We start from the raw sequence: 121,896 nt of genomic DNA, 5'->3' as shown, positions 1-121,896 counted from the left end.
AAGAAATGTTAAAGAATTAACGAAATCGGTTCAGCCGTTCTCAAGTTATGCGCTTACCAACACATTTTGGGATTCATTTTTATATTATAGATAGATATATTTACAACCGGTTCAATAGCAGTTCCTATAGAGTAGAGCCAACTAGAAACTGTTGTATGTACATAATCATTCAGCAGTATTTTCAATTGAACTAATTTGTGTATACTATATGAAACCATAAACAACAGAAATCGCGGCTCCTATCACCCTATTGCAATATTGACGATATAATCGCAGAGTACGTAGGGTCTAGAGTAGCCCATACGCGGCATCAGCACTCCTTGTAAAGGGATAGCTGGCTTTTATAGCCCTTTGAAGTGGGATTTTTACGGTATTTATATACTTTACGAGTATGTGTACGTAAATACGTGGATGTATCGGGTAATGATTCTCATCTGCTTTCTACTACATGTAAGTATGTACCTCTTTATGTTAAAAGTTAAATCACATTACAAATAACGATCTAATAAGTTCATATTATAGCGATGAGCGCTCTTACCTATTATATTGAAGTGAAACTTCTAGAGGCGCATTGAGAGTAATATTTCAAGGTCGCGTCATGGCAATACCATCACGTCAAAGAAGTTTCACTTCTGACACGTGTGCTCGGCACACACGCACACACTTTTTTTGGTGTTTGACGCTGGCTTCATACATCATACTAGCTGTTAACCGCGTGGTCAAAACAAGGTCAAAATAAATTAAAAGAAGTCGATCAGTCAGTCAGTCTGTAAATTAATCGTAGTTAGTACCTACATACTATGAATTAATAATAACACTTATTGAAGAATGTCCTAAATTAGGTTCTATAAATAACATCATCTCAAGAGATAATTTTTAGTCTAGTCCTTTTATTAATTTCTCTAGCAATTCGTCAAACTATGACGTCTAATATTATGTGACTTTGTGACGTCTCAGCCAAAAGTTTCTCGAAGCTAATTCTCTAGGCATAGTGAATAATGAATTGTTGTAATTGGCTGCTGCTTCAATATTGTCTGAACTACAGATGAAGTCATATACATATAATATGTAGTAGGTAATATTAAATGTTGTATGTGAAGATGTTTGTCACAAAAATTACAAACAACTGCTAAAATCTGATATATATAATATGATGGCTGTGGAAAAATATTGAGTTAGGAAACAAAACATAATGCCATCCTAAAGTATCAAAGCTTGAACAGAAATTGTAATAAAATAGGTGTTATTATCTGATCTTCGATTTTCTCAATGAAAATATCAAACTTTATTTATGACTGATTCATTAGAAGCTTTAATAAGAATTGCAATTACTTCTGCGTTTAATTATTATGATAAGTAGGTTTTACCTTCCTACCGTGTTGCGTTTGTTGCATATTTTTTATTTTATGAAAATAGAATCACATGCCCTTACAATATATATATATTGTAAGGGCATGTGATTCTATAGATAGACACCCCTTATAATATATTAAATGATTTCTATTTTATTTGAGTTACATGATTTGGATTTATACAAGGAAATCATATAAAATAAACCAAATAAACATGGATTAAAGATAATCCATAACAAAGTAATATTTCTTATAAGTATTTGGAACTAGGAGCAGTAAAAATAACTGCCCAATTAGAAATTCATCTTGTTATGGTCCAAAATAAGAGCGATGAGCGAATTAGGTTTCTTCGCGTATTTTTAGAAATATACATTTATCTGTAACTAAGACCGATTTATCTGTTTTATTTAAAAGACAAAGTAAAAAAAGAGACCTTCTATACGAATTAAAGAAAAAAATCACTTATTTTTTTTCATTATTTCTGTTGTAGGTGCAATATTCATTTGAATGTGTTTCTACTCGTATATAGATAAAGCATCATGTAACACAAAAAAATCACGTAAAAATCTTGTTTATACACATAATAATTTAAAATGTTAATATGAAATCACAAACATAAATATATCAGGTTTGAGTTAGTCTGGTTCAGTTGGAGATGCAGCTGTAGTGGAACCGGTATAACAACTGTAAATAAAAAAAAATATGTGCGTGTACACACGTAAGAAGTGAAACTTTTTTATGACCTTATTTTTCAAAAAATAATTTACTATATGCAACTTTACAGGAATACGTCGATTGCGTGGTAGGGATAAGAAAAAGATGGAGCGTAACGGAAAAATGTCACGCGTAACGAAAAAATGTTACACTAAATTTTTTTCCAACCCCGATAAAGAAGTTTCACTTCAAAAAACTAAATTACATAAGTAAATATAGAATAGGTATGCATAATGTGTGCATTTTTAATCATTCTTCAAGAATTTTAAAAACGGTTCACATTTTATGTGTCACATAAAAAGCCACACATTCACATAATATAATTTCCAATCAAAATATTTTCATGTTAAATGTTCAAGACTCGACTGTACAGCAAAATGATATATTATGTAGTTAGATATAAGTTACATATTATGTAATATTGACATGATTTTAAAAGAGCAACTATGGAGTTTCTTGCCGATTCTTCTCCATAGATACTGCTTTCCGAATCGGTGGTAAATGTTTAAAATACTTATGTAATGACGATTCGAAAGTGCTACTAAATAGTAGTCTAATTGAATAAATGAATGTTTGAGTTTGAGTTTGAGTTTGAGCTTCTTGAAAAACGTAGAGCAAAGCGTCTAACTCTATGCGTATTTTAACTCTACACGCCCTAGCTTAGTTTTAATACGCTTGTCAGTAATTCTTATAAACCTAACTAAACTGCGCAATAATAATAATGAGTACTAAGAGAAAAACGCTACATCTCAAGACTTAATCTCATAACCAATATCGATAGACACTCGGGCACCTTCCGCTCCGATTGAAAACTGGGTCATGGGACACTGCGTACTTCGGGGGAGTCCTGGTGTAGTTAATAGTTTGCTTTATAGGTTTAGATACAGGTTAGGTACAATTCTGGTAAAACTATGGAAGATAGGTACTTTGCTTGTATATGTAAAATTGAATATATTGGTAGGTACCTAGTACTTATTTTTTTCTTCGAGTAACTTCGTGTAAAACGGAGAGATGATTCTAATGGTAGTGTCACCTCTATACTATTTTATATAACAGGTACTTAATAGCTTACTGCTGGCGGCTTCGCCTGAGTTGTCTTAAACTTGACACGTATTATATTCTAAAAACTTTCCTCTTGAATCAATCTACCTATTAAAAAACCGCATCAAAATCCGTTGCGTAGTTTTCAAATACGGACGGATAGATAGAGACAGTAACTTTGTTTTATTCTATCTAGAGATATAAAAAGCTCTGTTTAATTTAACACTTATTTCACACTAGCTTTCCGCCCGCGGCTTCGCCCGTGCAGTCAAAGAAAAACCGCATAGTTCCCGTTCCCGTGGGATTTCCGTGATAAAACCTATCCTACGTCTTTCTTGGGTGTCAAAATATCTCTATAAGTACCAAATTTCATGCAAATTGGTTCAGTAGTTAAGGCGTGATTGAGTAACAGACAGACAAAGTAACTCTGTCTACTTTCGAATTTATAATATTAGTATGGATTTGTAATTTCAACATGAACATGCAATAAAACAACAACTAATGTTATAAGTATTTATTGAGAGTTCTCTTTTACGTGGAAAACGGATGAAGCTCCTAATGAATAAAATTCTAGGAAATTGTAATAACATGAAGAGCACCTCGCACTTAATCTCTTGTTTTACACGAATATATCTTTTTTTATTTTTAGCTAAAACTTCAATAACAGGAAAGACTTACTAAAGTGTGAACTTGGATAATATTACCATGGACGAAATATTATATTTGTCTATGATATTACTAAGAGTTCTTTTTAATGGTTATGGTCGAAATTGTACCTGCTGGTGGTAGCTTGTGTAATTTTCGATGAAACTTTTTTCTTCTACGTCAATAAAAATCTCATTTTTTACCTCATCTTTTTGTAAGCATGAGTCATGTTACACCATATCTCTATCCCTAGTAACCTAACACTTTTAACTTATTTTTATAGATATATTGTGTCATTTCAATTGTCAGATATACAAAACAGAATACATCCAAAGGTTTATTAATATTTTTTAAAATAACAAATTACTATTTTACAAAAGAATTACAAAAATGGACCCAAGTCCCTAGCTACAGTATGTACGCTACATTGAGTGGTGTATAACTCGATCCTGCTTGTACAATCTTTCAAGCCGGCTTGAACAACTTTTAAAATTTTCATTTAGCTCTAAGTGCAGTTCGAATTGAAGTAGATATTGGTTTTGGTATTAAAACTATTAAAGTATATTGGTAATTCTTTTAATTCTTTTAAATCCTAAGTTTATGACAAAATTGTATTTACTAGAATCGCGAATTTAGACATTTTTAATTTATCGCGATTAAAATATAATTTAAGTATTCGTGATATGTGGAGAACAATAAAACACTCTATAAATATGTTTTTTTCATTATACTTCAGAATTTATCCAGAACAGCTAGTGGTCCGCCCATGGTCCGCCCCAGTCCGTCCGATATGCATTCCTCTTATCCCATATCCTATGGCGAAATAATTATTAAAATCGGTTCAGTAGTTCATGAGATTAGCACGCTCATACAACAGCTGAAACAAACGTTTTATCTTCATATTATTATGAGCATAGATGTATAGACTCACATCAAATTGTTTTTCTTTAATTGTATTTTAATCGCGATAAACATTGGGTATGATTTGATGAACTTTCCAATCGTGTATTTTTTTTCAAAATTAGTTCTGCCGTTTTATGTTAAATAAAGAAAACCCACATAAAACTCTCTTACAATTCTAGTTTAATCCTAAATCCCAAAGAAAGCTTAACAAATAACTTCAATGGAAGCTAATGCGCCATGTTTTGTTCCAACTTTGTCTGTTCTTTTCCTTTGCAAAAACTTCAGCCATAATTGGTGTTAGTAGTAAGACGTAAAATGTAAACAACTTGAAACGACTATTTTTATAAAATAAAATGAATACACAGCGTTAGTTAATTACTAAAAGATGCACTGCGTTGTTTGCTGATGCTGCATTAGCGAATATAAAATAAACAAGTGATTTTAATTGTGCTTCAGTTTTGTTTTATTTATGTTAGCGCAATGGTACTAGGTCAAATGGGAATCAATTAGTGTTTTCTCATAGTTTTATAAACCGACTTAAAAAAGAAGATTTTCGATTTCTTTTTTTGGGTTCGTTGCCTTTAGAACTTTTGAATAGGTGAATCGATTTTAAAAATATGTTGAATACATTCTTGTATAATTCATATACCTAAGGATACTAGCAACCCGCCCGCGGTTTCGCTCGTTTTGCTTAAACCCAATAAATGATATACTAAAACCTTCCTCGAGAATCACTCTATCTATTAAAATAAACTGCTTCACAATCCGTTGGGTAGTTTTAAAGATTAATGCATATGTTATAGTCAAAGTCCGATACACAGTCTCTTCGCGGAAGGACTGGTTTATCCTAGGTTTGGCCAAAGCCATCAGGCAATCCCCGAAATACATTTCAATTTCGCCCTTTGCCTGAAGTATTTTTAGTCAAACCCAGGAGCTCCTAACTTTTCAGTCAAACGTCGAAAGTAAATTATTCTGTTTCGGTTTTGGCCTAGTCAATCCTAGAAGCGACTGCAATTCTCGGTCAAACGTTGAAAAATTTCTTAAAATCGAAGATGTGCCTGACGTTCGGCTGTCTCTTAGAGAAATCAGTGCAAAGGATTCAAAATTTGGTGGCCAAGGCTTTATAAAGTGCCACTGCAATAAAAAATGCTCTTCAAAATTATGCAAATGTAAAAGGTCTAATGTATTGTGCAATTCTAAATGTCATAATGCCATGCCAGAATAAAGATTAATTTTTCATTTTAATTACCTAAGAAATTATTAAAACAATTAACATTAATGCCTCACCATGTCAGAAAAATGATTAATTTGTCACTTTAATTACCTAAGAAATTATTAAAACAATTAACATTAATGCCTCACCATGTCAGAAAAATGATTAATTTGTCACTTTAATTACCTAAGAAATTATTAAAACAATTAACGTTAAAGTTAATGCCTCACCATGTCAGAAAAATGATTAATTTTTCATTTTAATTACTTAAGAAATTATTAAAAAAATAAACATCAAAATTTTTAAAATTTTATTTTTTTATACTTAATCTTATATACAAACTAACCTCCGTATATTCCAAAGCATTTATTTATTTATTTTATACTTTATTGCACATCGTACAAAAGGCGGGCCTAATGCCACACGGCATTCTCTCAAAGCATCTCAAATATAAAAGTGAAAATCACGTAAGCTGACCAATCAGGTGTCAGAACTGGCAGAGTTAAGCGGTTCTTAAGACTTGAAAGCTGCTTAAATGATAAAATGCTTCCAAATATACGAAGATAAGACACTTCATACCTATATCGGAGTTTGACTCGTCAAACCCCGATTTAATAAAATTGTGTTTTGACGTTTGCCTGACCAAATTAGTCTCTCCCAGGTTTGACGAAAATTGTTTAGTCAAAGGCCGAAAATTTACATTTGTTTGGGCTTTGACTAAGTCATTCAGTCTGAACTGAGGATTGACCAGTCCAACCTAGGAGCGCCGGAGCTTCGGAGTTTGCCTATAACACATACATAAGGACATAGGGATATTTTATTCTAAGTAGTGATGGTGATAAGACATAATATAACATTTGGATAGGCAACGATCGACACAATTATATTTACTATGTCTTCAATGTGAAAAAAATGGTCATGGGTATCGAAATACTCAGTGATTAAAATGATTCAATTAGATTTGCTATTTTATCTTTTCATTTTCATACCACTACTTTATTATGTTTAAAATGCGCAAAATCCGTGGCTATTTAATGATGCCACTACTAATACATTATGCAATGCGGAACCAAAGTATAGCAACAATAAAAGCATTCTTTAGAGCTCTATTTGTAACAATAATTAGTTTCAAGTTGTGCTCTTAAGAACAACTTAATTAGTCTGAGTGGACTCACACAGCAAGTTAAGTTAAAGTGCGGATTGTACTGTTTGTTATTTTATAAGAAAACGTTGCAGTATTTACTTGTATAAATAAGGTATAGGTATGTTTTGTGATTTTGTTTTGGCGTGAAAATTTAAAGCTCTTTATATTTTAAAGTTTATGATTATAGAAGTCTTTATTAAACCAGTAAAATCCTGTTAAGTACAAGCGAGCTGCGAGACGTCTTGCATTAGATTCCCGATTTAGAAAATACATATTTACGTTTTAAGGAGCGTAGAATTTTATTAAGAGCTCTTTTGAATCATAATTTTATAATGTACGAATTAGGTTCCGCTAATTTGAAAAGCAGTTTTTAGAGAGAAACAAGTAATAAAGAACCAAGGTACAAAAATCAGAATAGATCAATTATTTGTTATATTTTCTAACTTTTTATGGGTTTTGTTTGCTCTTTTTATGGGCTTATATCGGTTGGTTCAAGCATACTAAGTTGTTAACGATATGCTTCGCTTGTTTAGATAGCAATCGATACGGGTCTTGAAAACCAGTGTTTCCAACATGCAACCTATGCTGATAGGGAAGCAATTTGGCGTCACGCCAATACCATGCAAGGTCAGATTTTGTTCATAACACCATTTGTAGAGGCTGTATAAAGTTAGTATAGCTGTAGGGTTTAGCAGGGATTCTGTTTATACTAAGCTTTACCTTTGTTTCTACTAAGCTTTTTGTGACATCTTTTATAACAATTGAAAGTAAGAGAGATGTATTTATGATGTTCTTTGTTATTCAGGTAAACCTTTATGTTTCATCAATTTTTTATAGATGCACAAATCGCAGTTAGAAATATTTTTTTCATGTTTTTATGTAAAATTTATTAAACAGTTACATAATTTTTATTTAAAACCATGTACACTTTTTTAGTCTTATATATGAACAAAACAATTAGTCATACACTAATGAATTAAAAAAATAAGATTAAACGATGCTATACGAAACGCGTTCTAAAAAATTCACGTCTACGCGGGCGCGTCCCCATCCCGCTCCCGTGTGTTTACAAAACTTTCTATATTCTTTATCCTGTACCGGCTGGCTTCAGGTGTTTTATCTAATGATACGGGATAAAATTAAACGTACTCCCGCGAACTTTATTTCGCGCTCCATTTATACCTGCCCTGAACAACCATTACAGTTGCGTAGGCTTTTAAAAAGTATACATTGTTGTGTAGTTGAAGCTCCTTTTGAATTTTTATTTTAGTGTTGGATTTTTGTTTAGGTTGTAAGCTTTGTTGAACTGATTGTAAGGGGGTAGGTGTTTGATCTTCATGTAATATGTATGTATTTTTTGTTACGAAAATGAAACTTGAGGGTGATTTGGGAATGGCGAAATTTATGTGACGAACGTGAAATGCATATCAGCGTAAGAAAACTGATCGGGTAGGATATTTATTGACACACGTATATTTTTTACAATATAGGGAGAAGGGACGATGGTAATTATAGAAGAAATAGGTATCAATCGTCAGCTTAGAGCAAACTATCCCATCCCAAAATAATTATTGTTCTAACAAAAGTTTTTGCAGTGTCTGTTTCACATACAAATTTAAAAAAAATCCGCATTTTTTGTTTACATATCAATGAAACAAAAAAATATGAAAAAAATCCGCATTTTTTGTTTACATACTAATGAAACAAAAAAATATGAAATAAATACTTGTAGAAAAAGTTTCAACAATTGAAAACCAGATGGCGTTTATTACACGTGTATGTTTCAGATTAACATCTTAGTATACTGTTTAGATTAAAACTTTAGCTCAAATGAGGCGAAAATCTTTCATCCTTGTCTCTCTGATTAAATACGAGCGGGACAGAGTGTCGTAGCATGTGTTATTGAAATGTTGTTAGTTTTGATAAGGGTTAAACATTTGATTGATCGTCGCTAAATATTAATGTTATTTAAACTTAATCTGGTGTTACGTAAACTGGGTTTAATCTGAGGTTTAACCACTTGTAAGGTGGAATTGACACTTTGTACTATGGACTTAATTGTTAAATTGTAAAAAGCATAAAGATTACACATTAAATGACGTCAAAGCGTAGATCTAATTTTATTTTTAAACAATGAAGATATTGTGGGCGGATCAATTAGAAACTTTGTGGGTAGGTATTTGAAGAATAAAAAATGAAAATTCTATTTATAAAAAAATAAAGTTATAAATTATTAACTTGTACACATTTATTAGGTAATTGACAATAATAATTACAATTACTGCATGGTTAATATCAAACTAGATTCATAATTTATGAAATAGGTTCATCAAAAATAGTAAACATGCCGATATGTGATGACGTCATAAATATTCGGTGTAACGTCACGATGAAGAGCCGGGGTTGCAAGCTTCGAATATCGATGAGTCAAACTGACTTGGAATTTTTAACGGAGTTTTTGTTTGAAGAAATTCTTATAGAGTTCAGCATGGTGTATTGGTTCTTTAAAAAGGAAAACAATGATATATTGCTTGTTGAATTAATGATTTTTATATATTGTAAACTGGAAAAATTTCCTTTTCATTTCAGTGCAAGAAAAGTATCGTCATGATTTTTCATGAATTTTTCACGAAGAGAAAAATCTGTCGTATGCTTTTTAAATTTTAATTTTGAAAAAATAGTAATAGCTTTACCCTGGGTCTTCGACTACTTTACCCTGGGTCTTCGACTACTTTCACTACTAATTCGTTAAAATCGGTGCTGTAGTTTAGCTATAAAAGTGAAACATAAAGACTTTATTATAATATTAAAACTAATCAATCAATTTGAATTTTGAAGTGAAACTTATTTAGGTGTGTTGAGAGTAAAATTTCAAGGTCGCGTCATGGCAATACCGTCACGTCATGGAATAAGGCGACGATTTTGGTATCCTTGAATCTTGCCAAAGAAGTTTCACTTCTGACACGTGTGCTCAGCACACACGCTCTTTTTTTTAAGGGGCTGTTTAATTAAAAATGCCAAATATCAATCTGTAACGACCCGGTCACCAGCTAGCATTGAAACAATGGAAAAAGTAAATTTATTTTCTTAATTACTCGGAAATGAAACCTCAAATAAAACAGATTTAACTTAACCCCACCACAGATTTTCATTACATCAGCAAATAATTGTTTAAATACAACTGTTTATTTATCGCAATTTTCCAAATGAAAACTTAAATGGTTCGGTTAACGATATTAATGACAATACAGTATGTTAAAACAATTTTATTGTTGTTGAATCTGGTAATGAAGTAGTTATGTATTTTAACGTTTTCACAATATTTGCATTGGGGTTTCATTTGAAATTTTTATATGAGATAGTATTATAGAAGCTACTGTAGTGATTACTCTAAATTGTAGTGAATCTGGACCATGGTGTTTGTATGTATAGATTCTAGGTTTCCTAATGCCAAAGATGTAAGATGTGTGTGTAAAAAAATCTAGCAAATTGCTGAACAAAAGGAAAATATTAAAGGAGAGTCATACATACAATGGAGCTACTGTAAAGCGGTGCTGTTCGGCACTTTTATACCCTAGATGTAGAACAAGGTAAAATATTACAGATACTAAAACATTTTATTTAATTTTAACTAAAAGCAGTCAACCGAATCCCCATTACCATGTTGTTAAATAAACTTTACAAAATATTCATTCATGCATTGCCAAAAAGCAAGCTACACAAATTATATTGTAGAAATGCGAAATAGTTTTATAAGAGAACTGCAAAAGCAATTTGTCACATCCACACGCTATTATGGCCGAAACTGGAGTAATTAATAATCTAACAAAAGCATCTACAATTCCCCGCCTTTGATGTCTTTGAGATTTGAGAAGCAATTAGTTGAATCGTACTACAGCCGCCTTAGTGCTTTCGATCCAAATGAATGAGGGTTTCGATGTCGACAAATTGCTTTTTTAAAGCGGGAAACAGAGCGTCTAATGGGATAAAGATAAAATAAGAGTATATTTGGCTTTGCTATGTTAAACTGAGAGTTGGTTGGATTTTTATGAAGTTTACAGCGTACTTGTACAGGCTAGAATATAATTATCTATAGGTACTAACATTATAAAGCTAAAGAGTTTGTTTGTTTGTTTGAACGCGCTAATCTCAGGAACTACTGGTCCGATTTGAAAAATTCTTTCGGTTTTAGATAGCCCATTCATCGAGGAAGGCTGGATATATTATATCATCACGCTAACACCAACAGGAGCGGAGCCAAGCAGGTGAAACCGCGGAGCGCAGCTAGTCTAAATATAAAGGTGACTGACTGACATAGTGTTCTATCAACGCACAGCTAAAACCACTGGACGGATCGGGCTGAAATTTGGCATGCAGATAGGTGTTAGTAAAGGCTGCTAAGTAAGAATTTTGATCATAGAAATCTAAATAACAAGGCAATAGAAGTGGTAAGCCCACGTGACATTGTCGCCGCTCAGGTGGTTACCATGCCACATGACCATGACCATTCTTATTATCACGTTTAACACAAATTTCAACCTTATTTCTATGAGTTTATGTTCAAAGTTATATCTATTGAAAATTGACAATCTCTGTTGTAGAAAAGCCGAATTTTTGCGTATTGGAGCAAAAATAAACAAAACGTCTCATATGCTTAGGGATGTTATTCTAAAATAAACCGTAAATTCGTGCGTTAGGATACATATTAAAAAGCTTAATTTAATATTTAAGTTGTTTTCACTAAAATCAAGCTGTCCAATAAAAGGCATAGTTTACTTGTGTGTACTGTTTAGCTATCGGTTTAAATGTGTTGATTTTGGCGACAGCGGTTTTCATATACGAATTATGACATTATAGCACTTCTATGTGTCTTGTTATTTAGATTTCTATGATTTTGATCAATTCTATCCCCAAGGGGATAAAATAAGGGATGAAAGTTTGTACCACGAAAATTTATCTTTACCACACAGCCGAAGCTGCGGGCAATAGCTAGTGCAATATATGGGGATGAAAATATGACATGATAATATTCTGTATGGGAAACGCTAAGAATCAGAAAGTAAACGCAAAGTCGTCTATTCGTATCTCTTCATTCTTGCCTTTTGTTTTGAATGACTAGAGATGAGATGTTAATTTAATTTAAATAAATTTTACTTGAACATTAAAATATAGACGAATTTGGTTTAGTCGTTAGTGATTATGTAGTTTGGTTTATTAGTAGTTTACGATAGAGTCTGAATTCAATTTTTATGTTAATTTTTTATGTGATTAATTACTGGGTTCATGTTTTTTGCACTATGAAATAAAAATTTTGTATTTTGTCTTTCAATATTCCTGTCTGTTTCCCAAAGTCGAAATTTTGCCTAGTTTTGATCAAGATAATAATGTTTTGCGCAGGAATATTTAACTGATGTAAATGATAGTCCAGTTGGCAACCTTGGTTTTAACTAATGAATAGTTTATCGATTTACAGGATTAGCTATTGAAATGTTCCGACCATTCGGTTATGTAGGTTAACAATTTGTTATGCTTTGGTTTTACTGAGAAATTTCGCTTAGGGCTGGCGGTTTTGAATTAATTACTTAGGGTTGTAACTTTTTATTATTCCCAGAAATTTTACAGGTGAAATAAGCTGAAGGGATTTATAAGTTTATTGGTTATTTTTGTTCCTAAATGAAGCTTGGTTTATCTTGTTGGTATTACGATTATGTTAAATACGTTTCAGGATTTTCAATGGGTTCATCTATACTAATATTATAAAGCGGAAACCTTTGTATTTTTGTATGTTTGTATTGAATAGGCTCAAAAACTACTGGACCGATTTCAAAATTTCTTTTACCATTACTTAGAGGGATTCTTCCGAATCCGTATAGGATATATTTTATCCCGGAAAACGTAAATATGTACCACGGGCGAAGCCGGGGTGGACCGCTAGTAAATTAATAAAAGGAAAATATTTCATGTACTTTTTAGGAAACACAGTTGAATCGCTTCGGTTGAAACTGTTGATATTATGTATTTTTTTTTGTATATGAGAGTAGACAAACGAGCATGTGGATCGCCTGATGGTAAGCAATTCTACACAGCCCATAAAATAGATTCTGGAACGAAATACTCTTATAATAAACGTATATTTTAAGTGAACTTGTAACAGTAATGATACAATGGCAGATTTAATACACTGGAAATTCAATTTTACACATAAATTATTAAATGGTCCAAAATAACAGGAGCTTCCAAACTTCAGAATCAGTTACTCGTCCTACATGCAGACAGCTCGAAACATAGAGTTAGTTAGACTAGAAGGAACAAGGGCATTAATTTCTATTGAATACATTATTAATTTCTACGCTCTATGTGAAATTGTTAAGTCTTTGTCCGTACACTTCTAATTTTTAAAGAAAGTATTTATTTTATGCTTATCAGGATTCAATCATTTATTGTTGCTAAAGAACTACTTTAACCAGACATGATTCCGACTTCTTCAATTTAACAAATAGCACGTCACAGTTTACTCTCACCGAGCGACAAATCATAATATGCTCTATATTGTACTGTAGCTCTAATTTCATAGAAAATGAAAGATGATGCTATCTAGACGTTTACCATATTTATTAACTAAACTGTTAAAACATCTTTTGCCGTCCTATGATATATAAAAAAGCTAGATACGTTACCCGCTCTCTATTTTGGCAAGAAAAAACTCAGCTAAGTGCCCGAGTTTCACTTAGTCACGCACCATTCAGAGTCGTGGCTGGACGTTCTTTTTATATTTTAATCGGTAGTTGTTATTACGAAGTACATGAGTGAGACATGTATTATGTCTCGTGCGTGAGAGTGAAAGAGAGAACAACTGTATTGGTGATAATGCGTTAGTAAGTAGGTATGTATTAATTACGCTGTTTTTAGTGCAATGATGTTGGCGTATGCCGCGTCTACTAGTATAATAGAGTCATTGTTGCCGTCAGGATTCGCCATGGTAAGTTGCGCCTACTCTAAACACGATGCGAAGCATATCTAGATGTCCATGTTCTATGCTAGAAATATAACCTGAAAATGACAAACAGGTGCATTAGTAGGAATGCGCATTACACAGAGGGCTCCTGTATTTCTGTTGTCTTTGTGCTGTGTTTTACAAAGGTAAATTAAGATTAGGTCTCGGACGAGCGTCTGAATGAAGAGAAATGTAGTTGTATTTAATATTGTGGTTTTTATGAAATTGGATTTGGAAAGTGTTTGATTAGTAGCTGTTGTTTGGAACGTTGTTTGCAAAAGAAAATTATTTGTACACCTCTTGATATTTAATACAAAGTTACTTGCTAATACAATTGTTCGACTATAGAATTGATTCAGAATTTTGGAGACTGGACGTTTCAAGAGAGGTCGAGAATAATTATAGAAGGAAATTAAAATGTTTTTAAGCTATTGCATAGCTTCTATCGCGGGCCTTGGGCTCGGGGACCGAATCGAGAAATTCCGTAACGAAAAAACCTCACGCTCCCCACTCCGACGGACACGGAGGTGTGGCTTGAAGGCATGCTATGCAATAGCTTAACCGCGGCAGTCCCCGAGTGCCACACGTCCTTTTTTATTAATTTTTTAAACTTGAGAACGACTTCGCAACTTATATTTTAATACTAGCTGCGCTCCGCGGTTTCACCCGCGTGACTCCGTTATTTTATTGTGTACACACTTACATGTATAGAAGCACACGGAAACTTTTTCCAGCGTTTTGAACGTTGATATTGATCAGCTTTGCTTGTATTACGTAAAAATTGTTGAATCCGTCACGGTTCGATCAAGTAAATCCCAGAATGAATATAAATAGCAAAATGGTAATAATAAATATCGAACAAGGTTAGAACAGTGTAGTAACGTGAAACCTATCACCCGAGAGGGTCGGGGATATGGAATAATAGATGACTAGATGTGGCTCATTTAATATTAGGTGTAGTGTCAAATTGTGTCTTGTTAAACATTATGTCGTGTGTTTGTTATGTAAAGTACAGAAGAATGATTTAGTATATACATTATAAACGTCGAAAAAAATCTCTTTAAAAGATTTTTAGCACAGATACATTACATTATAGCATATACAATATAAAAAATATGGCAAATTAGGGAGGTAAAATATATCTACTGAATAAACTTTTGTTGCTCATGTAAGTAAGTAAGTAAGTAATGTGCTCTCTGATGATACATTATAAGTAAAGTAAATTAAATAGTTTGATATTTGAATTTAAGTGTAAATATATCTAGTTTGCTATAATTCTTCGGTAGCTGGGCATATTCAGCATCCATCCAATCAACTTAATATCACTTTAGGTAGAATCCCTAGACGCTTCCAGAGATTTCGGAGCCTTATCGAGTGAGGCATAAAGAATCTAACAAGCTTTTTATATCATTTTTTTCGTTTCGTTTTTCCTTGGATTTTTTAGCTTCTACTTATTTTAAATTGACGTGTTTTAGACGATTAGTTTCTGTGATAGGCAGTAAAAACTTATTTGGGAGGAAAATCTGGGATTAAACAATAGATAGAACTGTGGATTTTGTAATTTATTTATATCTACTAGCCTCATGTATTTCAATCCATATGACTTCCCTTATTTTGGAAAAAATGTACTTGGTCTTAAAATATTTTATATTATACTAGCGGTCCGCCCCGGCTTCGCCCGTGGTACATATTTACGTTTTCTATACATAAAAACCATCCTCGTACTTCAAGGAATATAATAAAAAAAGAATTATCGAAATCGGTTCAGCCGTTCTCGAGTTATGCGCTTACCAACACATTTTGCGATTCATTTTTATAGTATAAGATAAGATTCGCTAAAATAATAATCGTAATGTTATTCGCAAGGGAATCGTTGGCCATTTTTGCAAAATGTTGGGATCTAGACTTGAGACATTGACAAAATACAGCATTTTCTTTATAAATAAAAATCCCAACGTTTCGTAACGAAATTTGGAACCTAGCTTATAAACTAAATAAACACATGTAATACTTTTTATCCCAGTTCAACCTGAACAAAACCGTCTAGTTTCACAGTACACAATTTTGAGCTTTATTCATAAGGACATAAATGTCAGAATTCAAAGACGATTTTGAATAATGCAAATATAGGATCCATCCAAGACAAGTCCCTCAGGATACGCTTATAAATGTCCTCTAATTTATTGTAGCCTCTCTGACCTTCGACGCAGTTTCTGATTAATAGCATCGACTTTGTTGTTCAAACCATTTGTATGCTTCTTGTATAACATTTTTGAATATCATTTGGGATTCTAGATAGTTTTAGATTTAAATACGGTATTTTTTAGGGAGCCACCCGTTCAATATTTTCTGCTACTAGGTACTAGGCTGGCATAGTTGGCTGGTAGTTTTTTCTGCATTGTCGAACTATCCTATCGATATGTATCCCTATATGTAATAGCATATCATGTACACTCTCTAGCCTTTAACTATTAAACTGTCTGTCAGCATTATTTTAAGGAGCCGTAACATTATTTATTCGGTATTATTGATGCCAATTGCAATGGTTTTTAGATACCAATTTTAGTTGTATGTTGTGTTATTATAGAGAAGACATTGGTTTGGCTTCGTTAGTTAAAGTCTACCAAGTTCATATAATGTTTTAACTTATAACACACTTATGTGTATAGTTTGACGTTAATTGGTTAACTGTGAAGCAAGTTTGTTCTAAAATTCTTCTTTAAAAATTGATGCTATGAAGTTATCATAACCAAATCATAATAGTTTTTTAGACTAGACCGTTTGTAGAATTTGTACTATTAAATATAAGATACTAGCTTTCCACCCGCGGCTTTGCCCGCGTTTTCAAAGAAAAACCCGCATAGTTCCCGTTCCGGGATAAAATCTATCCTATGTGTTAATCCAAGTTACCCTATATATGTGTGCTAAATTTCATTGTAATCGGTTCAGTAGTATTTGCGTGAAAGAGTAACAAACACACACACACACATCCTCACAAATTTTCGCATTTATAATATTACGAGTAGGACTAGTAGGATTATAGTTTATTTCACACCGCTGCAGCTGCTGTGCCAAAATTACATAAAAAGAACATTTTCAACATCCCTTCATTTATTTATACTTTTCTTGTTATATACAAATTCTAGAAACTTCACTGTAGATTTCCCACGTTCAAATCGAGTTCAATTCGATTTCCGTTCTCCTACTTCCGACGTCAACAATACAATAATTCCTTCCTTTATTGTTCTTTGAAATTAAGGCGTGTTCTATTAATATTAACTGCAATTTATATTAATGAGGTTGTTGTGTGAGGGGGAATTCAATGATTTGATATACGACTCTCATTAATAAACAATTTGTTACACGGTGATTTCTGAACAAAATTTTCAAATTTTTTACATTGAATCGCAATACATGTCTAATCGCTATAGATTATATTTTAATAAAAATTTAACAAAACAATCATGAAAAGATAGTATTAATTACCTATCTATACTAATATTATAAAGCTGAAGAGTTTGTTTGTTTGAACGCGCTAATCTCAGGAACTACTGGATCGAATTGAAAAATTCGTTCGGTGTTAGATAGCCCATTTATCTACGTAGGTAACAGGAGCGGAGCAATGCGGGTGAATAATATAATTGGCGGGTTAGATATTTATAAAATTGCCTATCTTTTATCTTTGTAAACTTCTAAAATTTAAATTATTGAGAAAGATGAATCATATAATCGTATACATATAAAATTAAATAACATCCTACCTTTTTAACATATTCTTTCAGAACCCTTTGTTTGTTTGAATCATCATATCTTTTTCACAACAAAACAATCTCGGAAATTCCGCAGAAAGTCTCTGTGTTATTATAAAACGTATAAGGTGTCACATAAGATTGAAAGGCTTCGGAGATGTCAATCATTTATAATGTATCCCACAAATATTATTATAAATGCGAAGGAAACTCTATCTGTTTGTCTTTTACGCTTTATTACTAAATACTAAACCACTGATAAAATATTTATGACATTTGGCCTTTTATCCTGAGAAAAAAAATCGTGTTATGTTTTGTCAAGAAATTAAAAATTGATTGAGCAAGTAAACACGGGGATAGAAGTATGTATGGATAACCTACGAAATTTTAAAGTACCTGAATGAACGTAAACTTTATTGTACACACCATTAAAAGTACAACATACAAAAATACACAGAGATTGCAGTAGGCGACCTTACCGCTACAGAGCCATGTCTTCCAGACAACCAGGTACATACGAGCGAAGCCGCATAGCGAAAGCTAAATAAGATAATAAGTTACAAAGTAAAATAGCCCTTAATTTGTTACTCTTTCGGTTTAAAATAATAACAAAAAACACACAAAGGATTACCATAATAAGCTTCTTGTTCGGCCAGTTTAACATAGAATATAAAACATTTGTTTATCTCATTAAAAGTTTGACCAGAATAAGATTCAGAGGAAGTTTTCGTGTTCTGGGTAAATAAGAAACTGCTTAGTTTCGTTTTTGCTTATTTAAGTACTGAATTTTGTGATCTAAGTAATTGCCGACTAATATTTTTTTAAGCAAACAATTGTAAATTTATTTTCGTCGGATTTTTTATTAGGCAAAAACAATGATAGAACACACATTAATAAAGAAGATATAATAAAAAGTTAATATTCAGGACAATTTTTCGCACACGGCACGACTGATCCCTTATTAAGCTTTCGCTTGTGTTATGGAAACCAGATGGTTGATAAACATAGTTACATATATAATAAAAAAAATACTTAGATAGAATAATTATTAACACCCAAACACAGAGCAAACATCTATGTTCATCTCACAAATATTATATAACTATTAAAAATACGAAATTTATTTAAAAAGTTAAATTATTACCTCTGAAACACTTCAAAAGCGCAGTTGCAGTTTAAGCTAAAATACTTGAAAAACTAATAAAAAGGCTGCACAGAAAAATCACTTCCTCCGGTAATAAAAACTTCATTGTACAAACTCACACGACCGGAAGTAGCGTACGAGTACCGGAAGTGTTAGACCGGTACGTGAGCTTCAAGAAAATCATATATTATCTAGTGCTAAATTGAGGTTTTTTAAACTGACTTAAAACGTGAATTCTGTATGAGCATTGCATGCTGAATTTTATAGGAGAAATTTATACTAATATTATAAAGCTGAAGAGTTTGTTTGAACACGCTAATCTCAGTAACTACTGGTCCGATTTGAAACATGTTTCGGTGTTAGATTAACCCATTTATCGAGGAAGGTTAGGGACTATAATATATCACCACCCTAAGACCAACAGGAGCGAAGCCACGCGGGTGAAACCGCGGAACGCAGCTAGTACGAATATAAGGTTATGTTTTGTATGTTGTGTATGGTTAATATAAAAATAATATAAATATTACCATCATATTATATTTAGTTTTGGTATTTTTATTGGAAATTTTACAGATCCGTAAAACATGTGGTCGGAATTTTGTGGATATAAATTGTATTTTAAAAAATTTTAAATGTTATTTTTATAGAATAGTCTGCATTGTTCGGCGGATACCTTTGTGGAAACTGATATAATTTTGTTTATCCTGTTTCCTGTAATTTCATAAATCCGCAGCTTACACGTGAAATAATATAGAATATAGAAATTACTGATATAATATAACAAGCAAAAATTACAAGACAGATAAACGTTGCATTTTTAGGTTCATAACAGTAGGTCTCCATCTATGGTCGCGGAAGAATTCCAACCAATACCCGCGGCCCCATCATTAAAGCGGCTCGACGGAACACAGTGGGGTTTTAGTCGGTAAGAATCCGACATAACCCACAGCTCCTTACCCGGGGGCCGTGGGTATCTTTGGAAAATAGACCCACTATACAAAAAAAAGACGTGTGGTACTCGGGGACTGCTGCGGTAAAGCTATTGCATAGCGTGCCTTCAAGCCACACCTCCGCGCCCGTCGGAGTGGGGAGCGTGAGGTTTTTTCGTTACGGAATTTCTGGATTCGGTTCCCGCGCTCAAGGCCCGCGATAGAAGCTATGCAATAGCTTAAAAAAGGCTATACTAATATTAAAAAGCTGAAGAGTTTGTTCGGACTTCGGATATATTTTGGCATAACTTGAACCCTATATTAATTATAGTCTGTCCACTATAAGAATTGCTTTTTGACAGCTCGACGGGTGATACCAGAAGTGATGTCTAAAAGATTATCGATTGTGATACCATTCCGATAATAAATTCAAAATATTATCATAAATCGATTCAGGTACCTAAATAATAATACAACGTAAACGTACTAATAAGATATGTAATAATAAGACCACATATCTATGAATTTTATGTTAAAACTAAACTAAACTAATATATTATTATATATTGGTTTCCATCTTAAAATTTGGTTGTTTAAATTACATAACATAATAGAAGAGTTTTTCTGTATCGGATATATTTTACAGAGTATTTCTATCGATTATTATAATCTATCGACCCATCATTGAATAATTCTGTGTAGACATCACTTAGTGGGCGGGGCCTGTCGATGAAGTACAATAATTACATATTTGTATGACATTTCAACATAGACAATACAATCCTTCATAGGCGTGAAGCTGTCAAAAAGCAAATAATATAATGGACAGAGTATAGACTGTATTAATTTATAGTTACCTAACGTATCAATATCATCTTATCCTCCAATATAATAATGACCATATAAATCCCTTAACATTTTGAATCATGTTCATACACTAGATAGTTACGGTTGTGAGCACAACTTTGACAAATGGCTGGCTATAATTCCTGACGTCGACCAGCTAACTCTGGCCCCCCTCTCCCACATAGGCGAGAATTAATCGAGAATTTGTTAGCAACATCGGGGGTCAAGTTAAATTGGTTGAATACGGTTATGGCAAATGTGCTAAGTCAGCTCGTCTTGGCTAGTCTTTGCTATTATGTGACTGACACTTGAGGTGTATTTTGTAAGAAAATGCTTTGAAACTGATGGTTGGTTTTTATAGAATTATAAGGTTATCAATTCGTAGTGCACGTAATAATATAGTGCATTTGCATAATATTGTCTTACATGCAGGATAATTTATTTAATATTTGAAAAAATAGCAAGGCAATTTTTTTAAATCTCTTCTGCGTATAATTAGTTTTTATACGAATAGGCACATTATTGTCGAACTTCGATATGATTATTATAAAACTCACAAAAATATCATGAATTTTATTACATAAAGTAATTACGAGAAATTATAATGACTTTTGTATTATCTATGTCATCTAATTGTTTAAAAAAGAAATAAATAAAATAAAATATATTTCAATATAAATATTTTAACATTTTTCTTTATATCATTTAAGTCACTCAATTTCCATATAATAAAGGTAAAACCCCAAATTGAAATACATTGAACAAAACGCGAAATCAGTACGAAACATATGGAATAACCTAATTTCAGAATAGCAATAGTAATGCGGCACATTTAAACACTACGCCTGGGCTAACTGAATTTCACGTTGCATTACGTATTTTCTATTGTATAATTTAAAGCTGTAATAAAATGCGCTATGAATGTGCGCAATGAATGTTGAATTTTAATGGATTTGTTTGCCCTGTTGTGTTTAGTTACATACAATTATTTAGTTTAATTCGATGCTTCTAAAAGGACCGAGGCTTCGTATAAAGATATTATTTTTGATGGTCTGTGTCTATTCATCGGTGGTAGAGCAAATTTTTCATGATTTTTTAGCTCTTAATTTTTAAAGAACGGGTCAAATTAATTTAATTAATAATATTGCTGTAAAATAGTATATTTTGTTTTACATTTCGGTTGATTTTAATTTATGACTTCATTTTCGCCCGCAGTTTCGCCCGCTTTGTTTAAAAGTTAAATAATTGAATATAATATCTACCAAAACCTTCCTTGAGAAAAACTTTATCTATTATAAAAGTTGTCATCAAAATCCAATGCGCAGTTTTACAGATCTAAACGTACTTAGAGACTGATAGACATGGCAGAAAGTTACTTTGTTTTCTATTATATAACCTAACCTAAACTAAAGACACATACAGGTAAATTAGCTTGGAGAAATTTTTGCATATGTAGTGGTGTGTATATTACTCAGATCTTAGAGCGCGTTTCCACTATATCGTTCTGACTTCTGGCCTATACAAAAATGTTTCGATATCCTAACATTACTATTTAATTTTATACTTATTCCTAGCAACACTTTTGTTTTCAATAAAAACAAGTTTTTATTTGAAAGAAAATGGTTTTGACTTTATAAAAAAAAATATATCATTCAATTTCACGTCCTTGAGCAAACGACAAGGCGACTACCGTGAAACAATAAAATATCGTGTCCATAATAATTTGTTTCATAATTAATATTTGACCATAATAATTACGAAACAAAACAAATAAATAAATCGTCACTTGATAGTGGAAAGTGGAAACACGCACAAAACCAGAATAAACCAGTTTACGCTGTCCGCAGGTGCCACGTGCAGTCGTTTGGTACCGTGAACATAAAGCACACATTTCATTCAAAAATTATAATTATTACGTATAGACCGGGAGATATTGACACAAAATTTCGAGTCATTTGTAACAGGATGGCGGTTCTACAGGGGTCTTAGTACGCAATGACAAAAAGAAATAGTTTGGAAAATCCAAAAGTGCACGCCTCATAATTTTTTTTTAATAATTATTTATTAATTATTATTTTTGTTTATTTAATAACAATTAAACCACATCGAATCAGACCCTGAAAAATAAAAGGGTTCTATTCCTGAGCATACTCAAGCGTAAGAGAAAAAAAAAAGACTCGATTAGTAAAGTATTTCGGTCGCTATCGTGTTAACAAGAAAATCCTCCGCACATACAGACACACGGACGTCCAAGACAGAACTTTTTTAAACTGTTTTTTAACTAGTTTAAATAACAAAAATGACATCAAAAATATCATGAATGTTAAAAATAGTGTTTTTTCTTAATATGTGTGTGTATGTATTATCTTACAAGTGTAATGTATGATACATAAAGACATTTTAAGTTTGAAAAATCAGATGTTTTGCGCGAAGTGACAGTAGTACCCACCTCAACGCTTCGCTTATGAGGCGTGCAAAACGATGGTGTGAACACTAGTACCGGCGGCTTAGTCGCGTAGGCGTTAGTCGAACTCGTCGGAAAAATAGCGAAAGTCAAACGATTTGTAACACAAAAATTTTAGAATTTACCGATAGCCCATAAAAAAGAAGTAGGCGGTAGTGTCATGCCATACTTTTCCGGTGTGACTTACAGCCCGCCATACCGACGCGAATGTGTTGATTAAAAAAAAAAACAATTCAACCATTTGTACCAGGCTAACTTTTGCACAGGTAACCATCGTCGTGCAGCTATTTACGAAAATCGCCATGCCATACTTTTCGGACGATTCCAAATGGTCGCCATACCGCCGAAAATCTGCAAAAATTTTTTTTTTCGCCAAACTTTTTGTACCAGTATTGCATTTGGATTTTTGGAGAGTATTTGATAAAATGTGACCATTATTATATTTACCATACTTCTAGTAGGGGGAAAAAGTGCTGCCATACTTAAAAAATTAATTTAGTATTAATTTATATAAGTGAAGATTTCCACCACCTAGATCTTTGAAATTTTGTATTTATATTCGTTGAACCTCAAACTTACAGGAAAAATTAGTGCCATACTGTTACTAATCGTTCAAAATACGAATAAAATCTTACAATAAAAAAAAATCTTATACACATTCGCCACCTCCCACAGGTATGGCATTATCACACTTCTATTTATAATCATTCAGGAGTTGTTGAAAAAAAAATTTAGGGTGGTACAAATGGTTCGGCGAAAAAAAAATTTGCAGATTTTCGGCGGTATGGCGACCATTTGGAATCGTCCGAAAAGTATGGCATGGCGATTTTCGTAAATGGCTGCACGACGATGGTTACCTGTGCAAAAGTTAGCCTGGTACAAATGGTTGAATTGTTTTTTTTTAAATCAACACATTCGCGTCGGTATGGCGGGCTGTAAGTCACACCGGAAAAGTATAGCATGACACTACCGCCTACTTCTTTTTTATGGGCTATCGGTAAATTCTAAAATTTTTGTGTTACAAATTGTTTGACTTCGCTATTTTTCCGACGAGTTCGACTAACGCCTACGTGACTAAGCCGCCGGTACCAGCGTTCACACCATCGTTTTTCTTTTTGTCATTGCGTACTAAGACCCCTGTAGAACCGCCATCCTGTTACAAATGACTCGAAATTTTGTGTCAATATCTCCCGGTCTAGTTAATGTAAAAGTTATACGTATGTTAAATGTGCAAATATTAAAATAAAGTCTCATCTTTTTCAGAGGAGAAACACATATAGTTTAATTTAAAATCCCTTATATATATATAAAATAAAAACTAAAAATAAAATGTTGTTTTATTTTATTTGCTGACCATACACTACTACAAACGCAAAAATTTCTCCAAGCTAATTTACCTGTACAGATATAAAACATTATCAAGAACCATTATAATTAACCAGAATTAAATGAACATGAGAGCTGTTTAATTGGCAGGGTGTCCAATGGAGTTGTTTTAATGAACGTCATTTTAAACTAATGAGTAGTGATGTGCCAGTATCGATGATATTTGTATTTTAATTAATAATAATAATAATAATAAGGGCGTAGGGATGTGACGACCCCATCGCCCACGGTTGGAATATCTATTGTCTACGTGACAATAGATATTCCACCCGTGCAATCAGTCAACCCGCAGGACACCTTGTGGCGGGGTGTCGGGGAGTAGCGACCCCGCGGGAACCGAGTGCTCCCGGGGGAGGCCCCTGTCTTCATCTCCGGCTCGCCTTCACCGGCCGGTCGGAGTGAAGCCTGACGAGGACAGGACCCCCACCTCTGGCTTGCCTTAACCGGCCGGCCAGAGTGGAGTCGCGAGAGCTTTTAGCTCGAAGGGTGGATGCGAAGCGTAAGTGGCGAGTGGGCACGTGATGCTGGACCCTCAGGGAGCGCGTGATCGTAGTTTAAAGTCCAGGGACGCCTCTCCACCCTTAGCTGCTCACAATATGTTGCCCCCTTGTCGCACTATTGCAGCGACTTATTTCGGGGGCCCATACAGTGAGAGGGCGAGTCACCACCTGCCAACATATTTTTACTTTCTTTTAGTAGAAAGGCAGGTGCCATATTTTCCCATAGTCCTCAGTACCAGTCCATTTAGCATCCCAATCCATAGCCCAATCATTAAATTTCCATACCCTGCAATAGTCCTACATCGGCCGCGGACTGCCCAGGGCTGTATCTCTATAGTGCAGTCATGGGCAGGCTGCGGCTGGTGTCCCACAACACATTAAAATTCTCGAAAGGGCCTCTGCGTGTTGGATCCGTGTCCCCACGTAAGCCTTCCAAAGATCCGGGTACTGTCCTTCTGGTGGTACCCGAGTATTATGGAAATGAGAAACATAATAATAATAATAATAAATAACGTTTATTTCTTATTCTTTCATATACATAGACATGGACATATTCATTATAGTTTTGTTCACAAGTAAAAAGTATAAGTGGCACCCGTTTTAGGCTTAGTTCGAAGAACTAGCCTGTGTATACAGGCACCAGCTTCTCCCTAAGTCATTTGAACTTTAATAAAACAAAAAACTTGAAGTGAGCTAGTTATATAAATGGAATGTGCAAGCATATTATACAAATATGATTATTAAATAAATAAATATAAAATTTTAAGTTTATGAGTAATGTGTGTGTGTGTGTGTGTGTGTAGGCGTGTGAGGGTGTGTGTATATGTGTGTCAAAATAAAGTAAATATATCAAATAGGTAACTTATAAATAAATAAGAGAATAAATAAAAATACAAAAAATAGGTAAAATAAACAAATATTGATTTATAATTTTAATAAATTTAGTATGTAATTGATTAAATATTAAACAAATTATATATATTTTATAATATTTATATGTGAAACAAAATTTATAGTTTTATCTTTAGTAAGTTTTCGGTGGATTCATAAGACAACTCCTGTAACCAATCTGTGACTGTTTTTTTACATTTATAGTTATTCATAGAATATATGTTTAAGATTTTATTTGCTTTATTGTAAATATAATCTCCTAATCTAGCATAAAACTTCATAGGAAAATAGTGTTGAGAACGTTTAACCTCACATACCATGTAGGATCTACGTTTATCAGTGCTGTTTAATTCAAATTCAAGTTCCTGGTGTTTTTTTAAAATAAGTTGCAGCAAAAACAATTGTCGCACTGTTAGGACTTGGCATTTTTTATATAAATCTTTGGTCGGATAATCAATTGGCCTAAAGGTCATGACTTTTAAAACTGATCTTTGTGCTCTCTCAATGGTAAGCATGTAACTCTTAGCCATGCCACCCCAAGCAGATATTCCATAATTTATTAAGGACTGGCATAATGTAAAGTATATCCGTTTAATGAGGTTAAAGTTCATGATGTGACGGAGATTTTTAAAAATAATTATCAATTTACGAATGCGGGCAGCCAGAAGTGTTGCATGTTTATTAAAATTTAGATAGGAATCAACAATAACACCTAGATACTTAATGGAATCAACATTTTGAAGAGTTATACATGTACAAGATAGTTTATCAGGGCAGAAATGAGCTTTAAGTGTTAAGTTACTTGAATGTCTTATAGAATTTTTGTTTATGCCAAAAGTTAAGTATTTGGTTTTATCAGAATTTAGAGTCAACGAATTAGATAGCAGCCAATTACTTACGATATTTAAACCAGACTGTGAATGTGAAAAAGCTTCCTCCCACGTTCGACCATCAAATATTAAAACCGTATCGTCTGCATAAGCTATTATTTTGCCGTTGTCAAGAGATAGATTTGTCAAGTCATTCATGTACAGTAAGAAAAGCGTTGGACCTAAAATACTTCCCTGCGGAATACCAAAAGAAAGCGTTTGTTCAGTACTAATTAAGCCGTTTAGTTTAACAATTTGTGTTCTATCGGTTAAGTAACTTTTGAACAATTCAAATGGTTTACCTCTTATACCGACATAATTTAGTTTGTTTAATAGCAGGGGCATCGATACCGTATCAAAAGCTTTCGCGAGATCGAGAAAGACGGCAACACATCTTCTATTTATATCAAGATTAGCCACAACGTGATCGATAAGATTGTGTAGTGCATCCGTCGTTGATCTCGATCTGCGAAAGCCAAATTGATTGGGTGATAAAATACAGTGCTTCTCAAAGTAAGCAACCAAACGTGTATTCATTATTTTTTCAAATATCTTTGAGAGGCATGGGAGTATCGATATAGGGCGATAATTATTCATAGAACCTCTATCTCCCGCCTTATATATTGGATGGATAATGGCTTTTTTAAAAGTATTGGGGAAAGTCCCAGAAGACAAGCACAAATTAAAAATGTACACAAGGGGCCTAACAAATATAGGTCTATATTGTTTAACTATATTGGCTGGGATGTTGTCCCATCCAACTGCACAATCACTTCGAAGAGAGACTATCAGATTGTTTATTTCTATCTCGTCGGTTTCATAGAAACAAAAAGAATTTAAAAAATTGGACGAGGAAGGAAGAGTCGCATCAGATGTATTATGTGAATTCTTTTCTGCAAGTTCCTTGCCAATATTAGCAAAATAATAGTTGATGCTATTTAGCGTTTCAACCGCATTTTCAGAATTATTAAGTAAGTCACAGCCATTTTGATTTCGAGTATTCATGTGAGTAAATTTTTTTATGCAATTCCAAAGTGATTTATTGTTATTACTTGAGTTTATTATAAGTGTCCGTTCATAATTTCTTTTTACTTTTTTTAACAATGCGTTACAAAAGTTACGGTAACGTTTATAAGTTATAGATAAGATAAGATTATTAGGCGCTTTTTTAAATTTTTTTTGTAGTTTATCCCTAAGTCTAATGCAGCGAAGCAAACCAGGAGTAATCCATGGTTTGATAATTTTTTTGCGGCAAGAAATTTGTTTCGTAGTTGTAGACTGTTGTATACCCTGAGAAATAAGATTAGTGAAATAAGACGCGGCTATATTAGGATCCGTTATTGTATATAATTGAGTAAAATCTAATTTATCAAAATAATTACTCAAGGCATCAGAGTCGGTTGTCGTTATAGATTTAAGTTCGTTTTTTGGCCTATTTTTAGAAGAATAGTGCAAGCAAAAAACTACTGGGTTATGATCGGTGACTAAAGAATCAATAATAAAAGTATGATATAACTCTTTACTTTTAACCATAACATGGTCTAAACAGTTGTTTGATCGGGTTGGCAATAAATGTGCTGGTAAAAGTCCTGTCATAGCTATACAATTGAGATACTCACTTGATAAATGATCTGTGTTTGATGATTTTATGTCTATATTTATATCGCCTGTAATTATAATATTTGGATACATGGATAGTTTATTTACGATCGAATGCAAAGAATTAATAAAGTTTTGAATATTTTTAAAACTCGGGGAACGATAAATGGCTATAAGAGCTGTATCACTCCCAATCTTTAGTACTAAACAATTTGCCTCAGAAAAATCCGGTTCTTCAAGAAGTACAGACATAACATTTTCACGTACATAAATAGTTAAACCATCATTCTGATTTAAATACTTTGTATTTGCAAACGATTTAAAACCAATCAAGGTAGGAATTATATTATTACAAGACAACCAACACTCTGTTAAAACTATAATATCAAATACAAAATTAAATCTCGACAACAATAGAAGCAAATTATCCCAGTTAGCACTCAAACTACGAATGTTTTGCGTTAATATTTTTAAATATGAATTCTTACGTATTTTGCTGCAACAAGATTCCGGGTCACTGTATACTGCACTTGGATTCATGTTATTATCTAAATCATTAAGCACCCATGTTTGTATAAAATCACACATTGTTATTTTTTGCGAATTTGAGCAGGAGATTTAGCTTAATTTTAAATATATAAGGAATAAGTATTACTTTGTTAAGCTTTGTATGCATGAAATATAAAGAACGGACAAGGATTATTTGTTTCACATTATAAAGATTAAAATACGAACCAAAGAACAATAAGTTTAAGAAGTACCCTCTCATTAGCTGCAGAATATTAAAATTAATCAGAAAGGATACGGTAGGCCATATTCTAGTATCGCATGATGTTGTGTGGTACAAGTGATTAACGATAATATTTAATATAAATTTTTTACTTAATAATTTTGTTAAAAATTTTGTAAGAAGTATGTGAAAATTGGGATATATAATGTGCATATTTATAACTTTTGTTTGATTACTTATTATGTATAATAATATATTATAAAAATATAATTTGTATATATGCGTAAGAATAATAAGAAAATAGTTAGATATAAAATATGATAATATTGGTAACTTAATTACTTTATGTGAAGAGAATTCCAATATTGATATTGTCTTGTTGGAGTGAACAAAGTTTAGTTTAATGTGTGTGTTTTGTAAGATTTGTTTACATAAAATTAAAGATAAGCTAATTAGGAGTATATTAATACGAACTAAAGAACAAAACGGGAGCCACTGCACAAAATTCCTTATACACATAGTAAATAGTCACTTTTGTTTCAGATTTTTCAGGGTACACTCGTTATCAACACGTATTGCTGGCGAACCTTCTTCCTTTTTGATGTAGATAATTCCTCGAACTGTCCAATAAAATGAATAATTATTTTTCTTAGCAAATTCACGAGTGAGAAAGAAGAGTTTCTTGGCTCTGGTTGTTAACGATTCTGATATAAAAATTTGCTTCTGTGGGCCGGTAATATTTATGTGGGTGGTATTTAGTTTTGAGCTTCTACTCTCTTTGTTAAATCTCTTATAGTTATGTAATATCTCCTCCTTGGTGAGAATGGATACAAAACTAAGCAATATGGGTCTTTCAGATGCGGTACTTTTTCCAGTTCGGTGCACATTATTTATCTGAGATTTTACTAACGGACATTTAAGGGTTTCCGCAATGGCCAAAACCGAGTTCACCAAATCCTGTTTTGTTTCTTTTTCTTTGACAGGAATATTCCGAATTTCTAGGCTGGTTAATTTAAGCGAAGATTCCATGCTCTCAATTGTTTGACACATATCATTTATTTGTTTTTGTTTTGATTTTAATTCTTCCTCAACCGTTGTTAATTTAATTAGAACGTCGTCGTACTTGTCAGACATATATTGAATCGATTTTTTTATATCACTGCATTCGTCTTTTAATAAATTAACTGTGGTAAATATTGACGTAATCTTGTCTTCTTGCTCTGATTTCCAAGAAGAAAGCATATTCATAATATCTTCTTTTAGGTTTTTTATTTCATCATATTGGTCTATGCGTTTTCTTTTTGGTTTCCGCTGTGGGATGTTTCTGTCAGTATCCGAATCTAGCACGCTCACATTAGATCCGGAATCAAGTTGGCTTTTGTTTTTGGACCACAACGACGTGAGCGTTGGTGTCGTAGTTGTTGACGGTGGAGGAGAGCGCTGTAGTGGCATCTCGTTCGTACAAAGTTTGTGCGTAATAAAATGAAACTACATATAAACACGTCTGCACGACAGCACGACCGCGGCGAGAAGTAGTTATTATTATTATTATTATAATCACTGTATTTAAGCTAGAGTATCTACTCCTAAATATTAAATACTCCGTGCTTTATAAAATAAAAATTATCGATTAATTAACTACCTTTACAGTATTAACTATACAGTAATACACCCCTAAACCGGTGTTTGTCGGTATTTTTTTCCCAGCGTTAAAGATTTCAAGAAAGGGTAATCGTAGTTTTATTTAACTTAAACAAATAATTTATTGTAATAAATATCGTATTATATTCTACGACAATCCAAATAACAAAAAGTGCTTTATACAGGAAAATAAAAACATTTCCTAGATTTATTCTGGATTACTCCATTATTATTTTATAATTCAACTCCATCGTAAAATGTTTTCGCTTTTAAAATGTCTCCGCAAAAACAATTTACAAAGTTATCATAAATCTGACAGGACTATCTGTAATTGCGCGCCATCGGCCATCTTGGAAAGAGGCTATGGCATAACTCTATACAGCCACGACATTTTGATATGAAAAAGGATATGCGGGCTCTGAGAACAATTCGATGTTTTAAGACCTAAAACTACGTAGATAATAAATTATATAGATGTAGCATGATGTAGGCACATTGCCCATGTTTCTTTAACACATTAGAAATTCAATATTCTAATATATTTTTTGTTGCGCTCTCAAAACACTATAGATTTTTCTATAATCTGGCATATAATTCAGACTAGGAATATTTGCGATGCATATCTACTTAAAATAAAAAATAAAACAATTATTATCATTGCAATTTTCTTTAATTACTTGTTGTTTTTCTAATGCAATGAAAACAATGTGTTGTTAAGCTTAGTTTTAACAGGGAGTCTGAACCCTTATAGTTGGTACTCAAGTATATTTCTGTAGAACCCTCCTCTCATTAAAAAATATAACTTACTACGTAACTATGCTTAGAAAGAGTGAACAATTTAGAAGTTGTAAATGAAATAACATAGACAATATTATGTTATTTCAAAAGTAACGTATATAATATTATTATTATTTTAATAAGTAAATAGTTTTACAGCTTTATGTGTTTTTAAAAATTTAATTTGTTTAAAAAATAGTATTATACTTTTTAGTTTGACACAAATATGCTAACACTTTACAATAACCCACATGACTATAATATTGGCTGCAATGTTATTTATATGTGACATAACGCAATATCCACATTCAAATACCTAACATAGTTCAATTTCACATTATAAACTTAACTTCGAAGATTCGAGTCAGCAAAGATAAGACAAGATAAATTATAGCGGTGCCGCGAGCGATGCGACAATTCGACTGCGGCCACACTAGCGCAGAAATCATTAATTAATTATTATTATAAAATATACATATCAGACAAGGACAATGTATAACACATAAGTCAACATTAAGATATGTATAATTGTAGCCACTTGCGCTTCTTTACGTTGAACCGGGATAAAAACTAAAAAAAAGAATAGCCTATGTTTCACAGGAATGCTAATGAATGAAAATTTTGAAGCTTACTACTGATCATTCAAATTGTCATGATTATTTTATATTACGTTATCATTCCATCAGTTAAGAGGAATGATTTTTTGGACTTATCGGTTCAGTAAAATAATTAAGTTCAATCGATAGAAAATTTATTGAAAAATCACATATTTTATATCATTAAATATCAAAATATCCTAATATGTATATTCAATATCTCATTTCAATAATAAATACTTTTAAAATTGTACACGTTAGAATAATCAGAAGTACTAAGCACTAAATAATTTATGTTCTCAAAAGAAAATAGACGTCGCAAGTGTGTCCCAACATTAACGAATGTAACTGAGACACACAAAAATATCGTTTAATGTCGAAACTTTACGTCGATATCTGAATCATTTATTTGCTTAATCAGATCTAGAGGTAATTAATTACTTTAAAAGTCCTAACTTGGGGCGCTTATGAAATTATTACGTTACCACATCATGTTTTATATGAATCTATGGTTTATTTATTGAAATAAAGTATCTCTGTTTTTATGAGAATTTTACAAAATGATAATTATAAAATTTTCACTTGCAGATAGATCATAGTTATTCTACACATACATATTACATATTATCTTCTTCTTATATATAAAAATGAATCGCAAAATGTGTTGGTAAGCGCATAACTCGAGAACGGCTGAACCGATTTCGATAATTCTTTTTTTATTATATTCCTTGAAGTACGAGGATGGTTCTTATGTAGAGAAAACGTAAACATGTACCACGGGCGAAGCCGGGGCGGACCGCTAGTAAATTATAATATTATCATCAAAATGTGATACTAATATGTGATAATGAAAATGTTTTAGAAAATATGTCTCCCGTTAAGTAGAGCAAGAATTCCCAATGTGTCATCCCCAAATATTTAATTAACCTTATATAATTTTGATTTTTGTCCTAATATATTTTGTGCTAATATAAAATTGGTAATTAACTTTACGGGATCCAAGGAAAACGCTTCTACAAAGATGTACTGTGAAATCTTATAAGATAATTTGCTAAACACATAACGATGTGTTAATTCAGTTCGGAAGTCGTTATTCAATTTTGTTACACTAATTTGGCGTCAAGTTTCCGCGAAAGGATTATTGAATTAAGTAAATTTCTGCCTTACCTTTAATTATATTTTCAGTTTAGATGAGAAAATAATTTTACTTCTATCCTGTTATTTATGGCATAAAATTTTGGTGGAATACTTGTATTTACTTTGTTTTTAGATTGCTTTTTTAAAGTTACCATGTGATTATTGCAATATTGTCTAGATTTTGAATAAATGCCTTATATTTTTTTTCTAAATCTGATCTATCTCTGTATAAAATATCATCAAAATCCGTTCAGTGGGTTAGTCGCAGTAGAGTACATAATATTATAGAGTCACATATTTTGTAACATTAGCAATGTTACTATACGAAAAAGATTTATCAAAGTATTAGACATCTTTGTTGTATTATTTCCTTTCTTTCTGCAACCGCAATACAAAGCCATGCCATTTTTAATCCACACACAGCAATACCGTTAATTAACGAAATCCAATGCACCCTTTAAACTAACGGTCTGTCAAAACTTTTTCACCGCAGATAGCTAGGGTTGATAACAATAACATTTTTGGCATATATTTTCCGCGGCTCAAGAAAAATATTAAGAAAATACAACAAAGGTTTATACAACATGAAAAAATTTAATTAGGTAAACTAATTTAGGTACTAAAAGCTCTTTAAAGCTTTGTAACAATATTGATTTTTCCTAAAAATGTGTATACAGTCACTTGTACCAAAAATGTCGTTTAAAAATTCAACATATTTTTCACAAGGTGGCAGCCCTAGATAGCGAGCCTGCAGCGCCCTGATAGTCGATAGTCAGGCTTAAAGCCTTTTGTTCTGAAAAACCTCGGCAAAGGCATTGTACACCTTGGCATTCTGTTGAGGTCTAATTAACTATGTGATTTGAGATTTTGAAGCACTTTTTGATAGGTTCTTTAAAGTCTTATGTCATATTTAGTAGTACATAATCTTTATTATGTACTAAGTATATAGATACTCATTTTAAAGAGACACAGATCTTTTTGTTTCAAATAAGTTCCGAAGCTATTGTAGGTACTTATTTTAAATTCTTTTCCGGATATGGCTGTACACCACGGTACACCTACAGGTCCACCTGTACAGGTTTAAAAGTATACATGCGCAGGTAGACTGTAATGTGTTTGAGAATTATAGACCTGTGCAGTTTTTTCAACCTATGATTGGTTGACCTGCGCAGGACCCGTAAGGTAAGCAATAAGCATGTTCCTCTTGAATCACTTTATCTAATAAAAAACTGCAACAAAATCCGTAGTGTAGTTTTAAAGATTTAAGCATACATAGAGACATAGGAACAGAGAAAGCGACTTTATACTATGTAGTGACAGTGATTGGGACATTTTCCCGTGTCAACTTGAATAAAGTCAGGATAGAGTACGGTAGCTAATTTCATATAATTTGACTCCTCAAGTGCCTTCAGAAACGTATTCAAACCATTTAAACAAAAAAAAAGGTGCTAAATAAATCTACGAATCAGAATGATAAACGTTATCTCGCCTGATAAGTTTGTTTTGCCGACGGTACATTTTTTATTCACGTTGTAAATTACAATACATGACAACTCAGTGATACGGTTTTTGATTTGCATTTATAGTGGTTATTTTCAGTTTCCCTTACATCGCAATTTTGTCAACGCACCAAAATTATTTATGTAATGAAGCTCTGAAAGATATTTTTTATAGGAGAAGAATGTTCGATGTATTTTTTATAATCTATTATTTTTTGAGAATATTTTGATACAAAGTTGTATAAATCTATAAATAACAGAAATGTATCCATGTGTAGGTAGTCCCGAACGACTGTAGCAAATTTGTACAATCGTTATTCGTTAATTATAATATGCGAAGACCTTCCTCGAAATCCACGCATCATCCAAAAAATGAAAATCAGTTCATAAGTTCATTTTCAATAATAACTTGAGTTAACAATTAAGTCACACCTATGACCTAACTAAAATATTGTACCTATAAGCTCTACGCTCGATGTAGTATTTTCTTCAAAATATTTGATAAAATTAGGTATAAATAATAAAGAAGAAACAGAATCCTGCGTAATTACTTTTCAAGAACTAACGATGAGGATAAAGTTAATTATTCTATTAAAAGATTACGTGGGTTTTGCTTGGTGGAAATTTTATACCACATAATTTATGAAAATACGCATAATGTTTTACCTGTGTATTTTTGTACCTAATTTCATTCTAGTTCGGGGTTTTGCTTTACAATAAAGTCTACTAATTAAAAAAAAGTATTAACGTGTGCAGACGAATTTGTCAGTATGACTGTCACAGATCTGACGTTATAAAAATAACAATATACCTAATATTATAGATTAGTACAAGAAGCATTCCTTAAATATAAAATTAAGTGCATTTTAATTATGTTAGTTAAGTTTTTAAACCAACTATTAATAACAGTCAGCAAGTCATAATAATATATGGACTCGTCACACAAAACTAACGAGTTAATTCAAGTAATTTTATAATTAAATTTGCAAAAGTACCATTGTATTTAGCATTTTAATAACCACAACCTATCACTGTCAGCTGACGGAGTTCATTTTAAAAACTGTCACCGATAATGGCCTTACCTTGGGACTACATACATATGCATTTTTTGTACAATTTTCAATTCAAATAATTTTTTTGAAGCTGATTATGTAGCTCACATACAGCTATAATTATCTATGAAATAAGAGCTCAAGTTAGTTGTGACTCTGTTGTAATTTTTATTTTATTATTTTTGATAGTTAGTTTCCTTCCTTTTTTTAAACTCGTGGATATTGAATAAAACTATTTCTTATTTCGATTGTCAATGTAATTTAAAAGCAAAGAAATTGTAAATCACCGATAAAAAATGCACGTAAACAAACAGATTCTGTTTGTTTACGTACTTGTATCATACCTAAGGAAAGCGGCAAAAAAATGTAAACAAGGAAGTAATCACGTACATCCATTCCAAAATCTATTTAAAACTATGTTATTCAAACAAAAAACATTTTCTTTAAGCGTTTTGTAATGTTTAGCTAGTCCCCGTATCAAAAATGTCGCGTGCGGCCGCTTACGCCGAAGCAAAGTGCTCGAAAAACACTTGGATTTAATTAAAAAGGCGAGCTTATAAAAGACTCACGGAAGGTGATATCTTTGAACAGGACTCATTCAGTAACAGGCTAATTTGTTGATGTTATTTTACGTGCAAATGGCTGAGTTTTGTGATCGCTTTCGCACTTTGTTTAAGTGAATGGTTATTGCTAATAGCTTTAGAGTCAAGTAGAAATAAATTATAATGTGTTCCATTTTTAGATTGATTTCGTATTTCATCATTTTTTATCGTGAATTTTCTTAATTTTTTTATCCAAAAATTTCATTACCAAAACCCACTATGCTTAATGTATGTATTTAAAAAGCTGTTCAGTTTGTAAAATACATACTTTGCCCTAATGTTGGATGTTAATTTAGTTTCTTTGTATTATATTGTTCTTATTATATTCTATGTAGGTATATAAAAATAAAACATTTAGAGATATGCGTCAATCGAAAAGTTGTAAATAAATATCGTCACCCGGACGCAATATCATCAGCTTGCGGAGGCTAGAAATATTCACTTTATTCGATTCCGCGCCCTTTAGCTGAGGTCACCACACTTTAGAATAAACTATTAATAATATGTGGTATTTGAAAAGTTTGTTGGTTTTGATTCAGGTAAAGAGTAAAATTACAATACAGTTTTCAGGAATAAATAAAAAAATACGTTTAGCGTTTTGAGAAATTTTAACTATCATCCTTATCCGCTTAATAGCATTGAAATATGTGTAAAATAATGACTAATGTTCAATTTCTTTGTTATACGGGCCATGCTATGGTTTATATTCCTTGAGTCAGTAGCTCGATGATATAGTCGCGGTACTACCATCGACCGCGCAAGGTGTGCGCACTGAGTCATTATTTAATATTACTAGCTGTTGCCCGCGACTTCGTCCGCGATTACGTCGTTTTTCGTCATTCGTCGTTTAAAAAAAATACGTGACACTTTATTTTTGAATGTTCTTAATTGTCTCTTATAAAAATAAACTACATTAAAATTGAATACTCTGATAAGAAAATCTTAAAATCGGAGGACATCGAAAATCTGAGGAAAACATGAATTTGATTTAAATTCTACATTGCTTAGTAATTCAAATAATAATCTAAATTAAATGTAGATTAACAGTTTGAGCGCATCATTATATAATATGTACCTAAGTATTAAATTACGTTAGTTTACATAGTAATTTTACTAAAAACACGATGACTTTCTTTCGCGCTCGGTACAACAAACTAAGCATGTTTGTGGTACGTGGCCCGCGTCACTTGACCCCCCGCGAGTTCCCCTCCGTTACTATGCGAAAATACATTCGTCGCCCTACTGTAGGAAAAATTGTAATATTTTAAATTCGAGAAATATATCTTGTATTCGACTATTCGTTGCAGTCGAATACAAAATATATTTGAAGAAACTTAGGTTGGCCTTCAGGCAAAAGGGATCCTATCAAATGATAAACTTGACCTTGTATCTTAAAAGTAAGCATGAAAGGATCCTCTGATAATTGTTGAGCACCAAAGGATCATTTAAAACGCACTACTATAAGAGCGAATATTGTCTAAGAACTGTTTAGATTGCACATGTTCCTCTAAAAGTAGTGATTTCAAAGGTTCTGGTATATCTTCAAACGAAAGCCGACTCCTTACTCCTCTTTAAAGCATTACAAAAAGAACATACTACGTTAATATCGCCTATACAGAAGATGATCTGTAATCAATTGTGAGGTTATAAGCAAACCCACTTTTATATTTGTCGGACCACACCACCGAATTCGTAGATTGATCTTCTATGTTTACCTCTTAAGTCATTAAGACTGTCGAAATCTGTCTACAGTAAGACGGGCCTCTCGCTATTCGTCCGTTTCGAGAGACCAAATAGTTTCAATTCTTAATCTTTTATTAAAAAACTTATTAATCGTACTTGTCTCAAATAATCTTGTCTCAAATAATGGTAATATTCGCGTCCCTACTCTAGTCATTGCTTATGCTCATGTTCATCTTCAAGAGATCGAATAATATTATGGTGCACCCTATCATTTGTCAATCGGTCTTCATATTGAGTAAAAGTTTCAGATTATCGAGATAAAATATGCCATTTGCGATCAGCTGTGAGACGTTATACCCTCTCAGTGAAGGTTTCGGTCTCACAGGATAGTACATGCCGTTCGCGGTCAGCTGTGAGCCGCAATTCTCGTTGTGAAGCGGTTTCAGGTTCTCGGCATAACACAATATGTTGTTTTCGGTCAATAGTAAGCCTCTTACCTCTAACGATCCTTGAGAACTCTTATTTCTCATTTTCTTAGCTTTGTTCGAATTTCGATATAAAGATTTTTTAGGTGGCACTGATGCGAGTAAATAAAAATTAAGTTAAAACGGACTGAGAGTGTTATAATCATCAATCATCATCATCATCAATACATATAATAAAATTGTGGAAAAGCGATGTCTGTACAATGAAAATATGTATAAAAAAATTAGCAGGTGTTATTATTAAATCGATCTTGAACCCAAAACTGTAGTTAAAAATTTTTTGTCTGTTTGTCTGTATGTTTGTGCACGCTAATCTCAGAAACGGCTTATCCGATTTAGATGCGGTTTTCACTAATGTATTGTGGTAATCTTCATTTAACAGTTAGTGTTTATTTCATGTCAATCGGTTCATAAATAAAAAAGTTATGACAATTTATAAGTAATCACGGCGAACATTTGCTAAGGCATTCTATTGTACACTGTACAATGTACGATAAAACGTAATTTATCTGTTATACGCTACAGTTATTCCTTTACATGTCCAGATGATCATATCAAAATTCCCCAAGGGTTTGGGGGTAAGCTGAGGTAGTAGGGGGGGCGGGGTCAAATTAACATTATGGTTACTTCTAATAGGTAAATTTTCCACACAAAATGTCCTTTAAATTATGTCGTATTATATTTTTAACCCCCGACGCAAAAAGACGGGTGTTATGTGTTTGACTGCTATGTATTTCTGTGTGTGTGTGTGTGTCTGTCTATGCAGGCACCGTAGCTGGCTAACAGGTAAACCGAATTAGATGCGGCTTTTTTTTGTTAGGCAGCATATTTTCCGACGCTGGTTCTTAGATAAATTGTATCGAAATCGGTTCATCCACTTATTATACCTACATAGGGGTAAAAGTGGGAATGAAAAAAATGATATAATCATTTATTTTTAAAGATCGTTGGGAAGTTTATGAAATTATTTATTCCTTTTTCTATACACTTTTCTTCGTCTAAACGGTTAAGTTACGTGCTCCCTCTCTCTCTCTTCAGCCTTTAGTTACGTGCGTGAGACAGGAAACATCTAATTTGGATTTGTTGCTGGATTTGATAAAAATTGAGTATCGATTAAGCTGATCAGTGGCTACACCATACATTATTAAAAACATCCATTTAAGAAAGGAAGGAAATAGAATTTGCTCCTCTCCCCCCCTGGTTCCTAAAAAATAATATGACATAATTTAAAAGAAATTTAACGTAGAATTAGTTAGGCATTTCTTTTTTGATTTTCGATATTATATACTAATCATAATTTTTTACTCAATAATTGTATGTTAAGTAGTAATTCAGCATGGGCGTAGCCACGGTGGGGCTGGGTGGGGCGCTTACCCTGGCTTTGATCTGGTAGGTACCAATTGTGAAGGGGAGTGGGCGTGGGCGTTGGCGTGGGCCTGGGAGTGGGCGTGGGAGTGGAAGCATGAAAATAAAAACAATTATTGTTGCCCCACCCTGAGCCCATGGTCATAGGTCCCATAGTCACTATTCCACGCGGACGAAGTCGCGGGCACAGCTAGTAGACAAATATAATCAGAAAGCTTTGAACTCCTAAGCTCAACCATAAAAGATAGACATTAATTATGATGTCGGGAGATATTTTTTATATAATATGGAGAACATTTCTTTCATACTAATAATTGTACCAAGTTTCGTTTAAATCCGTCGAGTAGTTTTTGTTTCTATAACGGTTATACAGACAGACAGACGGACAAAAATTTTTGGCGTCAGTGTCGATCCCTAATCACCTCGTGATAGTTATTTAGGAAATATATTTCATGTACAGAATTGACCTCTACAGATTTAATATAAGTATTATTCATATAATTAGATGCCAATTTCCATGTAACGTTAAATTCGACTATACAATAACTAACAGACAACGCAGGTTACTCTCGTTTCCGTAAGTTGAGGCGGCTACATATTCAGTCCTCATAACTTCACTTTTTGTGAACGAAACGACAGCGCGGTTTAATTCGATGCCAACACCATCAAAAAAAGGAAATATTTTTAATTGTGAAAAAATATTATGATTTACACTATTAATACTATTTTAACATTAACACAAAATATAAGACTGTGAGTGTGTAAAAATAAATCCAGCTAGTTTCACATCAAACTTATGTTTTTAATTAGGTATACGACATGAAAATATATTAATTACCAAGCAATAATCATACAGGTAAATACTGATCAAAAGTATTAACAGTCAAAGTATATTTTTACTTACAACATGTAAATGATGAAGGAATAATAATTATCAACGAACTAACCTTTTTGTATTATTGTTTATAAATATAAATTCATAAACAATAAATTTATAAAGAATAGAAAAAATTCGACCACTAAAGAATGCTGGTTCGAGTCCCGCCTCGTTATCGAATTTTTAAAACACGAAGATTTTTAAAAATGTAACCAATGAACACAATCAATATTAGATTAACTGTAATGGTGTCTAGTTTGACTTAAAATAATAAACATCTACCCTCACTTTTAAAAATGTAGTATATTCACACGAATTATAAGCGCACCTTATAGGGAAGGGAAGATATGGGTTAAAGAGTTAAATAAATAAATAACATAATTATATTTAAATTATTAATTTTTAACATTGTGTTCAGTAGTGTTAACATGTAAATTGATTTGAATTTTACGAAATCTCATAGATGGCGCTGTTTCAAATTTGTATACTTTACTAATAAATTCATTAAACTGATTCTCTGCCCAAATTACGTAAATGACATAGTTTTTATTGTGTAAAGCTAGATAATAGCATGGCTTATCCGAAACCAACATTTAAACATGAGTCTTTAGATTGTACGCTGTCGTAATACACGGAATACGTAAGAAAAAAAAAGGTTCACGGCTCCTCCCCCGGAGGTGATAGCATGATAATATGTTTAAAAAAGCCTCACCCGACCTGTTAGTAATATTCATGCAAAATTTGAAGTCAATCTATGCAGTACTTTTCGAGATTAGCCTGGACAAACATACAGACAAACAGACAAACAGACAAACAGACAAACAGACAAACAGACAAAAATTCTAAAAACTATGTTTTTGGCTTCTATATCGATTATAGATCATGGATTATGTATTCTTTTAAAAAAATATTCAATGTACAGTTTTGACTTTCCTACGATTTTATTATATGTATAGATGTATAGATTTCACATATCTACCTAATTATAATTAATTATGGAGAGTTATTTAAATTATCCGACAGCAGCGGTCTTCGTTAAAGATATTTCTCTTATTGACAGTTTAGTGAACTAGAAAAGAAGTTTAACGTACCTACTATGGATTTAGGTTGTTCGTAGGTATCATGCATAATGAGAAAAATAAACGGTGAAATAACATAATATTATATTAATTTATAACTAATATTAATATTATACATATTAAAGCATTATGTTTGCCGACTGAAGTAAAATTCATTTAGAAAAATTAGAAGCGTTTGTGTAAAGGTGCATACCTACTATAAACATAGCTTTGTAGAAAACGAGTACTGCAAAATTAAAACTCATGGCGACCACACATAGAAGATATAAAATTGTTACTCCACGTCAGCCTTCTAATAAATCCGCTTACCCGATTCGTCGTGGATTTACTTAGTATAGAAATGACATAAAATCGCAATATACCAGAAAATGTAAACAAATATTGGAACGTAATTGACGAGAAGTGGCTTGTTGTAATAAGAAAAAAACCTTTATTTTGTCTTAAAAAAGTAAGAAGCAAAAACCTCTTCAACTTAGTTGCAATTAAAGTAATTCAAAATAACTGTTATTAGAAAAGTTGTAAAAGTATTTGGATAGATAGGGGGACAAACTATTTGTTTCTAAATTATATTTTAATAGTAAATTTTACTGTCCCCTACTACAGCATAAATTAAACCAGAGTGTCTTCAAGATGTTGTCACTTTGTCCATTTCAACGAAGAACAGTTTCCCAAATTCCGAGAATTAGCAAAATTGTAAACAACTACAGTGATAATTATAATCTACATATTTTCTGATTCCACAAACAATCTACACAAAACTTTCCATCTTCTATTTAGATTATGATGAAATTATGAATTATCTAATGGATGTCTGGAAAATTGTAGAATATGAGAAAAAGCTTCAAGAATTGGTTTAAAGTTTCTTGTTTTAATTCAAACTACCTATAAGTATACTACTTCTTCTTTTACTCTTAATTAATGGCTCCACCCAATAAAAAGGGACTTCGCCAATGTCCAGTAGGTATATATGGGAGAAACAGGACTCAAATTTCAGCCAGTTGATCAAAATTTCTGCATTTTCCCTCTCAGTTCCAAATGTTAAATGTCACAACCGAACAAGTCTAAATATACTACAAAACACGATAGGTAATCGTAATAAATGGTAAAAAAATTATCTCCACTTTACCATCACGATCAGTACAATTTAATTAATTCCACCATTAAGGGACCATTACCAAAATCACTGCTAATACCGACTCACTAGATTCGCAATTTATATAAGCGTCTACCAGATACCTAAAGCTTTGCATAATGTGCCCAGTACAGCATTCGCTTTTAATGATGATGACATACCCTAAAACACGACCTCGCCCTCCCAAAATACGCTTTATCCCAGCTTAATAGAGTTTAAAGTCCCCTGAGAGGATAGCCAATCTATTTTGTATTCTTCTTGATTTCATAGACGACACGCTATGGCGGGAAATAATGTATTCTGAACGCGGGCGCTTAAAAATTGAGGTAGGCTTGCTGGTGATTTTGACGAGGATATTGTGGTTTAAAATACTTTTATTTTTATTTGCTTTTTCTTTTTAGGAAAAGTGCTTTCATAATATGATGTGTTACTTTACGAATGGGATGGTGTTTCATGAAAATAACAAGAAGTTTTGTACAGAAATAGTTTTAGTTTATAAAATGAACACCCACCAATGCTTTTAGAATAATATACCTATATCTATTGTTAATTATAGTTTATCATTTTATTTGTAACTAGCTGTTGCCCGCGACTTCGTCCGCGATTACGTCGTTTTTCGTCATTCGTCGTTTAAAAAAAATACGTGACACTTTATTTTTGAATGTTCTTAATTGTCTCTTATAAAAATAAACTACATTAAAATTGAATACTCTGATAAGAAAATCTTAAAATCGGAGGACATCGAAAATCTGAGGAAAACATGAATTTGATTTAAATTCTACATTGCTTAGTAATTCAAATAATAATCTAAATTAAATGTAGATTAACAGTTTGAGCGCATCATTATATAATATGTACCTAAGTATTAAATTACGTTAGTTTACATAGTAATTTTACTAAAAACACGATGACTTTCTTTCGCGCTCGGTACAACAAACTAAGCATGTTTGTGGTACGTGGCCCGCGTCACTTGACCCCCCGCGAGTTCCCCTCCGTTACTATGCGAAAATACATTCGTCGCCCTACTGTAGGAAAAATTGTAATATTTTAAATTCGAGAAATATATCTTGTATTCGACTATTCGTTGCAGTCGAATACAAAATATATTTGAAGAAACTTAGGTTGGCCTTCAGGCAAAAGGGATCCTATCAAATGATAAACTTGACCTTGTATCTTAAAAGTAAGCATGAAAGGATCCTCTGATAATTGTTGAGCACCAAAGGATCATTTAAAACGCACTACTATAAGAGCGAATATTGTCTAAGAACTGTTTAGATTGCACATGTTCCTCTAAAAGTAGTGATTTCAAAGGTTCTGGTATATCTTCAAACGAAAGCCGACTCCTTACTCCTCTTTAAAGCATTACAAAAAGAACATACTACGTTAATATCGCCTATACAGAAGATGATCTGTAATCAATTGTGAGGTTATAAGCAAACCCACTTTTATATTTGTCGGACCACACCACCGAATTCGTAGATTGATCTTCTATGTTTACCTCTTAAGTCATTAAGACTGTCGAAATCTGTCTACAGTAAGACGGGCCTCTCGCTATTCGTCCGTTTCGAGAGACCAAATAGTTTCAATTCTTAATCTTTTATTAAAAAACTTATTAATCGTACTTGTCTCAAATAATCTTGTCTCAAATAATGGTAATATTCGCGTCCCTACTCTAGTCATTGCTTATGCTCATGTTCATCTTCAAGAGATCGAATAATATTATGGTGCACCCTATCATTTGTCAATCGGTCTTCATATTGAGTAAAAGTTTCAGATTATCGAGATAAAATATGCCATTTGCGATCAGCTGTGAGACGTTATACCCTCTCAGTGAAGGTTTCGGTCTCACAGGATAGTACATGCCGTTCGCGGTCAGCTGTGAGCCGCAATTCTCGTTGTGAAGCGGTTTCAGGTTCTCGGCATAACACAATATGTTGTTTTCGGTCAATAGTAAGCCTCTTACCTCTAACGATCCTTGAGAACTCTTATTTCTCATTTTCTTAGCTTTGTTCGAATTTCGATATAAAGATTTTTTAGGTGGCACTGATGCGAGTAAATAAAAATTAAGTTAAAACGGACTGAGAGTGTTATAATCATCAATCATCATCATCATCAATACATATAATAAAATTGTGGAAAAGCGATGTCTGTACAATGAAAATATGTATAAAAAAATTAGCAGGTGTTATTATTAAATCGATCTTGAACCCAAAACTGTAGTTAAAAATTTTTTGTCTGTTTGTCTGTATGTTTGTGCACGCTAATCTCAGAAACGGCTTATCCGATTTAGATGCGGTTTTCACTAATGTATTGTGGTAATCTTCATTTAACAGTTAGTGTTTATTTCATGTCAATCGGTTCATAAATAAAAAAGTTATGACAATTTATAAGTAATCACGGCGAACATTTGCTAAGGCATTCTATTGTACACTGTACAATGTACGATAAAACGTAATTTATCTGTTATACGCTACAGTTATTCCTTTACATGTCCAGATGATCATATCAAAATTCCCCAAGGGTTTGGGGGTAAGCTGAGGTAGTAGGGGGGGCGGGGTCAAATTAACATTATGGTTACTTCTAATAGGTAAATTTTCCACACAAAATGTCCTTTAAATTATGTCGTATTATATTTTTAACCCCCGACGCAAAAAGACGGGTGTTATGTGTTTGACTGCTATGTATTTCTGTGTGTGTGTGTGTGTCTGTCTATGCAGGCACCGTAGCTGGCTAACAGGTAAACCGAATTAGATGCGGCTTTTTTTTGTTAGGCAGCATATTTTCCGACGCTGGTTCTTAGATAAATTGTATCGAAATCGGTTCATCCACTTATTATACCTACATAGGGGTAAAAGTGGGAATGAAAAAAATGATATAATCATTTATTTTTAAAGATCGTTGGGAAGTTTATGAAATTATTTATTCCTTTTTCTATACACTTTTCTTCGTCTAAACGGTTAAGTTACGTGCTCCCTCTCTCTCTCTTCAGCCTTTAGTTACGTGCGTGAGACAGGAAACATCTAATTTGGATTTGTTGCTGGATTTGATAAAAATTGAGTATCGATTAAGCTGATCAGTGGCTACACCATACATTATTAAAAACATCCATTTAAGAAAGGAAGGAAATAGAATTTGCTCCTCTCCCCCCCTGGTTCCTAAAAAATAATATGACATAATTTAAAAGAAATTTAACGTAGAATTAGTTAGGCATTTCTTTTTTGATTTTCGATATTATATACTAATCATAATTTTTTACTCAATAATTGTATGTTAAGTAGTAATTCAGCATGGGCGTAGCCACGGTGGGGCTGGGTGGGGCGCTTACCCTGGCTTTGATCTGGTAGGTACCAATTGTGAAGGGGAGTGGGCGTGGGCGTTGGCGTGGGCCTGGGAGTGGGCGTGGGAGTGGAAGCATGAAAATAAAAACAATTATTGTTGCCCCACCCTGAGCCCATGGTCATAGGTCCCATAGTCACTATTCCACGCGGACGAAGTCGCGGGCACAGCTAGTAGACAAATATAATCAGAAAGCTTTGAACTCCTAAGCTCAACCATAAAAGATAGACATTAATTATGATGTCGGGAGATATTTTTTATATAATATGGAGAACATTTCTTTCATACTAATAATTGTACCAAGTTTCGTTTAAATCCGTCGAGTAGTTTTTGTTTCTATAACGGTTATACAGACAGACAGACGGACAAAAATTTTTGGCGTCAGTGTCGATCCCTAATCACCTCGTGATAGTTATTTAGGAAATATATTTCATGTACAGAATTGACCTCTACAGATTTAATATAAGTATTATTCATATAATTAGATGCCAATTTCCATGTAACGTTAAATTCGACTATACAATAACTAACAGACAACGCAGGTTACTCTCGTTTCCGTAAGTTGAGGCGGCTACATATTCAGTCCTCATAACTTCACTTTTTGTGAACGAAACGACAGCGCGGTTTAATTCGATGCCAACACCATCAAAAAAAGGAAATATTTTTAATTGTGAAAAAATATTATGATTTACACTATTAATACTATTTTAACATTAACACAAAATATAAGACTGTGAGTGTGTAAAAATAAATCCAGCTAGTTTCACATCAAACTTATGTTTTTAATTAGGTATACGACATGAAAATATATTAATTACCAAGCAATAATCATACAGGTAAATACTGATCAAAAGTATTAACAGTCAAAGTATATTTTTACTTACAACATGTAAATGATGAAGGAATAATAATTATCAACGAACTAACCTTTTTGTATTATTGTTTATAAATATAAATTCATAATAGAGTTAAATAAATAAATAACATAATTATATTTAAATTATTAATTTTTAACATTGTGTTCAGTAGTGTTAACATGTAAATTGATTTGAATTTTACGAAATCTCATAGATGGCGCTGTTTCAAATTTGTATACTTTACTAATAAATTCATTAAACTGATTCTCTGCCCAAATTACGTAAATGACATAGTTTTTATTGTGTAAAGCTAGATAATAGCATGGCTTATCCGAAACCAACATTTAAACATGAGTCTTTAGATTGTACGCTGTCGTAATACACGGAATACGTAAGAAAAAAAAAGGTTCACGGCTCCTCCCCCGGAGGTGATAGCATGATAATATGTTTAAAAAAGCCTCACCCGACCTGTTAGTAATATTCATGCAAAATTTGAAGTCAATCTATGCAGTACTTTTCGAGATTAGCCTGGACAAACATACAGACAAACAGACAAACAGACAAACAGACAAACAGACAAACAGACAAACAGACAAAAATTCTAAAAACTATGTTTTTGGCTTCTATATCGATTATAGATCATGGATTATGTATTCTTTTAAAAAAATATTCAATGTACAGTTTTGACTTTCCTACGATTTTATTATATGTATAGATTTTAGTTGAATTGTAATTTTTATAGCATTAATATTATGTACAGATATTATTCAAATTTATACATTTACTTTAACTATTTGATATCTTCGTATCTGAATATGAGAAAATATTTCATACCACGTTTAAAGCAATGAAGATTACAGATTATTTTATTATACCTACATATTTGAGGAATGCAGGAATTTCTTCCTTCATCCCTAATAAGATTATCAGATGTATCTCCAATATAATGCTATTGGAAAATTCTCTTAATATACTCATATTAATAGTTTTCGAAGCGATTTTCCGAATTTTCCTCTCCATGAAGCCTTACGAATATTAGAAATGTAATAAACCAAATTAGCTGAAGTCCTGCTCCAATTGATTTACTTCCTAATAATATATTAATTATTAATTAATTCGATATAAAATGAGAAATTAATTATCAGAATCATCAGAATCATCAGAATTTATACATTTCGACATAGGTAATATCAAATATTTAAAATACATGCAAGTTGTTAATTTTTTATTAATATTATAAAGCTGAAGAGTTTGTTTGTTTGTTTAAACGCGCTAATCTCAGGAACTACTAGTCCAATTTGAAAAATTCTTTCGGTGTTAGATAGCCCATTTATCGAGGAAGGCTATAATAGGTTATATATCATTACGCTTAAACCAACAGTAGTAGAGCCACGCGGGCGAAACCGCGAAGCGCAGATAGTAAATTATAAATATTGAATTCCGTATGAAATTCTTTGCATGTACATTTCAAAAAATACTGTAACTATGACATCACGAGCGCGCACATCAATTTTTATTAAGACATAGTAAAATAAAATATATTATATATGTATAACCATCGCACAGGCGATATTGGATAAAACCAATCTAGATACCAGTGGGGTACAATCGGCCCACATTTTACGAGGCTACAACTTAAGAGGGTGAGATTTATAGCAAGGCGGCTCCACCTGAAATAAACGGATTTTGAGGGTTAAAAAATACATTTACAATATTTTACGCGTGCCCAAGTCTTACTTATGGTTCCAGTTTATTCAATTTGTATTTCCTTCTGGGTAACATCTGACCTACATCATGGGAAACAAACATTTACTATAGGTAGAATATAAATGTCTGTGGGTAGAATATAGGGTTATGAAAAGTTGCGTCCTTGTCGCATCAAATTGCGTGTGCTAAAAATAAAGATTATCAGTAAGGTTTAGAATTGCCGTTACTATTAGAAAATATTAAGAAATCAGGCGTTTGGCAATATTCCCTTTATTTTGTTGTGTATAAAAAATTTAAATTTAATTTGATTTATCTGTAACATGATGTTCTAATTAGACGGACATTGTAACAATTATGTATGAGGCATTGTATAATTAGTGCTACAAAACGAGTCGATATTAGAACATCTATCATATATATTCATCTCCACTTTACCTTATAAAAGCAGCAATGGATAGTTCATCACTCGAATAAAAACAAATTTGACTATGGAGTAAAAACAAAAGAACTTGCGTTATACCACGCTCACAATTATGAAACTCAATGTTAACATTAAAACAGGCGTAGATCATTAAAAGGAATTCTTTGGAAACTTATCGAATGCTCGAAACGTAGAAACAATTACGATGGAAGTTTGGCTTTTTTCCATCGTCCATAATTTATACGTTAAGACTTGACGAGGGACCCTCGAAAACTTTTAACTTGGAGCACCATCGAGCCATTTGAATAGGCTTGAACGGTAGCTTTTGATTGACAATGTTCGAAACTTTTACAATATCACAATTCGCATTATTTATGAAGACTTCGTGTGATGAAATTCGGACAGGTTGAAAAATAAGACAACTTTGTTGTTGAGTTAGAAAATTCGCGCAAAATTTTGTACAGGTAAGGCATTTGTTATTTACACTTCATCGTCTTTTGGGTTTATTTTGCGTTTGTATACCTACTGATTAACTTTTTATAGTCTACTTGATAAGTTGAAAATGGCGTAAACTAGAGATAAGGCTCTTAAAAATACGTGCGATAGCTCATTTGATTCGGAATGACGTCTAGAAAAATGTATCGGAAATGTTTATTAGCACACAAAAAATTGCAAAAGTTATAGGCAAATTAAGTTTCAAAAAAATAGGTATTTCGTTTATTGTTAATAACTCCGAAATTATTAACATTTCAGAAGTTTTGAAAAAAGATTCTTAAAGAGGAGGAAATTTCCAAACAAAAATTTTTTCAATTTAAGTAAATTGATCAAAAAACTAGAAATTTCTAGTTTTTTGTTAACTTGAAAAAATTATTATAAACAAAGTATTAACATTTTTTAAACTTTTATGGCGCGATCTTATTAAGTATATTTATATGAAGGGCTCCACGAAGTGAAAAATTTTACCGACAATTATTTAAACATTTTTTTTAATGTGCAATAAGGCCGGAAGTTCAAAAAAATTTCGTTAGTTAACATTTGTCTAATTTGTTGAAAAATTAACTTTAAGTAAAATTTCCAACGGGAGCAAATTCTTTGAAGTGTTCGGAATACACCATAATTTTTTTAAATTTTTAAATTAATATTTAATACCTTAAAAAAATAATTAGTGTGACGTGCTCGGTTTTGAAGCCGCGCGCGCTATCTAAAAATGCCGCGCGGAGGCCTATTTTCAGCGTTAAATTAAAATTATAAATAATTAAGATAGAATTCCGGGAGTCGGGAGTTTTTCGTTGGAAATTTCCTCCTCTTTAAGAATCTTTTTTCATAATTTCTGAAATATTAATAATTTCGGAGTTATTAACAATAAACGAAATACCTATTTTTTTTAAACTTAATTTGCCTATAACTTTTGCAATTTTTTGTGTGCTAATAAACATTTCCGATACATTTTTCTAGACGTCATTCCGAATCAAATGAGCTATCGCACGTATTTTTAAGAGCCTTATCTCTAGTTTACGCCATTTTCAACTTATCAAGTAGACTATTAAAGGTAAGTAGATAAATTATGTCATAATCTTGGGTACCCTTAATGGAACAATTATTTTAAGTTCTTATTCACTGAAATCATGGTAACGAGTTTTGTGTTTAGAAATACAAAATGTTCTAACCTAGTGTTATGCATATCAATATATAGTATCCTGGGTTTAAGATATTATCGTTTGAATGACGAGGTTCAGGTAATAGATAAGGGACCTATTTAACATCCATGAAGCGACGATCATAACTGTTTTTCCTTAATAATCATTCTCCTTCTTGCACAGTCGGTTAAAAAGAGCAAAAGCTTTAAATGCCTTTTTTCTCTGCACATCTACGCAACGAGTTCTAATTAACACGCCGTGCATTGGGATTAAACGGACAATGGATGAAAGAGTTGCTCAAGCATTTGTAGTATAGGGAGTGCAATTACGAATTACTCATGTATTAAATAAAACCGGCCAAGTGCGAGTCGGGCTCGCGCACAAAGGGTTCCGTAGCAGCAAATATAATAAATTACAGTTAAATCAACCTATCTCAAAAACTATAAGAGATACTTTGATCAAACCAAAAATCGTTGAAAGAGTTAATTAGCATGCATCACCTCTATTTTTTTTAGAATTTTATACCCCGTAGTTATAAAAATAGAGGGGGGGGGACATACTTTTTACGACTTTGAGAGCTGATATCTCAAAAACCGTTCACTTTAAGAAAAATGTTTTTTAGAAAACTTTATATCATTTTAAAAGACCTTTCCATTGATACCCCACACGGGTATGTACATCGAAAAAAAAAATTTCATCCCTCAGTTACATGTATGGGGGGCCCCACCCCCAATTCTTTTTTTTACTATTTAGTGTCATATTTTTGTAGCGGTTCATACAACACATATTCCCATCAAATTTCATCACTGTAGTACTTATAGTTTCCGAGTAAATCGGCTGTGACAGACGGACAGACGGACAGACGGACAGACGGACATGACGAAACTATAAGGGTTCCGTTTTTGCCATTTTGGCTACGGAACCCTAAAAATCGTTAATAATATATAATTTTCAGTTTCGTTTTACTAAAACTGAAAATTATGTAACCTGGATATTCAGATGTAGGATTCGTTTCTGAAAGCAAGATCAGTGTGCTGCTGAAAATAATTTATAAATAATTGTAAGTTTAGAAATGCGTCCATAGATATTGATACTTACAAACTACGTAAACGAAAAATACAGATGATATTTTTCTTCACATATACTATATTATATATTTTTATCACAAGCTCTCGGCCTACAACGGGATGATGTTCCTGCGCTGGGTAAAACGTCAATTGCACGCTCGTTGTTAAAGGTTTTATAATTAAGTTCTTTAATTACTGACCTTTTTATAATTAAAGGAAAACAGAAGATTTAATTTCACAAATTTGCACGATAATTCATTTTGAAATAATTCTCAGATATTGGATAATGAGAAAGTAATTAAAACAAGGCAAAAATATTTTATCTAACTATCGATATTCCTAATTTAATGTATTAGAAAAGAAACTTTCACGGTAGAGCAGATTTGTAACTATTATGTTAGCTTGCTGTGCCGTGAACGAACCCACGGCCAAAAACAAGATATATCTATAGCTTATGCCAAGTAATCACAAAATCTGTTGAGTAGTTTTCGTGTAAAAGAGTAACTAACTAAATACTATATGCAGTAGATAATGAAGTAGGAAACATAAAATACAACAGAAATTTTTACTACTTTTTGATGTCGGTTAAAATATATAGAACCTTATAGCACCCCTCTTTCTAGTAAAAATAAAATACGCAGAAATCCCAGCATTTTCCTGTAATTCAATACTTTTGTGTAGGTGGCTGACAGGTCATATTTCAGTTTGGGTAAAATGGGCTACATATACATATTTATTTATATATACATTATTTTTTATATGATTACCTTTATTAGTATTGGGCTCAAAAAGGGGTCCACACAGAGCGAGCAGCTCGGTCAGTGTGGACGTGGCTCGACGAGGAAAGCGCGTGTGACGTCATTTTTGGTCAACCACATCAACCCTTCACAGATTGAGCTGCTTGAAGCAATTGCTTCGCGAGCTTAGTTCGCGAGGCTGCTCGCTCTGTGTGAACTCGCCTATAATTGAGCCCAATACTAATAAAGGTAATCATATAAAAATACATTGTATAATAAATAAATATATTAAACTAAAGGGGTACCTTTTACCCAAGTTTATATAAAAGATTTGCTCTAGAAATTAAATACTATAACCGCTTTTAAATTATTTTATTTATTGTATTATTAACAGATGTTTCGCACACTTAGCAGCCAGCTTGGAAGATCTTAAAGTATTTTGTAACATGCATAAAATCAAACACGAGAAAATAGCTTTGATCTTATAAAATAAAGAAACGTAATGAAACCGACATGTCATGTGTAACAAACTAACAATTGTTGATAGTTAAAATTATGTATAAACAAATAGAAGAACTGCATCGAAATTCCCAAGAAATACTACTTCTTTTTCCCGTTTTGAATGGAGCGACATTTCCACTCTCTTCGGGCCGATTGAAAAGGATTCCAAGTATAAGATTATTGAATTTGCTTCGATATTAAAAGTGCTTCAATATTCGAGACAAGTCAGCCGAGATTTTCCTTTTAAATTTTATATTGGATCTTCTGTTTTAAGCGGTGACGCGCGGCGATATTTAGATATGATTTGCTCGTAGAAGTTGAGAACTTTGTTGTTGAATAATTCGGAGGTCTGATGAAGAAGAAGTTTTGTTACTATTGAGTATTTAAAAATTATAAACTACTAGCTTTCCGCCCGCGACTTCGCCCGCGTTTTCAGAGAAAAACCCGTTCCCGTAGGATTTCCGGGATAAACCTATCCTATGTCCTTTCTCGGGTATCAAAATATATCTACACCAAATTTCATGCAAATTGGTTCAGTAGTTCAGGCGTGATTGAGTAACAGACAGACAGACAGACAGAGTTACTTTCGCATTTACATATAATATTAGTATGGATTACTAGGTATTACTCGCACATTCAAAATAAGTTTATCGCTGCAAAAGTGCCTAACTCTAGAACGAATATGTTTCTTTTTAACAAAATGCATGCATTCTTTTTTTATAACATTGTCAAGGGACTATATTTTAGTGTTTAATATAGCAAATAAAAAAAAACAAATACAATAAGTAAAGAATGATGTAAAATATAAAAACAATAAACGAATTAATGACCTAATTCCTCGAATACGGTCAACGGGACAATCCTGTTTTTCAGAATCATAAATAATGCATTATGGCGCGAACACTTTTGTCCTTCCAAAAATAAAGTTAATCAAGCCCAAATTGGATGGCAATTACCTCGTCAAATGTGTTACAGATATAGGTCGGTTATAATCTGTGCTTAATATTAAAACATACCTATCTTCACGCGTCAAATTACGTTTCGACCCTAGGGAATGGAATAAGGTTATTGTCCAGTGAAATCAACTCAGATACATTTTTAATGACGGGTCACTGTTCATTATAACTTTGGTGCTTGGTGATAATGCATGGTGTACACTGGTCACTTTCTGAAGAAATAAAGCTGTTTACACAACCTGGATTCAAATGTCCTTTTAGGTTAATTCTTACATTCACACGAATGCGTCACCCCATAATAATATGTAAGCATTTTGCAAAGAGTAGGTATATTAGAATATGAAGAAAATTTAGAAATGATAATTTTTTATATTTTTATTAAAATACCTCTATTAAACTATTTCTTATAGTTTTGCCTTCAGGCATTATTCAGACATTCATGTTGAGATTTGTTCAACAATATAAGACATAAATAGATTGTAGACTAGGCCGTAGACCTAAACTAAATCTAGAATATTTATCATCCTTTCAGTTATTTTTGTAAAAGCATCATTTAAAAGGTTGTAAGAAAACGTCTATAAAGTTTAAAACTACATTTCAACTTTACAACAAGCGTTAAATGGGGAATGAGGCTTCAGTTTATGGGAAGAGTTAAGCTCATAAATAATATTGCTAAAAATAATGGCTTATAACAGATTACTTCGTACTAAATATTTTATAAATGATATTAAAGGTAACAAGGTACTTTCAAATTTAAATATATTATAGACAAGAATATTTGATCATATTTTTTTAATTTTTTTTTCTTTTTTATTCTTAGTAATACGTTCAATATTACGTTAAGGTTTTTTCTCGGTATCACTTTAAAAATAAATAAGACCTAAAAGTTGGTAGATATACCACTGACGTCAAAACTTTCATTTTTATTAATTTACTTTAAAATTAATTCAACCTTTAAAGTTCGCTATAATTCCCTAAATTAATTAACAAATTAATTTTTAAATATTTCGCAAGCAGTAAGCTCGTAATTTCGTAGCTCAATGCAAATCCGCCATTAGAATAATGACAGAAACTTTCAAAGGGCCCTGATTAAAATTTATTGCGTATTTCTCAGTTCTTTATTGTGAGTTAATTATGTAATGTTTTAAGCGGGAAAATTGAAATGTTAAATTTTTAAAGAAGGAATTGAGCTGCGAAGGGATGAAATATATATTAAAAATGTTTTTAAGGTTACCCTTGGTTAAGTTAGATAATATGTCGCTGTCGGTATTATGGGGTATTATTACGTTTTATGTAGTTATATAAAAATAAATATTGATTTTTAGTAGGTTCTTTAGTACCGATGGATGAACTATATACCTTTTTCTAAAAAAATAACCAAAATTTTAGAGCTAATTTTAATTTAATTAATTATTGTAGAGAAATACATACAGAAATCTTATTCCTCATACTAAATTATCACATGCAAAAAGACTCAAGAACATAACAGACGAGTCATATCAAAAAACCACAATATATGTCGTTTTAAAATAAAAAAAATAAAAAGCATTTTCCCACCAACGCGAACGGTCATCCAGTAGCGGAACAAAGGTCGGGAACACAATTATTAACTAAATTTTCAAACTTGACATGTTATAAATGGGCGTCACTCATTCGTTTTTCACCGGACAAAGGCTATTGAAACTCAGCTCTACCATGGTGACCAGGCTGCAGTATCTTGTTTTATTAATGGGACTGTTTTGTTTGCGTTTGCTTCATTTAAACAATTAGTTGCTAGTTGTATAACGTGCTATCTAATGTATTTGTAAGTGAAGCTGTCGTTGTACTTTTTCAGAGGGAAATTTAGAAGGTTCCGAATATTTTTATGTTTGTTTTTCATGTCACTATTACTGCATGGGTTTGGCTGGTAGTTTGGCTTAGGTGGTTAAGATCTTGATAATTCTTGACGTAGATGTTAGCCCGTGTACGTCGTAGAGGACATAAATTCGACTTCACTCAAAAATTGCGAAAGATATAGCTTTAATAAATAATTAATTCATCTTAATAGATCTCATATTAAAACTATTATAATGAACTATTTCATTTAGTGAGAAGTTAAAATTAGAAATTTAATAAAAAAAACTTTTAAATACAAGAAGCATGGTAACCCCACCAGGCGGAACGTATCGCTCGATTCGAAGGCTTTGATGGTTGATTTATTGTCGTTTGAATGTACAATTCTCTAAGTAATTGAAGATGAGAATCGTGTTCCGTGGAAAAGGAAAAATCTTTGTAATGTATTCCTTGATTTACGTGTTACAGACGGAAAAGTATGGTGTTATCGGCTTATTAGAATATAAAAGTAGCATTGTAAATTGGTTTTACAATATGTAGATACGCTAATTTTCGTAGTACAATATTTAAAAAATTAGGAGTTCATATTACCGTTTGAACGTCATCGAATTTTGAACGTATCTTGACCTATTAAACCGTTTCGACATAATAGGTCACTTACTAAGCGACCTAAATAATCGAATTCATTGTAGTATTTTTAATTAAACTAAATACCAGCTAAAATACCTCCCCGAACATTTTCCATTCTTTCGTTCCTATTTAAATATTTCAAAATTGTTAACACAAACTATACTTACATAGTACATGTAACCATAAAATTAAATATTCTAAATTAAGTGTAAAATAACCCTGATTACCAAATTTATAACTGGCTATAACAATGAATTACTTTTATGACAATTTTATAGCGCGCATACATCAGTATGTCAAAAGGCAGGTTTACACAGAGCGAGCAGCCTCGCGAAGCAATTGCTACGCGAAACAGCAATAACCACTGAACCGATTTGGATGATATTCGGTTTTTCGTTGACTACGCGGACCACGATTAAGCCACGGGCGGAAATCTAGTATTTTATGAAACGGAAAGGTGACTTATTGGTCAATCAATGTACACACAAACTATTGTAGCGATCAGGCCTAAATTAATCATGCATTCGCTACGATTTTAGTAAAGGATTTTGAACAATTCTATTGCCAAGGGACAAACGTACCATGAAAATTTGACCACGCCGGCGAAACTGCGGGTAATAGCTAGTTTGATATATATCGATGGCACACGCGTTTTCCTCGACCGAGCTACAATTGCTTCGCGAGGATGCTCGCTCTGTATGACCCGCCTTATCGTAAAGGACATACATTTGATATATTTCCGAATATCTAAGGATTTGCTTCAGGTATCCAATGTTAGAATTGGGCTTGGTACGTGCAATATATCAGTGGAAATGATACTGTTAGAGGTTTTTTTATGTTCTTGTAATAAAATGCGGTGTCACAGGGTCGGAGATGCGTAATGGTGACACGTGTGGAATGTGGGTTTCTTGGTTGGTTGGTCCGTTGGTGGTATGTTGATAATGAAATAATAAGCTACTACTTTTACTAGGTTTTAGAATTCGATGAAAATGGAACTTTTTGATATACTGATTACTTATTCTGTACTGTAGTTTAAGTAATATAATTTATTATATAAATATTGTAAAACAGAATGTATGTTATGTCTGTTTATGTCATCGCAATATATGATTTACAGTTTTTTTGTAAATGACCTATTAAATAAAACTGTATTTAACGAGTACATTTATTTATAACGTATTGGTAATATGATAATTGCCAACCATTTAAAAGTGTAGTACGAATAAAATGTTTCAGTATGAAAGTTTGCAATTAAAATTGACCCTCACATTATCAGCGAGTTAAAATAACATGCAGACCATTTTATAATTGCTTCACACGCAAATGTGATTTATTCATTTTTAATTATTTTAATATTTTGATTTAATATAGTCCGGGATACATCGCCCATTTTTGCAAGTGATTACTATCAAGCTAATTTTTCGTGAGTAGCTTTATTTTGATGAGATGCCCAATAATTTCATGTACAAAACTCTCGATTGTGGTAGCTACCAGAGGAAACAAGGATAAAATATTTTGATTTGATGGTTCTCAAATATTAATTACTAACTGAATGTTTTTTTTTGTTCAATCTCAAGATAATTATCTAAATTATTCGAAAAAATATTTGTCCTACAAAATCTATGGTTTGATCAAAGAGTCCCCCTTTCCAATGTGTATCGATAACGAAGTCATCATAAATGATTAGTAACCAGCTGATTTTTTTTATTTTCACTTATTTAATACTTAAATAATTCAACAGAAATATTGTCCTACAAATTGCGTAATAAATATTTGAGAACCGTCAAATCAAAAAAATTTATCCTTGATACCTCTGTAAGCTACCACAATCGAGAGTTTCGTTCATGAAATTATTGGGCATCTCATCAAAATAAAGCTACTCACGAAAAATTAGCTTGATAGTAATCACTTGCAAAAATGGGCGATGTATCCCGGACTAATATAATAATTTGATTTATTGTGTTTTAAATATTAATCTATATATATTATTTAATATAATCTAAGTTATATTGAAAATTTAAATGATAACAAACTAGATAAACGTGTAATTATAAAACGTTTTAAACGCTTTTGAACATCAAAGTATATAATTAAACAATACATTCTAATCACTTTAACATCGAAGTTATTCACATAAAGCATAATTATAAAAGCAATTTGTCCAACGAAATTGAATAAATTACCAAACTTTGTCCGCAGTTAAATTAAACAAGTTTTGGAAACTTTTCAATGTATGGATGAGTAATTTTTATTTTTCACATTAATAAAATGCGGTGGTTTTGTAATGTTCAACATCAAGATACTATACTATACGATAGAATTACTAAATGCAGACCTTTATTTAACAGTTCAACATTTAAGAATCAAATAAAAATTAAGTGAAATAAACCTTTTCAACCTCTCAGAGACAATTAAAAGGTGAAATTTGAATATGAGATTTATTTAGAATCCTATCTTGAGATATTACAAGTTATTTTGGATACTATTTTGTCGCCCTCTTTTGGTATTTGTAATAAAACATGGCATGCGTAAATATGGGCGTTATTGAATATTGTGACTTGCCTTTTACATATAATATTTATTGCACGCTTTGTGACTTCGTCACCAATTAATTAATAAATTAATTTGTTTTAATGTATAGTTATTACGTAAAGAAATATTGTGTGAAAATGAACATTTTTAAGATGTAAACCACATTGTATTGATAGTCAAGTATTTATCTTGTTTGAATGATAAGATTAATTAATAAGGTAGGTAAGCAATCCAAATTTTTTACATAATATCCAACAACTATAGACATCTCTCCTACATGACATTTTAATTAAAAAAATGCTTATCCACGTCAACCAATGGGTCAAAAACAGAACCAAAGCGAAGATTTACCAATGTAGAGAAACTGGGATAAAACGCATATTTAAGATCCTCTTTAATGGCGGGCCTGGAGCTAAAACGGGTTGAATGTAAAGCCTCTTTTGTTAGTTTCTGCGGCGTTTTGTTTCACTGTTTGCTGTGGATCAATAGACGGCAGCTCCCAAACATTTTGACGGGGAAAGCGCGGATTTTCTATAGACAAGGTTTGGAGATGGGATCAGTGTTTGGACTTTTTTAACCTTTGGTATAGTGATAAGTGAATAAGAAATACGTTTATTATGGACACATACATACATATAAAAAAAAGTATTTTAATGTAAATTTCAGTAGTGTGTTTCAGTAGTGTTAGCTGTTTCGTTAAATATTTGAATGAGAAGGTAAGAATGAATTTTGATTACAAAGGTACATTAATGGGCTGAAAATTTGCCGGTTGAAAAGCTGTTTTTCTAGTGTAATATTATCACTTTTAGATGCATATGCACTGTATATGGAAATCTATAATTATAAAAAGATTGTATTCATATTTGTCTGTTTGTTGCACATGATCTATTAAACAACATTGGGATATTGTTTTGTTGTTTATCAGGACAAATTTATTGATGCTCGGAGGATGGAAAATATTATAGTAAACTAGCGGTCCGCCCCGGCTTCGCCCGTGGTACCTACATGTTTAAACTATCCTATCTCTCAAGTTGGATCGAACTGCACATGGTGTGCGAATTTTATTATCATCGGTTAAGTGGTTTAGGAGTCCATTGAGGACAAACATTGTGACACGAGATTTATTTATATTATAAGATAATGTAACGAGCAAATAAGTTTATTACGACAAATCATTATGGAAAGTAAGGATCCAAATGCGCTAATTCAAATGTCCTACATCTGTAAGTGACGTTGAATAATCACAACTACTTAAATGTAGTGAAGTTGGCCGGACAAAACGCAAACAGGCCATGTTGCAGTGCAAGTGTTTGCGAGTTGGCAACCGCGTCGAGTGTCAGGAACAATGCCTAACTCGGTTTATCTTGTATTTGGTATTATTTTCAATTCGACGGAAATTATTGTTTTGCTGGGTTTTGTTTGCTTGGTAGATAATGTTGCGTTTGGTGTTATATATTGTTGCTTAAGGCATATTTCAAAATAATCTCATGTCCTGTGTGATACACAAAAAATGTCAAGAGTTGATTTTAAATTAATTAGTTAAGCCTTGCATAACTTTTAATACACCCTTTTTAAGTTATTATTACATACGAATCCAAGACTAGAACGCTTAACGATTACAAGTTAGCAGCGTGTAAGTGAAATTAATTCAGTAATCCGTTGAGCAAGAGGAGAGTTTGGAAGTTGGTCACTGGATTACAGCGTGTTGCAAACCGAAACCGTCAGCTTATATGGTCGTGGGATACACTTGGTAGTTGTGGTGTTAAATAGGGAATGGAGAACTGTGAAGATGCCTTGAGACCGATAAAACTACTTAAATAATAACCTATTAATTGAGAACTCCACACTCCAACTGATATATTTTAAAGAGGGAAAATTAAAAACATATGTGACAGAGAATAAGTTTAAATGATTTCATAATATAGCAGATGTATAACATTCTTATTAACAACTAGCGGTCCGCCCCGGCTTCGCCCGTGGTACATATTTACGTTTTCTCTACATAAAAACCATCCTCGTACTTCAAGAAATATAATAAAAAAAGAATTATCGAAATCGGTTCAGCCGTTCTCGAGTTATTTATTTATTTATTTATTATTTATTTATTTATTTATTAAGGTACATCGACAGATCGCGCATACATCATTCCTTAATATTAAATACAGAGTAATAATATTCTAATGCTTGACCCTATTATAGATGTACACAGCATTACAAGAAAAACTGAAGATAAATGTAGTCAATGAGGATGTTTTATACAACTAAAATATGTATATTAGTTCAATATTGCTTAATTCTAAGACGTGATGTGATATGATCTGTGCACCTTTCGTTTAAACATTGGCAAACTATCGTGAAAAATATCAAGGTTCGGAGCTTTAGTGAGGAGTTCATTGTAGGTTCTTAATAAGCGATATACTGGAGAGTTTGAACCGAGAGTTGTTCTGCAAGTTGGAATGCTGAAAGTGCGGATAGGTTTTCTGGGAATCGAACGGGGAGCATTAAACATTATACTATTGAGCAAATCTGGGCTATCAATTGTTCCGTTAACCAATTTAAATAAAAATGTTAAGTCTAGGGTGACTCTTCTGTCCTGAAGTTTGTCCATTTTGAAAAAAGCTAATCTATCATAGTAAGGGCGTCTGTGCGAAATGCCAGGTGAAATGAAGGCAAGATACCGAGTGAACCTACGCTGTACAGCTTCCAGTCGTTGAGAGTGAACGGTGAAGTAGGGGTTCCAAGCGACACTCGCGTATTCAAGAACACTGCGAGCCATACTATTGTACAGAATAATCCGGGTACTATTAAAACGGAAACCTTTTGTGTTTCTTTTCAAGAAACCAACCATCTGATTCGCCTTTTTAACAATTGTGTCAAAATGGGAATTAAACTTTAAGCTCCCATCAATCACAATACCCAAGTCCCTCATCTCTTTGACCTCTTCTATTTGAACATGATTGATAACAAAATTAGATTTAAGTACATTTTTTTTCCTGGTGCATATGAGGTGAAAACATTTTTTTGGGTTTATGATCATTTTGTTTGCTTCACACCAGGATTGGATATTATTTAGATCGCTTTGAATCAATTGTGCGTCAAAAACTGAATCGACGACTTTATAAAGTTTAAGATCGTCAGCAAATAATGAGACTTTTGAGTTTTTGATAGCAGCAGTTATGTCGTTGATAAATATGACGAAGAGAATAGGGCCTAAATGTGATCCTTGAGGCACGCCTGAAGTTGCCTGGTATGATTTAGAAGTATAGCCGTTAACTGATACTACCAGAGGTCTTTCTCTGAGGTACGATTGAAACCAATTAAGAAGGGGGCCTGATATTCCGTAGGATGATATCTTTTGTAATAAAACTGAGTGGTCGACTTTGTCAAAGGCGCTTGCAAAATCTGTATATATAACATCTACTTGCTTCCCTCTGTCAACATCATAAGAAAGGTTTGAAATAAAAGTTACCATGTTAGTGTGTATAGAGCGTCCTTTAACAAAGCCGTGCTGGTGGGGTGATATTGAGTGATGAATATGTCTAGAGATGAGTGGAGTTAGCAAAGACTCGAGAATTTTTGGAAAGCAGCTCAAAATTGCGATTGGTCGATAATTACAAACATTGCTACGGTCACCTTTTTTGAAGAGTGGAATTATCCTAGTTTCTTTCCACGATGATGGAAAAATACCAAATCTTAATGAATTATTAAATATCAATGATAAAGGAAGGGCGAGAACTTTGGCACACCGTTTAACAAAGAGTGAAGGTATTTGATCTGGACCTGGACCTTTATTGTAGTCAAGTTTTTGAATGCATTTAAGTATATCTGTCACAGAAAAGGAAACATTTGAAATATTATTGTGGTTTAATGAAGAATAATTTATATGATTTGTCGGACCGGATCTGGCTGTATACACTGACTGAAAGTGCTCAGCGAATAAATTTGCTATTCCTAGTCCAGTGGAGGTTGCAGAATCGCTTAGATGCATTTCGGAAGGTATCGAAGAATTTGTTTTAGATTTATCCTTAAAATAGCGCCAAAATTTTTTAGGATCTTTTGCTATATTAGACTCTATAGCATGTTTATAATCACTTAAACATTTATTAGTTAACTTTTGACATTGCTCGCGAAGTATTTTATATTCTATGCTATCACGTGGATTATTATACTTATGAAACCTCCTTCTAACCTTGTCTTTTTCTTTTAAGCGTTTTATTAATGAAATACTCATCCAACTTGGGTATTTAGATTTAAATCCATTTCGTATTGGGACATGTTTCTTAATAGCAGAATTCAGAATATTGTAAAATGCAGAGACCATATCGTTAACATCTGACAGATTCGATAACTGATCCAGCCAATCAACAGAACCAAGCTCATTGTTAAGTGCAGGATAGTTTGCTCTCCAAAAGTTGTGTCTAGGATTGTATTTTGATTTGAGGAATTTAATATCTCGACAGTTATTTAGTGATATTAATAGACATGGATGATAAGAATCGATTCTGGATAAGCTATCGTCTGACTTATAGACAGATATTATACTATTGGATAAATTACTTATGACTAGGTCTAATACTTTCGAATTACAATTCCTAAACTCATTAAACTGATTTAGACTATTAGATAATAAAAAATCTATCAAATTATGACCCAAAGAACAGTTGTAATTAGATGGAATCAATACATCGTTGTGTGAAGTCCTATTCCAATTTATGAAACCGAGATTGAAATCACCTACCACTATAACATTATCAGCAGTACACAATACTTTTTCTAAGCTATTTAAGAATATATTCAATGTTCCGATATTAACGGGCGGGGGAAGGTACACAATACAAATAGCTAACTTAATTGTCTTACCATTCAACAATACCTCAGTCATGACCCACAGATCCTCGCACTCCGATTCCCAATTTTGAATGCGATACGATGGAGTGTCGCGTGATATTGCTAAAAGGACTCCACCGCCATCGTTCTTAATATAATTTTGTCGATCTCTTCGGTATACTACATATCTTGAATCGAATATTTCGCTATCAGCTATACTGCTATTAAGCCATGTTTCGGTAAATGCAATAGATTTGTAGTCATGCTGTAGGATTTCGTTATACACATCATTGGTTTTGGTACGAAGACCACGGACATTTTGGTAGTACATATCGAATTTTAAGTAAAAAAAATATAAAAACATTTTAAGTTAAGTTACTAACTAATAATATTAAGACTATCCCTGTTGCGTATTTGAAAGGCTTGACTGGATACGTCTTTGCGGACATAGATCTTGCCGTTCCTGACCCAAACGAACTTATAGTTTTTCTCGCGAGCTCTGATCCGGGCTGCTGCGTGAAGCGATTTATTAGTCGGTGTCAAGTGTTCTGATACAAAAACAGGGCTGGGTGCTCCACCAATACCTAAATGATGAGAATTTAGTTTGGCATCAGAATTATTTTTATTGAAATTTGACACAGCAGCAATAACTGCATCGCGGTGTTGTATATTACGCAGTTTTACTATAACAGAGCGAGGTCTTGAATCATCCTTATTCAATTTCTGGACACGAGTGACAAACAAGATATCTGCAGGAGCAATGGGGTTATCAACTGTCTTGACTAATTGGCCAATTGTATTCAATAAATTTTCAGATTTATGTTCAGGAATGCCGTTTATTTCCAAGTTGTTTTCCCTCATATGCTGTTCTATTGTATGAAGTCTACTTGTTAAATCTTTTACTGACGTCTTCAGGAAAAGGTTATCTGCTTTAAGATCGTTTATAATAGAAGATTTTTCTTCCAGCTGAGTTTTAATATTCTCAAATTGTGTATTAATAAATTCTAGACTTTCATGAAAAGAGCTTATCTGCTTCTGTATATCTCCTAATTGAACAATCACTGACGACTCCAAGGCTTCCTTTAATATTACGCGCAGTCGATTTTCTGTAATGTAACAGTCCGCAGTGCCGGTAATACTTTCCAGGTGTTGAGACTTATTGAAAGCTGAAGCAGCAACTGCACTGTCACTACCTGCGATATTTGAATCACTTGACGCCAGTTTACTTTTACAGGTACCGCATTTCCAAGACGATTTATGTTCTGGTATCATCAATCTAAAAAAATGGCGGCTCATATCTGCGCATTCTATATCGTACTTAGAGTTACAGAAGTGACAGGTCAAGAAGTCTTTAGTTTTTATAATATTTTGACATGTTGCACATTTAATCGGAGGAGCCATTATTGATGGGTAAAATCGTTAAACAATTTTCGGTCTCAAAAAAAAAAAAATTATAATTATAAATGCGTCCGTCTAATTGACAATGTTTGCAACAGCGCTTCAAGCGCTTTACGAAGCGTTCCGTCGTGACCTTGGAGCGTTATAACGCAGCGACAAGGACGAACTGCAAGTAGCCGTTAATCGAAAATTTATAAAGTTTTTAAGTTTTATCTCACAAGTTTGCGTCCGTTATTGAGATTATTTTTGCACTGATACTTCCATGAGACACTTATATTCACGATGATACACTGTTCCAAGTTAAAATGTTATTTTTTACCACGAAATAAGAATTAAATACGAGGAGCACAGTAACTACGTGTTATCTCGCGCGACAGCGAAGTTATGCGCTTACCAACACATTTTGCGATTCATTTTTATATATGTCGTGGTCATATCGTAGATTTGATCATTTCATGATATGAGTGGCCATTTCACGAAATGGTCGCATATCGTGAAATGGCCAATTTAGTTTGGCCACATCATGATGTGGTTTGGGCAGATCAATGATAAGAAATCGCTTCACGATATGGCCAATTAACACACGGTTTTTTCATGAAATGATCAAAATTATTTGATCATATCGTAAAATAGTTACATTAATCGTTGGTAGAGGCGCTGCAAGCTCTGTGATTATGTGATAAGATGGCGGCCGCTGGCGAAAATTAAATTATTCGCAGTTAAAAACTTCATAATTCGTTTAATAACAATATTATGAAGAAAGTCATAGCAAAGAATTTAAGACGAAGAGGTACGAGTACTATGGAAAATGTGGATATCTTATATGTATTTAAGAAAAAATGCGACTTAAATAAAATAATTTAAAAAACTACTACTATATTATTATAATTGTTTGTTTTTTAAAAAGCGATCCGCTTCTGGCACTCGCCGGCCGCTGCCGCGGCACGCTCGCTTTGCTCGCTCGGCTCGTGCGTTGTTTATCAAAGTCTAACCTAACCTAACCTAACTGTTTTCTATTGCAAAAACGATTCGCTTCTGGGATTCGCCGGCCGCTGCCGCGGCACTAACTTTAATGACATTAAACAAGTTTTTAGAATATAGTTATTCTGAATTTTTTTAATATTTTATGGACTCTTTATATTTTATACGATCTGGCCAAATGTGGATGACCAAATCGTGAAACGTTGACGATTTAACGATCTGATCAAACTATGTTGGCCATTTCACGATATGCGACCATTTCGTGAAATGGCCACTCATATCATGAAATGATCAAATCTACGATATGACCACGACATATATAAGAATAACATACAAAATAATATTATATCAGATGTATAACATTTTTATAGTAGATTGTTAAAAACGTGGCGCTTTTTATTAAATGTTAAAACTTGATCTAAAATACGCTATCAATTTTGAACACCTTGTATCACGTGCAGTCTTATAACAATATTTTAATGAATAAATGTATATAATATTTTGTATCGTATGATAATAATTATGATATTGTGTCGGTTAAAGAGTAAAATTAAATAATGTTTTTATATACTAAAATGAATTCTGCTTCCACTAACAATTATATATAGGTATATTTCACAATATAGAAGCCTTATCAACTTATAACCACATCGGTCCGTAATCCGCAATCTAAAAAACAATTATTCCGAACGGAATGAGAGGAAAAAATGAAATGAAACAAAAACAGGGTCTGAATTAAATCGGAATACAAAATAAACTCGATATAATACAAAACAAAAGAGTAATCAACGACTTAATCTTTCGTTTTGGTATTTTTAGCTTGGTTAATAAATAGCGATGAAAAAGCTTGTGAAAAGATGAATTCTCTTTGAGGTTCAAACTATTGTTTTTTGGTATTGCAGTGAATTGCGTTCAGAATTGAATAATTTATTTTTGTATTTTTTTATAGCTTTAACATTATGTTATTTCAGAATATTATCTATACAAAATTTGGAACAATATGGAGCAATGGTGGTTCAGTGAGGGCATTTGATATCTATCAACTAGCAGTAGATCTCATAAGGGCAGCCATAAGGGGCATGATGGCGGGAACAAACAAAGGCTTGATGATGAAGAATAAGCAATACAAGAAAATGGTCTTATTAATATTATTTAGACGACTCTGGCAGGTGAGGCGTAAGGAAAGATGATGTTTTAAATCTCTCTGTACCATCAGATATTTTTTAAATACATAAATTTAAGAAATGTAAATTAATAACTAGTATACATATAATCTTTATATATAAAAATGAATCGCAAAATGTGTTGGTAAGCGCATAACTCGAGAACGGCTGAACCGATTTCGATAATTCTTTTTTTATTATATTCCTTGAAGTACGAGGATGGTTTTTATGTAGAGAAAACGTAAATATGTACCACGGGCGAAGCCGGGGCGGACCGCTAGTATTATATATATTTAGCATAGAAATATTGGGATTTGATTGACACTGTCGTACCTATACAGTGTATCTAACATACAAATAAAACAAAGTAGGGTTTGTTACATGATTTATAATTCAAGAACTGCTGAACCGATTTTTATGTCTTTGATATATTGGATTTCTTTCTTTGACGAACTATTTACACATCGTAAAAATTCTCGAGAAATTCGGAATAAGAATTCTGGAGACAGTCCTGACTGATAATATAGGCTAACATTTTCTTTTTTTGAAGTGAAACTTCTTAAGGCGCGTTAAGAGTAAAATTTCAAGGTCGCGTCATTGCAATACCGTCACGTCATGGAGTAAGGCGACGATTTTGGTATCTTTGAATCTTGTCAAAGAAGTTTCACTTCTGACACGTGTGCTCACCCACGCTCCTTTTTATACTGCTAGCTAGCTATAAAATTTTAGCCAATACAATATAATAATAATAAAACGATATTACCTATTAAATAAAAATAATCCTTTCAAAAACGTATCATTTTGACATGTCACTTCAGGATAATTCTGAAGTATATCTGCCAAGATATCTGCCAATAAATAGTAATAGAAATAAAAACACTGAATTATAGGGCTGTTCCCGACAGATATTTCACATTTCGGTCGTGCGATGTTTGTGAATTTGGAGAAAATTTTATTTTATGATTTCTAAAACGCATGTGTGGGTCGCACATGGCGCGCTCGTTGACGCGAACCTGCGCAAGCAGGTGACTGTAGTGGGCTATGAAATGTGATGTTTTATGGAATATTTTTAGTATAGTACTTAGTCTCTTCTCTATAGTGAAAACGTTGCATTGAATTTCGACATACGACTTAATTAACTACATAATTAATTATTTTTTACAGAGAGGTCCAGTTGCTAGTGCCGATTAGATGAATCTCCTGAAGATGGCTGCTTCCATGTCCAAAACTAACTGAAATTTAAAAACAATTCGATATTCCGTTTAAGAATTGTGTGAAAAGTTATAAAACTAGTTTTAACTTGTTTTAATATTCCTTACCGCTATTTTCGTGGCCCAATTATTATCGCTTGTGAATATTTCACGGGACCCTGTTTTGTTCTTTATGGCTCCTACAGTTGTATGCTGGATGTTTATGGTGCAAAGTTTACGGCGCGTATACTGATTTTGTAAGGCAGTTGACATCTTATTAAATTTACACTATACATTGACTTAGGGCCGATTTTTCAATGCTTGGATAAAATCAAGAAGCTTATATCTAATACACTGGAGATTGCACTATGACCATTCACTTGACAAGTCACTTTCACTTGCCAAGTTAGGTTTTTTTTTTTTTTTTTTTACCTAAAATAATGAACCTAAGGTATCATTATTGAAAATTACGATCTAGCCCTTTACTATAGGCTAATGAGTAATATAAATCTAACTTAATTTGCTAGGTATAGTATGTCTAAGAATGTGTCCATTAACACTTTTCTTAATGTCTCTATTTAAGGCGAAGACACTTTGTTCATGTGTTCTTTATGAATAGCACTCACTATATTACACTGACACTTCACTAAACTAACTCAAAAGGTTTTGTCCTTTTTAGTCTTCTCACTATGTCCGTGTTGTCAAGGAGCTGGATAGCCTCGACGTTCACATGATGGTGAAGTCTGCGTTCGTGAGCTTCGGCGTTTTTTTTAATTATGTCCGTGACGAGATCTACTTTAAGGTCCCGATGTAGGTCGTCATTTCTAATGTACCAGGGAGCATTCACGATCTCTCTCAGCACTTTATTTTGGAATCGTTGTATGATAGTGATATTACTTTGTTTGGTACAGCCCCAAAGCTGACTACCATAAGTCCACAAAGGCATAAGGACTTGTTTATACAAGAGTAATTTGTTTTGCTTTGAAAGTGTAGAATGCTTGCCAATTAGCCAGTACATAGCCTTATAGCGAAGCTCTAGCTCCTCGCGTTTCTTTTTGACATGAGCCTTCCAGCGAAGCTTTGCGTCTAGAGTCATACCCAGGTATTTCGCTGTATTTTGATAAGGTATTACATGATTATTTATGTATACCGGATGATAATTTGGCTTTTTGTTTGTGAAGTCTATGTGAATAGATTTAGACTCATTGAGTTTTACTCTCCATTTTTTCGTCCAGTCAAAGATCGTATTAACAGCTGTCTGAACTTTTTCTACTGCTTCTTCATGAGTGTCACCTGTAGCCATTATAGCTGTGTCATCCGCAAATGTTGCAATGGTGTTGTTCTCTAACTCAGGAATATCGCAAGTGTACAACAAGTACAGAATAGGACCCAGGACACTTCCTTGCGGTACTCCAGCTTTTATAGGCTTAAGCTCTGAATATGCATCATCTTGTCTTACTCTAAACATACGTTGTGATAAGTAAGACTCTAAGATGTCAGCAAACTGTTTTGGGAGCATATTTCTTAGTTTGTATATAAGCCCTTCGTGCCATACTTTATCAAATGCTTGCGCCACATCCAAAAATACCGTGGAGCAAACTTTTCTTTCTTCTAGAGCCTTTTCAATTATATTGGTTATCCTATGTACTTGATCTATTGTAGAATGGCGTTCTCTGAATCCAAATTGGTACTCAGGAATTAAGTTTCTTTCCTCGATTATGGGTTTTAACCGTTTCAAGAAAAGTTTTTCAAATAATTTTGACATGATCGGCAGCAGAGAGATCGGCCGGTATGAAGTAGTCTCATGTGGCGGTTTACCAGGTTTTGGTATCATTATAACTTCGGCTATTTTCCACACATCAGGCACACACTTAAGCCTAAAGGTAGCATTAATGATTGTAGTTAGTTTGACAATAGCCTTCTGCGGAAGGTTTCTAAGGATTTCTCCAGTAATGAGATCATAGCCAGGTGTTTTCTTACGGCTAAGTCGTTTAATTTCACTGGATACTTCTCTTGGAGTGACTAGTCTTATTTCTAGCTCATCATTTGCTGTTTCTTCTACTAAAGTGAAGTGTTCATTCTCTTCATTGGGTTTGAAAATTTGCTCCAGATGTTGTGCAAATCTTGCTGCTTTTTGCTCGTTGCTGATTGCCCACCTCCCATTCACATCTTTGATTGGTGGGATATGCGTCATTGGTTTTTTTGAACTTTTTGTGGTTTTCCAAAGGGAGTAATCTGTTGTACGATCACTAGTTAGATGACTAAGGAAGATATCCATTGATTCATCTTGAAACTTTTGAATTGTTCTTTTCAGTCTTTTAGTAAGATTATTAAGTACTGTTTTATCATGTGGAAATCTCGTATGATGCCATATCTGTCTTTGTTGTCTTTTTTTGGCTATAAGATTTATTATTTCTGGCGGATAATTATTGGATCTTTTGCTTTTTCTAACAGTAGGTGTATTATTCCAAGCGCTTTTCTGTATATCAACAATAAATTTTCTGATTTCATGCTCCAGATCTTCCTCGCATTTTAGAGGAATTTTTAATTCTATCACAGATTCCAAGTCCTTTTTGAAGCTTTCCCAATTAGTATATTTATTTACTAAAGTAGGATGACTTTCCCTCATTATTATGCTCTCACTTATAGTTAGTATGATAGGCGAGTGGTCTGAGCTCATGTCATAACCTTCCTCAATGTGGAGAAAATTTTGTGATATATTTTTATAAATAAAAAAGTCAATTAAGTCTGGTTTTTTCTGTCGGTCGGTTGGCCAATAGGTTGGTTTACCCGTTGATAAAGTTTTACATTGCGTGTCTCTAATAGCACATAGTAACTCTCTTCCTTTGGTTGTGGTCAGTCTTGAACCCCAGTATACGTTTTTAGCATTAAAATCACCTCCTAATATAAATCTGTTTCCAAGATCGTGTAGAAGGCTTTTGTAATGATCTGCTTTCAAGGAATACCTTGGTGGACAGTATATGGATGAAATGGTTATAGGACAATGCTTAGTTTTTACACTGACCGCCACTGCTTGTATTTCTTCTTTTTCGTATTTATTTACTTCATAATGGTAGATGTTCTCCTTTATAATGACAGCACTTCCTCCTCTTGATGTATTATGGGGATGTAGCGCGTGATAAACTTTGTAGCCTTTGATTTCTACGTGGGATTCTTTGTTGAAGTGTGTCTCTGAGATGAGGCATACATCAATGTTTTCTATGTCTAGGACTGCTGTTAGTTCATTCTGATGTTTTAGCAGTCCATTTGCATTCCATGCCATAATTTTTAATGTATTCGACATTTTTATTGTTTATGATTGGAAGCTCTTTTATTGCTTTCCTCAAGTTTTTTAAGCCTCTCATCAAACGAGGTTAAAAGCTTTAAGATGGTATTCATTTTTTCATCCATGACTTGGTTTAGTGGCTTATTTTGTGACTGTGAGGATGTTTGTGGCTGCGCTCCTCGTGTCACTGATGCATACGAAAGTTCTTTTGTTGTTGTAAGTTTACTGAGTTTGGTCACTTTTTCTTTGTTTAGAATTTGAAGATTTGGCTGCACATTCCTTTTTATGCTTTTGTTTTTAATAATTTGAAGTTCTTTAGCCACTGTGCATCCCCTATAGTTAGCCGGATGAGGCTCTCCACAATGAACACATTTTGGTTTCATTGTAGTTGGTTTATTGCAATCCTTTGTTAAATGCTTGCCTGTACACTTAACACATCTGGGTTCTTTTGAACAGTATTTTTGTGTGTGGCCGTATGCTTGACACCTTTTGCATTGTGGTATCAGCTTAGATGTTTTCAGGGGCTGTATGTCCACCTTACAGCCTAATATGGATTTAATTCCATATATTTTTTTTATGTCCTCATCCTTATCGAAAGAGAGCATAAACATGTTTAAGGGTTCCTTGTTCTTCCAGCTCAATTTGTTGACCGCGTCCTGGATTTTGTATCCCTTAGATGTCAGGTCTTCAAGTATTCTAGCTGGCACGTATGAGGAGTGCAGGTTTTTTGCCATTACCCTAATCGGCCTTTCTTGTTTATTTTCATAAGAATACCAAAGGCAGTTGTTCTGTAACAAATGCTTGGTAATAGCGCGATACGAGTCACCGTCGTTAGAATTTATTTTAACTTTTTCTCCATTCATCATTTTCATGATGAACGAGTCTTTCATTAGATTTTCCGAAAGAAGATCGTAAAACTGTTGATAGTTTTTTACGTTTTCGACAATTATGGGTGGTGGTGAAGGTTGTTTCTTAGGTTTCACATTTTCTTTGTTTGCAGTAGTTTCATCTGCTTGATGAGATGGTGGGGACAGTGATGTGTTCAATTTCCTTTTTTTTCTACTTTTCTGTCGTACCCATTCTGTTTCCTTTGCAAGCTCTTCTTCATCCGTCTCGTACTGGACCTGCATCGGCTTCCCATTATTATCTTTTTTGTCGGGGTCTGTACTTTTTTGCCCCTGGATATAACTCAACTCTTGCTGAAGTTTTTCTATTTGACCTTTGAGGTCATGCACTAAATTCTGGAGATGTTCTCGTTTTATTTTTTCTTCACTGTAGTGTTTATATAACAGGTGTTCTGTTTCAGTTATTAGTTTGATTGGAGATGTCGAAGCCATAATTAATTAAACGTTATAGCTTCGCCTTAACACTTTGTTTACACAAATATGTGAGTTACTTTCGGTAACTGGGTCATCGCGGCGACCGCACGCGGCCAGACGTGACGATTTGTAGGTTGCTGCGTCAGCGCAATACCCGAGCACTAACTAGCGCCCAAACGTGAGCGACGCGACGCGACCTTTCTTAGCGGAAGTCGAAAGATCACTGACTGCCAAGTTAGGTGTGAAAGGGATAAAAAAACATACAGGCGTCATTCAACGTCATATTTTCTTGTTACAATTTAATGGTCATAGTGCAATCTCCAGTGTATTAGATATAAGCTTCTTGGATAAAATTTATTCGTCGAATAATGTATAAAACTACCATTTTAAAAACGTATTCTAATTGCCAGTATTTGACAGTTTGCGTGACATTTTAATATTATCGTGTTAATACTTTATTGGACGGATAAATTTTATCAAAGCATTGAAAAATCGGCCCTTAATAAAATAAGAGAAACAGATAAGAATGTAAAAGATTAATTTATTTTTAGAAATGTTATGGACAAGTTAGTATGGCATATGTATTTTTAAGAAATAAAACAACTTCATTTACAAAACAGCATTTTATTTCTGTACCTACCTATTTTCAAAACTTTTGATTAAATGGGAAAAATACATAATTTTTTGTCATTATTTCTGTAAAAATGCGTGGATCTTCTACACCTATGTAGTATCAAACAAAATGTTGTATCGAATTTTGGGAAGCCTTTGTAGATAATCAACAATCTCTTTTGATATCAGCTAAAATATAAAACAGAGATATTATTTTATATCCACCAGGCACAGCTGTTAAAAAATGATTGACATTGATTTGAGAGCCTTTGAAACACGATTTCCCGTTTGTATTATTACAATACATTTCGCCTTTCCTTCTGTGTTTGTAAAACTAAACCAATTTGTTTTACTTTGTATAGATGTATGAAAATAATTGTGTAAAATGATACAAGCAAGCGATTTTCACACTTCTTTAAATTTAATGCAAGTAATAATATGAACTAAAAAGTTACAATGTTTGGAAACAAACTATCCCTCAACGATTGACTGTTTTATGATATTTTTGAGTGTATTAGATTCAATGTCTAAGAAAAGTCGTATACCTACTATTTTAATACCTTTAAGTGATAAGGGTGTCCTAGCAGAACATTACCTGGTGAACTAGATTTCTTTATTACTTTGACATAGGTACCGATGATACCGAATATCACAATGGAGTTGAATGTAGCTGCGCCGCTTCAACTAATGTACACTAGATCGAGTTAAAGGTATATGGTCAAATGTGTCGTTTAATTTATACTAATATTATAAAGCTGAAGAGTTTGTTTGTTTGTTTGTTTGTTTGAACGCACTAATCTCGGGAACTACTGATCCGATTTGAAAAATTCTTTCGGTGTTAGATAGCCCATTTATCGAGGAAGGTTATAGGCTATATTTCATCACGCTACGGGCAACAGGAGTGGAGCCACGGGGGTGAAACCGCGCGGAGCAGCTAGTATTTTATAACCCTTGAAAATGTAGGAGTGTGCACTTCTCATTTTTCTATACTTCCATACTAATATTATAAAGCTGAAGATTTTGTTTGCTTGAACGAGCTTATGCCAGGAAAGCTTTTAGAAGAAGTCTAATTGAATAAATGTTTGAGTTTAAACTACTGGGCCGATTTTAAAAATTATTTCAGTGTAGATAGCCCATTTATTGAGGAAGGCTAATATATATTATCATCACGCTAAAACTAAAAGCAGCGGAGCAATGCGGATAAAACTACAGAGCACAGCTACTATATTATAAATAACCCTTACCTGTTTAGTACTGTGCACCTCAGCTAGGTGCAAAAGCCAAGGCCTTAATCTATTAAAACACAGATTAAGTGAAACACGAACTGAACCGAACTGCTTAGTGGCTCCAACTCGAACTAGCTCGAAGTTCACCGTTTATATTATAAAGCAGTTTAATTGGAGCGACAAGTGCTTCAACTCGTTATAAATTTTAGCAAACCTTAGAACAATAATGAAGGTGTATGTAACTACAGTTTTGTCGCAAACTGCGGCACGTGGCAACTTAGTAAACGGGTTTTTCAAGGAATAGTTAGTTTTAAAATTATATTACAAACAATTTTCTACAATATATTTAAAAAATATATCGTAGAAAATTGTTTAAAGTTCTAAATTGTATAAAGTTCTAAATTTATGAAAGTTTATCTAAGGTATAAGACTAATTTTATTTATTTTTTGCTTTGATTTGTTTGTCCTTGCAAAAATATTGCATAAACATTTGTGATAAAAATATATTTTATCGGTAGAGTTTCTAAAAAGCGAACCAATTCCATACTTTACTATACCAAAAAAAGCACCTCAAAGTATCAAATAAATGTCGTTACAATTCATAAGACGTATCACAAACAAACATTATATGTATTAATTGTAAAAAAATGTTACAACAACCAGCAACTATCTGTTTGCCAACGAGTAAGTTAGCAAGCGACGAGTGTTACAACAATAAATTTAAAACGTACAATTTACCTGCTCCCGAGGTATTCAAGTTACTTCTACACTTAAAGCGAGGATATTAAAATAATATTATATTTATCTTTGGATCATCTAACTCTAGAAAATGTTACATTAGATCTGTGTAAATTAAAAAGAAAGGTCTTATAAACAAGCATGTTCATAATAAATTGACTAAAACAGATAAAAATAAGTTTATTGAATTGCAAGTATATTTTATGTCTAATTCTGATACTACCATAATTAATATCATCACAATACGTTCAGTAATTTATGTGCGAAAGAGCAACAAATTATCTTTTTGAGTAAAAGTTTGATGCTATAATGTTTTGATTCCTGAATATCGCAAGACGTACTCGTAAATTAATAGTTTTGTGTAGCTACACGCTTTTTAGCTTCGCATTTTCAGTGGACAACAAGTACAAGGGATTTATTACAGCATTTGTCATGAAAATGTAGAAACAGACTCCGATGTGCGTGGTATTAAACTTTCGTTAACTAGTTTTGATTTGTTGCGAAATTTGTTCAATCTGACTATTTGCTTTTTAGTTATTTATGGCCCCTTTGAAATATGGATGTGTAAGTTGTGATTGGTTTTTCAAATTTGAAAAAAAAGACGTGTGGCACTCGGGGACTGCCGCGGTAAAGTTATTGCATGCTATGCCTTCAAGCCACACCACACCTCCGCGCCCGTCGGAGTGGGGAGCGTGAGGATTTTCGTTACTAAATTTCTGGATTCGGTCCCCGCGCTCAAGGCCCGCGATAGAAGCTATGCAATAGCTTAAAAAGGAATTTAAATCGTTGAGTTTGTACAGGGTTAACTGAATCAGAGGGCGTGGTTTTGATTCCTACTTTTAGAAAAATATTGTACCTATTATTAAGATTCGATCATTAAACATGGTTACATTTAGCTTACTTGGGCATGAAATTTAAGTGTGAAATAGGAAGACAATTTTGTAATTAATTACAGAGAAGGTCGATGCAATACTTACATACTTAGTAAAATTTAAGAATATATTATAATAGTAGGACCGCTTCCACCGTTTGGCGATAATGTCCCTGACAACATTAACATAAGTATTTCATGTAAATTTTCTAATTATAATAATTATAATTTTAATTTAAAGATAAGTTAACATATCAGGTTGTAAAAACAAGGCCTATGTGTTTACTTTGTATGACGATAACATTAACAGAAGGTTGAAGTCATCAGAACATCGCTTACAAGACTATTAGTGTTATATTATATTACTAGCGGTCCGCCCCGGCTTCGCCCGTGGTACCTACATGTTTAAATAATATCCTATCTCTCAAGTTGGATCGAACTGCACATGGTGTGCGAATTTTATTATAATCTAAGTGGTTTAGAGGTCCATTGAGGACAAACATTGTGACACGAGATTTATATACTATATTAAGATGTACTATTGTATTAGATTGCCTAAGCCCAAGAGTACAATGAACTGCTCTCGTTAAGGTATCCCGCAAGGTCTGGATATAAATTAGTACAAGTGCTGCTAATGTATGAGGCCGTGGTGCTTTATGGAGCACATTTATAATTAGTAAGGATTCTGCGTATGTTTGTATGAAGGTCCTTCTTGGTAAAAGGTATGTTGGAGAAATGTTGATCTATATAAGTATGTAATAATATTATAGACTAAATTTTCTTACTTTATTTGTATGTTTGTTTGTTTTAAGGGGCTTTTCGAGTAAGTACTGATCCGATCCTGAGATTTATTTTATTAACATGAGCTACACAATTTATGAGAGCCTATTTTTTATCCCGAGTCAACCGGACAAGCGATTAGTGTTTCATAAAAAAAGCAAAAATATAGTTAAGTTAAATATTTAAGACTAGCTGTGCCACGCGGTTTCGCCAGCATTGCTCCTGTTGGCCTTAGCGTGATGATATATAGCCTATAGCTTTCCTCGATAAATGGGCTATCTAACACCGAAAGAATTTTTCAAATCGGACCAGCAGTTCCCGAGATTAGCGCGTTCAAACAAACATACAAACAAACTCTTCAGCTCTATAATATTAGTATAGATTTAATACATATTTTTATCAATTAAACAAACAATTACATCAAGTAACAACTTATTAACTTTAAAAATACCGTTTTTATGAATAGAATGTTCTTACAAAAAAAATCATAAAACGAGGAAACTTTTATTAATTTGTTAAAAGAAATTGAAGTCTATTGTAACATTATGAAGATTAATTAATGGAATATAATGAGATTTTGTTTGAATTGTAAATCACTCTGACTATAGAATTATTATTATGTTCCTTGTTATTTTCATACGTATGCGTTGATATAAATAGTCTTATAATATAAAAATGAATCCCAAAATGTAATGTAATGATAATTCTTTTTTTATTACTTCCTTGAAGTACGAGGATGGTTCTTATGTAGAGAAAACGTAAATATGTACCACGGGCGAAGCCGGGGCGGACCGCTAGTAAATAATGAATACGCCTTTATTCATGCCTTTACTTATATCTAATTACAAATTTTGTTGGTTGTTAGTGTGGTTAGTATTAACAAATTATAAGATTGAAGTTTCTGGATTTTTGTTTGATAGTCTATAATATAAAGATAAGCTTTACGCTGTTAGAATAACCTTTTAAACAATATAAATTACTACTATCTTATTTTTTACGATTGACTTGCCTTCTATGCTTTTAACAGGTCAGTCGTTTAACCTTTATGTTTATTCTCTTTATATTTTATCCACAAGTGTAGGAAAAGGTTAGAAAATAAATAGCAGTTTGTTGATACAAAGTGATAATTTATAATTATTTGTTGTATTCGTAAGAAAATTATAAGATGATATTAACAAATAATATGATTAAGCTTTTCTATGTGAGTCTTCATCTTATAAATTAAAGATTTTATGTAATATATTATTATTAAGCTATTGCATAGCTTCTATCGCGGGCCTTGAGCGTGGGGACCGAATCCAGAAACTCCGTAACGAAAAAACCTCACGCTTCCCACTCCGACGGGCGCGGAGGTGTGGCTTGAAGGCATAGCATGCAATAGCTTTACCGCGGCAGTCCCCGAGTGCCACACGTCTTTTTTTAAATTGTACATCCATACTAATATTATAAGTCTGTTACTCAATCACGCCTAAACTACTGAACCAATTTGCATGAAATTTGGTATGGAGATTGAGGATGGAGGAAGGAGGATGAAGGAGGATGAAGGAGGATGAAGGAGGAGGAAGGAGGATTTTGATACCCGAGAAAGGACATAGGCTACTTTATATTGCGAAATATATGTACCACTGGCGAAGCCGGGGCCGACCGCTAGTCGATAATAATTTATTTGTAGGAACACATATTAAAATTGTAATTTTGAATACAAGTATGCTCTACGTAGGGCATGTAATAGAAATATTATTCTCCAAGAGACGTCATGAGATATGTATTCATTTTACCTGCAAACCTTGCTTTTTATGTTTATTTTTATTCTGATGTTTATTGTACACTCATATGGAAATGTTTTAGATATTTTGTATAGAAAAATATTTGTATACAATCTTATAAATATAGTTAAACAAAGATTTTATGAATGATGATTTTATGACCAGCTACTGCAGCTGGTATCTGAGATCTACTCCGCCTCAAAGAAGCTATCTAGTTATGAGAAGTTATGTCAGAAATGATCCATGCATTGCAAAGCTGTGCTCGTTATAATTCAGAGGCACAAGCAGACATTTTAATAATTGTAAAATTTTCTCATTGAATGTATTTACAACTGTTTCATTTTAATTTAATTACTATGACGATTCTTGGTGCAGACTAATAATAATTATAGGCATGGTCTGGTCAGGTCACACTCAAATCCTGATTACCTTTAAAAACAAATTGACCAGCGTGACAAACTAGCATTGCATGGCCAATAATCTTCAAGAGGAACCGTTTGACTTCAAGTAATTGTAATAGTAAAAGTAATAACCTTTACTATTACCATCTATACCTACTTAATATTAATATTATAAAGCAGAAGAGTTTATTTGTTTGAACGCGCTTAGCTCACGAATTACTGGTCCGATTTGAAAAATTCTTTCGGTGCTAGATAGCCCATTTATCGAGGAAGGCTATAGGCTATACGAGTATATCATCACGCTAAGACCAACTAGTATTTTATATAGTTTATACGTATATAATATCTTTGAATTAAATATTGTGCCATTACTTTTAGGTGACAGTAACACACTGATAGATTTTCTAAAAGTAAGGTATAAACAATAATGGCTGAGTGCTCTCTTAAAGGACGATCCAAGTCGGTTAAACTTTTGACATGTCTTTGTTACGTTACAACGTAGCACAAAGAAAATTTTACCATCACAAAAGATTGGGAAAGAAAAATAAAGAAAAAAAACTTTTAAAGGAATTATTTGTTTAACAAATATGGAAAGTTCTTGCTTCTGTTACTTTTACGTTATTATGTTAACGTTATATAAGTTTGTTTGTGTTGTGTGTTCTTTTCCTGCTCTAATAATGTTATATTCTAAAAATGTTATGAAATAGAAATTAAGTTTTATTTGTAGGTATTTTCAAGTAGGATCCTTAATTAATGCTATTGAAAAATAGAAACAATAAGCTGAAGCTGATAATTTAGTCGAAAAAACATTTGAAAACAAGATATCACATCCATATACATATAGATCCTTGTTTATAGCAAATTCATTTACTCAGTTTCACGTAAAATCCATAACTTCTTTAATTTTCTTACCCCGTTCTTAAAACTCAAAACTTCACGCCAAAAGTTAACAAAATAAGATATAAATAAAATGTTCTGAAAACAAGAAATAACTCAGCGTAAAAGTGTCCAGATCAGGTCACGTTTTCTGTGGGAATGTTATTTGCTCAAACGACAGAGTTTGCGCTAAAAGTAGGTGGATATGGTCGGAATTTAGCACTAATTTGAATTCTCATAGCTGTGCCAGAAATTGTATGCAAGTTATATAGAATTTGAAATGATAGGTGTTTTAAATTAAATTGCATTGAGGTTTTAGAATATAATTAACTAGCTGTGCTACGCGGTTCTACCCGCATTCTTCCGCTCCATTTAGTCATAGCGTGATGATTATTATTCCATACTAGCCTTTTCGATATCTGGACTATCTAACAGTGAAATAATTTTTCAAATCGGACTTGTGGTTTCTGCGATTAGCATGTTCAAGCAAACAAACATATAAAACTCTTCAGCTTAATAATATTAGAATAGATAAGCAATTTAAACTATCCTATCAATGGTGACTTAACATATTAAATTTTATTGCTTTGCCTCTCGCAAAAACTCGAAATGTGTACTTTTCTCTTAATTATTTTCCACGCTTTCACTACGCTGCTATAACGACCTTTATCAGATATAAAACTTAGTTATTGGACCAAGAATTTATAAAAACACGACAATGTCCAAACACAAGCTAATTCAAAGCAACAAAAAATAAACTATAACCTCAAAATTTTACCCAGACTGTACCGATGAAGTGCCAAAAACCAAATCGTTTGATTCCCTTTGAGCATAATTTGCTGACAAAAGTTAACTAGCAGGGCTCTTTTTTCTGGATTTCGTGTGCCTTGCTCTTAATTGTCATTCGATTCTGTCACTCCCTGTAATACCCGTGCCATGGACGTTAATTAAAAGTGCACACAGAAAGATTTTAATGGTCTGACACCAGCTGGAGAGAGGCGATGGAACTTGCAGGAACTAGACTTTAGTGAGTGATAAGTTCTGGGAAATTATAGATAATCCATTTTAAAGTTGATAGGGCATCCAACAGTTTTTAATTATAACTTATTGCACATTCTAAAAATCATTTATCATTAGGAGATAAGTGATCTTTTTTTTCAATAAGGTAACACCAAAAACTTTAGTCTATAAAATTTAATTCTGTGCACATAATCGAGGGTATGAGTCTCTTTCTTCTTCATCATCTCTTCACTGCTGCATGATAATTTAGCATAATGCATCTAGCATATCCTGGAAATAAAAATAATTGACATCAATGAACGCACTTTTGGACAAAGCACAGTCTAATATTACAAAATACTCCAAAGTGAGGACTCCAAAGTTATGTTATCATAAGTGAAGTCCCATGTCCCCTAGTGGGGTAAGGGTCAGATGCATTATACATCTGTTTCACTGAACGATTTTCTTTAGGGACAAGTAGGTGATCGGCCTTCTGTGTCCTACCAGACCAAGACATTTTTTTTTCTTCGTCTCCACCGGGTATCGAACCCAGGACCCCTCGGTGTTACGCTCACGCGTCAACCACTGTACCGAGGAGGCGGTCATATACTATTTTATCATGACTCGTATAAAAGTAAATTTGCTATTAACTATAAGTCTAGTAAATAAAAGTATATTACTACCAGTATTAGCGGCCCTTATCCAAGCTAGTAATTGGAGCGTTTTGTGAACGAACGCGTCTCGGCTCTGCAGGCGATTCATTGTTATACTCTACAAACAATTTACACTTATTTTTTGCTTCTAACCCTTTCTAAACCAGTGGTGATTAAAATACTTTCATATTTCGCTTTTGCGAGAGATAATTGATATAAAGAAATTTATAATTTAAAAGAATTTTTGTTGTGTATTTTACTTAGTGCCGATTTTTCAATGCTTGGATAAAACTTATTCGTCGAATAATGTATAAAACTACCATTTTAAAAACGTATTCTAATTGCCCGTATTTGACAGTTTACGTGACATTTTAATATTATCGTGTAATACTTTATTGGACGGATAAGTTTTATCCAAGCATTGAAAAATCGGCCCTTAATGGTTATTTCTTCTGTTATAAACCAGTAGTAAAACAAATACATACTTATTATTGCTTCTTATAATATTGTGTACATCTTAATATACATAAATCTCGTGTCACAATGTTTGTCCTCAATGGACTCCTAAACCACTTAACCGATTATAATAAAATTCGCACACCATGTGCAGTTCGATCCAACTTGAGAGTTAAGCTACTTTTTCCCGGGAAAATGACGCAATCCCGGAAATCCCACGGGAACGGGAACTATGCGGGTTTTTCTTTGACTGCGCGGGCGAAGCTGCGGGTGGAAAGCTAGTATTATTATAATATGTTCTTGAAATAGAGGTCAGTATTGAATGAGGCTTGTGGCTTGAAATAAAAATGCGTTCTCTTACGACGATCGTTTATTTGCGACTGATTTAATCTAATTACGTCATTTTGGTTTCCCTCTTCTATTGTTTCGATATTTTAGCCTAGAATTATTGCAATTTCATGTTCCAATTATTAAATAGGCCATTTAAAGCTCTTAAGTGTTAAATAAGCGATGATAACCATATATATTATCGGCTTTCACAATTGCGAATAACTTATTAACTACTAGCTTCCGCCCGCGACTCCGTCCGCGCGGAAAAATTAAGATTTATTTATTTCTACGTATTTTTCCGGGATAAAAAGTATCCTATTTTATGCCCAGGATAATAAGGTATAATTATTATACCAAGTTTCATCGAAATCGAACCGTTAGTTTTTACGTGATACCTTCACATACATACAGACAGACAGACAGACAGACAGACAGACAAAAATTTTTTTAATCACATATTTGGGTTTGGTATCGATCCAGTAACACCCCCTGCTATTTATTTTTTCAATATTTCTCATGATTATGTAAAAATTAGTATGTATATATTTTTAAATAATAAAATAATAATTATCCAATATTTCAGGACATTTTTCACACACGGATCGATCAAACTAAGCTATCGCTTGTGTTATGGAAACCAAATGGCTTATAAACATACATATATCATTTTAAATAAATACTTTGCACTCAGACACGGGGCAAACATCGATGTTCATAACACTATTTGCCCTGTGTGGTAATCGAATTCACGACCTCTGGCTTGGAAGGCAGGCTATACCAAACAAGCTAACCGGTCAGTCAGATTTAAAGCGCTGTTTATTATTTCAATATTTATTGTAGTCATAATATTATGCTGGTTCCTTTATCATCGGTTTCATAGACTTCAGAAACCATAAACCAAAAGAACATATTGAATTTCATGCGCATTGCGATTCCATATTTATTACCAGAACATTCTAAGACCCCAACTTCTGGGGAATAAACTTAACCACGCCAGTACTAACTCCGAACTCTCAACACATAAATTCAATATTTTAAAACTAAAAAAAATCTTCCTGAACTTTGCGCTTTGTCGCATAAAATTTCAGTGGCGTCGTGAACGCTGCATTTTATTGGCTGCGCAAATTACATTGGGAGTATCGTAAACAATTTCATAGTTATAGACTTCACTCTCCGGGTGTTGAAATTTTGAAGTTCTTCGTTGAATTTTAATGGAGAACCTTTAGGGTGATCATCGACTTGTCATCTTAATATCTAATATCTGAACTTTCTATTGTCATTTTGGTGATTAAGATGTTTTAGATGTAGTAATAGAGAGATGTAATGTAACAAATAAGATAGCTAGGTAAGTTAGACGCCAGTGCTATGATTTCCGCGGTAAATATTTTTATTTGGTCAATATGATAAGACAAAATTTGTATAAGGTTAATCTTTCTAGTATATCTTTTATTTATTAATCTTAGAGTAGTGTTTAAATTCTCTATCGAGATGTCCTTACCTTGGCTTTTATCCTGACGCGGACGCTAGAATGCTGTATAAGACGTGAGGCAGATTTTTCATAAAGTTTCAATATGTCAAGGTTTATTGACAAGAAAAAATGATGACGTCAATATAAAATCTTGTCATAATATATCAAAGTATGCCTTATGTGCGAGAACCTTAATGTGTCGCCTACAGGGTCTTTCCTTTAAAATAAAAATACTTAGCAGGGACTACTTTCTTACCGAGGGCTTTAAGTAAAATTTCTTCGTTTGCTTCAACGTCCATAGCGGGGTCTATTCGACGCTACAGAAAATACTCCATACAATTTACGCAATGGATTTTAAATTTGTTTAAAAGTCGCAATCGCTTTTATATGCCAATACGTTGATGGGAAAGATATGCTTGAATAAATTTTGAAATCGTAATTTCTTAGGTATTAGGAAGAAAGGTTGAAAAACTTAGTATTATTGTAATGAGACATTTTTACAGTATAAAAAGTGTAATTGAGATAAAATTACCAACTTTTCCGACTTGGTCTATTTTCATGTTCTAGTTTTTTATTAAACTCTCTAGTTTTTGTGCTAAATATTTGTAAGTTTATTAATTTCAAAGTTATTTGAATTTTAAAAATTTAATCTACCTATTCTTCTGAAAAGTAGGACTCTATCAATAATTGTCGAACAAATGCTGTAGATACTTACGTCTATAATGATTTAAGCATGTCTAATTAATGTTTAAGAGACCCTTCCTTTTGGAAACTTCGTTGAGGATATACTCTACGTATATTTACTGCGCAAAAAAGGCTCAAAATATGTAAAACAGATTTGAGTATGAAGGAATATGTAAAAAGCATCTACCAGAATACTATCCGCATTTATATTTTTATCAATGATTAGGAATCAAATATGTGATACATAATATAACTACTGTACGGTTACGTACTTAAAATCTGTTTAAAAACCTCGGTACAATCGCTACAGACGTGGACAAAACCACACTGGGAAGGCAAGAAAAATAAAAAGTGTCAAGTCGTTAGGAGGTAAAGTTAGCGCAAACATTTGTCGAAGGAGCCAACGCAGCCAAACGGGTGCGCAAATAATTCTTTGTCAACTTACCGCGCTTGTAGTTTAGGAGATGGTGAATTATTTTGTAGTTTAATTAATTAATAAAGGCAATATAAATGTTAAAACTTTACTTGAGTTAAGATAATTAAATTTTTTATTCATTGGTTAATGTAATGATTTGTCTACTTTTGTTGCATGTAGAGTTGTAATGTTTTTGAAAAGAATGTAATGAAAATAAGATCGATAAATAATATATAATATTATAATATGAATGAATGACCGTATGTTCAATTAAAATTATGTTTTTAGATAATTTGAAAAACTACCTAACTCATACTCTTAATTTCATATAGGTAATTATTAAGATCAAGTGCACTGACCGCATATCAGTCAAACAGAGATATTAGATTACAGATCCCTCATCATTAGATAGGGGTCATCTTAGGTTCAATTACTTATACGCAATTAAACCAAAGCAATTGGTCCGTAAGTCATAAGATTCAGTGTGCATATATAATTGTAAAATATTTCTTATATCTTATTAGTATAAGAAAGTAGTCTTTCTATGTATACTTCACTCAGCTGTAAATGTACTATAAACTATCTATTTATCTTTAATACATATAAAATACTCGTATCACAGCAAAAATGTGAGTTATTTTCTTCGGAAAAAGATCGTTATTATGATTTTTTTACGTTTTTTCTGTAGCTCTGCGAATCGTGATTCCATTTGTCACCCTGGCAAGAACATTTTGCAACTAAAAACATACAGCAGCTCTCGGCCTAGCCAGCACAGGTCACATCTGCTAAAGCCTCTTACTAAACTCGCAGTATTAGAGTATTACTCAACATAATCCGCGCCTGAGTTATGCTCAACTGTTTTATTCGGATAAACGGATAGTCGATGCACTCCGCTTTTTGAAATTAGGATCGGTGGAGGGAATACGTAATGCAGAATGGCAATCGACAGGATGTAAATGTTTGTTTTATTATGGAGTATTTAAGATTTTCTTAGGTTTATTATTATTAGAAATTGATTACATTTATAAGATCAGGTAATAAGTTGAATTCGAAATCGTTTCCTTATGGCCAAAGTTAGGCTAAAAGTTTTAGAGGATAAGATTTGATGTTCTTCTTTTTAATTTTAGTGATGTCTCTTTGGCATTATTTATTCAAAAATACGTGTAAGCATAAAGATAATGATTGAAATAAGCGTTATATTCTCAAAGTATTCCTCTTATTAAAACTTCTTTAACTTTAATAGAACTTTAACATTTTTTCACGAACAACTGTAGCAATTATTAAGAAAACTAGCATGAAATATTTGATAAAAAATTATATCACTCGATAAAAGTTTTAATCTATACTAATATTATAAAGAGGAAAGGTTTGTATGTATGTATGTATGTATGTATGGTTTTCACGCATAAAGTACTGAACCGATTTTGATGAAATTTGGCACAGACAATCTTTAGACCCTGAGAAAGAACATAGGCTACCTTTTATTGCGAAATATGCACCACGACCGAAGCCGGGACGGACCGCTAGTTGTCAATAATTCTGGATTAATTTATATCCACTACTCTTCTTAAGTAAATATGATATTGTCTTATGTAACAAGCCATTACCCCCATTAAGGACGCGTTCATTTCACCCTAAATGTTTGATATACGTTACTTGAACACCTTACGTTAAGCGACTGCTCTAATCGCTGCAAAAATACAGCTCATTTAATAATGTCTCTGTCAAATAGAACGCGAATTTTGTGCGCGTCAGAGCGTTATACTGACGCTGCGCTATGGGGTAAATAACCCTATACAACATATTATACTATGAACGTAATAGGAACGTGTTAGGATCGAAAAGCAACATGATATGCTCTACCATGCCTTCTAGAGCGTATCAATTACGTATCTTAATCATAATATGTATCGGATAATTTGTACTAACGGTAATGTTAAGTCAAAAAAGCCAACGCTCTGACGTGCACTATGTACGACGTGTTCTATCTGACAATCTGACAGAGCCATTAACACAATTCGGCGTCATAGCACGGCGTCAGGTTTGCGATCTGACGCGCTACATTCGCGTTGTGTCTGGCAAAGCCTTTAGCAACCAGAGGGTTCGCGATATATCGACTTTATCCCCAGCTCCCCATCTACCCTCATTATGGTGAATTAATTACTAAATTATAATAATCATGGTGATTTATTAGCGAGGTCGTTTGAAAGATCTGTGGGAGGAAGTTAAAATGGATGTTGTAAGTTTTGAAATTCTTAATTTTTCATTTTAATGATTCACTCTTAAAATTAATTTGTTGAATACTAACCAATTATAATTGTTTTATTTAATGTTATTGTTATTTAGTACTTGTATTAAAATGTTTTTTTCAAATATATTAATGATTCAAGTAGCTTTCACTTTAAAAATCGACTGAGATTCTGAACCTGATTTCTGATTCTGTCAAGTTTTAAAACACATCAATAGTCTTATATAATATTGTTTATTGCAATTTATAATATACTTGCACGCTCGCCTACGAGCAGAATGTTTAAGAATCTATATTATCTGTACCTGCCTAACATATTTGTAATTCTACATTCTGCAAATAGTTAAATTTGAATTTCTTAAGATAAAAAAAATCTACATTCTGCAAACAAAGAAATTTGAATTTGAATTTCTTAAAAAAATAAGTTTGAAATCTATTGCTAAATGCTATGTAAATATACCATGCAGTTACATACATCCAAGATCAGCGTATGTCACTAATAAATGAACGAGCGTAAAATTGCCTTGCAGAAGCGGATGTTGAGCCATATCCCCGAGGAAGGCTGGCTGCCAGCCAACCCCTACATTCAGACCATGATATCTTAAAGCAGTATTAATTCCAGTGTGGAAAAGGGACAACACTATATAGCTCGTCTAGCGCCATCTCTTTCCCACTCTGGTAATAATACCGCTAAGACATGGTATAGAGCCTGGTTAGCCAATGATATGCTTAGGTTTATGGTAATCTATCCTTAATTGCTACATAAATTGGCCTGCCTGATGGAGTTTCGACAAAAATAACTATTTTGATGTAGGTTGCGAAATAATGAAAGGAAAATAGCAATCCTTCTTGGAATTTGTATCGTATTAATCGTATAGAATAACGTTTGGCCATTTTTGATGTATCTTTTCTTTTAGGTGACCACCTAAAAGAAAAGATACATCATCCTTTTTACTATGAGATTTAATATATTTTAAACAAAGGTTTTCTTGGAAAATTGTACGAAAAAGAACCGCATTGTTATGTCTAGACATAATTTCAAGTCAAGTAATCTTAAAAGACTTCATTAACCTTTAACAGCAGTAAAATTATGAAGACGTAAGAATTATTTTCAAGTATTGTTATCCATTTTATGTAATTAACTTTAACTAAATAATAAATCCTCAAAATATATTATGATGTACATGACAAAAAGTAGATCGAATTCGAGAACTATATATTAAAACTATCAGAGCACTAATTTGTGATTTAAATCAACAAATTCGGTAATGTAAGCTGATTGATAATAACCCAAATGAATATCATACTATTTACTGTCACAATTACGCCAGTTAGGCCAATCCAGAATCACAAATGTCAGACAATGGCCACAATTAGGAACGGATAGCGGTCCACATTTGCAATGCTCCGAAAAACATTAGCATCTATTGTAACCATCTCGAGATGGAAATGAAAGAAAAAATAAGAAGTACTTCCATCTCCCAACGCCTATAAATATGCAGAAATGGGACACTAATCTAGGATAGTTGGAGTTTCTTCATTGTGCAGAATGAATTGAAATGCAAGGAAATGATACTTGTTTATCATTTCTCGTTATATCGTTTTCTTTTGGAGTTCTTGTTTTGTGATACTTTTAGACAGTTTGTATTCTTGTAAATATTCAGTTGGAAAGCTATCAATTGGAGCTGCATTTTTTGTGTAGTTAGAACTATTTAAATTAATTGTGATTGCATCAGACGTTCGAAAAATGAGGCTTCGTATTTTTTGTTTTAAATCTTATATATAAAAATGAATCGGATCGGATCGATCGGATAGGGTAGTTTGCGCCTCGAGAGTTAACAGCTGTTTTTAAAAGTTCTGTGAATAATTAATTGTAATTAAAGTATATAAGTTACATATCACTGTGTAATTGGTGAATTTAGTGAGACATATTTACGTGAAGCAGGTTTGCAAGTAAAATTTGTTTCTAAACTTTACTATTTACGTATTTTTCTATCATGAACTGTGCTGCGTGTAAGAAACTCTTAAGACATGATGAAAAACTGGACTGTACTACCTGTTCGGGGTCTTACCACTATAAATGTATCAATATTTCCGCCGAATACTTCAAGAAAAATATTAAAGAATTAAAGCGGTCGTGGCTTTGTCCTCTCTGTAAGAACGTTACATCTCGACGTAAAGGCGATGAAACACCCGCTAAAGCCCAGTTAGAAAGCACTTCTCATGAAACCAGCTCATCATCAAATAGTTCCCCTGTCATCCCACCTTCCCCAGTTACTTACGATCAGTTGAAATCCCTACTTGAAAGTAATATAAGTGCCGCCCTCACTGAGATAAAAAAAGAATTCTCGAACACTATTAACGTTTTGCGCGATCAACTGGCTGATTATCAAAACGAACTGCATACTCACAAGGAGAAAATCCTGGCACTGGAAAACGATAACGTTTCACTGAGGGCTGAATTAAGCACCATACGCGATCAACTTTCTACTCGGGACACGACAAATCTAAGTGATACTATTAACACATTACAATCCGAGTTAAATGAACGTTATCAGCTTGATTTACTCAACGATGTAGAAATATCTGGCATTCCCGAAACTAACAACGAGTCCCTGACACATCTTGTTATCACCACTGCACTAAAACTCGGTATCACAATCGAGGAACGCGACATCGTATGTGCATATCGCATAGGGGCTAAACATCATACTAATCATTCTACGATTTCTGCTAATGACTTGCACCCTGATTCCCGCTCCCCGCGTCCCCGGCTTATCGCTGTAAGACTCACGCGCCGATCAATAAAGAATGATTTTTTAAAGCAGGCTCGCATTAAACGCAACTTAACTACAGCTGATCTAGGCCTCCCACCTCACAATCAAAAATCTATATATATTAATGAAAGATTAACTAAATCAAATCGCCTACTTTTCGGTAAACTACGTGAAATGTGCAAGGCACAAAATTGGAGATTTGCTTGGACGAAGGAGGGACGTATATTTGCAAGGCAAAGTGAAACCACAAAAATTTGTTTATTTCGTAATGAACACGACATTACCCGTGTATTCAAACACAAAAATGTGCTGCAAAATGATGATAACAAAAATTAGACATATTGTATTATATAATAGTTTTGAGTTTTATTTATTTGAATATTTTGTATTTCGTTGTTGTGGATTGCGCTGTGTATCTATATATGATATTAATCTGCTATTAAACTATTCATTTTCTGTCTTATATTCAAATTCAATACTAAAAATTATGTACTTTATATTTTGGTCAAACCCTTTCTTTTTACTCAACTTTTTTCTAAATAATGTGTTACGTTTTAACTTTATGAACTTATATCATATTGTGAAAATTGTTTTAATGCTTATTTTAATTTTACTTTATGTCACTATTTTAATTATACAAATGGTAGATAACTGTGGTTGCGTTTTGGTTGTGCTAAACATAGTATCATGGTTAGTTATGGCAATATATGTTAAATTTATTATTTTGTTCATTTACTTTCTACTCCACAATACAGCTGATGATTCTTCAGGTACCACTTTAGACAATGAACACATAAAAATGTATAAAATCATATCATATTATAAACTTTTAAGAATTTTGGGAATAGCCATCCTATTAAATAAATTTTATCCTATATTGTATATCTTACACAATCATATTATAATATCACTTTATTATTTATATATTACAACATACCTATCATATGAGATTATATATGTTGACATTATCTTTAATATTATTTTTGTTATTGCAGTTGAATCTAGAAGTAAGTATTTTAACGAAACGTTATTTTTTAGCTTAAATTTGTATTATAGTGTACCATACATTTATTCTTATCAATTAAATAATCGCACTCGGGATACGTATAATTTTAATATTATTGCATTAAGTATTTATTTGTCATTTGTAATATTATGGCCAAGCGTACTAGTTTAATTATTGGATTTTTTAATGCGGGTTCTCTGGGTACACGACAGGATGAGTTCCGTGTTGCATTCGATCGCTCACAACCTGACATCTTTGCGATCAATGAGACCTGGCTTCGGGATGGGCAGGAAGCACATGCTCCTTCATTGCCCGGCTTTAATTTCCGTCACCGACCCCGCCCACCCGAAGTACGCAGTAGGGGTGGAGGTGTAGGGTTCTACGTAAGGCGTGGTATGTCAGCGCGAGTCTGTACCATTTCTTCTTCTCCTGCATCTGTCGAACAGATGTGGCTGAGGATGAAGATAAACTCTCGTCGCGTCATTGTTGGCACAGCATACCGTCCGCCGTGGCTTAACGTCGATGTCTTCTTAGACACTTTAACAGACACTATTTCTGCTTTCAGTGACTACGACTACCTGGTGCTCACCGGTGATTTTAATATAAATCTCATTAACAAACGAGACCCAAATACCGCCCGCCTGAATGCATTCTTACAATCTCTGCAATTAGTAAATCATGTCAATGAGCCTACACACTTTACTGATCATAGTCAGTCACTCATTGATGTTATTTGTACAAATGCTCCTGTAGCTAAAATAAAAGTTGAACATATCCCAGACCTTGGTGCTCATGCAATTATCACAACAGAATTCAAATTAAGAAAAAACACCTGTTCCCCCAAACACATAATATTTAGACCATTAAAAGACATAGATCTTAATAAATTGAATAAAGCTGTTTCTGTTCTACCCTGGGACACAATTACGCGTTTATCCGATGTGAATCAGATGGTAGATGCATTCAATCACTTGATTATAAACCTATTTGACTCATTTGCCCCTATTAAGAAGTCTTTGATAAAAAAAGTGTCGTATCCATGGATAACCAGTAACGTAAGGTACATGATGAAGCTTAGAGATGAGCAACATCATAAATTTCGAAAAACTAACCTAGACGTTCATCTTCAGGACTATAAACATTTGAAAGGATTAGTGAACACTAGCTTGTTCTATGAAAAGAAAGCCTTCTTTGATCACAACGTAAACCAACATAAAAATAACGCAAAACTTCTGTGGAAAAATTTGAAAAGAAATATTATCCCTGACTTTAAATGCACTGGTGAGATCCCGCAACACTTGTGTGACGCCGACGCAATTAATAATCATTTCCTTGATGTTCCTGGTCAAAGTACTGCTGACCCTGTCGACCTCGCTTATTTTGACGAAAATCGTTATTGTGACAGTACTTTTAAATTCGAGCCCGTTAGTGAAATCTATGTCGGTAAACTTATTCTTGACATCAAAAGCAATGCAGAAGGAGTCGATGGAATCACCAGGGACATGTTTATTTTAACACTTCCACATTCTCTTCACGCTTTTACTGCAATTATTAATAAATCTCTCTCTTCATCACTTTTCCCATCGCAGTGGAAGACAGCCCTGGTGCGGCCCATACCAAAAAACAGCAATCCTACTGCCCTCAAAGACCTTAGGCCGATCAGTATTCTCCCCTACCTCTCAAAGATCTTAGAGCGAGTTGTCTACAACCAAGTCACTAAGTACTGTGAATTAAATAACATCTTGCCGGAGTACCAGTCAGGTTTTAGAAAACTGCGTAGCACCTGCACTGCTTTGATTGATGTTGTGGATAACTTGCTCTCTGCACGCGACAATGGCCAGCCATCGATTCTAACCCTGCTCGATTTTTCTAGGGCCTTTGACTGTATAAATGTTTCTCTTCTTCTCTCAAAGCTTAATTACTATGGTTTCAATCCTATTTCTTCATCTTGGTTTGATAGCTATCTTCGCCAACGTCACCAAAGAGTAATGCTGGTTAAAGGTGACGGAAACAGAGACTTTTCTTCGCTGGTGCCTGTCAATAGAGGAGTTCCCCAGGGCTCTATTCTCGGTCCTCTTTTATTTATAATATATACGGCAGATATCACCTCTTGCATACATAACTCCCAATATCATTTATATGCCGATGATTTGCAACTTTACATGCCTGTTGATAGAGATCGAATAGAAGAATGCACCAGGAAAATGAATGAGGATTTGGAACGCATATCTGACTGGTCTCGTAAAAACTCGTTGGTTCTAAATCCATCCAAGTCTAAATATCTTGTTGTTGGCTCTAAGAAGCAAGTCTCTAATTTGGTCACAGCTAATCCTACTGTTTTTGTAAACTCCACTCCTATAGAGCGGGTTACAGTTGCTCGTAACCTGGGCATCGATTTTGACGGCCAGTTAAGGTTCGAAAATTATGTCACTAATTTAGTTAGCAATTGCTTTTATAGACTCAAAGTGCTTTACAATATTCGACCTTTCTTGAGTGTTGACCTACGAATAAGGTTGTGCGAAAGCATCGTACTTTCTAAATTAAATTACGCTCTCCCTGTTTATGGACCTTGTCTAACGGCAAAAGTGCAGCGTCTTATTCAGAGAGTGCAAAACTCCTGTGCCAGATTTTGCGTGACAATCCCACCCAGGTCTCATGTCACCCCTTTTCTTAATAGCATAAAGTTTTTAAAAATGAAAGGTCGGCAAGATTTATTATTGGCTTGCCTTTTATTTGATACGATCCATACAAAGCAGCCTGGATATCTGTACACAAAACTATTATGGCGTAAGGATACTAAAAGGGGTGAAATAAGAAGTGGAACTCAAGATTTATCCATCCCCCAACATAAAACTACCGCCTTTCGTGGGTCATTTAAATATAATGCGACGAAATGTTGGAACAACATACCACCTCCAATAAAAAAACTCAAGTGCAAATCCAACTTTCGTCGCACTTACAAATCACTACTGCTCAAATTACAATCATCATAATTTTATTTCCTCTGACTATACGTATCCAAACTTATAAATTAACACATTATACATACATACATACCTACCTATATACCTACATATAAATACTGATTTTACTTGACCAAATATATCTATTCTACTGCTTATATATTATTATTATTACACATTTATTATTTATTTACATTCATAATTAATTATTCTATTTTTATTATACGTATATATACCTACTTGATTGGAGGCGCAAACTATTCATCTGGGTATCTGGCAGAATTATCAGCGTTGTGGAGCTTGCTCCCACAACACTATGCTGAGCCAGGGCCTAATTGCAGCCAGCGCGCAACACAGATAATACATTCGTGTACTTTTTTAACTATAAGTGTAACTAATAATTACTGTAAGTGTTGTAAATTCCTTATAATTTTGCGTTATTTTATGTCTGTTTTCCTTTTTTTTGTATTGTGTATTATTATGTATGTTCTGTTGGTTGCAATAAATCTTTTGTATTATTATTATTATTATAATCGCAAAATGTGTTGGTAAGCGCATAACTCGAGAACGGCTGAACCGATTTCGATAATTCTTTTTTTATTATATTCCTTGAAGTACGAGGATGGTTTTTATGTAGAGAAAACGTAAATATGTACCACGGGCGAAGCCGGGGCGGACCGCTAGTAGATAATATTATGATAATTTAACCTTAACATAACACATTATGTTTTGAAACGTCATGTACTGTTTTTAAAAACAGTTTCTGACGTTTCTTAGGCCGTATTCAGAAAAAAAGCTAGGCGCAAAAAAATATTGACCATTAAAAAACATATTGACCGTTTACTTTACAAACGGAGATCTACATATACAAATATTTATCCAGGTTCTGAAAGCTTATATCATTATTTTCCATACTGTTGTTTGCTTGTTTTATTCATGCAAAAACCACGTTTGATCCACTCGACACTGTAGTTATATTAAGAGATCGGATATTCGCAGCTTGCGGGAAATTGGTTACATGAGAGGAATCTTAAAATAGTTCGTCTTAATATACGAAAAAATGGTATGGATTTTTAGTATGAGGTTAATAGTGACTGATTTAATATAAATATTTTGTTTGCTAAATTGGTGATTACCTGCGTACTATGTCGTAATGAAATAGGGCGTGAATGGCTACGTTTATTTATTTATAACACTATATTGTACAAAACAAGTAAGGACAAAACAAAAAAGAACAATATTACAAAAAGGCATCATTTGTACAAGAGGACTTATTGCTGAACAGCAATCTCTACCAGCCAACCTGGTAGGAAAGGATTTATATTTTATAATGTATATAATTGTACCCGTATAGACCCCTTATTATATCTCCTTTTTACACGAATACGTATATAATTTCAATCCACTCTTAATCTGAACGAATTTTCTAATAACCAATAAAGCAATAAGACATTACACAAAAGCATCTAAAAGGTAATTAGCCAACCTTTCAAAGCTAAAAATGGCAGTGGAATTAACAAGGGTAACATGAGTCTGATTACATAGGTAATCCGTTTTGCCAAAAGTCTAGTCATCAGGGGTGGCCTCATCCAATTTAGGCGGCAAATTGCTGTGAAACTCAGATTGCACGGCGCCCTGAAAATTCATATCATTTTTAAATAAAATAATCCGAACGTTGGCTAGACTCTGAGCTATTTCGCAGCTTTTCAATTCGCGGAGTGTGATTCGAATTTTTGTTGCCGTTTTGGGTTTTGTTATTAATGTGGTTTTTGTGTGCAAAAAAGTGTTCATATCTCGGTAAAAACTTAATTCATTACTGAAATACTGTTTTATTAAGAGGTCTTCATGGTCAGAAAATATTTATTTATAGATATATACCTACTAGACCTATAAAAATTAAACGTGTAAACAAAATTGACGTATCTACAATTAATCACGTAATGAGACCGTTAATAAGGCGCTGTATCAAATATATCGCGACGTTTATTACTTACCCAATTGATTACCCGAATATTTGTAATTCATTTTTGTACTATGTTACATATTTTACACTTATATAATACTAGCTGTCCTGGCACACGTAATTGTTCTGTCTTACTCTTATCACTTAGGGCTATGAAAAATAGATTTTGGACGATTATAATAAAATAGGATAATTTTTTTTAGATCTACCTAATACACACAAAATTTCATCAAACTCAAACTCAAACTCAAACTCATTTATTTGGCACCACATTATACAGGAATAAGGTAATTATATAAAAACAAACAAAAAGAAGAAATACAAAATAAAATTAAAATTAAAAAAATAGATAAAATTAGTGTGATGCCAAAACGGTCCCCACGTCAGCAAAAGTTACAAAGTGTTTCACTGGTTTTCAGAATCAGAATCGGTCCAGCCGTCTCGGAGGAGTGTGTTAACTAACATTGTTACTCGAGAATTTCATATATACCAGATACCAGTCCTTTTATTTTTTTTTAATGATACCTAATTACCATAAAAACCACCAATTACAAAAAGCAGTCTCCCAAAACGAACATTACCATTCGCGAAGGCCATTCAAATATGCAGTTACAGAACTAATAAGCGAAGTTCCTGTTAAGCCTTCCGTTTGTCAGTTAAGCTTCATAGAGAAGCCGCAAACATACTTAGTAACTTATAAAACTTGTTCGCAAGATGGCATGCGAAGCAATGCGTCGTAAACATGTAATTTAGATTAGATTGGATGTTCCAGTGTACTTTTAAATAAGTATGCTATGAAAAATGTATTTAAGTATATTTTAAACTAGCGGCTACCGCCCCGGCTTCGCTCGTGGTACATGTTTACGTTTTCTCTACATAAAAACCATCCTCGTACTTCAAGGAATATAATAAAAAAAGAATTAACGAAATCGGTTCAGCCGGTCTCGAGTTATGCGCTTACCAACACATTTTGCGATTCATTTTTATATATAGGAGAAGAAGAAGATAGTGTCAAAAGTATTAGTCAAATCTGTGAAGTAGTTCCGGAGATTTAGTATGCGCATTTTTATTATATTTAAAAGTGTAAAAAATTTAAGAAAGAAATGGACGATTTGATGATGAGGATTATATACTATACTATACATAATTTATTTTAATAAATAAATTATATACACAAAATTGTGATGCATCTTTGTTCAAAAATGTTGCAAATTTATTCTAATTGTTAGGCTATTAAATCTTTAAATTAAATATTATACAGAAAATGATTAAATTCTGTTATTTCAAAAAAGGGAAACAACAACCCAACGAATTTAACGCTGTAAAAACTAACAGGGGCACACGATTTCTTGATAAAAACGGAAAAACAGTTTCTACAGAAAAACAGAGACGTAACCATATATAACTTGTGCAATTTGAACATTAAAAAGGCAAATTAAAAAGAGAAATTCCGCAAAGACCTAATTTCCATGGAATAAAAAGGGGAATTTTAAAAACGAATCTCGCAACGCAGTAAACTACAAATATCAGAGTTGTAAAACTTGCAGACTCGTGTAGTCGACTTTTATGATCCCATATAGAAGAAAATAAGACGAACACTTGTATTTTTAAAATGGAAGATTGCGGCTAAAATGTTTTTACGTGTGCTGAAATAGTGCGGTACTCAATGAATTTAAACGTCTTTATAGACCGCAGTGCAGTAAAATCGTCTTAACTAATTTTTACCACATTTTGTTTATATTATATTGAATGTATTAAAATAATATTTTTTTATTCAATTTTGTAATGTTTGGAAAAAACTGACATATTTTAATTTCTAATATGTAATACAATAATTGTATTAGGTATTAGAATCATTTTCACATAGATTGTTTTAAGTTTATACACATTTTTAGTATCAATTAAAATCGTATGACATTTAACAATTAATAATATTAAACATTATTGTCTCAAAATTGCAATTAAATATGTTTTCCTATAGGTAACTAAATTATCCAGTTTCCTAACAGGAAAGGGAAACGGTAAATTTATACTTTCTGCTGATTTGAATGTAACCTTTAAGAATAATGTGGATTTTGATAAGGTTTTGTGATAAGAAGCAGGGTCTTTGAAGGGGTTGATGAAATTTTTCTTTAAAACAAAAATAAAAATTAATACTATTATTAATTAATGTTGCGAATTGAACTGAGCGGCGTTTGGACAAAACATCGGTTAAAATTTTGTTCATTCAGGTGACCTTATATAGAGCGAATAACCATTTCTTGCAGGCAACTCAGGGCTGATAAAAGTTGAATATGTATTTTGTGCAATTTGATTTGCATCTTCACTATATTTTTTTTTTGGTTTGGTTTAATTTTATTTTAATAACTAGTTTAAGATAATTTTAAACCTACACGTTATCGATAAAATTAAACAGAACTTACGTTGTTATGGACCTACTGAAGTGGTAATATCACAGGGTAATATAGGTAGTTCAAAACAAGACTTACAGTATGTTAAAACCCTACCAAAGTCTGAAGTTATTGAAGTTTCTTCGACAAATAATATAACAAGTCTATATTTAGTCTTCTAGTAAATAGTCAGCCAGTCTAGTTGTATTAAAAGCTTTTGTGGTTTAGCATTTAGTCTTACGACTGAATGAATAAGAAGGAATCTAGTTAATCCGCTTATTTAGAGAAATATTATAAATAAAAGAAATATAATGAAAAAAGAAAAGAAATATAATGATCTGGTTGGATGAAAAGTAATTTTTAACAAGTATTTTATTCCTGGAATCGTTAGTTTAAAATAAAACTAGGTTTCCGCCCGCGGCTTCGCTCGCTTTGTCTAAATCTAAATAAATTACAAACTAAAATCGTCCTCCAGAATCACTCTATCTATTAAAAAAAACGCATAAAAATCCGTTGCGTAGTTTTAAAGATTTAAGCATACCTACAAAGGGATATAGGGCCAGAGAAAGCAACTTTGTTTTGTACTATGTAGTCATAAATTTTCTAGACCACTATTTATTAAAATTAATTTAGATACTGGGGTGCTTGATAAAAAAGGGTTTTTTTTTATTACTAACCTATGTAAATAAAGAAGAATAGTAGATTTAAAATAATCCAAACCACAAGTCGTAGTTACACAATGCAAGTAAAATTAGTGGAATTTTCCAAGAGCATTTTCTCAAGAAACTTATCATTATGCAGAATGGATCCTGCGATCTGTTTAGAAACGAGAACATAGGATTATACTCAAATAAAGCTAGTACATTTAAAATGTAAAAGAGTCGAATAAAGTTATCTTTGAAGGATCACAAATCGATTGCTATTCAGGCGCTCTTATGAATACATTTCAGTTGTAAGACTTTTGAGATTATTGAGTTGTTTCTCTTGAAACTATATTTTGAAATAATGAGCGTGTTTTTTTTGATGAGGTGACATTTATTTTATTTATTAAATTATTTACTAGCTCTTGCCCGCAACTTCGGCTGCGTGGTAAAGATTAATTTACGTGGTACAAACTTTCATCCCCTATTTATCCCCTTGGGGTAGAATTGATCAAAATCCTTTCTTAGCGGATGCCTACGTTCTAACAACTACCTGCATGCCAAATTTTAGCCCGATCCGTTCAGTGGTTTGGGCCTATGCTTTCATAGACAACTATGTTAGTCAATCACCTTTGAGTTTTATATATTTAGATATGGCAACAATCAGACTTATTTAAATCGACGATTGTAACAGCTATTTATTTTGTATACTTTTTTACCTAACATGTAAATGGATTACCAATACACAAAAATAAATAATCATTGCAACATATCTAAAATTCAGCGATAAAACTAAAAGCCCTTCGGATTAATACCTACAGGAAATCGTAAAACTAAAACTTCCATTCAAATAAATGGCCTCGAATATTTTCCAAATCACTCAATTAGACTACACCTGTATACAGATGCGATATTGAACACTATACTTTGGGAATAAGATCGATAATCGATTGGTGTTAGTTTGGAAAATTTGTATGGACGAAGCATGTGTTACGTTGCTAGTTGAAATGGATAAAGGGACGCAAATGCAAAGGGTTGGGTCTATGACATCGGGATGACATGAAACAGTAATGCCTTCGAATTAGTGTGATCCTTTGTTGATATATTTATAGCTGTTTTGTAAAGGTATGTGAACAATGTATTTCACTACCTACTGAACATTTTAAGGCTCTCTTTTTTAGTTGATTTTACACGTTAGTTGTGCTATTTTCACACGTTTTGTTGATTGCCTGGACATGATTACGTAAGTATTAAAACGCCTCCAGTGCTATATATTTTTAGTAATTATAAGTTTTGTTGAAGTGAAACTTCTTTATCAGGGTAGGAAAAAAATTTAGTGTAACATTTTTTTGTTACGCGTGACATTTTTCCGTTACGCGCCATCTTTTTCTTATCCCTACCTCGCGTGATTCGACGTATTTCTGTAAAGTTGCATATAGTAAATTATTTTTTGAAAAATAAGGCCATAAAGAAGTTTCACTTCTTACGTGTGTACACTAGTACACGCACACATTTTTTTTATTGTACTACTTAATACTAGGTATACGCAACATGTTAAAATTACATTATATTATTGATAGGTTTTCAGGAGCGGACACTAAAGGGGAACACGTTTTCGTGTTTTACAGAATGTCTTTTAATTCAGTAAACTTTTAATAATTCAACCTTATTGAACATACTGATTTATTTTGTAAGTTGAGCAATTTTTACCAAACTTTTCCTTATTTCCTTCAAAGGCTCTATTCATGACATAATATAAAAAGAAAACATTTTGCATAATAAAATTATAAGATAATTTAATTCTTTATAACCGGGACGAGATTTATCCAATAAATTGATAAACTAAGAATATAATCTACACACATCAACTCTCTCTATCTCTATCTACAACAAAATAAAATATGTAGGGTCAACCGGGGCAAATGCAACTATGGGGCTATGGCAACTAGTTATCATAACTAATTTATTAGAGTTTTTGTAATAAATCGCCACCTATGATTCAATAACTCAACGACTAATAAATCTTACAAGTAATAGATGGTGCCCCTACGATGAAAACTATTTGATTGATAGGCCATTGTGTCAAACCGCTATTTTGAAGTTGGTGTGCGTAAAAAAAAGGTGTCGAGTTTTGCAGACAAAAAAATTGTTTAGGAGTGATTTTTTGCAGGTGTTTTTGATTGGACACGATTATCACAAGCCGTTAAGCTTATTTCATTTATATTTTTAGTGCGTTAGTTGACTCTATTTTGTGTTATTGATGCAGTTACAATTGCCTCATGAAAATTTCACTGTGGGGTTATTGCAACTGCGAGGTTAGTTACAATAGCCCCTTATATTTTTGTATGAAACTAAAAACACTAGTGATGTGACAGTGTCGATATTTTTATTATGTATCCTTCTTGGTAGTCAAAATATACTTTCTTTATGATTAATTAAAGAAGAACCATCGATTATTTCTTCGATATAATACCCAGAGACGGGTTCATAAGTAAAATTCAAATTAGATAAAGCGTGGTTAAAGAATATAAGTAACTAAAAACGATAGGTAGAATAGTTCTGTGATTGTTCAAGTAATTTTTAGTAAACGGTTGATTAACTAATAAACGTATTTTGTTTGGTTTACGTTTTTAACAATATTTAACACAAAGAATATTATTTGTTCTGACCAAAAACTAAAATTGACTTAGTAGGTAGTACACTGATATTTTTTTTGTTGCGATTTAAAGTGGTAAATCAAAGTAGGTACATGAGTTTTTCCTCTAAATAATGCGGCGCCATCTACGATCGCAACGTTATTGTATAGATAACGTTATTGTATATATATATAGAATAATAAAAATATATCGATGAATAAGTTTTTTGCATTCCCCACACTAATTCTCTAACAAATAGTTGCATTTGCCCCACAATCAGAAAAATAAGATTTTTCCTGAAAACTCGTCCTTGCTACACGGTAATCCAGTTCAAAATCCTATGAATAACATGAAATCTCATAAATATATTCTATATTCGTTGTTTTATATGAAATAGAAGAAGAGCTATGGCAGTTAGTTGCATTTACCCCCGACTAGGGGTTAATGTAACTTTTTCTACCAATTTTAGGAAATATTCTCACTTCCAGTTATTTATAAGACTACTGTATTGCTTGATTGGTTGAAAATAATCTTGAATAAATACAAAAATCACTAAATGGGTCAAATAAATGACCAAATATAAAAGGAGATAACTGCAACCGATCAAACTTGAAACTTGTTATTTTTTAGTTGCATTTGCCCCGGTTGACCCTACCATGCTTTCTTTCATTAAATTCTGAGTAAAATTGATCAAGCAGTTTTTGTGCTTACCAACATTAAACTAAACAAACTAACATTTCAAACATTACAATATGAAATCACAAAACAACATACAACTATAATAAAATATATTTACTAACCCTTAACAATAAATATATTTCCTCGAAAAGCTCAATATTTCAGTCAAAGCTTTACTTGGATTTCAAAAAGATACAACCCTGTATAATTTCACAGCCGTAGTTAGGGTTGTAACTCTGGAACCTTTCAACCCTTTTGGGAATGTATTTCGTGTAAGCATTCAGTGGGTTGGTTAAATAAATATTGTTAAGAAGTTTGTTGATTGCGGTCCCTAATAGTTGTTACATTATAATCGGTCTAGTTAAATTTGATCATGAATGTGAAAGTTCATTTTGTTCTGGATCGGAATAAATTAATCCCAAACTCAGATTTATTGTGGGCAATATTATTAATTTAATTTTAAATTTTATGTTTGAAATCGTAGAAGGGATATAAGAGGAAGGAGGAAGGTACGACAAAGTCAGTGAAATATATGTACTTATAATATGATTTATTATGTGCCTGTACGGTATTTTAGGTTTATGAATATCTTTAGCACTTAATTTTAAGCTATTGCATAGCTTCTATCGCGGGCCTTGAGCGCGGGGACCGAATCCAGAAATTCCGTTACGAAAAAAACATCACGCTCCACACTCCAACGGGCACGGAGGTGTGGCTTGAAGGCATGCTATGCAATAGCTTTACCGCGGCAGTCCCCGACTCCCGAGTGTCACACGTCTTTTTTATTTTAGTATGAAATTAATATTAATCCTATTTTATTTTAAACCAAGAAGCATATAATTTTCTAATATTGTATGTAAGCATTACTATACCTCAAAACATTCACAAAAATAAACTATTGCCCTTATAAACTGTTAAATATTCGAAAGAGTAAAAGTAGTAAAGTCATGCTCTGGAAGAAATTGGGTCACGACAGAACCACGGGTGCTTTCGCCATTCGAAGTCACTTGATCGTGTATTTATTGTGTACTAGCTTTCCGCCCGCGGCTTCGCCCGCGTTTTCCAAGAAAAACCCGTTCCCGTAGGATTTCCGGGATAAAACCTATCCTATGTCCTTTCTCGGTTATCAAAATATCTCTATACCAAATTTCATGCAAATTGGTTCAGTAGTTAAGGCGTGATTGAGTAACAGACAGACAGACAGAGTTACTTTCGCATTTATAATATTAGTATGGATTTTAGTATGAGGAAAACTGACCAAGGCCTTGGTACTGCGGTAAACTGAGACCTTGAAGAGATTTGAGATTATATGAAGTCGTAATTAGGGAAGGAATTTTACTAGGTTCATTAGGACATAGACAAATATGTATGAGGTATTTAGAAATATGACATGTAAAATAAATGAGTTGTATATTTTAAGACATTTAAACTTTAACATATTCAATCATTTTTTTAGACTAGAACAATATATAGTGTAACAATAAAAAAAGAAAGCAACAAAAAGACAAGGGCATGTTCTATCGGTACATCCTAGTGTTCGTCCCAATGTTAAAAGCGTGAAATTTTGTACGCAGATAGAATATAGTCTAAATTAGAATATAGGCTACTTTTTAACCGATTAAGCTTGTAAATAATAAATTTTACAGTAATTTATTAAATAACATACTCGATAGATGACTTGATCCAGGACTGGACACACAAAAGGGTAACACACACCCAATTCTTCCCAATTTCTAGAAAAATTATAGACGAAATTCACCAACTAATAGTTTATCTTCTAAACCTAGAAATAACTGCAATAAAGAGCCTTATCTAAGCCGTATGTAACAATTTATAGGCAATGAATTACGGCGCGTAATCCTGCCTTGTCGATAGCGGGGCTATCTTGGTAAGTATTCTAATAGGTATGGGTTCTTAAGGGTTAAATGGTACTTTCGAGAAACAGTTATTGAAATGTATGTAAAAAATAAGTTTAATTATATGAGTGAGAATTTTGTTTAATAAATTCAATTGTAGCTTTTAATAATTTAAAATCAAAATACTTACAATATTTTATCGTCGATCGTTTTAATTCTAAAGCATAGCTGTTATTAAGAAAATACTTCTAATCCAATAAATATTATTAATATAACATTTATTACATACATTTTAAACCGGCAAAATGAAAAAAGATGAGATAGAAAAAACTAGTTACCAATTACTTTTGTAAGATTAAGATTTTTAGAAGGGTTTCGCTTCATTTTATTCCTAGAAATGATACAGATATAACTAATAGCTTTTAGCTTTTTGCACCGGAACTAAAATTCGTTCGAAGATAAAACTAAATTCTCTAGAGAATTCAAGCAAAAAGTTCCATCCAAATCACTTAAAAAGCTTCTTATACCATGAAAATACAGACAAACAGATTATCATTAAAATAGTTGTTTTTCATACTACTAATATTAAAAAGCAAGGTTGTATAGACAGATAGATGGATGAATGGATGTTTGTTATTCTTTCACTTAAAAACTACTGGACGAATTTGGAGAAAACTTCACAGGAATATAGGTTATACATTAGAATAACACATGAGCTATAGAAATAGTTGATATTGCACGCTAGTGAAACCAAAAAATCTCATTTATAAAGCATTTGAATAATTTTAGGGCCGATTTTTCAATTCTTGGATAAAACTTATCCGTCCAATAAAGTATTACACGATACTATTAAAATGTCACGTAAACTGTCAAATACGGGCAATTAGAATACGTTTTTAAAATTGTAGTTTTATACATTATTCGACGAATAAGTTTTATCCAAGCATTGAAAAATCGGCCCTTAAAACTAAATATCAAATTCGCAGATACCTTATTTATAGAAGTTAAAGTTACATTAAAATATTAGATATTATTACATTATACCAAATCATCAATCATCATCAATCAAATTTGCTATTATAAATAACATTTCTAATAATAATATGTCCAACATTTAATAGGCTTAATTTTGGCCGTTAATTATAAAGAACAAAGCAGAATTTGTGAAATGAATTGAATTCAAAGATAATTAACTAAAATTGAATGTTCTACGCTAATTTATTATATTATAAACTAGCGGTCCGCCCCGGCTTCGCGCGTGGTACATATTTCGCAATAAAAGGTAGCCTATGTTCTTTCTCAGGGTCTAAAGATTATCTGTGCAAAAATTTCATCAAAATCGGTCCAGTAGTTTATGCGTGAAAACCATACATACATGCATACATACAAACCTTTCCTCTTTTAATATTATTACTTATTAGTAATTAGTAGGTATACAAGTATAGATATATTTCGAATGAAAATCCGATAAAAAGTTTTTCATTTCAAAATAGAAATATGCATTGTTATATATAGCGACGTATGATACGTGGAAAGAATTTTCTAGAATTACGAGAACTCACTGCGTATTTGTGTAAAGACGAGCTTGTTCTCTCTGTTAACCCGGGATTCCACAAAGATAAAATATACCCTATGTTATAAAGAAATAATGTAACTTTCTGGTTTCTGTTTTGAGTTTATTTATAAAATTCAATATTTTTAATCAAAATCTACACCGCCTTCGAACTATCAGATCACTAGACAAAATTTTAATGGGACCAGCTTTCAAAGAAAAAAGATCGTTCGAGCCGTGCACACGTGTCAGAAGTGAAACTTCATATTATGCAAGATACAAAAATAACAAAATTGTCACTATAATCCATGACGTGGTGGATTGCAATGACGTGACCTTGAAATTTTACTCTCAACGCGCCTAAAAAGTATCAAAAAGTATGATCAAAATAGAAAGGAAAATTCTGAGGTAACAAGCTCGAAAAAACAGTCGTGAGAATCTCCTCCTTTTTTAAATTCTGCTAATTAAATCAATGATTATACAAACAAACATAAATTGACGAATTTAAAAGCCACACTATTCCTTTCCTCACAGAGCCTCTACCTCATTACGATTGTAGGCTCCGATCGCTCTTTACGAATCCATTTGAGGTTTTTTTTTAACCGCAGAACGTTCACTTAATTACAGGCTGGATTCACAGTTCTCTTAATTGACTCTTGGTGTTATTTGAATTCATAGTTTTAAGGTTTTTGTGGTAATTTATGAATAAGGACACATCGGTGTTTGGACGGATTTGATTGGTGTCCGTGTGAACTAGCCATTAGGTACCTGCCCTTACATTTTAATAAAAAAAAGACGGGAGTGCCGGCAGAAGTGAAAACTTGATTATTAACGTTGAGCATGTTTGATATTTTGGAATGGTATCCGTCTTACGCTTTTTCGATCAGGTCACGTGTCCTGACGCGAGTTTAAGACTTTATACCCATTACAGAAAAAGTGCTCAACGCCGCTAAAGAAGTTTTCACTTCAGTAATTCAATTATAACGAACTGTAAATATATGGAATGGAGATTTATGAACCATAATATTTAACGTAACAATTCCGAATATTTTACAATAAGTTTCGATAAATCACATTAAAAATCCGTTAATAAGCTTTAAAGCTTTTGTTAAATGTATTCTAAAATAATCAAAAACTGGTACGTGCTTTCATCTAACATCTTATATCCCTACTTGGACGACTAAACAATGGAGAATAAACGCGGTTTAAATCCGTTAAATGTATAATATATCAAGTGTCTGCGAAATGAATAGCGTTAAATGCGTCAGCAGAATTCTTTCATTGGTAATTCGTTCATCCATCTTTACATCACTATCACGGATATATAGTTTCTAGAACAGCTAAGTTTTATATGGAGACCTGTAACATTAGTAATAATGACTATATTATGAGCAGTTAATAATATTTATGAGTTGCTGAATCATGTTCAGTTAATACAACGTTTTTTATTTAGTTGTAATAATATGACTGATTATAATAATTGGAGAGAACATCAGAATTTTACACAATGATTATGTTTAAAAATATTCCAAATGGGAAAGCTAGTTGATTATTACTGAATTTTATTATTTGTTTTTTGAAATAGAATGCATATAAGATAGATCTCAGATCACATTCTCACACCTAAAGTTTGGGCTGAAAACGAATTAAATGTCAATCTCATCATTTTGGTAATATTACTCTATAAACTTTATATTAGTCAATCGAGTTTACGCCATACATACATACCCAATTCCTTTGCACCATCCAGTTCTCTAATCCCATGTTCTCCCTACAATCGGTCACTGCATTGTCGTAGAGTCACGCGTGAAGGTCAAACCGTTTAATTAAAAAGGCCGATCGCCATTTTTCTTCCAATAAAACCGCTCTGAAGGGTATTGTTTCCCAAACCTTTTGAATTTGTGAAGTCATGCCTAACTATGTGGTGACTACAGAGAGTATTTCTTTAGTGAACTTTTAGGGTATGTTGTCACTGTATTTCGGCATGTATTTTTATTCATTGTTAACGTTCATACAACAAACTTACAAATATTAATATTTTTATTTGAATTTTTGTTTAATTTTAAAATATAGCCTATAATTGTACTCTTAACTAGTAAAGCTTGCTGTTGGGTGAAGAATTTTCATGATCGGATCAGTGCTTTTGGACAAATGAACATAAAAACAAAATTATCTATCCTTATCTCTTCATAATATTAGTTTTCTATAACCCTTCATAATTTTACTCATCACATATGTATTATACTAGCGGTCCGCCCCGGCTTCGCCCGTGGTACATATGAAAAATAGATGTTGGCCGATTCTCAGACTTACCCGATATGCACAGAAAATTTCATGAGAATCGGTCCACCCGTTTCGGAGGAGTATGCAGACTAACATTGTGACACGAGAATTTTATATATAAGATGTAGTATACTAGCGGTCCGCCCCGGCTTCGCCCGTGGTACATATGAAAAATAGATGTTGGCCGATTCTCAGACTTACCCGATATGCACAGAAAATTTCATGAGAATCGGTCCACCCGTTTCGGAGGAGTATGCGGACTAACATTGTGACACGAGAATTTTATATATAAGAAGAAGATGATGCTAAAAAGAGCTAGGAATTTTTTTTTTGGAAAGGTCAGAAACTCTTTATTGCACGTACACAAAAAGCAATACATTGAGATAAAACGGCACACGAATAAAAGATGTACGAATAGCTTCCATCGCTTGGAGCGGTTCCTGGCAATCCCAGATTGCTTCATATTATTCTTCAACCGATATCAAACCAGCACTATATTATTCAACCCGATTTTTCGATAGCTCGTGTAGTACAAAGTCAGATTGCATAGTATTATAGTCGTGTTCAAGTCATGTTAAAGTTATCTACAATCTATATCTTCTACGGTAATATTATAAACTAGAAAAAATATATATTTTTGTATCTCTACAATTATTTTAAAGATAAAAAAATTTTGTTTGCTTGAACGCACTAATCTTAGGAACCACGGCTGCGATTTGACAAATTATTTCACTGTTAGATAGTCCATTTATCGAGGAAGGCTTTACGCTATTTTATCTATTTTATATAATCACGATTAGACCAATTGGAGCGGAATGCGGGATAGTCCGCGGGCACAGCTAAAAATACACATAGGAAGGACAGGCTAAAAATACATAGTTACTTACACTACAAAAGCAACATTATTTCTGAGAGATGATATATTTTTTTAGTTTCTTATACTCTTATACATGTGTAAGTATAAAATTATTCAATGGAATAAAATCATATAAAAATATCAGTGCTTTCATTTTTAATACTTATACTAGTATTCGGGGAAGTATCCTGGCTTCCTTTTTCTCCTTTCTTCGTATTATATTCAAGTAAAAGCCATAAAGATATTATAAATATTCAGAAATCATCCTTCTCTTAGAAATAACACAATTTGGTACCAATGTTTTATTTAGCTTTATTTTTTGTACACAACCCGAGTATGAAAACATATCAAAGCGTTCACATTTTCAGAATCGATATTTCGCAGACACGTGCCGTTTTTCTGAATAAGTCTAGTATGAAATCTGGAATTAGAAGCAATTACGAAGTGAAACACATAAAAACGGTAAAGTAAAGCAAAGGAAAAATAACATGAAACCGAAACAACGAACTTAGTACTAAGTTCGTTGTTTCGGTTTCATGTTATTTTATTTATTGATTTATTCAAGCAACATAGACACAAGTTTACATTCACAAAATTTCAATTAAAATATTGTTTATTTTTACCCTATAATAGGATCTATTCCTATATTTTATGTGAAATTCATGGCTCTTTATGTGGCCGATATAGATGCAGTTCACATCTGTTTTATAAATTGATTTTGTCTAGAGGGAATAAGATTTACATTCAGTGACTTGCCAAACTAACCAAGACCGTGTAGATGGACTTTGTTGAAAGTAGGGTCAGTTAATTATGACCATATAGCAATAGTTACCAAAACAAAAACAATATATTATAAGTAAAACAAATTCATTGATACGAGGATACAGAATAATTATTATTGTGTATAATTTTCGATGAAACAACAAAATACACCGAACAATAGACAATAACATTGACCCTCTTAAAAACATAAGTAAATCCAGCAAATGTTCTCTACACACAAATAAAACCGTAGCTGCTTATTCAAAATTATTTATCCCGCGCCGCAACATGTCCGTTAACCTGCGCCAGTATCGATGCTAATAAATAATGAGTGACGATAGTTCTCGAAGCATTTGGAAGTGGTCCATAATGGACGGCGAATAAAACGCACGTAGCAACGACAATGACGGATAGCTGTTACCTCAGCCCCCGTACCATGGTTAAAGTGAGTGAAGTCCCGTGTCCCCAAGTGGGGTAAGGGGCAGATGCATTATGCATATATCAGATTCACTGATCGATTTTCTTTAAGGACAAGTAGGTGATCAGCCTTCTGTGTCCTACCAGACCGAGAATTTTTTTTTTTTCATCTCCACCGGAAATCGAACCTAGTAGGAGGCTGTCTACCACCACCATGTTTAAAGGGCCTTCACAATCGATAGCGTTGGCCCAACAAATGATCGTCGATGTTTGCCGCCATCACGAATATCTACAATTAGCTGATCATAGATATTCAGGCCCTCTACTATCGTGCCTCTACTCTCCCAACACTGCCCATTGTAAAGAGGGTCCAAAAAGCAGTATTATTTCCAGTGTGGAAAAACGACAGCGCTATATAGCTCGTCTAGCGCCATCACATTCCCACACTGGAAATAATACTGCTATAAGACATTAAATTACTGGACATAAATTAATCACTACATAGCATAAAACAAAGTCGCTTTCTCTGTCCCTATATGTATGCTTAAATCATTTAAAAATACACAACGGATTATGATGCAATTTTTAATAGATAGATTGGTTCAAGAGGAATGTTGTAGTATATAATTTATTAAATTTATGACAAAGCGGGCGAAGCCGCGGGCGGAAAGCTAGTGTTTATATAATTTGTCGAGGTATTTTGGGATGTTTGGTGATTAATCGGGGATGGTTGGGTTTTTAGGTGTTTGGGGTGGGTTGCATTGTTTATTGTGAGATATCAAGATAATATTGTAGCTTGGACAACACGCTAATGCAAATTTCAATACTAATGAATTGATCTGATAAAATCAAATAGGTCACTTCATCATTAGGTTGATTAGCTTGCATATCATTAACGTTTGATCATGATATCTCATGTTTAAATATGAGCTTTCGTTGAATGTATAAAACGATACACAATCGATTATTAAATGGACCATACTTATAACAAAACAAAAATATAATCAAAATCAAATCAAATCAAATCATTTATTTATTAATAATATAATAATTATAGTATTCATAGAAATAATTAGGACTAATAAAACTGTATTGATGCCACACTTAAAACTATTGACGAAAAATATAATTCTCTTATACCTACCTGAATTAGATAAGCGAAAAATTTATAAAGTAAAAACCGGCCAAGTGCGAGTCGGGCTCGCGCACAAAGGGTTCCGTAGCAGCAAATATAATAAATTACAGTTAAATCAACCTATCTCAAAAACTATAAGAGATACTTTGATCAAACCAAAAATCGTTGAAAGAGTTAATTAGCATGCATCACCTCTATTTTTTTTAGAATTTTATACCCCGTAGTTATAAAAATAGAGGGGGGGGGACATACTTTTTACGACTTTGAGAGCTGATATCTCAAAAACCGTTCACTTTAAGAAAAATGTTTTTTAGAAAACTTTATATCATTTTAAAAGACCTTTCCATTGATACCCCACACGGGTATGTACATCGAAAAAAAAAATTTCATCCCTCAGTTACATGTATGGGGGGCCCCACCCCCAATTCTTTTTTTTACTATTTAGTGTCATATTTTTGTAGCGGTTCATACAACACATATTCCCATCAAATTTCATCACTGTAGTACTTATAGTTTCCGAGTAAATCGGCTGTGACAGACGGACAGACGGACAGACGGACAGACGGACATGACGAAACTATAAGGGTTCCGTTTTTGCCATTTTGGCTACGGAACCCTAAAAACCGCCCAAATCCTTAAAAGGTGTCCAACTGGTAATAAGCTGAAAAACCCGAACAGTATAACAAATCGACTTTGCCAAAAACCGAGTCATTAACAAGTAAAAGATTAATCACCAGCTTCCTTTGAATGTACTGCACTTTTGTTAAATTTGAAATATATAGTGTCGACAATGAATTATCTCACTCGGGAATTGAATGAAACCGTCTTGGAGTTTTGTATTTTAAAATGAATAGAATGTGAAATATGATCCTTGCGTTCGGGTTCTTGGTTCGGGTTTATACTGAATATTTTTATGACGTGATCTGTTTGGTACAATTTGTAGTAAGCTGTGAGAACTTGGAAAAGAAAGAATTATAAAAAACGTCTCGATTATGGACTTAAGAAAATGTACTTGACAGTACGTTTAACTTAAAACCATAATATACAAAAGTATTCCAACGACACATTAATGTTTTTTTTTAAGTAAAATATTGTAGTTACATAATTTTTAATAATATTTCAAAGGGATAGAAAATAGATACATGAGGTTCGTCACTTAACATATTATTCAATAATAATTTAACAGACAAATCCTGAAATTTATAAAACAGATTTTAAGCTGGTAAAAAGAGTAAGCTTTAAATTAGCAATTCAAAGATCAAAATTTAACTACCATTAATCCTGGGCGCTAACAAAAAATCACATTTTTCTCTTGAAACAAGCACAGTTAAATAATTGGCGAACATTTAACTCCCAAGACAAATAGACTGTCAGGCTAGAAGTTTAAATTTTACAGTTACTCAGGCCTCTCGTAATTTGAATATTTTATACCTATAAGGTTACCATAGAAGGGACGTTAAAGGTATATAAGTTGGGAATTCGTCCGCTTAAGATAAAATTTCCACTGGTAACTTTTTCAACAGAATAAAAATGTAGGCCTTAATATCGGAAAATTTGCTGATTGTTATAATAATATTTTGTTTAGCAGTTTGAGGGATTACTACTAATACGCGGTTGTGTGAGGTTTTATCCTACTCAATTTTTGTTTTGCAATAAGGATTTTAGCTTTAATACTGTCATAGAAGCTTGAATGTTGTTAATTAAAATTAAAAAAAAAGACGTGCGGCTCGGGGACTGCCGCGGTAAAGCTATGCCATGCATGCTATGCCTTCAAGCCACACCTCCGCGCCCGTCGGAGTGGGGAGCGTGAGGTTTTTCGTTACTAAATTTCTGGATTCGGTCCCCGCGCTCAAGGCCCGCAATAGAAGCTATGCAATAGCTTAACATAGATCATGCTTTAATTTGTCTGTTTTAAGCAGTTTTAAGTAAATTTTTTTCTTCTTCATAGCATCAAATAAAAATTTTATAATAATTGTTAAAATTTAGATCATGAAGTAGAATTCGTACTTTAGCCTGAAGCCTAGTGATTTTTGGCGGTAACTAGCAGCCCTGTACCTACATTTATCCCAAAAACGTAACGACATAATATGCAAATTTTAATGGACCGTTAATTCTTGTGCACATAAAAATATTAATTTTGCTTCTGCTGTTCGGAATTTAATTAACGCACTGTTTATTATTGTTTCCTTATCGAAAGGTATTGAAATGTTTAATACCGGCTTTGAGTTACATTTTGTGTTGTTTATCTTGTTATAAAGGGTGATGTTTTAATGCAGTTTATTATTTTCTTTTTAAAGGCTTCAGGAATCAAGTTTTTATTTTATTTTGTGAACTTTAGAATGTAGATAAATGGAAGCGGACAATCAATAAGTAGTAATGAAAATACCTCATGAATGTTGTGTTTATTTTAACGTTTGCTATAGTTTGTTCAAAATACAGCATCACAGATTGAATTTATTGTAATTTTAATTAATCTTAGTTTATTAAATAAGTAAAATTTAAATCAAAATTGCATGCTTTTGCCGAAAATAATTCATAAATGATTTATGCATGCTTGATCGTAAATCACTTCATCTGTCTGTTCAACCTAACTAATAAAGTTCTAAAATGATCGGCTAAATCGTTTCATGTACTTTTTATAGTACATCTATATAGCATGACACATAAGAGCGACAAAAATTTTATGTGCTGTGCCGTCAGCACATTACAGTTACTTATTAGGGCAGGCATCATGTAACATTAATATGTATTCTACCAATTGTACTTCAGTCGTAAATTGGCTCCAATATAAAGAGGTTGTCAATCCGTTGTTTCATTTCCGCTATCCAAAATATATAAAGCCGCTACAATCTGGTGACCCCGACAAACAACAACACCCGACTAACCACAACGCCTGACAACGCGACAACCTGACAACGTATTTCGTGACCTCGGACTTTACACGAAGCCATAAGAATATAAAAATGACAACTGAAAATAGAGCTCCGTCAGCAAGCCCAGCGTCCGAGTTAGCAACAGTAACAGTATCATCTAGAATACCGGAATTTTGGTGCGATCAAGCTCGTTTATGGTTCGTGCAGTGTGAAGCCATCTTAACACCTCAAAAACTAAGCGACGAGGCGAAATTTAACTTAGTCGTCACGAAATTGGGAAAAGACGTCATTCAACAAGTAAGCGACATATTGCTTCAGCAGCCCCAAACGAAGAAATATGACACCTTAAAAGCAAGATTATTAGCAGTGTATGAAGAATCAGAAAACCGGCAACTCCAAAAACTTTTGAGCGAAATCGACCTTGGCGACGAAAAACCCTCTCAACTCTTGAGGCGCATGCGAGATTTGGCCCGCGGAAAAATTCCCGATGAAACGCTGAGTATCATGTGGCAAGGTCATCTTCCAGCTGCAGTACGCTCCGTTCTCGCCGTCACCGACGTAAAAGATTTGGAAAATTTAGCTACGATTGCAGACAAAATTATGGAAAATATAAGACCTAATCAAATATCGGAGGTTAGTAGCAAACCGTCGACGTCAGCTGATACCGTTTCCGTGCTGCAAGAGCAAATAGCTCAATTGACTCTACAAGTGATGGAATTACAGAACATTTATAGATTGCAACATAAAAAACGAAATTATAATTATCGTAATCGGTCTAGTTCGAGATCCCGTGGACGTAACATGATACGGCGTGAGCCGCGGAGCGCCGACAGTCTTTGTTATTACCACGCGCGATTTTATCATAGAGCTAACAAATGTATAGAGCCGTGTGCTTGGAATAAAAAACCTAAACAGCAGGAAAACTAGAAGGAGTGCAATCGCAGGCGGAGATTTGCACTATTAAGCCATCGCACCGCCTTAACATTACCGATAGAACATCGGGACTAAATTTTTTAATTGATACGGGAGCGAATATATCAGTGATCCCTGTGACTAAAACTGTGCATAAGCGACCGAAGTGCGATAATTACGAGTTATACGCTGCTAACGGAAGCGTTATAAAGACTTATGGTGTAAAGACACTTACATTAGATTTAAAATTACGTAGACCTTACCGGTGGACTTTTATTATAGCCGAAGTGAAACAAGCAATATTAGGTGCTGATTTTTTGGGACATTACAAACTTTTAGTGGACATTCATCGTCAAAAATTAATTGATACAGTGACAAACTTATGTGTAATCGGTTCAGTAACTTTGAGTAAACATATACCAGTGAACACAATCGACTTTAATCATAAATATAGTGATCTGTTATCGCAATTTCCGAACATTACTAAGCCAATGCGTTTCATAGAGACTCCACGACATTCTATAGTCCATCACATCGAAACAAGCGGCCCACCCGTATTTTCGCGACCGCGACCTCTACCGCCTGACAAATACAATAAAGTTCGCGCAGAATTTCAGCGAATGCAAGAGATGGGGATTTGTCAACCATCAAAAAGTTGCTGGGCCAGTCCTTTACATGTGGTAATGAAAAAGAACGGAGATATTAGACCCTGTGGAGATTATCGACGCTTAAATGCGATAACTAAACCGGACAGATATCCCATACCGCGTATACAAGACTGTACATACCTATTGGCAGGAAAAACTATATTTTCAAGGTTAGATTTGCAACGTGCCTATCATAATATTGGTGTCGCCGAATCAGATATTGAGAAAACAGCCATAACTACACCCTTCGGCTTATATGAATTTAAAAGAATGACTTTTGGACTTAAGAATGCAGCGCAGACATTCCAACGATTTTTAAACAACGTTGTGTTCCGTGACCTTCATTTTCCAACTGATTCCGAAAATGGCGAGAAAAGCGAGGAAAACGTTCCATTTTTATTTTCCTACATCGATGACGTCATCATTGCGTCATCAGGACACCAGAGCCATACGAAACACTTACGAATGGTTTTCGAACGTTTGAATGAGTTTGGAATCACTATCAATTTATCAAAATGTGAATTCGGCAAAACGGAATTAAGTTTTTTGGGATATAATATTTCACAACAAGGATTAAAACCATTAGAAGATAAGGTCAAGGTCATAAAAGAGTACCCAAAACCACAAACAGTCGAAGAATTACGACGATTTCTAGGAATGCTAAATTTCTATAGACGTCATTTACCTCACGCTGCAGAAGTACAATCAAAACTAAATCAGTACATACATAACTCCGGCAAGAAAGATAAAACTCCGATACAATGGACTGATGAAGCATCAACAGCCTTTGAGCAATGTAAGGAAAACCTTCAAAGTGCCGTTACATTGTCATTTCCCGCCGCAGATGCTACTATTGCTATCATGACCGATTGTTCTAGCACATGTGCCGGTGCAGTACTTCAACAGAGAGAAGGAAACTCATGGAAGCCTCTCGGATTTTTTTCACAAAAATTAAGCGAAGCGCAACAACGCTATAGTACATTCGATCGAGAGTTGCTAGCTATATACATGGCTATAAAACATTTTAGATATATGGTCGAAGGCAGGCCATTAACCGTGTATACTGATCACAAACCTTTAATACATACATTCAAAAATAATACAATCAGCAAAAATGATACGCCGCGAAGATTACGTCATCTCGATTTCATACTGCAATTTTGTACATCAATCGAACATATAAGCGGATCAGAAAATGTAGTGGCCGATGCATTATCAAGGATAGCTACAATAGATATGCCATCGCCCATCGATTACGAAAAGTTATCAAAAGCTCAAGAAAATGATGAGGAACTCAAGTTATTACTACAATCGAAAAATCTAAACTTTAAAAAGATAATTTTACCGCCTAGTAACATGCCAGTGTATTGTGATGTAACTATGCAGAACGCAAGACCATATTTGCCCGAAGAATTTCGTATATCGGCTTACAACGCCATACATGGAATTAGTCATCCTAGCATACGTACGACACGAAGACTCTTGCGAGACAGATTTATATGGACATCTATAAACAAAGATGTTACCAATTGGACACGTGCATGTATAGAGTGTCAACGTTCCAAAGTACATAGGCATACTATTTCGCCTACTGGAACTTTTACGAAAAGCGACCGATTCGAGCATTTGCATATCGACATCGTTGGTCCTTTACAATATTGCAATGGTTATCGATACATTCTAACCATGATCGACAGAAGTACCTCTTGGCCAGAAGCTTTTCCCATAAAAGATATTACAGCAGAGACTGTAGCTGAAATTGTCTATTCAGGATGGATTTGTCGGTTTGGAAGTCCTATACGGATAACTACCGATCAAGGACGACAATTCGAGTCAAGTTTGTTTACAAATTTAGCAAAGCGAATGGGTATTAAAAAGATAAGGACTTGTGCATATCACCCGCAAGCGAACGGTGCTATAGAAAGATGGCACAGAGTATTGAAAACAGCTCTTATGTGTAGAGGCAATGCAGTCGACTGGATTGGACAATTACCATCTGTTTTGTTTGGACTAAGGGCGAGTCTACGAGACGACACACAGACAAGTGCCGCCGAAATGGTTTATGGTGAAGCAATAAGATTACCCGGAGATTTTTTCCAGCTGCAAAGGCCTAATATTTCCGAGAATGAAACATTCCTTAGCCAACTGCGTAAAAAAATACACAACATATCGTCAGTTCCTAAAAGAGAGTCCAGTAAACGCAATATATTTGTTCATCCAGAATTGCAAAAATGCACACACGTATTTGTACGTTGTGACAAAATGGTAAAATCGCTGACACCTCCATATCGAGGACCTTTCAAAGTTTTGGAAAGAAATGATAAATATTTCAAAATATCACAAGCAGACAAAGAGAACATAATTAGTATTGATCGTCTTAAACCAGCCTTTATAATAAACATTGATGACAATAGTCCGAATACGGTAGCGCAAGCGCCTAATGTAAACAACTTGCCGACTGTAACACGATCAGGTCGCATTGTTAAACCTGTCGTAAGATTTAAATTGTAATTAGAAGTACTTACATGTTTATATTATTTTTTATATCAATGCATTATGTTTATATTAACTTTTCAATTTTATTTTTACATTTATTTCTATTGTTTTATTTACATTTTTAACTGTATAATGTTGTTTTTTGCTAAATACACTTTTATATACATTTTATTATATACCTTTTTCGATTATATTAGACAATTTTGAAATTAGAAATTTAAAGTTCATGCTAAAGATTATTTTTTATGTTTGTGATGATTATTATATTGTACAAGTAATGTTTACTGTTAAAAAAAATTTTTTTTCAATGTATAATTTTTTTCCAAATTTAGGGGAAAGCTATGTGCCGTCAGCACATTACAGTTACTTATTAGGGCAGGCATCATGTAACATTAATATGTATTCTACCAATTGTACTTCAGTCGTAAATTGGCTCCAATATAAAGAGGTTGTCAATCCGTTGTTTCATTTCCGCTATCCAAAATATATAAAGCCGCTACATGTGCCATAAAAACATTGCATGGGACATTAAGTTTCATGTGCCACAAATAAACGAGTGCTATTTGGAGATTGCTGTAACTTTTCTGATTTCCAGTGATTTTATTTAGCTTTTAATTGCTTTTTATTAACCGACTTTGAAAAGGAAGGTTCTTAAGTTGACTGTATTCTTTTTTGGGTTTGTAACATCAGATCTTTCGACTGGGTGAAATAATTGTGATGTATTCTTTTTCTTTGAAAGCTAGCCTTCCCATTGGTCCCGATTTAATTTCGCCTAGTTCTGACAATCCGCCTTAGATTCGATTTTTGTTGAAAAATAATTATAGGCCGAATAAAATTTACACTATTACTTGGACCGTTTCATACTTTTCTTGTGAAGTTATAATAATATAGTCAGTATCATCATCATCAGTCTATTTTTGTTCCCATTGTAGGGTCATTCATCTTCTGCAGAGATTTAGGGCATAGGCATTAACATGAGTTGGTACATGTCACATGTCGTCGAAATTTAGATTTTGTGTACCTGTTTCATCTCGTTGATAATTTCTTGTTCGCGATCTATGAAAGTTCAAATCAAAGTCTATTTCTAAAATCACCAAGTTTAGCTGACGTCTGAATCAATAAATTATTATAATTAATATGACGAGACCTCTTCAGGGGCGTTTATCTCTGCAGTGTGATAAAATATGGGCTGATGATAATGATGATTATGAATATAATGAATATATAAACAAAATTAAAGCTATGCTTATCATATAAAACCCATGACCGCCTCCTTGGTACAGTGGTTGACGCGTGATCGTAGAATCCAGAGGGCCTGGGTTCGAAGCCCGGTGGAGACGAAGAAAAGAAATGTCTCGGTCTGGCAGGACACAGAAGGCCGATCACCTACTTGTCCCTAAAGATAATCGATCAGTGAAACAGATGTATGCATAATGCATGCCCCTTACCCCACTAGGGGACACGGGCATTCACTTCACTACATAGTATAAAACAAAGTCGCTTTCTCTGTCCCTATGTCCCTAAGTCCCTTTGTATGCTTAAATCTTTAAAACTACGCAACGGATTTTGATGCGGTTTTTTTTAATAGATAGAGTGATTCAAGAGGAAGGTTTTAGTATATAATTTATTAGGTTTTAGACAAAGCGGGCGAAGCCGCTGGCGGTAAGCTAGTATCATATAAAACAATACTATACCCAAGCCATAATACAACTTGCCTATAAAATAAAATTGAAGAAAGTCCTCAACATAGCAAGAGAAATATGATCCTATCTCCCATTCATGATAACTTGCAAAGTGTCCCCGAGAGTGGTGTAAAATATGGAACAATAAATAAAGAAAACTGGATTTATTGAAAATATATTCCATGCTTGGGTTTTCGTGTATTGAAATTATAATAAGAACAAGGTATGAGAGGTACAACCCAAATAATTATTCTGTATTAAGGCATTGTTGCGATTTTGAACGTTATTGGGTCGAGTTTACAATTACAAAGCGATTATAGTTTTACGAATTTAATTAAGGTTTTAATGACGTTCTAGTTTTTTATTTTATTAAATGTAGCCTGTGGCAATTAAAGCAGTTTTTCAGTAGGTATATACCCAATGAAAAACTGCTGAAGAATGTTGCAATTCAATCATAAAAACAGAATTCAACAAAATAGGTTGTGTGTTTAAAAGAAAAGGTATCAACATATTGTAGAGCTTTTTTTCAATTAATTATTAAACTAGTTCGGAACACAAGATACGCTCATCTATTTACTATGAATTCTGATAGGATATAATAAGGAATATTTTGTACTAATTATTTAAAAGCATTTTATAATCGTAGGCAAGTCAAAATACCGAGGGGGTCGCGGAAGAATTTCAACCCACGGCTCCTTCACCGGGAGTCGTGGGTATCTTTGGAAAATTTCCCCACTTAAAAAGAATGTAAGTCAAAATAGACTAAATGAAAGTAAAAGCAAATACAAATCCGATTTTACGAATCTATTACATAAAATAACAAAGAAATAAATAATTTAAAAGCGTCGCTATGACGTGGAAGAAATAACAAATCCTGAAAGGGCTAACTCAATTTAATGGGACGGTGGCTCTCAAAGCCTGAGTTTGACGATATTTTGTGAACAAATTAAGGATCTCTCTCCAAAAGAATAATGTATACGATTAAATAAATGATTTGCAGTAGCTAGTGACCCTGTCGCGTCTAGAATTGTCAAAGCAATTTATCGTTGGTTATTTGTAATGAAAATAAAAGGACGATACAGTAAAATAAGATAAAGGAGATTATGCTTTTATTACAGTTGTTATTGCCAACGAGAAATACACGTAGGGATTACTGAACGTGTTTTATACGTGGATTAGATTTCCTATTATTTTAATTGTTAGTTAGTTTGATAGCATTTAATGCTTAGTTGGCAAATGTTATTCTTTGATTCAAACTCAAACTCAAACATTTATTTATTCAATTAGACTTCTTCTAGAAGCACTTTTGAAACGTCATTACATATTTTTAACATTTACCACCGATTCGGAAAGCAGTATCTACGGAGAAGAACCGGCAAGAAATTCCATAGATTTTATCTATAAATAATAACTATTTGAAATATAAAAGAAA

General features: G+C 33.2%; 1 long non-coding RNA gene across 1 annotated transcript; it reads left to right on the top strand.

The window, feature by feature from the left end:
- Window positions 1-342: 342 nt before the first annotated feature.
- On the top strand, window positions 343-69,153 carry LOC149910008 (uncharacterized). Its single transcript, XR_016458459.1, has 3 exons — window positions 343-450; window positions 67,430-67,627; window positions 68,786-69,153. It is a non-coding gene; the product is annotated as an uncharacterized LOC149910008 (long non-coding RNA).
- The last annotated feature ends 52,743 nt before the right edge of the window (window positions 69,154-121,896 follow it).

The sequence above is a fragment of the Colias eurytheme genome, chromosome 3, assembly GCF_061535395.1.
Source record: "Colias eurytheme isolate Ceu_HAF_F1 chromosome 3, ilColEury1 Martin Lab GWU primary, whole genome shotgun sequence".
NCBI lineage: Eukaryota > Metazoa > Arthropoda > Insecta > Lepidoptera > Pieridae > Colias > Colias eurytheme.
Note: the sequence above shows the minus strand (reverse complement) of the source record. Positions and strands in the feature narration are given on the sequence as shown.